This window comes from Vidua macroura, chromosome 2 (assembly GCF_024509145.1).
Source record: "Vidua macroura isolate BioBank_ID:100142 chromosome 2, ASM2450914v1, whole genome shotgun sequence".
In the NCBI taxonomy this organism is placed as follows: Eukaryota; Metazoa; Chordata; class Aves; order Passeriformes; family Viduidae; genus Vidua; species Vidua macroura.
Window position 1 is genome coordinate 39,738,985 of NC_071572.1, and position 112,898 is coordinate 39,851,882.

The 112,898-nt window shown below is 39.3% G+C and overlaps 2 protein-coding genes across 2 annotated transcripts; both read left to right on the forward strand.

Moving 5' to 3' along the window:
- Positions 1–21,671: 21,671 nt before the first annotated feature.
- Positions 21,672–45,616, forward strand: SLC15A1 (solute carrier family 15 member 1). The gene is made up of 23 exons (XM_053969773.1): positions 21,672–21,720; positions 22,167–22,189; positions 25,091–25,175; positions 25,259–25,400; positions 28,087–28,206; positions 28,364–28,463; positions 28,709–28,799; positions 30,686–30,769; positions 31,860–31,942; positions 34,414–34,500; positions 35,478–35,567; positions 36,809–36,853; positions 36,954–36,983; positions 37,106–37,194; positions 38,378–38,459; positions 39,218–39,343; positions 40,664–40,813; positions 41,224–41,273; positions 41,907–42,017; positions 42,162–42,255; positions 42,692–42,838; positions 43,692–43,799; positions 44,752–45,616. The coding sequence occupies exons 1-23, from the start codon at positions 21,672–21,674 to the stop codon at positions 44,935–44,937; spliced, it is 2,172 nt and encodes a 723-aa protein (XP_053825748.1). The 3' UTR covers positions 44,938–45,616.
- A 14,675-nt stretch (positions 45,617–60,291) lies between these two features.
- On the forward strand, positions 60,292–112,552 carry STK24 (serine/threonine kinase 24). The gene is made up of 11 exons (XM_053971434.1): positions 60,292–60,626; positions 73,391–73,621; positions 95,877–95,933; positions 98,818–98,926; positions 99,048–99,205; positions 103,584–103,769; positions 104,017–104,162; positions 105,063–105,186; positions 106,098–106,166; positions 107,064–107,200; positions 109,532–112,552. Exons 1-11 carry the CDS (start codon positions 60,585–60,587, stop codon positions 109,566–109,568), a joined length of 1,296 nt encoding a protein of 431 aa, XP_053827409.1. The 5' UTR covers positions 60,292–60,584; the 3' UTR covers positions 109,569–112,552.
- Positions 112,553–112,898: the final 346 nt, after the last annotated feature.

The window sequence follows — 112,898 nt, forward strand, 5'->3', positions numbered from 1 at the left end:
TGAAATGCTGGATATACTCTGCTTTTCCTAACTATGTTTCTGAAACAAAAATTCTCGTTTAAAATTCTTTTCCTTAAAGAGGGAAAAAAATCATACACTTCTAGACAGTGAACTCACAATGCTGTAAGAGGCATTATCTTCTCCTCTGCCCTAAAAGCTTCATACTTCTGTTTGTCTGTGGAAATGGGTGTAGGAACACCTACCTCAAAAGGTATTTCATTGTTGGGAGAATATAGAATATATCCTGTAAAGCTGTTTTGCCACTCGGGAAGACTTCTGTATCCATGTATTAAGAGCTATTATGCATATCACCATGGCTTCTTTTAATTGCCTCATTTTTTCTGACTTTTTCCACTTTGCCTTGGGAACAGAACTGACAGTTTCCCTTTTGTACTGAGACCTCTCTTGGGTGAAGATGCATCTGACAACTAATCTATAAATGTAGTTTGTATTCAGAAGTGAATATGTATATGTGCATGTGTGTGTGTGTGTATATATATACACACATACATCTAAATATATGTGTAACTCTTTTGCTGAACCTTGGCCTATGAAAAACAGCAAACTCTAGTTGACATTGCTGTAGATTTACACAGGCTTAAATCATTAATGATTAACACATAAATGATGTGTCTATAGACTTAATCTCTGTGATGCGTTTCTATGAGGGAACGCACCCTCTACCATTTAAGCTTAGTAATTTATAGTAATAAATGTGGGCATTTCCCTCCTGAATAATTCCTTCTGTACCAGCTTCCCTTCTCTGTTGTTACTTCTGTAGCATGTAAATTAATTTTCCAGTGTGTGTTAATTTATTTATAAAGACTTGGGCTCTCTGCACAGTGCCTGGTATGGGGCTGTGTTTTGGATTTGTGCTGCAGTGTTGATAATTCAAGGATGTTTCAGCTGTTGCTGAGCAGTGCTTGCAGAGTCAAGGCCTTTTCTACCTCTCACCCCACCAGGGAGCAGGCTGGGGCTGCACAAGGAACTGGGAGGGGATACAGCCAGGGCAGCTGACCCCAGCTGGGGGTCAGGGATGTCCTGTACTGTGTAGGTGTCATGTGCAGCAATAAAAACTGCAGAGAAAGTTTGCCAGAGCAGCACTTGCTCAGGGAGTGGCTGGGCGTTGGTCAGCTGCTGGCAAGCAGTTGAGGGATTTTTGCATAATTTCTTTTTCTTGGTTTTGTTTTGGTTTTTTTACGTATTAAACTGTCTTTATCTGGACCCACAAATATTATCACTTTTACCCTTCTGATTGTGTCCCCTATCCTGCTGCAGAGGATTGAGGGAGCAGCTGGGTGAGGTTGAATCACAACAGTCCTGTTTTGGCACCCAGTGTCAGGCTTGAAGGGTTTGAGATAACAGATTTGACCACAGCATGTTATGTTGGTTACAGTGTTGATTTACTTGTTCACAGTATTAGTTTATCTAATCACTGCCACGCTCTTTTTTTTTTTTTTTTTTTTTTTTTTGGCTGTACATCAAATTTGAGAGCTTGTTAAAGGCTGAACTTGCAGTGTATCATTTGGCTGTGTTTTGCTTGGGAGAACGATGATAAAAGAATTGGCCTTGAACCTAAACTGGTATTTGGGCCCTGCATTGTTGCCTTCCCTGCACTTTGGGAACCGTCTCATGAGGACAATGAACAATTAGACATTTGCCCTTTTCCAGGAACCACTTGGTAGATGAAACAAAGAATGGTACCTTCCCCTTTTCCTGTGGGGTAGATGTTTTCTGTCTTTCTACACTAACTCTTCAGTACCTTGGATACCTTTTGGTAACTAAGATATTCCTACTGGCATGTTTCAAGTATATTTTTTCAGCTTTTCCTAAGGTTAATTCAAGAATATCACATAGGGGTACGTCCTGAGGCAGTATGGTCAAGGCAAGGCATGTGGGAGAATATGGGCAAGTGACAAGGATTGTCACCTCTGGCAGAATGGGACCACACCACAGAACAAGTACAGGATCTTGAGGTGATAAAATATTTGATAAAAAAGGATGCCCTGGCTATGGCAGAAACACAGCTTAGCATTCTTGAGAACCTTGAGGGGAGGAGAGGGTCTGTGGATCTGGGGATATACAAACAGACCCTGGCCAAAGCGGAGACCCCTGCACTTGACTGCATCACTCTGTGCTGACCTGTCTGACGTGCTCTGCAGGGAACAGGGGGCCGAGCCACAGGAGTGGAGGGGCAGGTTCAGCTTAAGGACTGTAAAGATGAGGTGTAGGGACAAATGAAACTGGACCTTTCCAATTCATACTCTTCAAAAATATTTTTTCAAGTTGCTGAGTGGGCTCTGTTTTACTGTTGCCAGAGTTAGGGACAACAGCAACTTGTCATGGTCATGGGTCATGGTCATGGGGGTCTTTGCAGTTGGGTCTGAGGATGGACATGATAAGCAGTAAATTAAACTTAACAAAAATGTTATAAATACTGTTTTAAATAGTAAGTATTTAAATAGGAATAGAATAAATATTAAGAATAAGTATTTAAGTTGAAATATAATTATTTCAAATAAAACTGTGTCTTTAGAAGGACCTGACTCTTAATGAAAGCACCTAGTCTAGTAAGTCAGGCAAGGTTTTTTCTTATACTCAGTTTCTATTATCTTTGATTTCTTTATAAAAAGACTTCAGTACATAGGAGATGTCTGAGTTGCTGTCCGTCATGAAAGTTAGCTGTTAAAATTTGTGAAGACTGCTGTTCTGTGGTTTTTCATGAACGGAAAAATTCTGTATTTAATTGTGTTCAGACTGGAAGTCCTGGAACTTCCTGCAGGAAGAAAACAAATGAAAGCTTTGGCAGATAATGAAAAAATTCAATTGTTTTTATGATATTTTTGAAAGTGACTATTTTAATATCTTTTAAATATTTTGATTTTTTTCCTTTCTTAAGTATTATAGTGACTATACAATGAATTATTTAGAATTTTTTAGACTCTAAATATGTTTTGGTCTCCACACAAATAAACAATTTAAATTATATCTAGAGACTAGGCATATATCCCTTTCAAGTTAACTGTAGTAGATATTAGGGTTTTTTCCTGGTATTTTCTGGTAATTTCTTCTCTCAAAGCAGAACTTACAGCTTTTTTTTCTGCAAAAACAAGATGTGATTGATATTATTAAAATACCTTGGGAATGCTATACCTTGTTTAACTGCTACATGTTGTAAATGATGAAAAAAGCACTGAGAATTTTTCTAGCTGCATGGTTCTGTTTTGCTGTTTGGATTGTGCTATGAAGGATTAGCTGGAAAGACAAAAAGAGGAGGCTGAAGGGATTTAGGTAAATAACCTTTCATTGTGAATCCTTAGAACTTTTTTTTTTTTTTTTTAATGTTTGTCTCTGTCCTGTAAGATTCATTGACACCAGATACCTGAACAACAAGTGGAGCTTCTTGGGATAGTGAGTTTTGTAGCTAGTGCTGTATAATCTGTTCATCTTTATCACTGTGATATCTGATTCCCAAAAATGTGGAAGTTTGATGTGACAAATTAAGAAGAGAAACATGAAAATTCTGAACATAACTGGCAGAACTGCAGCTGAGGCCTTCAAAACTCACTCATCTCCCAGTATAAAAATCCTTTTACATCAGTTTTGTTTCAATTTATATTTTAAGAATTGGTATAAGGTTTAAGCAGCTTTATACAAATATAATTTTCAAATTATTTGAAGTAACACATCAGGAAAGAAAAAAAAAAAAAAAAAAAAAGGATTCTAAAGCCTGGAAGAAGTCTGAAAAGAAAGTGACTGCATAATTTTGCTCCAGTCAACATTATTAGTACCAAGATAGAAGTGAAATTTCTGATAGAGCTGGTAAGTACCCTGGGTTTTTTCAGTGGTGTGGACTGTAAAAAGAAGAGATAAGAAGTTCCCAAGGATGTACAGGTAACTGTAAGAAAAGGACCTTAGTTCAGCAAAACTGTTCAACTCATTGTTCATTCCATAACTCTCAGAACTCCATGAAGGTTGCCTGGGGAGGGACAAGCCCAGAGCTCTGTTTCATTTAGTGAAGCTTTAGTAGCCACATTGCCACAGTAATCAATCAGGTAAGGGGTATGATTACCCATAGTAAGCAAAGGCACTAAGGGGGCCAACACTTTTTATAATTGGTGTGATGAGATGGAAAAATTGTCAACATCACTACTTAGGCTTTTTAAAGGCCTGTGACAGAAAAGAAAAACTCTCTTCATCAACAACAACCTGTTAAAGGGTTGGTGGTTTTTTTTTGATAGCTTAAAGCTTTTTTCTTTCATTGTCAGCAGTGTCGGATCCTTATTCTGCATCCATAATTTGAAACAGTTGAATATTTTCCCCTCACAGTGTGCTAGAGACTATAAAAATACATACACAATACACAATAAAGCCTTGGAAAAAAAAAATCTTTGAATGTACCTAGACAAATTATGTGACTGTGATTTTTTTTTTCTTCTTTTTGTTTTTTTTTCATCTTTTTGACTTAGTTGAGAAAGATAAAGTAGGGGAGGTGGCACACTATGCTAAAATTGCTTGTTATCTGTTTTGGAGATACTGATAATTCCAAAAGGCAGGAACTGAAGCAGAAATGAAGGAATGCACCAGCTGGTGAAGCACGAGGCAGCAATGTGTTGGTGAAGAGCTGTGTTGTTAAAATGTGGGCTCAGAACTGAAGGATTAACTTGCCTTGCACATCTGCAGGGGAAAATGGCTCACAGCCAATAGTAAAATATGTTTAGAGAAAAAGATGCAGGATGAAATTAATGTGACAAAATTCATCTCAAGGCCAGAAAGAAAGGGAACTCGGTATTTATTTTAAATACAACCCATTTCAGTCCCTCGTGTTGAATCTGACAGATTTCACCCAGCTGTGTTTTCACACCCACATGCTCACAAGCACCAAGAAGCCCATGTCAAAGCAGCTACTCCAGGCAGGGAGAAAAGGATTGGTTACCCTTGAGTAAGTGCCATGTGTCTGGGGTTCTTCCTTGGCAGTGGAAAACTTGTTCATTGTGCTGGTTTGGGCTGGCATGGAGTTAATTTTCTTCACAGTACCTGGTATGGGGTGTTTTTGATTTGTGCCTGACGCAGTGTTGATAACTCAAGGATGTTTCAGCTGTTGCTGAGCAGCCCTTGCACAGAGCCAAGGTTTTTTCTGCTCTCAGCCCACCAGGGAGCAGGCTGGGGGTGCACAAGGAGTGGGGAGGAGGGGACACAGGCAGGACAGCTGATCCCAAATGACCATAGGGACATCCCACACCATATGACATTGAGCTCAGGAATTTATCTGGAGGGGAGGGAGGTCAGCCAGAGCAGCAGTTGCTTGGGGCCTGCCTGGGCATCTGTCACTGATGAGCAATTAGGCTTTTGGTAACACTTTGCTTGATTTAGGGCTTTTTTATCTTTGCTTGCCTTTTTTTAGCTTTTGAATTTTTTTTCTTGTCTGTTTGTTTGAAGGGGGGCATGCTGGTGATTTGGGGTTATTTTTGTTGTTGTTGTTTTATTTGCCAAATTATGTTTATCTCAACCCCACAAGTTACTGCATTTTTACCCTTCCAGTTCTCTCCCATATCCCATTGGGATGAACAGGTGCCTGTGTGGGGCTGAGCTGCCTGCCAGGGTTAAATACCAGATAAAAATACCAGAGCCACCCAGGTATTTGTATCCATCAGCTAGTACAAGGTGATGTTCCAACATAATCTTGCTTGCCTCATTCCCCATAAATGGTAGGGAGGGTTGTTACCTGTGTGTGTTTCCTCATTTCAGTAACTTTTTGGCCTTTTTCCATGCTGGGGTAAGAAGCAGTAGGCACACACTATGCTGGAACCCTGCTGCCATTCCTCCTGCTATCAGACCTCAGGTCCTCTGCTGACAAGTCATCTTCCCATGGCCTTATCAGAGCTCAGCCTCCTGGTCTTGATGTAAACAGCACATTCCTCAGCATTTACTAGTTTAATTGCTGTTAGTCATGTCCTCAATTATCAATTCATGTTGTTCCTTGAAACTGTGCTGCTGCTCGTGCTTTCACATAAATAATTCTCACTCATATTTCATTCAAACCATTCTTAATGTCTGTGTTTCAGCTCCCCGGAGCAGTGTAACATGGGCAGGCTTTTATAACAGAGCTGTGTCCAAATGTTGAAGTCAGCCTAGCAAATTTTTTTAGAGACCATTGACAGTGTCTTTCTACAAGATTTCCCACACATATTGGTGTCATAGTGGTACTATTCAACCATAAACAAATGTAACAAAACCCTGCCTATTTAAATTGCATGAAATCAAAGGTCGGTCTCTTCTGTTTTAATTGCACCATACCTCAAAACAGTATGCTAGTGTCTGTTGCTAGTGTAATCACCTACAAAGTCGTGCTTCTAGGAACAGGAAAAGAACTTAAATATACACATTATGTCTTGGTAAATAGCACCAGTGAAATGGATTTAAGGAGTCTTCTGAACATGGAGCTTCCCATAAACATACTCCTAATGTAATTCTGTGGCAAAGAGAACTACTGCAGTAAGTGGATGCAAACAGAACGTGCTGTGGTGGTTTTATCTCTTGTCCTACAGAACCTGCAAAACCATTGTTAAACCACTCTGTTACTGGGTCAACACTGGGGCTGAGGTTTTGAAATGTTGTACTGAAGAATTGATACAAGGGCCACAAAAATCCATACTCAAGGAATATGTGGTAGGAGATCTGGGGGACAGTGCTTCAACTTACCAAGTAAAAATCTGAGAAGTGTACAACCCAAAATCAGTTTTTTCTAGGTGAATAGAGACTTTTGCGAGGCTTTTATAGTTTGGTTAAGGAAGACATAATAGAGATTGGATACTGAATCAAGGCAAATTCAGATTAGAAATTCAAATCAGATTCTTACTCCCTGTCAACAACTACATTAAGCACTATCTATGGTGCTGAATTCCAAAGGTATTGATGCAGTGTTGTTTAATTACAATTTTATTTCAGGTATGGTTAACCTATGGTTCAGAGCTAGTGGTCTCTCTTAGGTCTAAGTGCAAAAACCAAAACTTGAAATCCTGAAATCATTAGCTGTCTTAAGCTAATGTTACTTACTGTTAACCTGTTCTGTTTCATGGCTATTTTATAACAATGTTCTGGAAAAACAGAGGAATGCAGTCTGTAACATGATAATTTTAGAAAGTGGTCTTGTTGACTGGGTTTTAGCTCAGGACAGCACATTGATACTTACCACAAGAGTTGTGTTCAACAGCCAGATTTCAGCCTGGCATTACTCACAGCAGAAACTTGTATCACAAGCACTGGTGAAACAGTTTCCAGGCAACTACATCCTAATACTTCTAGTGTTTGAAGAGGTTTGAAATTTATAAATTAGGAAATTCCTGGGATGCTTCTCTTAGAGAACAGTGTCTTGCATGAATGTTCTAGAACTTCAATTTTGTTCCTTTTCTCTGCCTCCACTTTTCAGGTAGCAATGAGAAACTTTATCTCTGTTTTGGGTGGTACTTATTAGCTTCTGCAACATCATTTGGTCCATGCAGCATGAAAGTTGTATTTTGTCTCATCCTGTCAAAAGCAACAAAGTCCTGGGCTGAAGTTCTTAGGAGCTGGAATTCCTTAACTGAATTTCACCCATGATATGTCTTGTGTCCTGATTTGTCATTTTTAAACTGTTCAAATTTCATATAGCCATTTAAGGATGTCCTAGGAATGGCTGCAAGTTCTTGTAGCTGTTCTTGTTCTGGCTCAAGCTCCAGATATGTGAGTGGAGCTGTATTGCAAACTGAGTTCATTTAAATTAATAAGCATGTGACAAAATTTGTAGTATACTTTGTTGTCTTCTTTAATTGTAAAAGCTGTTTATTAAGATGTGGTCCTCCTAGAGCTTGTAAGTCTTTCATTTTGGCTTTTTTTTTCCCTTCTGCTAAATTGCAAGTCAAGTACACATCAGAGTTATTTGTCAAAAAGTTACATATTTGATAGAAAGCATTTCAATTCAACCTATTTCAACACCATTTGCTGAATCCATTTATTTTGTATATTTTTATTATTTTTTATTCCTTTCAATTAAGATTAATATATATCAGCTTGACTCTATCCTAAACTAATTATATCACTATATGTAAATTAAGACATTAACAGATCTCCCTCCTTTCTTAGGATGTGTTATATTGCCATTGAAATTTATAAATTCCTGCCTCAAACTTGCACTAAATTGTTCTTTCTGTTTTTTATGTATTGCATGCAATTTATATATACAGTTATCATCAGAACCATTTTCAGGTCCTATATTTAAGAATAACTGATAATTTTAGAAAAAACTTATTTACTGGCAATATTAGCATCTTCTATCACAGAATATTCTGAGTTGGAAGAGACCCACAAGGATCATAAGAGGGATCATCCAGCTTCCTGACCCTGCCTCAGGCCTGGCTTCTCCCTTACTGAAACCTTAATTCTTTAAAACCTGTTTGGTAGGAGAACTGAACCACTGCATGAAAGATTGGCTGTGTTTCATTATCTCTGTTCCATCTGTCTGTTCTGGTTACCAGATATGTCAAACTACTGTTAAAAAAAAACCAAAATAGTGAGGCACCAAATGAAAGTTAAATGGCACCTCTGTATCCCAAATAACTTCAAACACAATTAATATGATTCTAGCTTCACCCTGATACAAAATGTGGCAGCACCTGTTAGGAGGATGTGGCAATGGTTTCATACTGTACAGCTGCATTGCATAACAGCAGGAGTGAAAAATACATATTTAATCATGAGAAGGGAAAAGATAAGACAGGTGCAGTGTGTCCCTTCTGCCTGGACTGACCTTTCCACCTGACTTTTGAGCCAGCTCACTTTCAGCAGCCTGGCTGCTGAAATAATTTTGGTTCTTTCTGTATCATTGCTTTCTTTATATAAAGTCCACTGGTCTTTCTCCTCACCAGTCCATCTGCAAGGCCCAGTCTCTGAACATTCTTTTTTGGCCATCTTCATTCTTTTCAGATCCGGTGGCATTCCAGGGGGAATAAAAAGGTAATTTTCTTCCCTGTGGATAAGCCATTTAGCCAAAGTCCCTCGCTGTGTTCAGCTGCTCTTTCAGAGCACGTGTCAGGAGCATTGATGTTCAAACAATAGCCATGGTCAGCACCAGACAGAACATCTTCTTGATATGGCATGGTTCAGCTCATCGTGTTTAAGGTGAGCTAGACACAAATATGTTGAACTGTGCACTTGTACTACAATGGTGTCCTAAATCTCACCTCAATCCATGCTGACCATGGGCATCTTGCACCAGATATGTGTCTTCCTGCTTATTAATAACTCCATACAGCAAATGGGGGGGTGTTAGTGAGGATCCTTGGTGGCACAAGATTTCTGAACATACTGGCGTTTTTATCGGTAGTAGGCAATATTTGCCCTATGAAAAACCTCTGGGGTCTCAGCTGAGTGCAACTGAACACTAACACCTTTTCTTTCTGGAAAGGTTTGTTTGCCTTCAGAGGAACTCCTCAAGGGTTATTGGATGGAGTGTTTCAAGCCCCAGGCAGATACTCAGCATCAGCTGTTACCAAGTGAACCGTAAAGGAAAAGGTCAGTGTGAATATTAACAAAACCAACTATGGCTGAGAGGCAGTGTTAGAAGTTCGAGTTATCTGATAAAAGAAAGAATAGGAAGTCATTTTAGTAGAATGCAGGAACTGCTCCTTGTCTCCAGGAACTGTGAGTGGATATGGGAGCAAGAGGATGATACTTTGTTCTTTAACCATATTTTCTTATCCCCTTTTAAGAATGTTCTCAAAACTCAAATAAAGTCTGTTTAGATAGATTATAAAATAGATTATAAAATAGATATAGATTATAAAATCTGTTTAGATAGAATATATATATATATATATATATATATATATAATATGAGGCTTAATGTATCTGGGGATACTTCTTTTTGAGGCACACCAGTAAGTAACAGAGAGGTGATAATAGACAAGCAATGTAATTTTATCAGAAAGGAAACTGCAAGGTACAAAACAATTCAGTATGTACACTGTAATGAAAAAGGCATTTCTATTTCTTAGGGAGAGAATGCAGATAAACCATTTCTGCTTGGACATACTTGATTTTTTACCATAAGCAAAAGAGAGGTTTTGCTGCAGCAGTAGCAGGACATGGTTAAGAAAGCACTTCTGACCAATACTATGTTAGTTAAAAAGAATTTTTATATGTCCTAGAGACTGCTATTAATAAAGAACTGGTTTCTTGTAACAATAGGAAGCTTCAACAGTTTTGGATGGATAAACCTGGATTACTTTCTGATACACAAAGTATCAGTTCTCAGACACTCCTGTTCAAGCAATTTCCGAAGCTGATGCTACATTTGCTCTCTGGAAGATGATTTTACAGCCTGTTACAAAAATGTTCAAGGGTCTTAAGGGCTTTCCATAACAACAAGCATTTATTATAATTTTCCATAATAACATCCATTTTAGGCTACTTTTTTTTTTCCTGAGCTTTTACCTATAGCTAATCAGGAGTGTTTTAAACAGCTTTGCTTTTGATGAAATGTAATTGCTTGTTTATGGAAGAAAGCACTACATTGCAGCCTAATCTGTTCTGCATCAGTTTCCAAACAAACAAAAAATGGAGCAATTAATTCTGCTTGCATGCCTTTTGCTCCTTTTTTTTTTTTTTTCTTTTGCTTTTCAGTATAGATTATAGGGGAAAATTGCTCTACTTTTGCATTGTGACTGCTTCTGTTATAGAAGATGTTTCCTGCATATGCAGTGTATCTGTTGGCTAGGTTGAGCAATTTGAAATCTTTCTTTTACAAGGTTTTCATGTAGCATGTCTGGGATCACTAGATTTACAATGTGCTAACTGATGATCTCCTTATAAGCAGACTTGATATTTTAGAATGATATTGTAAAGAATTTTAGAATTATATATGTATTGACTTGATATTTTATCATCATATTATATAGCTTTTTTTAGGATAAAGAAGTACAAATTATAAGTGTGAAAATCTGATTGATATCTGCAAAGACTCATAGCTGTTCTTTTTTTACAGATGGAAAAGTTTAGATGATTCACTGAAGTGTCGGTGTGTAAATAGCAAAGAAAGAAATAGAAAAGCTGTGAGTTTTGGACCCCTGTTTTCAATCCATTAGGACTATTACTGTCTGATTAATAACAGCTCTTTCTGTAAAACTTGTTCATTTATAAAACTGCACAGTCAAAAAATAACTACACACTTTGCCAGCTCAGAAAGCAGTAAAAATTAAGTCTTGTTCAATATATGGAACAAGATATAACCTTTGATTAGGCAGCATATTATCTTTAAACATTTAAACTACTATAAAAATAGTGGTAAGTTTTGTGATCATTACCACCTCCATACCTAGCAGTCATGCTTACCAGAAGAACCTTGAGCTCAATTTTGTGTCCTTTGCTACAGTAAAGATATTGAGGTGTTGGAGTGCCTCCAGAGAAGGGCAACAGAGCTAGTGAAAGGTCTGAAACCTACATCCCATGAGGAGTGGAGGAGGGTTGTGGGATTATTTATCCTGAAGAAAAGAAGGCTTAGGGGAAACCTTCTCACTTCCTACAACTGCCTGAGAAGAGGTTATAGCAAGGTGGGGGTGGTCTCTTCTCCCAGGTAAGAGGTGACAGGAAGAAATGGTCTCAAGTTACAACAGGGAAGGTTTAGACTGGATATGAGGAAAAATTTCTTCACTGAAAGGGCTGTAACACGTTGAAACAGGCTCCCCAGGGAAGTGGTTGAGCCACCATACATGGAGGTATTTAAAGGATGGGTAGATTCCATGATTCTAAGAAGTGGAAACTGCAAGAGCTCAATCATGTAATACCCTTTATTCTCCTTCCCATTGCAACCTTCCTTCAGCAAAAGGATTCTGGGCAGAAAGTGAGACATGGCAATTTGGTTTCCAATCTTATGAGAGGGGGAGGGAGAAACAAAGATAAAAAGACCCACTGCTGAAAAGAAACTCATCTGCCAGGATTAGGGTTCTTTAAAACATCTGAAAATAGATGTTCCCAGCCTCAGATGCCAAAAAGTGAGTCTCTGCTCACTCTTTCCAGGATAGCTTTCAGCACCAGAGCTGCAGTCATTTTCATTACAGAACTAAAATTTCTGTGTTGCTGATGCTACTTTTTTGATGAGGAATGTGCTACAAGGCCACAGACAATCATTTGTTTGTTGGTATCTCCAGGAGATGTTTCTGACAAAGGGAATATGTTTCAACACATATAAATAAGCATGTGCTTAAAAGAAAGAAATGTCTGGGTGTGTTCCAACAACGTGTAGCCTGAGCAGGAAGAAGCCCAACCATTTTGAGGTGCAGTCAATAAGCTCCCAGGCTTTTCTTTTTTTCCTGACATGAAAATATTCTTGCAGGATGTGTTCAAGAATCTGTGGGGTTTCCTGGTTTCCTCTGAAATTCACACTTCAAAGTTTTCAGCTCAAGAAGTGGATAAATCTGACTCTATTTATAAAGTCATTTGTAGGTAGAGGCTGAAAAACCTGTTGGTACTCTTTGCCCCTTAGAAGTGGGTTCCCAAAGGAAAAACGCAATTGCTGAAATACCTAAAATGAACACAATTCACTTCATCTTTAGAAAAAGTATTATCCTTTGTGGTAAAATTCTTATTGATTTCCTAAAAAGATATTTGCCTGTCATTAGGTATGTTCCCTGCAATTCTGCATAACAGCACTGCTCAGTGTGAATATGCTCCTTCTCTTCTTTCTCTGATTCCTCTTGGAAGACAATTTCCTGTTCCTTGGAAAAGTTTTTTATAGTGAGGGTAGAGCAAGTGACCCAGCAACTTGTTATGCTGACAAGTAGATTATTTATGTGCTGCAGTTTCAGTTTATGAAATATATTATGTAATTTCAGGTGATTTATATACTGCCACATTGTAACCTTTGTATTGAATGCATTTTACTCAGCTGCCTTTGCAAGAAAGAAGAAGCCATTGTTGGTTGGATTTCTGTGTTGTGGTTTGGGGTTCCTTTTTTATTTTCTTTCTTTTCAAAACCTACTGGGTTTGTTTACACTTCCTGCAAAGTAACAGCAGATCCTGGGCTTTTAAAGTGTGAGAAAGTAAGAGGACCTCCCTTTTCTAGAAGCTGTCAGAACAAAGTAGTTGGACTGTGTTGTGGTGCTTATTGGGAATCAGTTGGTCAGGAGTGTCAAGAACAAAGAAAGTAAGAATACAACTACATAGATCAATAACATCCTAACACATATTATTGCTGATATGGACAACTATCACAACAATAAGGAGACTACCTAGAGAAGGCTAGAGGTGCTACTGGAAAAGATCAAAGAGAAGTAGAGAGGCAGGGAAGCACTCAGGGGTACTGCAGTGCACAGGTGAATTAATGCAATCGAGCCCTGGATGCTCTGATCTTTCAATAGCAACAGAACTGACCAAGATTTCTAAGATGAAATACAAAAATTGGCTTTATAGAGATTTCATGAGAGAGCAGAGAGAGAAGTGAATCTGTTAAAATTCAATTGCACATTAAACTCCGTAAGATACTGCTGCTAAAATTTTCATTTAAATCTGAACAATACACAGGACAGCTCTGGGTAGTGAAAAAAGGGAGCTTTGTAACCTGGGGTGAAAATATGAATGTGTAAATAACATGAAAATCCATTTCAGGATGAATGAGTCCATCTGCAAACTTCTAACAGGGCTTTAACAGATAGGCAGTGTCAGCTCTTGGTCTCCAGCTGCAGAATTTCCACACTGGAAAATGCGTCTCTAGAAAATTATATGATCTTGTCCTGTTATCTGAACTCAAAATATGTTATTTCCACTGTGGACATTGATGTCATCTGAAGTCAGGTATGCTTTGTGTAACACTGCTGCCTCACCCACAACAAAAATTATGTATAAAGTCAAAGAATGTTAGGATGCCTTCCTTTGAAAATGTGAGCATCCAGTCTTGTAAGATGGTTTATTTGAGGGTGGTGTGTGTGTGTGTGTGTTGGGTGCATAACTTAAGGGAAAATAATCCCTTAAGTATCTTCACAAGTTAAATACAAATCTCACATCAGTTCCTAAATATTGTGTCAGTTTAACTCCAGTCTTTTACGTCTGCTTGAATCAAAACACAGATTGGTCAAGAGATGACACTTGTACTTGCATGGTCCAGTCAACAACATGATTCATGTTGTTGCATAAATTGACAAGATAATCCAGCCAGCTCTACCTAGCAGCTGCTGTGTTGCTGACACTCTCGTGTGCTCTCCTTATGAAAAAAAAGCTGAACACAACTTGGCTAAAAACATGCTAGAACTAAAACTTCAGCAGACACAATGCAATGAGAAGATAAAAAGTTCACTTGAAAATGGCAGGTCTCACAACACAGATCTGAAGTTTCAGAAGAATAGCAATGTGGCAGTACAAAGAAAAAAGACTCTTGAAGAGATGTTTGGATGGTTTCAAGGTGCTTTGAACAACATTCAGCATCCTTGCACTGCCTTAGGTGAGAGAGGGTGATGCTGTGTGTCAGGCAAATTCAAATTTAATATGAAGAAAAGCAGAGGTACATAATTCAAAATTTTTAAAAAAAAGCTTTCACAACACAGTGAAAGGCTTGAATCCTAGCTTGGGTGAAGGATACTCATAGATTTGGTTTTTTTTTTTTTTTAATACAGTCACATACTTCAAGGGTAGAAATAGGTGTTTATCTGCAGTAGAAAGGAGTATGTAAAGGCTTTGTGAATCAGGAGCTCTTTCATTCTGCCCTACTTCCCTTGCCAGCTGCCCTTAATACTTATGCTAACAATCCTATTTGTCTACCCCACATACCTGCTGGGAGTGCCCTCCCTTGGCAGGGAGAATCTCCCAGCCTCAGAGATGGGTTGCACAACATCTGACCATAAATCAGCATCAAATCTGGGATTACTGTGTGTGTTTCTGCTCTCCTTGTCTCATGCCTCATGCATTGTGAAGGCACAACACAAGGACTGCTCACATTTGGCTGTGGCTGTGGTACAGAGACTCAGGCTGAAGGCTGGATCCACAAAGGCCTTTCAGGGCTGGAAGGGATGGTCACATCTCTAAGTCCATTGTGAAGCTTTGGTATGCCTCCTTGCAACTGTCAGCTAAGGCTGGTTTCCATACAGACCTGCATTTTCAGAACCAAGGTTCCCTATTAAATCCAGGCTTTGCACAAAAGCTCCCCTTCAGATTCCCCAAGGGGAAAACCCATGGAAGGAAACAGCAGCAAAGGTGTTGTCAGGATGAAGACAGATATAAAGAGAACTGGACAAGGGGTAAATCTGGCTCTACCAAGGAAACAATGTTATCAGAGTAAATGAAGGGAAAACAAAAAGAGTTATCAACCTCAAGTTATGTTTTCGGCAAAACTAAAAGGAACAAACCCACATCTTGGCAGGAGTGACTTCACAATGTATTGTTTACCATTAACTCATTAGGTCTATAGCTGCCATATTAGTTAACTCTGCATGTTGTCACAAGCACTGGTAATGAGCCAAAGACTTTTGCCATTGCTTTTGCCTGGCAGCTCCAGGTAAATAGAGTTCACTCATTTACTTTATTTAGATACAAGTCTGTGCTCTAGTTCCCGCTCTCCTGCTTTACCCTACCCCCACATTCAGTGTGTGTACATAAAGACGTGCCAGAGAAGCCAAGTTCCTTGTGGGCCACAGCACATGAACTCTTTTCCTTTTTCTGGAGACGATTACTTTGAGTGCTGCTGAGTTGGGCTGGCAGGCTGGGCTGGTAGAAACCTCTTTCTCTGCATGTCCCTGGTCTGGTTTAGAAAATTCCCAAAGAAGCAAGTCCATATGTTTTAGGGCCAGAGTTGCTCCTTGCACAAAAGTTGAGTGAGCATCTCAAATACCAACTATGTCACTATGCATGCACAACACCCAGTAGCTGGACTGCTCCTGCTTGAAAGCACCTGAACTGCTGCAGACCCCCTCCCAGAGACCCCTGGCGCCCTCCTTCCTAGCAGTCCCATTCTCCTCCAGACCGTCCCACCTATTATTTGCTCTGCTAGCAAAACACAACATAGTGCATGAGAAAAGTCAGAGCAAACAAATCACTTTTCCCCCTGAGATTCCCTATCTGGAAAGCAGGAATAAACTTTTCTTGGAAGGATATATTATCTTGGGAGGAGTAGTTACTGGGAAGTGACAAGTATTGGTGTTTGGCTACTACCGTCATGAAAGCCCAATGGTTTGTGGTTGTAGAGCAAGATCCATTAGCCTTTGTTTAGAATGAACGAATGTACAATCTCACTCAGTTTGCAGCATCCCGTGCAATACTGGCTATCCCTGATGAGCCAGGGATACATGAAAATTCTTTATTGCAATTATTGAAAATTCTTTATTGCACCCCTGAAAATTCTTTATTGCAATTCTTCCAATCTAAAAAAATGAGTCAAAAACATCTATTAATATTTATAAATCACATGTAACCTGGACAGATAGTAATTTGCCCAAATTTTCTGTAAAATACTTCAATCTCAATTCAGGTTGTTTGTCCTTAAATAATAAATAGTTGTTATCAACTATTCCGTGTTATGGACTAACCTCACCAGCTCCTCTGAAATGATTTTATTCTTCCTTCCTAGGAGATGCAAGGAAACAATCTTACAGACTAAGCTACAACCTTTAACGGAGCAATTTGTGGAATGATCCCTCCTGTGGAAGGATCATTACAGTAGGAACACACAGCATGGGAGGCTCCTGCAGAGCAATGATGGCAACTTTCGGACATGGGTGGTGGAAGAGTCATTAAGGACCTGTGCTGCTGGACCTCGAACTAAGAAAGGAGGACTGGTTTGGGATATGAGAGCTGGGAGTAGTCTTGGTTGTGGTGACCATGAGATGGTGGAATACAGGATCCTGTGTGGAAGAAACAGGACAGTATTCTATTACATCTTGAAAATATGATTCTGTTACTTCAGAGTTTTGTAGAAAAAAACCAGAAATGCATTTCTGCATTTTTGTTTGCTGAGTATTTAACAGCCCTGCTGTGCTCTGAGTGCTCCTAGAAAGAGAGCCTCAGTGGGAAACTTTAATCCTCTGAGAACAAATTCTGTCCCTCCAAAAAATACAACCATAAAATAGCTCCACAGTGATCAACCCTGTGGCATCCGCTTACTAAAGGACAAAAGCCAATCCACCTCAGAAATAGCTGTGAAGCAATTGTGTGTCCTTTTATCTCTCTCTGTGGGACAAATTAGAATGGGTACTCATCAGGGTGAATACTTTAATAGACCTTAAACATTGAAAGATAACCTGAGTGAAAGTCGGGGTGATCAAACTAGCTCATTTATCCCAAATTTTTGAGAAAATGAGTGTTTTTGCTTAATATCTGAATCCCAGTTATATGTTGCTTTCTAGGAAGAAACATCAAAGGCCTACTCTTTCTTCTCACTAAATGCATAGGTCTATATAAGATATGCCTGGGAACTAACATTTTACCACCACTGGTCATGCAACAGGAAGTTTCCCATTGTTTGGGAAAGAAATGACATCTTTAAATTCTATACTTTAACAGAAAACGGTGGTAATATCTCAATTATTTCTGTAGATGAATGAGCCATTGGAGGCTTCAGCATTCTTTGCTGCATTACAGATTGCTTGTTTTGCTGGAGTAACCATAATAGAGAAATGCAACACTGCCTGTGCTGTGTGGCTATATATGTATATCCCACTGAGAAGTGATACATCAGCTGTGTCAGTGGAGCTTATACAGCAAGATTTATGTTTCTTACTGGAGAACTTGCTATAAATATAGCTATAACCACCTACTCATGTTTTATCTCAAGAATTTATTCACATATTTTTACAGTTAAGGGTACAAATAACTGCTAAGAGGCTAGAACTCCTTTGAGTAGATTACCCCCATATAGATGCAATTTAAGAAATCCAGGTTCAGCTGTAGCTCTGTATCACATATCAGAGCAGCCTTTAAAAGTTGAAGTGCTGACTGTAGATATTCCAAATTGCAACGCATTGCAATGCTTGTTTGATTTGTACCCAAGACAAAATGAACCTGTTCAGCAACCAGGTAATTATTAAGTGCATGCCATAGAAAATGCTATAGGATTGGTTGCATAAACTAGAGCATGCCACTGGATTTTCAAGCCTCAAAGGAGGAGCTCATTCTTCTTTCAGAAAATTCTTTTTTGCTAATGTCTGCTAATGTTTTACTGTTTCTGCATTCTGACTTCATTCAGATCTTAGTAACATGTAGCTTCCCCTAGCTATTCTTCTTGTCAGCCTCGCACCCTGGCTCTCCTGCTCATGCTAAACTTCTCATCCATTTATTTCACGTATATGGCTTAGTACAGTGCGTGCATGAAATGTACATCGTGTTGTACTGATGTGCATTCCCCCAGCTTTCCCTATGGCTTGTGGCACAAATGGCACACAGGACAGATGTCTGCTGTGGACAGACACCAAGAGATGAGCGAAGCAGGTCATAGAAACATAGACTCAGAGGATGGTTTGGGTTGGAAGAACTTAAGGTTCTTCTAGTTCCAATGCCCTGCTTTGGGCAGGAACACTTTCCCCTAGACCAGGTTGCTCAAAGCCCCATCCAGCCTGGCCTTGAACACTTCCAGGGATGCATCCACATCTCTGGACAACTTCTCAGAAGCATCAGTCCATGGGAGCCACAGGTCAGAGATCATTAGAAACTGGTGGTAGCAATAGTTTAGGACATCTGTTTCCTTGGCTCGAGAGAAGGGAACGAGGCAGAAAGCTGTTCTCCACACAGTGTGTATTTCACTTACTTGCTTATTAAGTTTTCCCTCACGCCGTTGACATCAGAGGGACAACGTGGAGCTGGCAGCACTGCACGGCGCTCGGTTCAGCTGGTGGCACTGTCTCGGCGCTTCCTGACGGCCGGAGAGCGAAGCAAGCCCCGAGCAGCTGGTGACAGCCCTCGTTTGGCAGCCGTAAGGGCAGCAGGCGGCAGGGAGGAGCGCTGGGGCTCCCCGGAGCGCTGCGCTCGGGCAGCCGGGGCCGATGGTGAGGCCAGGTGAGCCCCGGGATGGCTCCCCGGCCAGAGCGACCCGCTCCCCGCCCCGACACCTGCGCGGCGCCGCCCCGCAGCACCCGGGGCCAGGCGGGGCCCCGCCGCCGCCCTTAAAGCCCGGCCGCCCCCGGCACCTTCCTTCCCTCTTTTCCTGCCTTCCTCCCGACTTTCAGCCCCGAGCGCTCCGGACCGCGCCGGCGACATGGGTAGGTGTGGCGGTGCGGGATGGGGCAGCCCGGCGCGGGTGGCGGAGTGGCGGTGCCCGGCCCGTGGGAGGGATGCCGCCCGGGGATGAGCATCCCTCCAGCCGCTTCCCTCCGAGCCGGGTGATCGTGCCGGGCTGCGAGCTGACAGCGTGGCCAAGGGTCTCGCCTGCCCAGGGCTGGCTCTGCTGCTCGGTGTCGGTCTGAGGAACTCCCCGGCTACTCTTGGGTCTCTACTCTCCCTCCGGGGCAGCTCTCCCTCTGGCAACGCTGTATCCTGGTTTATACGACCTTGCCTTGAAACCCAAGTGAGAGCCGAGAGATGGTGCCTCGGTCTCTGTAAGCTCTGAGAGCTGAGCCCCTGGCCGGTAAGGTTTATCCTATGCTCCATTTCTAAGGCATGTGGAGCTTGAGATCTGAGCACAAGTTAAATGTGGTGTTCCTTGCAGATGTTAAATAATGCTTTTTCATTGAGAGTGTTTGCCTAGGGTTGTCCTAGTGTTTTTTAAATACACAGATATATAGCTGGAAGATTTAGATAAGGACAGAACCCATTTATCTAATTAATCCTGAAGCTTTTTTCCTGTCTAAATTGGAACACTGAGAGGTTGAGGTACAAAACCGACTGTTTTGTGATGTATCTCTCCATTGCCTTTCACTGGACTTCTGGTCCTGCATGGTCTGAGTACATATGTGTCTCTCATAGCAAGCAGTTCCTCGGCTGGAGAAACCTTGTCTCACTCAGGGAAGGAACCTGAAATGCCTACCCTCTATCTCCAAAAAAAAAAAAACAAAAACCCAAAAAAAAACCAAAAAACAAAAAAACAAAAAAAAAACCCAAGAAAGTACCATTGCAACTTCAGCAAGCAAATCTGTGTCCTGGGGACAAGCAACCGTAGTAATGAGCAGGCAGGACATGCCAGTGGTGCTGCCAGGGGTCTGCTGGCTTGGGCAGACAACCAGGAAAATGGAGATAGTTCTCTGAAGAGAAGGAAATGGGATGCATCTGGGTCTGCCCATTTACTACCAGGCTTGTTGCTTTATAGATTTGCTTGGATAGTTTCTGTGGGGGTGTTTTTCTGGAGTAGCAAGGTGTTTACAGCTTTATATTGAAAAATATGGAGCTCTTAGGTATTTTGGTATTGTGGAAATGAACAGTTCTGTGGGTCATTCTTTGTGGGGAAAAAATACAAGAGGCTTTTGGTCCCCCAAAGAGGGACTGCTCCAACGTGCCACTAGCAAACTTCAGATTTATCACTGAAAATGATGCAAGACGGTGGGTGCTCTGTGCTTTGTAGGCCTAAAGCTGCCTGACAGTGGAATCCTCAGTTTAGGTGCCTGTGTTGAAAGGTTGGTTTTAATGCTATCTGGAGTTTCCCCAACACTCTCTGCAAAACAAGAATAGAGGGGTAAAGTCAAAATGGTTATAAACAATTATGTCTCTTAAACATTGAAGCTAGATGATGTAGTCTGAAAAAAATTGCCTCTGTGATGTCCTCTGGGTAAGGTTTCTTGCAGAGGCAATACTTTTGCCATCAGGAAAGCAGAAAAAACCCCAAACCCAACAAAAAAACAGATCCTAAAAAATTTCTCCCAAGACAGCTAAGAGACGGAAGTGAGCTGCCCAAACTGTTTTTCTCTGTGCATGTTATAAAAAACTGGCAGTGTGAGGCACATGTGCTGGAAAGGCCAACAAGTGGAAATAACCAAGGAGCTGATATGAAGATGGACTATTGCTGACACCTTGGTATCCTTCAGTGTATCTTCTCTGGTGGCTTGTGGAAGGGACATTGCCAATAACTTTAACTCATGTAGCCACATGTGTCCTGAACTGGGTGTGTTAGCACTTCCAGAATGTTGCTTGCTCTCAAGGAAAATATATTCTTGAATCACCTGCACAGTACTACCGTCTCTGTTGTGAAGGTACTTGTCCACAGAAGTGAAGGAAAGAATTGGAATAATCTGCTTCAGTGATTTCTGAAGATTTACTTGATTTAATATTGTGTCAAACATTATAGTGTTGCTGTCAGCTGTTTTCATCTGTTGTGGACTATGGACTAAATAATGATTTTCACGAACATACTTTTCTTATGTATTATAAGATGTATTATGGCCTTATAGATGTATTATGGCCAGACTTGATTTACAAGCAGGGATTTCAAAGTTCACATCTTGTAATTGGTCTTATCTTACTGATAATGAGCTTGCTTATGTGGTTTTATGTAAAATGTTGGCATCCAGTATGTGGGCACGGGGCCTTTATCTGACACAGTGAAAGCTCAACCTTCAAGCCTGTCTCCTGAGCTGAGGAAGCCCTGCAGGAGTGCTTGCAGCCCTGAAGTCACTTCCAGCTGCTCTTGCCAGGTCCTCTACCCCTGGCAGTTACTTGGAGCAGCTATCTGCTCTTGCTGCCCTCAATGGGACCCCCCTGTTCTTTCAGGTTCTTTCAGGATTTAGGTTATGGGAATGCCTGCTAAAGTGGATCACTCAGCTGGGGCTTTATATTCAGTCCTCTGTAAGTCCCTTTTCAGGACTTAACCTCCATCCGTGGCAGGGCATCTTGAGTCTGTTCTTTAATCTTGACTTGCCTTTAAGGTAACATGCCCAAGAGTGAATTGTAACAGGACTCATCATCGGCGAGTGGGTGGCTGGTTTACCATCACCTTGAATGATGTGTGGTAAGCAGCCATGGGATGCTTTGACTCGTCAGTCCTTTTGAGCTTTTCCTGGGAATGTATGAGTTTATGCACACTCTGCAAAACCAAAGGCTATTGAGTGAAGTTTTGCCTAATAACTATGAAAAGTTTCCTTTTAATAAACTGAAAACTTACCCTGACCAGTACTGTGTTTATATTTCAATATGTATTTAGAGTTGAACCTTTTTTGAATCTTCCATTGGTTTTAAGGGAGTATTACTTATTAGTTGCCATTAACTTGTATTTTGGTTTTTTCCCTCCCCAGGTGGAAAAACTACCGGCAAGTCGGTAAGTATTGTTTTCCCTGATAAAGAGTTGCTCTGCTGATTCTCTTTGGTTTACATTGTTTTGGTAATGTTAGCAGACCCCAAAATAAAAATCACCCTATAAACATACATTAAACAGATAAAGATACAATAAAGGCTTACTGGCAAATGTGCAAAAGCAGCCTAGTAACTTATTAAATTCTAGCTAAGCGTTAATTTGCTCAACACCCTGATAAAATGTTTAAAGAGCCTTTGCTGACTGAGCACGTGTTGGTAGGGGGGAGATTGGTCCCTGGAGCCCATCCTTCTTGCAGCTGAGTTGTCATCATCCACTGCTCTTGAATCTTTGAACTGTTAATGACATGTGTCTCAGCAACCCTAACCCTGCCTTTGCATTTCCTTATCTTGCACAGACTTTTCCTCAGCAGACAAAGACAAAGCTGTGCAGCAGGATGATGGCATCCCCAGGGCAGAGCGAGGTTACATAGGGCATTATAAAACATAACCTTCAGGTTACCTTTTTGGTGGTGGATCTGGTGCTTCCTGACCAATGAGGGTAACAACAGAAAAGGTTTTGGTAGATGTGTGTATGGGCACATGAATACTGTAACAGAGGACAGTACAGTGCAAAACAAGGACAAGTACACATCATATATTAGCAAAGATTAATTGCATAGTCTCTTGCTTGTAGCATCTTGGAAAAACATAAGACCTGTCACCTAGGAAAGACCCAGTAGTTTTCTCTTGCATGCCCCTGTCCATGCTCATGTCCAGCTGTGACATGCAGACCCCCTCCAGTTCTGGAGGAAGCCGCTTAAAAACCCACCAGTGGCTGTTGTGCCAGCATGGGAATGCAGGGACAGCTCCACCAGGCACAGAAGCAGTGGTGGCTTGAAACAAAAATCTAGCCTTCCTGGACTATGATCTCCCCAGACCACCATGTAACACTCTCCTAAAGATTAAGGTCTTGTGTAGGGTGATGCAAAACATTGGAGAGGTTTGTGAGAACCCCAAGTGGTTAAAAGATTTTAGTGAGGTTTTGTGAAATTCAGGTGGATATGGGTCCCACCAGTTCTTGGGCCAGGACTGCGCTATTTTTCTTTTCCTCTGTAGGCAAGCAGAGACATGGGGAGGTCTTTGTTCTGCTTCAGGAACAGACATTCCCTCCTCTCCACCCCTGGGCTATTCCCAATTACAAGTCACACAGCCTGGGCTACTGTTTCAGTAACCAACTTAACATGTGCTGAACCAAAACTTCAGTGTGTGACTCTCCATCCTGTGACGATTTGCATGGCTTAGGGGAATGCTGTGTGGATGGGGCACAAAGCATTCTTCTGTGTGAACTCCAGCCCACCAACACCTGTGTCCCAGCTGGGAGTAGTTGTCTAAACCTCCTGCTGCCTTCAGCTGAAGGAAATGGGCAACCTCAAGTGAATTTTATCTAATTTTGGGATACATGTGAATAGCCTTCCTTTGGAGACCCCTCTTTCTGCCCACGGAGGATATGATAAATCAAGAGTGACAAGTATACATTTAGGGCTCAAAATCTGTGTGCTCTAAAGCTAGAGGAGTCCCACCTGGTACTTGCCTCAGCTGAGATTAAGTTCTTGCTGTGAAGCCTACTCATCAAACTATGGGTAGGATATGCAGTAGAACAAAGATCAGTGCTGCTCAGGCATCCTTATGACTGAGTCATATGAGTCAACAATGTTCCTGCCACTTTCTTATTTTCATTTCTTTTGCAGGAATCTTAAAAAAAGTCTGTTGTAGCACCCAAGTGTTGTGTTGTGCTGTTTGTTGAGACTTTGCTGAAGGCAATGGCTCTCCAATTTTCTGGTGTCAGGCATAATTTCCCTGTCTGATTTTTCCTTTTGATCTGCAAAGTTAACTTCTTCCTGTTTCGCACAAAATAAGGATTAGTTGAATTCCTAAACTTTTGCAATCCAAGCAATGCCATTTTTAAATTAAACTTGAGCATGGAGAAGGACTGTTTTGCATCTGGAATATTCTGGAACATCTTTAAAATCTGATTCTTTGCTACTTGCAGGATTAAACCCATAAAAAAAATTAAAAGGTAGGATTATATTTAATTTGCATCGCCACTAATTTTAATAGAAATTATATCTCAATTCATCCACTCCACAGAGACAAGCAGGTGATCAGAAATTAAAGCTGCAGTTCTAATGACCATATCAGATTTGTACCTGACGTATGCTTTTTAACCATTGTCTCAATGGCAAGAACTGCATGATGATGACCAGGAACATGCCTGTTGCAGCAGATGAAGGCTCAGTGCACCTGCCAGCCAAAGCCATGCCAATTTAGGTTAGGAATAAAGTCTGTTCTGTTATCAGGTCTGAAGAAATGAAGGATTCCTCGTCAAGCAGAGTATTTTTAAGGATGAGAAGTTTTCCTGAGGGATTTCCTTGAATTAAAAGTTTAAATATTTATTTATTTTAATTACAGGTGCTTAAAAATAGCCCTGGGCTTCCAGCTGGTGTACTGCAGGGGTTTAGTGTTGTGCATTTTTGGTTGGCCTTGGGTTTCGATTTTTTGTTTTTCCAAAAACATTGGCTTTTTGCATATTTTTAGATACAGTGAAGATTGCTGTAAGGGTTAGGTGCTGGAGAACTCAAATGTGCATAGTGCAATACTTGTAGGTAATTTCTAGTATTGCTAAAGGTCTCTTGCAAAGGGCAGATGAAAAATGTGCAGACCTCTGGGGAACAAGAGACAAAGGTGACAACTGACTCTTGGTTCAGGTAAACTAGCATCATCCCACAGAAGCCTGTGCAGCCTCCAGACCCCAGGTACCTACCCACTCACACTGAGTCCATGCTAAGCTTGCTTAAGCTGTGGGTTGCAGTGAAGAATGTTAGTCTGGGTTGCACAGCTCTGAGCTCACATTGTCTATTGCCTCCAGGTGCTCTGCTTTGGCTTCCCTTTGAGCATTTTCTTCATCGTCATCAATGAGTTCTGCGAGCGGTTCTCCTACTATGGCATGAAAGGTACGTCCCTTGTCTCCTTGTGCTGAGCGTTACCCAGGCCTGACTTGGGTTTGTAACCTGTTGTTTTGTTGTTCTTCCTACAGCTGTGCTCACTTTGTATTTCACACGTTTCCTACACTGGGAAGACAACTTTGCCACTGCCATCTACCACACATTTGTTGCTCTGTGTTACTTGACGCCGATCCTTGGAGCAATCATTGCGGACTCCTGGCTGGGAAAGTTTAAGTGAGTGCTTCCTCAGAAAACAGCCAAAGATCTTGAAAGCTCACCTGAAACCAGTGTTACTTAAATCATCACCTAAAACTGCAGCTGTGAACAACAGCTTCAGAGCTGGTGTTGACTACTCCAAGATAGTTTGAGGTTTTCATTGATTCAGCTCAGACTTGAAACTGCACTGTGAATTAACAAATGTTCCAGATCTGCTAGTTGTTTAAGGGTGGTAATATGGTTTCTGAGCATGCTGCTTTTCCTCTCACCTGGACAAAATGTAAGCTGTGGAGAGTATTCACCAAGCTGTGAAAATAGATACTGGGCATTATAATTACATAGGATTGTCTATCTACTTGTAGAAAGTGGCCAATGAAATAGTGAACTACTGTGCTGTCTGGTGTTAACTGGACCTTAGAATAAGTTTTAAAATACTATGTGATTTCAGAATTGACAGATTAGTGAGGGGTCTTACTGAGTAGCAATTTTTTTCTCTAAATGATGTCTTTTGTGTCTTTAGTTGCAGGCTACTTGGTCAGGATAGTACCACTGAAGTACTTTGAAATGTAACCAGGTTATTTTCAACAGCTTTATCTCCCTTTCCTTTCCTGATGTTTTGATTCTAAAAGTGTTTACTTTGCCTGAGAAAAAGCACAGTAAAGATTTTATGGAGGGTTATGAGCCATGAATGTAAGTGGACTTGCCAAAGGTCTCCCAGAGATTAGAGATGTGCTGTGCAGTCAGCTGCACTGTCTTCTTCCGCTGTAGGGACAGCCCCTGGGAGCCCAGGGCTGCAACCCTATATAACTTTGTGCATTTCCCTGTGTGCTCTGTGCAGCTGCTCTGAGCAGTCCAAACTCACTGCAACTAGCTGGATGTCTTACAGATTGCAGCCTAAATATATTGTGACCTTGTACGTCTAGATAATGTGGTTTGTTTTTTAAATTTATTTTGGCTTTTTCATGTTTTATCAAGATGAAACTTTGCAGACCTTGCATCTCTTCTGCTTTGATACTTGGATATGCTAGTGCCACAACTGAAAGGCCCAGAACTTTAACAGGAGCTCGTTAGGATGGCTTAAACAAGAGAAAACATGCTTTAGGATATTAGGCTTTAACACCCAAAAATACAGCAAGGCGTAATGAGGAAGGCTTAAACAAGAATTTTTAAAAATCTATGATGACAAGAGGAAGAGGAGGTTCCCTAAGCACTGTTAAGCACTCTTAAAGGAGAGACTCCAATCTTCCACAGTCCATGTACTTTGTGCAATGTACAAAGTCAAGAAATGTGATGGGACCTGCTCACATATTGTTGGATGTGAATTTCTTGGGGAAAATAATACAGAAATCAGTTATTTTGAAAATTGTGTGCTACCAATGCAGTGGCAATTATGTATGTCTTTGCAGTAGGTTTATAAGCCTCACAAATAAAACTCAGAAGTTTCACTCCTGATCAACTCAGGTTTAACTTTAATTGGAAACTTTTTCCCAGGTTGCCAGGTAAATAAAGTAACTCTATGGAAGTGCTATTAAAAAAACCCAACCCATTCAACTGTATCTATTAAATACCACTAAACAGCAGAGTCCTTGTTGCCCCGCTTTATAGATTTTTTTTTTTTTTTTTACTGCACTACAGGCAATATCAGTTTTAAATCGGAGAAACCTTGTTTTAAAGTGAGGGGAATTTGGTCAATGTCCCTCTTGTGTCAGGGTGCTGCTCCAAGCTTGCTGTGAGGATCTCTTGCCTATGTCAAATAGTTGGATTGTTCTTGGTCTTTGAGCATTGTCCTTCATTCTCCTGCCTTGCATTTGGCTTGGGACTACTCCTGAAAACAGGGTTTTAAAATATTTTCACATCATTGCATTGTTTTTCTCCTGCTTTTCCTCCAAACTTGAGACCTGTGTCTGTGCCTATTGAATGGAGGCCCACCCAAGGACACAAGTGAACATGGGTTAAACTACAGCCATGTGCATAAGGTCCAACAAAGTTAAAATGGAACATGCTAGGATGGGGGGGCTGGTGATTATGCAGTACTATCATCCTAGGCACCTCCTGGCCAAGGTGAAAGCCCACAGCCTGCACTCTTCAGTGCTGTTCTCACTCAGATCTGAGTGTAAAGATGTTGGTACACTTACAGTGAAGAGAGTGGGAGTATAGAGTTGTTGTTCACAACAATATTTCAGCGGAATTTCCATGTTTGAAGCAGATTTTTGATTTTTCTTTTTTCTTTACTCCTGCAACTAAAATATAAAATAACATAGTGAATGTTTAATTATACTTATATCAGTGTAAATTGCAGATTTTAGTTTTGCAGAGTAGTCCATTTGATCTTCAGCATATAAAAAATATGAAAATAGCATTCTTGAGCTGGTCATTAAAAAGGCAACCACTGAAGATATTGTGACCTAGTTATACCTAGAGAATCCATTTGTTGTCATGCCTTAATTAATTAAAGGCTACCTTAATTAATTAAAGGCTACCTAGAATAATAATAATAAAAAGAATAGAAATACTGTGGCAGTGGTATGTGGTCAGATTTTTATAGTAGCTTCTGATAAGTTCAGTCCATAACTTATTGTATCTGTTAGTTTTTTTCATTACTAGGAATCTTTAAAGTAAGGAGAAGTCTGCATTAGCTGTGGAATTATCTGTGTGTAAGTGTGTTAACAGATCTAAGAAAATGTATCTCCTCTCTTGATAACAGGACCATTCTCTACCTGTCCATTGTCTATGCGATTGGGCAGGCAGTGCTGTCTGTGGGCTCCATAAATGACCTGACGGATCACAACCAGGATGGCACTCCTGATGCTATAGCAGTGAACATGTGAGTTGCCTTGTACACATTTTTTGTCCCAGGCAGGTGAAAGATGGGACAACTTAAGTTTATATTACTTGAATTTCAACTGTCTTTGAACCACTCTATTATGTATGCTGTAAGAACTAACACAAAATTATTCTTTTTCTTTTCTCCTTTGTTCCAGTGCTCTGTCCATAGTTGGCTTGATCCTTATTGCCTTGGGTACTGGTGGGATCAAACCGTGTGTGTCAGCATTTGGTGGAGATCAGTTTGAAGATGATCAGGTAACAATGTCTTTCAGATTTTCAGTCATACAGATACTCTAACTAATGTTTGACTATTATAGTACTCTAATAATATACATCTTTAGGTAGGTGCATTACTGTAGGGTTTTCCTGAGGAGCTGAAGAAGGAGCTAGTTAAGTATTTGTCTTCAACTTTGAAAACAGAGGCGCTGATTTTTTTGATCTAGGCTCATCAATGTGGTTATGGCTAAGCCTTTCTAAACATCTTTCTCTTTTTGCTGTAGGAAAAGCAAAGAAGTACCTTCTTCTCTCTCTTTTATTTGTCCATTAATGCTGGAAGTCTCTTATCTACTTTAGTCACTCCAACTATCAGAGGTAAGGTCACATGTTTATTGACAATTGTTAAGCACCAGAAAAAGCGTGTTGGATTGCAGTCCAGTCTGGTTTAAATTGAAGTTCTGTTCTCTGACACACTGGAGTTATCTAGCAAATATTCTTCAGTTTGTCATCCAGCTTCTCAGAGATGAGGTACTCTCAAAAACAAGCCAGTTGAAAACCTTCATTGCCTTTCAGACAGAAGTACTAGATCTGAAAAGACATGCTGGAGCTAACAGCTTGTATGCCTAATGCATATTTTAATTCCACAAAGGTACAAATGTGTCACGTCATCCAATACCTTTAAAACTATCACACTAGAAAGAATTGTATTGCTTCCTGGGAAAGGAAGAGGAGAGAGAGACTTCTCCTCTGGAAACATGCCCATGCTAAGTACAGAAGCATCTATGCATGTAGGAATATATTAACCCATGTGACAAAGTAAATAATTTTTCATATTGTTAAATAAGAAAGTTCTGTTCTCTTTTGCTTGTGAAGAATAGCATGATCCTAAACAAAACCCAGCAATTTGCTAACCTATATACATATGAATTTCTGTGGCAAGCTGACACATACATGGTGCTGTATGGATGCACTTGCCAGCAGTTTCAGAAGGCTACTTTTCTCAAAAGCAAGGAAACAGCATGTGAATTCTGGAATAACCCAAAAGCACTGGGCTGAACTTCTGGCCTTTGGATTTCTTGACTGGAAAAGACTCTGTAGAAGAGTTTTAGATGTTTGCTCAATGCAAATTCTATCCTTTTCCAAGAAAGGAAGTAGAGATGCATAAGGCATTGCATGTAGTTTACTTCCTTGCTGATACAGGGTGAAAAATTCCTTGGAAAAAAATGACAAATTGAGCTGAGGGAAATGATAACCTGTTTCAACCTGGAAAGGTTAGACCAGAAGACTAATACAATTAAATCAAGATATTAATTATCTGCAAGCTAACATTTTTTTTCCAAATCATACTCTCTAATTCTCCTCTTAAAAGAAGTATGTTTCTTTTATTTTATATTGCTGAAGTCAGTAAGAGTCAAATCTGTGAGTAATGCCAAGGAGGGAAGGGGGCTGGTGATTGTGATTTTGTTTCAACAAGCTACACTTACATCACTAGAATCTTTGTTTATGAACTTAGCCCAAAACTTTTGTAATCTAGTTCCTTTCTCACTAAGGACATGTTTTTGACCCTTCTAGTGTAATTCTTCATATGTCTCAGTGTAAGACTAGATGTAAATTTCCTGTGAGGAGATCCTGAGAGGCATTAGACTTTGGTCTGGAGAACAGAAGGCAAAGGGGGCATTTGATTTGAGGAAATCCTGAGAAGCATTAGGCTGTTCAACCCAGAGAAGAGAAGGCAAAGGGAGCATTTTATCAAAGTATAAAAATACCCAATGGGAAATGAAGAGGACGGAGCCAGGCTTTCCTCAGTGGTACCCAGTGTCAGGTCAAGTGGCAATGGACACAAACTGAAATACAGGGTGTTCCCTCTGAACATCAGGAAATGCTTTTTCACACTGAGGGTGATCAAGAATTGGCACAAGCTGCCCAGAGAGGTTGTGGAGTCTCCATCTGTGGAAATACTCAAAAGCCATCTGGACACAGTCCTAGACAATTGCTTCCAGGTAGCCCTAGTTGAACAGGGCACTTGGCCTGGAAAATGACCAGAGGTCCCTTCCAATCACAACTGTTCTGTGGTACATAAATCCACTTTCCAGTAATGAAAGATAAGCTGGATATTGATCCTCCACTCTGAGGATGTTGGTAGATTGATTTGCTGTTCCCCTGTGAGTTTTCAGTGAATTCAAAGAACAGAAACCATATGGAAAACATCAGCAATGCTGATGTTTGTATTTGACTTTTATTTGATGTTATTTTTACTTCAGCTTCAGAGTGTGGCATTCATACCAAACAGGAATGTTACCCGCTCGCTTTTGGAGTTCCTGCTGTCCTCATGGCTATTGCCTTGGGTAGGTGAATCTCTTGCCATCCTGTTGCCTTGGCAGTTAGATGATAACAATCTCAGAATAATGAAAGTGTGATAGAAATCCCCCGGTATTGACCTCTACCATTACCTGATAATTTCTGTGGTTTTTGACTTAATTTTTTCCTGGGTGTGGAGGTGGGTGGGATTAATCTGAAGTACTCACTTTCATAGAAGAGTCTGATTTATCAGAAGAGTCAGATGGGATGGGGGTGAGGCCTGAATATATCTTTGAATTCTGTACATTATGCAAATTACTGCCTGTGTTTCTTGGATTACTGGTGTGTACAAATAGATCTTTTGAATGTAGGGTGAGAACTCTCAGAAAATGTGTAGTATGGACATTATCTCTAATCTAGGATTATAAATGGTGTGAGGTAATTGTCCCTGTGCTGGAGAAATCCCATATTTGATATGTCACTACTTCTCAAACACCTGCATTTTTACCAGCTGTGCTGCAGGTCATTCCCTGAGCCTTACTGCTGACCAAGAAACTGTGGCTGCCATTATGTACTACAGCATCCCCCGTGCTCCTTGTCCTTCATGGTCCTGACTGGGAGCCCACCTGGCTACCAGTGACCTTGCCTTGAGCCCAGCCCAGGCTGGATGGCAGCTGTGGGGGTTTGCCTGTGTCTTGCCCTGCATGTGCGATGATGAGGCTGAGCAATGTGCCTGGGAGCAGAGGACACTTTGGCCAGTCCTGCAGTTCAGGCAAAGCCTTGTGTGTCCCTCCATGATGTGAGCTGCAGCATCCTGAGCTCCTGAAAAGGAGCCCCTACAGCAAGGCCAGAGTCAAGGTCCTAAATGCCCTTGTTTTGACCTCAATTGAGCAAACCTCCCACTGAGCACTTTAAGAGTTTCCAGATTCAGGTTTTTGTCTTGAATAGAAGCAATCTGCTGGTATTAATTTGATTTGTCTTACTGTATGATAGCATGTGAATAGGCAATTGCATTGCTTCTTGGGAGGCTTATTCCCACCCTGATTAACTCCTTGACTTACAGTTTCCATACCAAATTATTTGCCGCTATTTTAATTTAATCCTGAGTTGCTTTTGGTTTCTGTTTGCATACTGTAGTTGTGTTCGTAGTTGGAAGCAAAATGTACAAGAAAGCTAAACCACAAGGAAATGTAATGCTTGAAGTTTCCAAATGTGTTGGAGTAAGTATTGCTTACATTCCTCAATCCCTGGCAGCAATTCCTAAAACTGTTCTGTGAATGTGCCTAAATCAGAAATCTGTCTTAATATGAGGAAAGTCTCTGAAGTTTGTTGCTTTATTACAGAAAGCTTCTTACTGACACCTCCACATTTCCGGTGTCTTTTTAGGCATATCTTGATTTATGTGTGGATTTATAGACATAGGAAACAAAATAAGGTTGTCAGTGTTATGTAAAAACTTATCCCAACTTTAGGGAACCATTCCTTCCACATTTGTGCACCTTTATGAAGAAAGAGAAAAACGTGTCTTGAGCTGAGTCAAGAGCAGTGCTACTAGTGCATCTTATCAGCAAAAACTTATTACTTATTAAAAAAATATTATTTACAATGCAGAGATTTATTGATCCCCACTGTGTTAAGGAAATTCAGGAGGCTGCAAATCAGTGTGATCCTGCAAGGAAAGGAGTGGAATCTACATGAATAGCACCACATGTCCCAGCTTTGCAGTGCCTGAACTTTGAGATCACATTTATTCATGTACAAGTTTCTTCATTTTCCATTGTTGTGGTTTGACATTGGCCAAATACCAGGCACCCATGAGAGTAGTTTGCTTAGCTTTTTTTACTACAGTTGGGTAAAGGAGAGGGAAAAAGATCAAAAAAGGGCTCATGAGTAGAGACAACAACTGGGAAAAAAAAAACACTTCAAGGGCAAAACAGGTTCAAATATAAAGGTATAAAATAAATTTACTATCAACAGAGTCAGAGAAGGACAATGAGAAGCAAAAATAAGCTTTTAAAACATGTTTTTCTCTCCCAGCTGCTCCCTCCTTCTCATCAACAGCGCAGGAAGACAGGGTGTGGGGGTCTTGGTCAGTTCATCATTTGAGATCTTTTTCTGTTTGCTCAGAGAGAGGAGTCTTTTTTCTGCTATGTCGTGGGGTCCCGCCACAGGCAAACAGTCGTCCCAAAATTGTTGTGGAATGGGTCACTTGTGCACGGGGTGCAGTCTTTTAAGGATAAGCTGTTGTAGTTTGGAAGCAAGGGCTGTTTCTATCTCTGGGAGCAGGGGCCCTCTCTTTTCAGATCTCCCACTGTACCACATTCACCTGCTAACATTCTTCTCTAACACTCACCTGCTCCCTTGTAAGCACTTTCCCCATGGGCTGCGAGTGGATCTCTGCACCTGCCGTGGACTTCATGCATGACAAGGGGACAGTTTGTTTTACTGTAGTCCTCGCCATGGCTTGCAGAGGAACCTCAGCTCCGATGCTTGAAGCACTTCCTCCCCCTCTTTCTTCTTGACCCCGGTGCTGCCATGTTGTTTTGCTTCATGTCCTCTCTTCCTTCTCTGACTAGAAGAAAAACTGTTGCTTGTAGGTACCATTGTCAACAAGTCGCAGTGATTCAAAGGATCCTGTAGCACAGAGAAGTTGATCTCTCTAGGTTCTGCGTTGGGGAATCGCTTGTCATGCTTCTGCCGTCGGCCAGGCGGTCCCGCCGCCATTGTGCACGTACTGGCAGCCGCAGCAGCGCTGGTCTATTTAATGTCTCTCTTCATGCGGGGTGCTGGGAAGGAGAAGCTGCTGCCACTGCCCCTGCCCTTTTCACTCGCAGTGCAGTTAGTTAGGGGGGGTTAGGCAGGGTCCACACTGAGCCAGTGTATTACTGTGGGCAGTGCCAACACAGTGCTTCCCCACTTCTGGGGAAAAAAACTGCACATGCCTTGTTTTTTCTTCTTAAATATGTCATCACAGAGGCATTACCAACCTCTCAAATTGGGCCAGCAATGTATCCATCTTCAGAGCCATCAGAGATTGGTTCTGTCAGACATGGTGGAAGCTGTAGCACTCCCCCACTACTAAAAGTCAAGCCGTGCCAAATCAACACACCCCTACAGATCTTCCCGCTTTACACAGCTCAGCCTATTGCCTATCTTGTAAGCACTGTCAAAACCAAATCTCTGTAGGTAACTTTGGCCATTTCTTAGAGCTCTGCTCCTAAGGCCCAGCTTGGCCATACATTATTCCATGCAGAAACTCTTAGGAGTTCTTTGGGACCATATTTGTGTATATTCAATGTCAAGGTGTGAGACATACCTATAAGATGGAGCTTGTCATAGGAGCTTCTCTCCTATAGCCATTCAGCTCTGAAAACCTGTGCACATGACACTATCCTATTTACTGTTGTACATAAGTCTGAAGAAGGCAGATCTTCCAGCTCCTCACAGCAACCTACGTTGAGAGGGACTGCTCTGAGCTGTTTGGTCCACCTGACCTCAAGTGCACGCTGGGCTGGTTATGCAGTGTGAGGCCTTAAAAACAACATTCCCCTAGATGATGGGGTTAACAGAAGTCAAGTCACCTTTAGCGCCCTCTTAATGCAAGAAGCCAGGAGCATCATCTCTAATGACAAAACAGTTTATAGTTTTAAATATTTGTAGTGCCATTAAACATAATTCTGTCTCTCCTCAGTTTGCCATCAAAAACAGGTTTCAGCATCGCAGCAAGGAGTTCCCCAAGAGAGAGCACTGGCTGGACTGGGCAAGTGAGAAGTATGATGTAAGTATTGGGGAAGCCTCCTGTGCTGTGACAACTGGTGACCCACAGCTTCTCTCTGTCTGCTCTGGTCCATTGCCTCATGCACTGGGCAAATAGTTTTGGGCCTCTCCATCATTCAGTAGCTCACCTGGCTAAACCTCAGTGCTCTCCTGGCATTGCAGGTTATCTCCTCAGCTCCTGTGGGAGAAGGTAGAGCTGTGTGACTCAATGCTCTGTGTAATCATAGGCTGTCCAGGGAAATTAAAGGGAGGTGAAAAAAAGACTTTCTCTTGCCAAACAAATACAAACATTTAAGTTTTTTGATTAGAAAAATAGCAAGCATTATCTTTCCTTCTCTATTTCCTGTAACTCATGGCTGCAGAGGGGAAAAGGGAAATGATGCTGCCTGTCATGGTTAATGCACAGGGCCATAATACTTGTCTTGGTATGAAACATCAGAATTATACTTTGGAATTTCAGTTTAAGTGGGTAAATACTGCATCCCCTCCAGCCTCGGTACAATTTCTTATCATGACTCTCAAAGCCTTGTATCCCATAGTTCCCAACTTGTCTCTTGCCTACTATCCTCTCTGCCCTGTTGCCAATGGCAGCACAAACCTTAGCCTGTCACCTTTATTTTCTTTTTTTATGCTTTGTTCTCAGGTGAAATTCCTCAGTTGCCTATTGTTTAAATGCCCACTTCACTAAATGCTGAATCTCATGCTGCCATCAGTGTACATGCAAAGAAGTCTAAGTCTCTCTGGTATCAGTCACCTTTAACCAGCAGCCCTTCCCACACACAAGCAGACTTTGTACTGTTTTAATAGAACTCATCAGATGTAGCCACAATATGCAAAGTTGAATGTGTGGGTAAACATTATATGATGGGTCTTTACCTGTTGCTGTGATATGAGTAGCAGTCTGAAATTGTCTCTTTTTTTTTTTTTTTCCTTTCTTTCTTAAACCAATTCCCCTTAAGTAATTTTTATTTTCTACAGAAACGACTGATTGCTCAGATAAAGATGGTGTTGAAAGTGCTTTTCCTTTACATCCCTCTTCCCATGTTCTGGGCAGTTTTTGACCAGCAGGTAAGTAGAAATGGTTTGGCTTGGTAATTAGAGCTGTACCATGTCAGTCTCCATGGGAGTGTGGAAAAACAAATTCTTTATCCTGGTTTTATTGCAAAAGGGTAGTTACTGAGTCATGTCAGTACAAGATGATCTGCAGCCAGAGGCAATCTCAGTTTATCTGAGTATACCCAGGGCAGATTCAATGTCTGAGGCCTCTCCAAATCTTGTATCAGCCTAGGACTCAGGGGATGAAACAGTAATTTAAAGCTTTCTTAGTGCTAAAGTTTCTTCAATTATCATTTGTCAGATGAAATTTAGGGTCCTTGTGTAAATGAGCTGGAGAACCAGGGTTTAAATGATCTGGATGCCAGTTTGCTTAATCACTCACACCCTGTTATAAATACCTTACATCTTCAAGCAGAAGTAGAAGCCTGCAATTCCCATTCATTTGGTGGACTGGGTGCTCAAGACTCACAAAAACATCATTCACAGTTAAGCACTGAAGTATGAATTTAGGAAGATGCTTGAGAGAACCAGGGGTTGAAAGCCTTATCCAAGTCAGATGGGAGGAAGTTTGGTCCAGACTCCTCATATCCTACTGCTTCAGTCCAGTGCCTGTGAGCTGTAGCTGTCAGTGTGACCTGTTACAATGAGGCAGCTCTGCTATGAAATTCAGAGCTCAAAACTCATTCCATTGGTAATATCTTGGGCAGTGCTGTGTTGTGGGTAGCTGAAGGATCTTGTCACAGATGCAGCAGTAGCGTTCTTGTCTCATCCTGGGCTCAGGCCTAAAGTCTGCCCTGCTTGTCCCAGCTACAGGCAGGTTTCTGGGACAGAAGGCTCCAGGCAGGTCAAGCCCTGGCTTGTCCTCCGGCTCTGGGCTGTGTGAAGGAAGGGTGATGAGTGGGACATGTGAGTTGCTTGGGCTCAGGCCAGTGGCACACGGTCCCCGGGTGGCTCCTGTGCCCAGCACACGGCAGTGCCCTGCACAGGATGGCTCTGCCCTCACTACAGCTGGTTTCTGCATCTAAGTTATTTTCTGCTGTATTTCACAAAACAAGTAAATGAAGTGGAATGGGCCATGAGACTCACATTGTTCAAAGGTTTACATTGCAGACTAAGAATACTCCCATAGCAAGCTAGCTTTATTTTTGGTTGTATTGCATGTTTTTTCAAGCACTTCACTTATGAAGACAATTCAAAAGGAACTTTAGAACATGGATTTACTGTGACATCTCATTTTTTCTTCTCTTATTAAGGGGTCAAGATGGACACTGCAAGCCACAGCAATGAATGGGGATTTTGTAGGTTACTTTTTATTCCTTTTTTCTTTAATTAACACTTTTCAGACCCATTTTATTTGTTGTCATAATATTAAAAACTATTTCTTTTTTTCTTCACCAGGGTTTTCAAATTCAACCAGACCAAATGCAGGTACGTTAATTTTCTGTCTGCCAATTTCGAGTGCTTGTGAAAGATTAGGTACATATTGCCCTTACTTATAAAAAGTGCTTTGAAAAATACTTAATTTTTTTTCTCATGTTCATCTTCTCCAGATTGTGAATCCAATCCTGATTGTCATAATGGTCCCAGTTGTAGATTCTTTGGTTTATCCTTTAATCAAGAAATGCAAGCTGAATTTTACGTAAGTTTATATAATTATCTGACTTCAACAGAGGCTCATTTTAGTGGTTTCTTTAACTGGCTCTTCCAGCCCTCATGTAACAAGAGCAAGCATTCATCTAAGGATGAAAGAGAAGTATATTTAAAAGGGTTTAATATTTTAAAGAAATTAAAATATAAAAAAACAGAATACTGCAAATGATATGTAGAGACGCCACTTATTAGAAGAGGAGAATCTAAGAGAAGAGTAACAATATTTTTCAGTTAAGGACAAAATCTTTTGATTGCAGGAGAGATGATCTTGATTGTTTTCCATATCCCCTATGTCTACCCCATCTCCCTCCTGAAGAACAGGGAGTAGAAATACAGCATACATCCTTGGCATTTGTCATGTTTTGGGCTAAAAAGCAACACAAGACATTTCCTCTTCAGTCTCAGCTGGGAGTCTGGCTTACTGAATCCTTCTAGGTGGAGCTTTGGGGGTATTACACATTATTTTTCCATGTTGGTAAGGAAGTGGCTAGCAGTTGCAAGAGTGCTTGCAGAGGCAGAAAAGAATACAGTTCTTCGAACAGCTTTCAGAGAGCTAAGGTGCAATGCTGTTTTTCCATATAGCTGTTAAAAATCTAGGGTGTCTGCTGTGCTGGGAACACTGTCATTCATTTGTAGATATTCTGCACTGGATAAATGATGCCACAAATGATATATTACTCTAAATCTATCCTTACAGCTTAACTGCATGCCAGTAGATGTCTCCTAATTCAACAAATTTCCCTGACCTTTTTTGTTCATCTTACTTAAACATAGCAATACGGAGACAAGTTGTTACTCCTTTTTTAAAGGCGTATCTTCTTGTCTCTTTCTTGTTTTACAGCTAACAACTGTATTGGATTGGGTTTTTCTTCCTACAAAACCAGATTTTTTCAAGAACCTAATAATCATGGTCAGTCAATGTTTGAGCCCAGCAGATGCAGAGTAACAGGTTATTAAGATGCTGCAGGAAAGATGTATTTTCTGATAGTGTAACTATGAATTGAGAGGAACCCAACTTAGCAGAACACTTTCTGCAATAACATCAGCCCTTCCAATGGTGATAATGTGCTAGTCGTGGCCATTTGAGTTTCCCAGAATGGAGAGAAAAAACAAACAGCTGAAGCTTTGAATTGGCACTTCTCTTAAATCTCACGTGTCTTTTGTTGTACCAGGCCCCTGAAGAAGATGACTGTGGGGATGTTCCTCGGCTCTATGGCTTTTGTTGCTGCTGCCCTTGTGCAAGTGCAAATAGATGTAAGTTCAGCCACATGCGAGTATTTATGATTAATATTTAGCTGTTAATTCAGGAAAAAAAAGGTGGGTTTAAGGGGAAAATGAACCAAGACTCCTAAATTTGGAGCCAATCATATAAGCATAGAACTAGAGGGAGGGGAGATATATTGCAATACTGTGGTTAGCACAGTAAAATTAACTAGCAACAAACACCATTCTGCAAAACATCACATTGCAGTTAATACAAATCATGCATTAAAGGCAACCTCAATCTTTAAACTGAGACTAAAAGCTGAAAACCAGACACTTGCTTGGCCTACCAGAGGGCTGCTTTGTATGTTTGACCTCTTCTGATATTTAGACTGGAGGTGAAGTGTGACAGTCTGGGAAGCAGCATCACAGCAGGAGCAAAGATGACACATATTGAAGGAAGGATTTGTCTCCCCTAACCTTCCTTGCCCCAAAGGGAGGTGCCATGCCTGAACCCAATGACTCTTTCCCCTGTAGCTGGGATGTTGGCAACACCTCTGGTTGGCGATCCATTGGATCCCAAGATCTGAACAGCTGTCTAGAGGTATCTGCTGTGGATGAGAGACTTCTTTCCTAAAGCAACTTGTGAGATTAGTAACAAAACCTGATTCAAGTCTCCTCTGTCAGACAATCACAGATCAGCAGACAAATGCTAATCTTCAACATGAAATAATAAAGATTACAGTAATTATAGTAATTTTTCCATGTGACTTAGGACACTGATTTTACTTTTTTTTTCTGTCTTAAAGCAAAGCTATCCAGTTTTCCCTGCAGCTGGGCAAGCTCAAATTAAATTAATAAATCTGGGTACTGTTCCTGCAACAGTTCAGTTCCAGCCTCAACTTCAGAGTGTGGATGTAGCACCTAATAAGGAGGTAAGTAAGGGCAGATGTGGAATATTAAAAAATAATTAAAATTAATTAAGCTAAAAAAAATAATGGAGTAAGCCAGAGTCATTCTTAACTAATGGTTCAAAATTGATTGTTTTCTAAGACTTTGTTACTCTAGTAATTTTTTGTATTGTGGAATGAATTGTTAGTGAAAACACAGTGATTGAAGAAATAGTAGCTATGTTAATATTTAAAGTATTACTACATTGTTCTGACTAGAGTAGTTTTTTTCCCAAGAAACTTTCATAAAATTAAGTGACTTGGAACTAGATTAAAATTTCACTCTTGTTAAAATGGTTCCAATTCCTAAAAGTAGCCCCTTCCTGCAGTAAATGTGCATTCAGCTCTAGTGAGTTGCTGCTATTACTGTGAGGAATGACTTACCTGAACAGGGAGCTTCTTCTGTGGCCACACCACACATTAAGCTTCATGTTTTGCTGCCAAATAACTTTTTCAGGTTCTAATACAGCACAGCATTGGTTGTTCTATTGACAGCAAGATGTGGTGGCTCTGATGGATTAGGGATTTTTGATTTTTGATTTTGATTTTTGATTAGGGATCTTACAAAGTGTGCTCTCTGATAGCCCGCAGTTCTGTTTCCCTTGAAGAGGAGAGATCTTACTCCAACCTCCTCCAAATTTGCCTCACAAGGAAACAGAGTTGTGAGGAGAAGATAAGAGCACCCAAAATGTATATTGACAGGGAATTGATGTAACCATGGTACATACCTGAAAATGAGAGATATAGAATGCTCAATTCCCTATTACAGACACTTTATCATCCAGATGTGGATTATAAAGTGCTTTTGATAATCCTATAAAACAAATGGCCTATTTTAGTGTAGCACTAACATGTTTAGTAAGGGTTTAAGTATTTTATGTTGATTAAATGTGTCTTGAATATTTAAAACATGTAATTTCTGCTTTTTGGAAAACACTGCATCACATCTTATGCTAGTGCTGCCTCTGTAGCTAAATAGAATTTTACTTAGTGGTTATGGTAAGCCTGATTTATCTGGAGCAAGAAATAGGGAAATATAACAGCTATTCCACAATGCTTGTGGGAAGCTCATGTAACTTTGAAGCTTGTGTAACAAATTAAACTAACAAAAAAGAATGATCAAATGGAATTAATGCTTGATGTAAAAAACAAATCAAAAATGCAAGTTAGGTTATGTTCATGATCTCTGGCACTTCAGAAGTAACATGTGTAAACTTCTGACCCTCCCCAGAGTCCATAACATTTCCTCAAAAGTGTAGACAAATATGCAGTTGCACAGAAATCTGTGGCAATTTGTCTTTGTAGACTGGCTACATGACATTTGAGACTTCTGAACTGCAATCATTACACATAATTTCTGCAACTCTAAATGAAACTAAGCCTTTGAAGCTGCTAGACAGACAACGCTACACTTTACCATTTAAATGGGGTCCAACAGGCATCAATTCTACGTTGGTAAGTCTGCTTATTTCTTAAGATATAAATAAATGTTTTGACAACTATCTGTGTGGAGTGTGTGAAGCTGAGAGGACAAGCTCTGGATAGCTTTTATCCTTTGACTTATTTTCTGTCTCTCCTTGCTCTGCTGTACCAGTAAGACTGGTAAGCTGCAGAGAGCACACCAGGATGTCCTTTAAAAAAATTTACCAATTTCTTATGTACCTTGACAACGACACTTTCACCAAAACTTAGGTGTGTGGTCATACAGTGTTTTCTAGTAGATGTGTGTGCTAGTAGGAACCTAAAAAGGAAAGTCTGGAGTCTTGCTCTGAAGCCTCTGTTAATTCCCACTGCTCTGTAATACTGCATGTTTAAGCTGTTCTCTGATGCCAACAACATATTTTGATAATGGTCTCTTCCACCAGATAGAGGACAATATCACATCAAAACCAGGAAATGGAAAAAGTCTCGTCAGGTAGAGGGTTTTTTTGTGTCTAAATTTTGACAGTAGTGTGACTCTCTCTTAAATCTTGGGTCTTTGTGTAGCCTCTTCTTGTTGAAGTAAAGTTTTCTGTACTGTAGGAACTCACCTTTTGCTGGACACGTCCCTTGATGTTTTAGGGGGTGGGATAATGTCCGAGTCATGATTCACTTAAGTTATCTTGCACATCTGCTTTGGGTGGAATTTAGCTAAAATTGGAAGTGTATGCTTCATTTCATTGCCTAGATTTTTTTATTGGACAAGTGGCATGGATTACAAATCTATACCTCATTTTTAATCTTGGATAAGAGGTATCTTTCTACCTCTCCCCTCTCTGCTTTTCTTCTACTTGCAGATGCATTACCTACTGGTTGTACTAGCGGCTCGCTTTTGATGTTCTCCTAAGGCAGTGGGTTGGTGGGGGTCTAACTGGGGTTTTTGTATTAGCTACATTTCTAGGAGATTTAGAGTTCTTTCCAAAATGTTAATGGATTAAAAAAAAAAAAAAGGCATTAAATGGGAAGACCCGATACTTGTTGTGCTGCCAATATATAATTAAAAGTAAAACCTGTATTCTTTGACTTCTGCATGTTTTGTGTAGTATTTAATCACTCTTCCATTTTATAGGTTCATAAACAATTCCAATTTTACTGTCAATGTTACTATGGGTGACATGGCTTTTGGAGAACTGCATCCTCTTTCTGTCAGTAATTACAGCGTCGTTCCAAATCCAGGCTGGTAAGCATTTTCCTTTATCCTAATTTAATCTCCTAGATATACTTGACCTTGGGAAACGGGCACAGAGCTTTTTTTAAATATGTGATGCATACAATTGACTACACTCATGGTCTGAACTGTGAGGTTTCGGTTTTTCTTTTTCAGGTCATATACCATTAATGCTTCAATGCCTAACACTTGTACAGTTGATTCAAAGGAATTTGGATATGGTGGTGCCTATACCATTTCACTTGATGATGTGAGTTGCCACTTGTTGGATGGACAATATAGAATTCCTTCCCATGTTGATACTTTAATTAAAAAACACTTGTAGAATTATTCCTCTTGTTTTAATCCTTTAATTTCCTTTTATCTTTAAGTATATATGGTAGAATTCCGGTATCCTAAACAGGACACAAAGCCACTACTAACTATAAAAATAATGATGGTTATGATAATAGCATAATGCAAGAATTCATGATCACCACTCCTGGCTTTAAACCTTTAGCCCTGTTAGACACTACAGATTTGCATGAAGTCTGCTGTAAAAAAGCTGTACTTTATAGGTATGCAGGGCTTCATGTGCAATATTTGTTATTTACTCTGAACTTTCTATATTATTATAGAACTGCTTAGAATGCCTTAACTGTGCACACTCATTATTACTGTTCCTAACATACTATTTTCATTTCCAGTGTGTTGGAAAAAAACTTATCATTACACACTTTGAAGATATTGCACCAAATACAGTCCATATGGCTTGGCAGATCCCTCAGTATTTTCTTCTTACATGTGCAGAAGTACTGTTCTCTGTCACTGGGCTGGAATTTTCATACTCACAGGTAGGTATTCTTCTTCCTGAGTTAAGAATCTTGGTGCAAGTTAAGATCTTCCGTGATGTATTGTTTTTAAGTGGTGGTTCTGTGCTGCTGCTTTGATCCCTATGTCACTCACAGCTCCTAGAAGGATTGTATAGGCTCATGCAAGTTGGCCCTGTTTAACCAAGCATTTGGTGTTTTCCATTAAGCTATGCTGAATTATATGATTTGAAGACTTGACTACCACTCCTCAAATTTCCTTCTCGCATGTGACTATCCATTGAAAATAAGTGCAACTGTACTGATGCAATAAAACCAAACTGGAGAGCTCTCAAATATAAAATGAGGAAGTAGTGGCACGTCATCTCCACACCAGCGTACTCCATACCACCATTTTCTTAGCCTTTTATTAGTGTTTAGTTATGCACTTTTAATTCCTTTGTCTTCTGACTCCAGTTATTAGCTGTGTGTATTTCTCTTAATTCTGAATCTAGAAACTGCAGTGATGGAAATATTGTAAGGTGTGATTTGCTAGGTGACCCACTCAACTTCTTCATGTCATGTGTGCCACGTGTTCCTGAGACATAAAATTACACCTGTGCACCTGTTAGTTACTCGGTGTGTATACGTAAAAGGTGTTATAGTTAGTGTGATAATGGTCTCTTGCTCCTCAAAGCCTTCTCCAGACCTGTTTAGCTCTCTAGCATTTTTAATGTCAAAAAATAAATTTAAAAAAAGCCCCAACGACCACCAAAACCTAGCAAACCATGAAATCCTCTTCCCCACAGAGAAACATTGTTTATTGTAAGGTAAAGAATGCAGTAAATGCATCAGAAAATAAGTGTTACCATCGAAACTTAAATGTCTGTCTCTACAGGCCCCATCTAACATGAAGTCAGTGCTGCAGGCAGGATGGCTGCTGACTGTGGCTGTTGGTAACATAATTGTCCTTATCGTGGCTGGGGCATCTGCAATCCAAAAGCAGGTAAGCATGCAAGCAGTTGGTGTGCTATTATATTACCCTGTGAGAAAGCAGTTCTAATCCAGTGGGAAATGATGGCAGATAAAACAAATAGCTTTTCTGCAAAGGTTTCTACTTACCTGTTATTTGCCTTGTTGCTAGGCTCCTTTTCTTGCAAGCAGCAGTTTCTAGCATCTCTGCAGTAAATGTCTTCTCATGGTATAGAAAGTCTGTGAACTTTTGAGCTGAAATTCTGCATGAATGGAATTAAAACCTACCAAAGTTCTGTTAATTGCTAATGAGCCTTTACCTGCATGCCACAGCCTTGCCACATCCCTGCTTCTGGCTTTGTTGGTTTCAAACCTCATTCTTTGGGGCATAAAAGCTGTGTCTGTCCTGGTGAAGAGCAGTTGTACAAGATTTTCTATTTATTAGTGGTGCTCTGTAATGAATTAAAATGGCTCTCGGAGAGAGGGAAGACCTTATCTCTGAAACAGCTCTGTCCCCAGTTTAATCTAAATTAAATCAGAAAGAGCATGAAACAGAGATGTTGAGGATTTTCAGGTAGAGTTTCTGATCTCTGCCCACATTTGTGGTCACTAGGTCAGCTAAGAAAATTTTTAGTGGAAGCAGAATCAGAGCCAGACTGGCTTTAGAGTGAGATTATCTGACCCAAAGGAAGGGGCTGAGTTTCCTTCTCAGTCTTTCATTCAATTCCCAGTTCCTCCAGGAAAAGGATGTTGCAGAAATTTTCAGCATTCACAGAATTTTTGGTTTCTTCAGTGAAGATAGAAATGCTGAAAGAGCCTAAATTCTGAGTTGCTTTAATATGTATTATATGCTTAATTAATAATTAGTCCTGTAAGCCATATGATACTTGTTATGTATACTGAGTTTACTTCCTGAAAATACTAAAATTGTGTAATACTCAAGTGAATATTGGTGGATAAATTCTGCTTTTTTTCTGTTTTTGCAGTGGGCTGAGTATGTGCTGTTTGCTGCCCTGCTGTTGGTAGTTTGCATCATTTTTGCTATCATGGGTTCTTTTTATACCTATATTGATCCAAATGAAATTGAAGCCCAGTTCAGCAAGGAAGAAAAGGAAGAAAAGAAGGATCAAGACGGCAATGAAAAGGAAGCTGAAACTGATACTCAACTGTAAAAGCTGTATTCAAGGAGTGTTTGTAAATAACGGAAATCCCATGCACTCTCCTCCAGTCAGAGGAATCAGGGTATCAGTAATAACACCTCTGGATTACATGTCTTGTGGGAGACATTAAGCAAGACTGTTTTAACTTATAATGCAGTCTCTCTAGGGAAGCAATAGGAAAATATTAGTCTCTCTCTTGTACTGAATGTGGTATCCTGAAGAAACTCCAGCAGAAGTTGCACTCTTAATGTACCTCAATCTTAAATATTATAGCATTATTATATTGAAATTAGACTTGGAACTATTGGACCCTTTGGAAAGATGTATTTTTATACTGTATTTCCATTTTATATCATGAAAGAAACAAGACTTGTGAAGAAACAGCAACTGAAGCCAAGCACTCTGCATGATCTCCCTAGCATCACTGTTACTTGAAAACAGCAGGTCACACGTGCCTTAAATTCTTTTGTACTTCCTTATAGAGAATGGGAGCAAAGCTCTGGCAGTGATCGGATTAAAATGTTGTGTGTGTTCCAAGTGGCAGTAACTTGGATGTGTGTTGTAATATAATGCTTTATCTGCCTGTTAACTACCCATTTAACTCCTGTTATGTCTTTAGTTAATATTAGAAGTGCCCACTCAGGTAAAATGATAACAGCAAATGACCTTTGGAACAAGCAAGAGCAATAAAACTTACATTATAACAAAATAAGAAAAGTGTTTTAAGAACATGGCTTACAGTTGCATGGTAACAAAACTCAATACCACCTCTGTGGTGCCTTTTTCTACACGCTCCATCACTTAAAGCTAATGGATCAGTGCTGGTCTTTTCTATCTTAATATACCATAACACTTATCAAATTTATGCTAGGAGAGACTAAATTTTGCTGCTTAACAGGACCTGCTCCTGTAGTCCTGAACTCCACGTTATGGAGTGCCAGTGGTCTGCATGTTGTTTTGGTAATTCTTGTTCTTTAGGGTCTACATCCTACACTTTTTCCAGCAGCTGGGACTCACTGGCCCCTCCAGTAGCCTGGCCAGACTTTCAGCTGCTTTCACACCTGTCTTCCAATAGTCTTATCCTATTTTACAGCAATTCCATTTTGGTATTTGCAAGTGATGACACAGACATCCATATTCAAGCCATGGGTGTTCTGCTAGCACTGCGGGTCCATGGGCCCCTGTGCTCCCTGTTCCCACTGGAGTTGCTGGCACCTAGGCCTCCATGTGCACTGACAACAATCGCTCACCCATGAAGACAGTTTCAAATGGAGTTTGAAAAGGCAAGTCCAAGGCACTCTTTGCTTATGTTAGAGATAGTCTGGTTACCCCAGAGGCAGTAATCCTCTCTTGGTCTCTCAGGTCATCTGGGGAGAGCCTTTCCTATGGATTTGTGATACTGCATGTCCCCCAGCCAATGGAACTGAGGGTCTACTGTAACAGCCACAGGAGCAACTGGCTCCCTGCCATCCTCTGAGGACTGAAGGGAATTTTATACCAGCTTTATTTATGGCAGACTAGCCAACTTTTCTTCTGCCATGCAAGTTAAGCAAAATAAATTATCTCCTAACTGTATCCAATAGAAAAGCATCTTCCGCCTACTACTCTATCCGTGCCAGGTGAAATGTTTATTTATAATTTTAATACTACCTTTTTTCCCCCTTGACATACAGGTCATGTGTCTAGTTTTTATATCATAAGCTGTTGTATTTTAGTGCTTTAGTAAACCCACTAACTTGTCTACAACATGATGGATGTGGTTTATGTTTAGAAAGCCAATAATACTGTAAAATTAGATAGGGAACCTTTCTGATGAGGTGAAAATTACCTGTAAGGTAGAATGGAGACAGTTATGTGTGACAAGGTTTTAATCTAATTTTCAACAGGGATTTAAGTAATTAAAGTTAAAATATCCATGTGCCTAGCCAAGTAGTTCCTATCAGCATTGCTGTGACTGTGTCCAGAAGTCGTGTCCAGGGAATTGGTCTTTAGGCTGAAATTGAGTGTTTTCAGTTCCTTAGTTTTAAGCATTTAAGAAGTACAGTTAACCTCTAAATGTATGACAGTGTTTAGTTTAGCATGCTAAACACAGCGTCTAGATTATCAGACTTAACTGCTTTTGCATATAATTTTCTGTTACAGAGAAGACAGCCTGAAATGAATAAAATTAACAATTGGTCATTCTAAACTAACAATATGCAAGAGTAGTGAATTATGACACCCTGCTCTAGCAATTCAATCTGCACTCATGCATGGCCAGGTAGATACAGGAATGTGTATGTCTGTCTGCTTAATAATATTACAAATATACTGTAAAGCTTCTATGTTTTTTCCAGATTCCCCCTTAGCTCAGCCTAATGACACTTGACTTAAAATAGTTCAATGTTATATTCTCTGAACTACATGAATCCATCCTCTGCCATTTGCTGTTCTTAAAACTTGGCTTATTAGCAGCATAATCTTTGGAAAAACTTATCCATAGTTACAGGCAAATGTCTATACAAGGTTGTTTGGTTTCTTAAAATTTCCTGGTAGCAATTGCAAGCCACCTATACATACTCTACAACTTGCTTTTGCCTCTTTCTTTCACAACTTGACGTAGTATTTTAGCAGAACATTCACTGACCATCGTGGTAATAAAACAATTGGGTCTTACCTTAAAATGTGAAAGGGAGACAACTTAGTAAAGGGGCTGTAACAAGTAAAATCATCCATCTCCACCAGGAGGAGGTTCAGAAAAATCAAAGATGTCCCATTTCCCTCCAATTCAATCAATGCTGTTCTTCCTACAGACACCACTGCAGGACAGGATTTTGTGTCATTTAGCACAGCACAAGAGTAACATGAGAGCTGTAATTCAGTGGGTTCTCTAATGTGGCTGTTAAATGTTATCCCTTTCCCATGCTCTTTCCTAATCCTGAGTCTAGGACTAGGCTCAGGATGGCATAAACCACCTTAACCCCAGAGGTGGGCTTTGCATAAACCCACCTTAAGCTCTGCATAAACCACCTTAACCCCAGAGGTGGGCTTTAGTCCACATCCCAGGGAGTTTAACAGCTGCTCTGACTGTATAGGGGGGAGAGAAAGTACAGGAAGATAAGCAAAACAGGACCTGTGCTTTTCAGAGAGTACCTGTGCATTTACATAAATGACAGAATCATCAAGGTTGGAAAGACCTGTAAGATCATCAAGTCCAACCTTAGATCTAACACCCTCCTGCCCACTGAACCATATTGTGAAGTGCCACATTCAACCATTTTTTGAATGCTTCCAGGGATGGTGACTCCACTACCTCCCTGGTGAGAGGGCACCCATTCTAATGCTTAACCACTCTTTCAGTGAGGAAATTTCTCCTCACATCCAGTCTCAACCTCCCCTGGCACAACTTGAGCCCTTTTCCTCTCATCCTTTGCCTGGGAGAACAGACTGATCCCCACCTGGCTACACTCTCCTTTCAGGCAGTTGTGGAGAGGGACCAGGTCTCCCTTGAGCCTCCTTTTCTCCAGGCTAAACACCCCCAGCCCCCTCAGCTGCTCCTCACACGATTTGTGCTCCAAATCCTTCCCCAGTTCCATTGCCTTTCTCCGGACTCGCTCCATCATCTCAATGTCCTTCCTGTAATGTGGGACCCAAAACTAAGCACAGGACTTGAGCTGTGGCCTTCCCAGTGCTGATACAGGAGGGCAATCACTGCTTTGATCCTGCTGGCCACACTATTGCTGATGCAATAAGCAACAAGCCAGGATGCCACTGGTCTTCTTGGCCACTCGGGCTCACTGCAGGCTCATGTTCAGCTGGCTGTTGACCAGCACCCTGAGGTACTTTTCTGCTAGGAATTTTTCCAGCTACTTGCCCCCAGCCTGTAGCACTACAGGTGGTTGTAACCCCAAGGCAGGACCTGGCATTTGGTCTTTTTGAACCTCATACCATTTGCCACTGCTCATGGATCTGTGCTATCCAGATGCCTCTGCAGAGCCTTCCTACTCTGCAGCAGATCAAGACTCCCATCCAGCTTGGTGTCCTCTGCAAACTGACTGAGGAAGGATTTGATCCCCTTGTCCAGGTCATCAATAAAGACATTAAACAGGACTGTTCCCTGTATGCTGGATGTAACTCCATCCACTACTACTCCTGACAGTTTTTTACCCTGCAAAGGGTGCACCTGTCCAAGCCGTGGGCTCCCAGCTTTTCCAGCAGAATTCTGCGGGAGAACAGGTACAGAGGCTTTACTGAATTCTAGGTAAACAACACCCTCTGCCTTTTCCTCATCCACTGGGTGGATCACCTTGTCATAGAAGGAAAGCAGGTTGGTCAAGCAGGACCTGCCTTTCCTAAACCTCTGCTGACTGAGCCTGATCTCCTGCACGTGCTGTGTGATCACACTCAAGATAATCTGTTCCATAACCTTCCTTAAGCACTGAGGTCAGGCTGACAGGCTGCTGGAATCCTTCTGACCTTTCTTGCAGATGCATGTCACATTGGCTAGCCAGCAACTGCTTCCTAATTATTGCAGATACTAATCAGGTTTGCCTTTGCTGGCAGATGTATTGGGACGAGCTGGTTTTTCCTTCAATGCCAAAATGGTCATAAAACCTTCTGAAACACTCATAAGAATATCTGCAGTGAAAGTGGTTCTGTCTCTGTAACACTATTGCTGTATTTTGGGGGTGAGGGGAGTTAAATTCGAAACTGTGGAAGATGCCTAACTAAATAAAATAATTAATAGAAATTATCAAAGGACTAAGCACAAAATATTGAGGCACTGTCACAGCACTGGTTCTGAAACTGCTGTTGCAATCCCTCATTTGACCTGTTGCTGCTGTAAGTCGCAAATAAAACTCTCATGAGATTAAGATGAAATTTCAACTGTCTGCTCATGTGAAATTGTGTTTATCCTCTGGATCCTGTGAGATTCAGAGGACTGCAATATATGTTCCTGTCTGAGCTTCTTTCCATCTTAGCCCATAAACGACTTTTAAAAAAATTCTAAATCCTTTCCCAGCTAGGAAAAAATATTTTATTTAAGCCTTGCAAACTTAAAATAAATAAATAAATAATCAATGCTCCCCGAGACATACCATCCTTCCTTGGTAGTGAAAATTGGAAATGTTTTCTACTTAGGTGGGAGTTCTATTTCCTAAAGGTCTTATTGTACAAAGAAATATTTCAAGTAAAGGTTAATTCAATTTTTTCTGCTCCTTCAGGCTGCGACTTTAGTTCAACAGAGTGCCTGAGGCCAGTTCTCTGACCACCTAAGTGAATGAATGATATTGAATGCATTTTTACTGAAATCTGATCCCAAACATGGGAGGCTAGGAGTAGAACACTGATATACAAGCATACTCAAGTTAGAGTTGTGGATGTCCCAGGGTGACAGGGCCTGGCTGAGTGCTGAAACTGGAAGGGGAGATTTTGTTTAAGAAACTGAGCATGGAAATTGGGAAAGGTGGGAAGAGAGAACCTCCAGATTCTCTACATCTGCCCCTTCTGTCTTTCAGGGAGCAGGAATATGAGACTAATGGTCATTATATTCTCTGTTGTAGCAGAGCAAGGTGTTACTGCCACAGACCATCTCTTCCCCCTGTTTTGGACCAGGCTGTAGTCACTCACAAACACATTCCTGACTGAGTTAGAGAAACCTGGGCTGGGGTTTGGCATCTTTTGGTTGGCTGGTTTTTGGGTTTAGGTGTTTATTTCATGCATTCATTGCAAGTGTGACTCATGATTTCTCCACTAGAGCCTCAGGGCAGATGGCTGCTCCAGCACCCACAGCACACAGGTGATGAACTCAGCTCCCTCCTTGACTTGCTGCCACCCCTGTTGTAGGGGGCAGACCCAAGATACTGTTCTGTGCCACCTATTTCCAGCTCAGGGAGCTTGGCAGGACCAGGAGGAATTAGAGAAGCCCAGAGCCATTTCCCATCTGCCATGAGACAGCTTGTTTAACAGGAAGGATTTATTTGCTTTTTCCGGATTGGGTTTCTTGCAGTGAAACGCCAGTCCGTGACTACAGACTCTAGGTAATATTGGTAAATATAAAATACACTACACTTTACTACCTTTATTTAACCTTTCTTTCTTTGCCAATTCTAGGCCCCTTGCTCAGGCAAAGCTTCCCTAAAGGTAGCCCGGTGTCCCTTCCCAGCACCTCATTTTCCACCACCAGGTGGCAGAAAAATACTCTACAGTGGCAGGGAAGGGACTGGCGAGGTACGCCCAGAAAACCCCCCTACATCATTAACTTAATAATGAATTCATTATTCATTAAAATAATGAATAAAAATTATCCAAGGACTAAGCACAAAATATTGAGGCACTGTCACAGCACTGGATCTCAAACTGTTACTCTTTGCTTGCAGGTATTACAAGCTTCAGATTACCCTATGAAAATACCTAGATCACTATTGTATCATATGAGACACATAGATCAGTATTGCTTTTGAAGACCATAAGGCTGCTGTATGTTTAGAAAAATAAAAATATTTGAGTGGATTTTAGCAAGAGTCTCTGGTAGCATTGGTAGAAATTACCTCTCTTATAAACTTTTAAAAACTTATGAAAATTGCCAAAATAGCACGTGGTATTATTAAAAAGAGACTTTGATATTGAAGAATAGTAAAGAACAAGAATAAAGCTGATTGTGCTGCAGCACCCAACACTCCTACCCTAAAAGATGATAAAATCACTGGCTACAGCTTCATTTCGTGCTTATTTCAATTTAACTGCAGGACTCAAACCCCAGGCATGAAACTCTGTCCTAAGAAACAAAAACATAAGCAAGTTTAGGTTTTTTTTGTCAGTCAGACAAAGCAAAATTGCCTTCTGTGGGCACAGCAGACTAATCCCCAGAAAAAACAGCACCATGTTAAACAAAAGGATGTGTGGATACTTCAGCATTAAGTGGATACAAATTTGGGCTGCATTTGGTTCTGACAGACTGAGTATGCATTGATTTCAGATTTCTGCCTCCTGGATGGCTTCCCAGACTATTAATCTGTTGTACAACTACTTAGCCCACCCTGTCTTTAACAAGAAAGCCATAATCACTGCATTTGATAGGCGCCCCAGCTCTCCAAGATGGCTCTTGGTGAGGCCATGCCAGCTAGACACTGACCATTAAGGGAGTTTGTTGGAAGAGCAGCTCATTCCTGAATAACATTCGGTTTTAGACATCTCCTAAGCACTGCACTTTTCATCCTGGCATCTTGTCAAGTGTGCATAGAGGTGCAGGTTTTAGAGCTATCCTGCAAACTTTAGAGTTAAACTTGGACACGCTAAGAAAAGAGCTTTGGGTATACTCCTTGAGAGGGCAACAAGGAGCATCCATAGCCTGTGGGGCTATGGCTGCTGCTGCTGTAAGGGTTGAGAGAATTGTGATCAGCCCCTGGATGGACCCTCAGGTCCTGGGGAGGTTGTTCAAAGCAGAAGGGATTTGCAATGAATTGTGACTTGGATGGGAAAGCTTTGGGAGGCAGGACTGCTCAGAGGAGATTTACATTACCCAAGCATCACATACTTGAAATAATTTGGGAAGGGCTGATGTGGGTGTTTGAGATCCACAGTCACAAAGGTTTGGGATGGGAGGAGTTAGGAAAGTCTGCTGTATGGCAGCTCCTCAGGCACTTCTAACCAGATCTTCAGACTGGGGCCAAGGACCTGTCTGCAAGGACTTTTGGGGCTGCTCCTTCCTGCTCTGTCCTTCACTGTGTCTGCCCCATGGAAAGCAGAGGAAACTTCAGCTTAGGATCTCTGTAGGGGAGAGGTGTGGTTTCCAGATCAGACTAAATCAACATGAAATTATGTCAGCGTTGAAGAAAGACGTGGTTGTTGGGAATGACAGTCTTCGAGCAGTTAAACACACTAATGATGCTGCACTCTCATCTTCACATGGACTTCTTGGGAAGCCTGGAATATAATCTTAAAGCTGAACTGAGATGCTTTAAAAATCTCTACAGAAGTTGGTTGAACACTCAAGTCATTAAATATAAATACTTCATGTGTATAAAAATCACAGGGACGCATCTTTTGAAAGTGATTCTTTGGTTAACAGTCAGAACATTAAAACTACGTGATCTTGTGTTTTTGCTGGAAGAATCATGTGAAGACACATGTTAAAACCTTGAGCTATAGTGAGGAACAGGTTAGAAATCTTTATTTTACTTTCATAAATACAAGTAACTGCAAGGATAGGGATGTATTACATTCTTTGAGAAAATTGCACATGGAAATAAGTCAGTGACAATAGTGTCAACCTATATGCAGGTAAAAAGAAAGACAAGCCATGGGCTGAAAAGCTTTTGTACTACCTACAAACATCAGAAATCAAGAGTCCAGTGAAGCTGATGAGAATCTTTGCGCTGATATCAGTATGATATTACTGCACAGAACCACATCACCTTACATATATATAGCTGATTCTATAGATATATATATATATCTATGCATATGTGTATATACATACATATATAATGATCTATAATACTGGATCCACAGTACCTGTGAGTTGGTACTGAAGAGTTTCTCAAGAGAATAATAGGGAAGGTTATGGAGAGGCAAGGCATCACGGAGAGTTTGGGAAAAAGGTGCACTTTGGGGCAGGATATATTCCAGGTCCAAGATGCAGAATAAGCGGAATAAGCGGAACTGAGAGTAAATATTTGATAAAATTGCAGTATTCAGATAAGAAACTAGAACCTCATCCAGGAAGAACAGACTGTCAAGGTGAGTTCTGCACAGAGTGTAGAAATTTGCCTTTAACCCAAGTTAAGTCTGTATACCATCTAGACAATGGTAATTCTTGGTAGTAGTTTCAAGGGCTTATATGTGTTTTTCCCACTTAAGCTTACACAGAAAAAATGTAGATTTGTGGCCTTCTGCAGCTGTGATGCTGAGGCAAATCCCTCTGCTGTCAGGAGACAGTGGGATGGGAAGACTGTGCAGCTCTGCTACTCCACTGAAATGTAAATAGAAGCCTACTATAGCTCACTCTGTAAATTTGCTTCTGTGCAGGAAGAACAGTAGTGCTGATGTAGAACAGCAAGATCTGCTCTTGTTTGCAATAAAAGCATCAGGTACCCACTGCCTCAGCTGGCAGAAGAGATATACACAGTCCAAAATCCCCAGGAAGCCTGCTCTCATGAAAAAGATAGGAGGAAAACTGATCTGGCAACTGAGAGGCCATGAGAGTGCAAGGCTCTGGGATCTTGCCAAAGCTCTGGGGCAAGTGGGAGGTTGCAGCTGATTTTTGTGAATGAAAAGAGGTCTGAAGGAGGAGGTGGAAGATAGCTGGATTGTGTCAGAGCATTGTGAGCACAACAGGAACTTACTGGGTAATTACTTTTAGAAAGCTAAATGGAAAGGCAATGATGGGCAGAGTAGGAAGGTACGCACACAGGAGCTGAATTTTTGTGGGCACAGTTACAAGCTGTAGCTGTCCTCCACACATACCTAGTGGGAATGATGGCAGGTTCAAGTGCTAGAAAATAGCTCATGGCCTAATAGAAACCTTCCCAAAATAACAAGCTCACTTTTTTTAGAGGGTATCTGATTTCTGGCTTTTCCTTTTTGGATGTTAAATTTTGGGCCACGAAGACTTCATGCTGAGGGTCTCTGCCTAGCAAAGAGGTTTATTGTCAGCAAAGTCATCCCTCTACTGTTTCTTTCTGTACATTCTCTGTGAAGACTGACTGCTATGAATACACAGCTCTGGGCTTAAACCACAGGCAGGAGCATTCATTCATGCAAGCTGAGAAGGTGGCTTTTGTGGTATGACAGAGCTGGAGCCACCATCCCACTCCATAGAGGACATTCTGGATGGAGTTTCACCTCCTAGCTCAACTGAGCTAACTGTGGGCTAGCAGAGAATGGGAGATGTTGACCTCCCTCTCTCTCTCCCTCCACATGGTGTCCCTACTGCGTGACACCCAGAGACTGCTGCCACAGGAGACTAATCCAGCAGGATGTGGATGCATTTCCCGTGGGATCAGTGAACTGATCCAGATCACCAAGCAGGCATGTGATTGCTAATGCAAGGACTGGAGCCAGGGCTGGGAGAAAGAAGAGTGGGATCAGCACTTTGGCAGCAGACTGCAGTTAAATTGGATTAAACACAGCACAAAGCTGTACACTGAAAAACTCATCACATCATGATGATTTTCATTTGGTAACTACACCCCAGAGTGACAATCGGTACTTGCAGGAATCCATGTTTATTCAACAGATGGATACAATACACTTCTGTCAACACAAGATTTTACAGGTAACGGCTGGTATATAATGAAATTAATGAAGAGTAAAAAATGAGATAATCCTTGAATTAAAATAGTGAAGCAGTGCCGTCAGTTTTAGCAGTTTTAAGACTGCTACTTATCAGTTATCAATGAGATACAGTGCGACTTTTTCTGCTGGGACAATTGTAGCCTGCAAGCAAACATTTCACATCTGTAATGACATGGACTGTCTAAGGTGCATATCTCAGCATGATTACAGGGTCACAGAATCACAGAATAGTTTGGGCTGGAAGGGACCTTTAAAAGTCATCTAGTCCAACCCCCCTGTTGGGGACAGGAACATCTAGTAGACCAGGGCGCTCAGAGCCCAGTTCAATCAGACCTTTAGTATTTACAGGGATGTGGCATCCACCACCTCTTTGGGCAACCTGTTCCAGTGTTTTATCACCCTCCTTGTAAAAAAATTCTTCCTTCTATCTAATCTAAATTGACTCTATTTTAGTTTAAAACCATTAAAGGTCACCCTTAATGGATCCATTTAGTCCAGAGAGTTTGCTAGTCTGCTGTCTACACAGACATTAACCTGAGATAAGAACTGATGTCTCCATTATAAAATGTGAAATGTGAGAAGAAGATAGAGAATGTATGTTTTCTTCCATTTGCATATGTTTGGTTTGTGTGACAAGGGGCTAAGAGAAAGGCTTATAAAAAGCAAGATAAAATGCAATGATGCTCTTCAGGGGCAGAGGCATAGGACAGTAATATCAATCTCATGTTTCTTAATGAGCTCTAGGTCTCCATCTAATTTTAATTGTCTGCCTGAAATAAGAAAATACTTTCAGGCACTTATATTCTGGTCATTGTTAATGAACAGCATATAACACTCAAGAAGTTTCTTCCATTTCCTGCCTCATTCTGGCTTATCCATTATGGTCCTCAGTACTACAAGAAAGTGAATTTTCTTCTATTATGAATCTCAAAAACTTGCCATTTTCTATGAATGATAAGAATAACATCACTGCAGGAAGGGAAATATATACAAAATGGCATGTTTTATACAAAGATAGGGAAAAAAAGGCTTTTTCTTTGGGGAACATAATTTAATAACCAAATTTTTCCCCTTCAGCATTCACAAGACTTAAAGTAGAATGCCATTGTTTGGATTTCCAGCTCTACTTCTGTAATTGACAAAACCTTTTTCTGACAAGTGGCTTGTTGAACCAAAACATAAATGCACAGCCAAATCTAGCTGTGGAAGGCAAGCTGTGTGCTTTTGAAACTACACAAGCTTCCTCTGCTGGAAGAAATCCACAGCTGCAGGGCTACCCATGGCATCTTGAGAGGAAGAAAGGCTCCATCACAAAATTTGTAGAAGGGACACCCTTTCCCACGGAAATTGAAAGCTGAAATTGTAAAATTTTGGTGGAAACTGAGAAAACCCCAATGATTTGTAGGTGTATAATTGCTGCATAGTTTGGAAGTACACTAGAAACTAACCTTGTGGAGCATATACTCCCAAAGGCAGGGAAAATATCAGTCCTGGACAACACAGATCCTTTATTATTTACAAGGAAATGTGCTTTTTATCACTAAACATATTTTTTTTTTAAATAAAATTGCATCCTACCCTTGTGTGGTTCCTTGGCTCATTCCTGGGAGAGTAAGTTGCTGTTTGAGCAGATGTCCCAGAAAGGAAAGCTGAAAGGACTGGACATTGATCTGAAAAGAGAAGCCATAGTCACGATGACTCAGTGTGCAGAAATGAACATAACTTATACCTTTGGAGTTTAATTCACTGATTTAGATATCTCATATTTATAAAGTTTTCCCAGAAAGATGCTTTTCTGTAGAGCCACATTGAGGATATTTACAGCACTCACATTCTGACATTCTTCTACTCTGCTGAAGGAGCACATTTTCAATGCTGAACCCCCATCTGCTGGCATGTCACTCAGCAGTCACTCACTCTGAGATTTTTCTTCAACTCCTTGGGCTTTGTTTTAGTTTCTCCCTCATGATGATTGACAATATGAGACTGTCAATTTTCATTAGTCTCTTTCCTAGCTCATTCATGGATATGCTGAGCAAGATGGGTCCCATATTGGTCCTGCGACAGCCAACTGGTAACACCCCCCACTGTGAAAGGTTTTTGTCTTTTTCTTTCCTCTCTATCCTCAGTTAGAGACACATGTGAGGACTTCCCCTCTTGCCCCAGGAACACTTAAATTCTTAAATGTCCATTTGTGAAGGGCCTTGTTAAAGTTGCTGTGCATTGTGTGATACAGGCAAGAGTCACACTTTTATTATTATAAATTTAAAAAGAGCTGGGTACCTGGTGCACCTTTCATCTTAGAAAACACCGATTACCTTACGTTGTTCATTGGAGAAGTTTTGGTGTTTGTCAGTAAGGAAAACATTTTTTCTTCACAGGTAGTTATAAGCAGAAGTTCACGGTCAGAGCCTTTACAATTATGTAATAATATTTTTCTTTTGTAACTCTTATCTTACTGTTAGAGACTGAAATGTTATAATTTATGGCTTAAACATAACCAGCAAGGCAGAAAATATGCATATGCAAAGTATCATGTTAAACTGAAAGCAAACCAGCTATTGAGAAATTGATATGTAAAATAAATTGAATTTTTGAATGCTTGGAACATCTGGCTTCAAAAAGATACACCAGAGAACTGTCTTAATGATAAGAAGTGTTTATTTCTGAAGTCTCAGTCATTGTATTGGGATGGTTGGCTAGCTTAACATGTAATGATTCTATTTAATAAAGATTTCTGCAAGACTAACCTTTCTTTGGACTATAATACACATTTTTTTTCTCAGAAAATATTAAAAAAACCCACAAAAGGTTGAGAAAAGGAGAGGCAAATTTGGAAGGCTTCTGTTATTTACTCTATGAGATGGAGTTGAAATTTAGACAGAAAGACTAGCATTTACAAAATGAACAGCAAACACACACATTCATTATTTTAAAATTACATTCAAAACTATTATTTTAAAATTTCTACAAGTCCTGGGAGAAATACAAAGTGTATCAGAACATGAGATACAGTATAAAATTTAGAAGCTGACAAGATATTAGACCTTCTCATGCATTGTTCTGACTTCATTAGAACTTAACTTAGACTAGTATCTGGGTTTGTGACTGAAGAGTTTTGAATCTGCTCCTTTGTTTTCCTGCATTTGACAAGTAAATCTGCCCACAGAGTTTATTCCACAGCCCAAACAATAATTTTTCAGGCACAGAATCTGGTTGAACATATAATGCAGAACTTCAAAACCTTGAGATTAAATAAATCCGATGGTACACAAACAACAGAAAGACCCCACAGTGGCCCCAGGCCAGGAGCTCACATGGTGGAAGTCACTTCAGAGCAGCATGAGAACTTTTTGGTCCTTATGTGCCTTGAGCTAGAGAATCCACCAATTGTGATTAATTAATTAATTGTGAAAATTAATTAAGTCTCAAAGAATATACTCATGGACAGAAAATAACAGTTGTTATAACCTTATATGACCTATAATAACCTTTCATAATACAAAAGAGAAAAGTTGTGTACCTTTTTTATTTTGACTCCACACTGAATGTGCAACTGCAGAAAAGGTAAAGCAGCAGATAAAATCTGTAATGAATATATAGAAAAAAAGCCCCAAAATAAAACAGCATAAACAATAGTAAAATTGACATTTTCTCAATGAGGATTTTTAATATTATGTGATGTAGCAGAATCTCAATGATATTCATGAGACAATGAAAAAGGTTCACTTGTAGCCCACTGACTTTCTCCCTAGCAAGTTAGAAAAACTTACTGCAAACAGTGGATCAACCATGGAGATATTGTACCTTTTTTTTTTCTTTTTTTAAAGAACATTGCAAAAATGCTTTAGAAAACAATCTAAATAGAGAGTTTTGATACTGATTCTTGTGACTGTTATTTGATTTTTGATTGAGGTAGAACACAAATGAAAAGACTTTACATTTCTCTGAAAATTACATGCCAATTACAAAACAATAGAAACTTATTCATATTTCCTGAAGCCAAACCCCGCAGAACCTCAACTCTATCCCAGCATTAAGGAAATTTTCAACTCCTTCATGAACAACTGGAAGAAGAATTTCAATATTTCAATTTTCCGTTTCTAGCCATCATCCTTTCTTGTTTCACTGTACTCAAGGGCTGGTATATTTAGTTTATTTTCTCAGGTAAAACACCAATGTTGTTGTGTGTGGGCACACTTATTTGCCTGCATAAGGCTGTTGGCTAAGTTTATTTGAATAATACTTTGACGTAGACATCTTAGCAACATTTATGTAACTCCAAGTTTCAGGAAAACCAGATTGAGCATTAACTCAGCCCACATAAGACAACAAAGAATATAATAACTATAGGAGAAACTTGAGTGGAAGTTCCAAGCACTTTTCAATAAGACCATTTTCTATTTTCAGATGTTTCCTGCAGTTAAGAGATTTGTACAAACTCTAGTGAATTATTAAATGAAAAGCAACTTATGCTGCAGTGGACGCTCACATCATTTAACAAAATCACTTGAAAAGACAGCGAGCCTCGCTGTCCTATGGATCCCAGCCCCAGCGGTTGACAGGTTTCAAAAACTTTAACACTCATCAAACTTCCTAGGTTTTTATGCCGGGGCGGAAAAAGGAGAGAATCTTAGGACATTCCACAGCACATGGGAAGCTGTGCGACTGAGCTGTTAAATTTCAGTTGTAATGAAGAATAGAGCATTGCCGAGCTCCCAAAGGATTTGCATGTACGCAGAACTCCCGTGCGGGAGAGACCTCAGTGCTGACCCACTCTGCTCCCGCTTAGGAACTACAGGAGAAGCACGACTGGCATTTTGGGTTGCGGCTTCTGACAGGAAGCCAAGCGCTTCCTGGCACCGCAGCCTTCGGCGGAGCACCGGCGTTGCGGTGCGCTCCCCAGCCGTGGCAGCGGCCCCGGCCCCGGCCCCGGCCCCGGCCCCGGCCCCGGCCCCGGCACCCGCCCGCGGGGCTCCTGCCGCGCCCATGGCGGCGGGCGGGCAGGTACCGCGCAGGGCAGGCGGGGCCGCCGCTGCCGCTCCGCCCCCTTCTCCTTCGCCTCCTCCTCCCGCCTCAGGTTTGTCATCGTGTCGCCGGCACGGCCCGGAGGAGGAGGAGGAAGAACAGGAGGAGGGATGAGGAAGCCACTGCCGCCTTTGCATCCGTGACGGGGGCCTGGAGAGCCCAGGCTTGGGACGGCCCCTTTCCCACCGCCGGCGCACAGGCGCTGCTCGCCCGGGGGAAGGGCCAGGAGGAAGAGGAGAAGGAGTAGGACGGCGGTGCTGTGTGTGAGAGAGCGTGGAGATGAGCTCAGCTCTGTGCCCTGGAGCCGCCTGAGGAGAGCCGGCTGCCTCTCAGCCTCCCTCGCCGCCGCCGCCATGGCTCACTCCCCCGTGCAGGCGGGGCTGCCGGGGATGCAGGTGAGCAGCTGCCCCAAGGGCAGGCACGGACACGCACCTCGGGCCGGGCTGGGTGTAAAGGGGAGGATTCCTGCGGCCGGGGGGACAGGGCGAGGGGAGAAAGCGCCTCTTGGCCCTGGCTCGGCCGCGGGGGCTGGGCTGGGGGCAGAGGAGCGGGATGGAGACGAAACGTGCTGTCAGCGCTTGGCGTGGTGCCCAGCGAGGTCCCTCCGCCTGGTGGATCCCTGCCTGCCTCTGCCTCCCTCCATCCGTCCTCGGCAGCCGCTCTGTCGCTGCAGGCGTGCGGAGCGGAGCGTGGCGTGTGGCCCCCTCCCCGGCCGGGAGTTCTCCTCGGTGTTTTAATTCCTGAAGCCAGCCGCGGCTCAGTGGGCGATTTTCGGCCCCGTTAGTTTGAGGTGCGTAGGGGAAGCATACGTAAAGCCAGTCCGTACAAGCAGGGCCTGGAAATGTTGACCTTCAGCGCATGCTGCAGTGCCCATGTCTGTGGTGCTGCTCTGAGGTGGGTACTCGGGGATCGTGTTTGGCTCCTGTGTTTCATTCCGAGAGTTGGTCAGCTGCTGGTTGTTATACGGTGGAATTTGCTCGTTCTGTGTCTTAACTATGTATTTGAAATAACTAGTGTGGTTTTTTGCTGGCTGAGCTGGCTTAGTCTGAGCTTCCCCCCACCTCGTTTTTCTTGGTTTAAATGGAGACTGCTGCCAGGAAAACATTAAGGTCAGTGGTAGCTGTGTGTTGTTATACTAATATTCCCCACATCTGATTAGAAACTTTCTTGCCCTTATCTCCAAAGGAGCAAATTATTAATGACATGTAAGAGTTTCTCTTAAATTTCTCTCCTGGATTAAAAGTATTTGTGCATCACTTGGTTAAATATGGATTTACCATGGTTTGTTTTATTGTGAGTCAGGATTCTAAGTCATGAATCTCTTTTCTTTCCAAAATCTGAGGATTTGAATTGAAAATGTTCCATGCTTAGGCATAGCATGAATTATGTGCTCATACACAGTACTGGATGCCCTGTAGCCTATGTAGGCCCACTCTCTGAGCTAATTAATCTATTACTGTGTAGGTCCTGCTGTTGAGAGTTCAAGTTCACCTTCCAAATATAAGCAGTTTGCTGGTTGCCAGAGACAGAGAAATGAAGGTTTCTTGATTGACTATGGATGTTGTTTGGGCTTTTTAAAAATTCCCTTGAGACATATTAGAACTACGACAGCTGCCTACTTTGAGACAGAACCTATAACACTTTAGCATTTAAAAATCAGATTTGTAGTTGCTTGGAAGTGAGAGAGCGAAGATTATTCCATCAGTGTGCACATACTGATGATGTATGTCACTGCATGATCCGAGGACCTGTGCTTTTTATTGACTTGATTTATTATTTGGTTCTTCAGGGTTCTTGTTAGTCCACATAATTGCTTCAAATAGTGCTTCAAATAATTTTATTCAAATGGTGTTATTTTTCTCATGATTTTTATTCTATTACTATTTGAATTGCTTACGTGTGAACTTTCACAGTCTAAAGAAAACCGCCAGAACACCAAATGAGAGATCTGCCGATAGGTAGAGGCATAAATTCTGTGAGCAATGTGAATGCTGCTCACTAATTTTCTCTGCCCAGTTCAAGATGTCTGTATCCATTTCCATTCTGTCAGAATATGTAGCAGTTTTATAGTGGTCTGTTTTCAGTACACAATTCTCTTTGATTTCACTTCCAAATAAATGTTCAAAGAGTAAAGTACATACCATGTGTGACATCTGCTTAGATAAGAAAAAGATTTGGGACTTTTTCATTGTGTAGAAGAGAGGAATATAGCTTAGTTCTCTGGGTTATAATTAAATTGCCTGAATCACGGGACTATCTCTTCTTTTTCTGTAGTGTGATCCCTCCTCCTCACCTACCAGCTTCTGCCACAAACGGTGGAAGCAGTGTCAGTGACAGTTATGCAGCTTTCTCCAACATTCTTTGCTGTACTCACACAAGAGAGCAGCCATTGTGCTTGTGTGTGAGCAGGGTAACTTCTTGACCCCAAAAAATCACTTGGAGGGACATCACTTTTATTAACGCTGTTTGGCCTGAGCATGGTAGTGTCAGTAGAGCAGGGGAATGAAGGATTAATATATTTCTCCCTAAGCAAGATGTCTGATTGATGTTTGAAGAGTGATGCATAAAAAATGAGTGGGTAGACAGTGAGGCAAGGGAATGAGAAACTGTGGAGGAAATGTAGGATGGTGCTGGAAGGTTGTCAAAAACCTGAGATTTGCTGTCTGCTGCACAATGGGCATGTTGTAACCTGAATAAAAACAGAGTGGGGTTTTGACCTAAATTTCTGTCTGTGCAGTTTAAGTTTGGACTCAAAAGTTTTTGCTGTCGTTGTTTTAACAACAACAGGAGGGAAACTGTCTGTGTAGATATGAGTTTGCGTGTGCAGGGTGAAGCTGCATCATGACTGAACTGAGGATGTGCTGTCTTCCTTCTTCATGCCTTATGGAAGTGGCCTGAGGAGAGTGTGTGTTTGCCTGTAAACGTGTGAGATTCCTGCAAGACTGGCTCGGAGTTAGTGTATATGACCTTGATTTTCAGACTGGCCTGCATTTCAAGGCTGTGGTAAGCTTCTGGAGCTTCTTTAAGGAAGCTGTATTTTAAATCAAGTACTGTGTTTATAAATTTATAGTAATAAATTCCTGTGGTGCTTTTAAAATTCCATCGTCTTTAAGACAAGCCTCTTCTGTGTGATAAACCCCTTTTTTATCTTCCTCCCTTTTCAGTTGTTTTTGTAGCAATAACAGTGTTTATGCAGTAAGTTATTTTTATTCATTCTTCATTGTATTTTCAGTACAAGAGCTACAGGTTCTTAATGCAAAATGTAAATAAGTGTTGACATTCATGCTGTGTTGAATACCAGAAGTTTAACTAAAGAAATGCCAGAAGTTTAACTAAATCTAAGTGGGAACTTGAGAAATGAACAGAAAAGATTTTTAAGTATAAAGGCACCATTTTGAACTCAGAAATCATCTGAAGTGTCAGTTTGCCAGACCTTGGAAGAGTGTTTTGGGAAATGCTGCTGTTTACTTGTCTATTTTTGCGCTGTTCCCAAGATGTTAACTTTTGACTGTTGTAGGAAAAGTGTCCTGGCCTAGAGGATCCTTGTTCTCATCCAGCATAGCTGTTCTTTTGTAGTTACACACTGTAGGTATTACTGTCTTCCTTATTGTAACTCATTCTCCTTTTACAATAAACTGTTTTAACTACTTCCTGTGTGAGCTCTGTATTTGGTAATTGCAAAACATTGTGTTGCTAAATCAAAGGCACTGTGGAAAGGCCACTTAGCTTCTCCTGCTTTCCTTTTGCAGCTTCTGTGGAGATTAGCTTTCCTCACTTTGATTTTTTTTTTATTTTTTTTTTTTTTTTTTTTGAGAGTTTGTGCTCACTGTTACTGTTCGTGTTACAGTTTGACAAATACTTTGCAGTAACTTACAGCACTTAAATAGTGGACAGATCCTTGGACCATTATGATCTTGGCTAAATAGTTTTAAAATATCCTAAATACAGATGTCATTGTTCTGTGACATATTACAAGATCAGCCCTTGGGTGCCAGGACACAACAGTTTTAATTGGTGAAAAAGAAGTGGGCATCTTCTCACTCTGTAGTCAAAGGCTATTTCAGTGCTATGTAATAGATATAATGGAGTTGTTTGAGAGTCAGGAAAACCTATTTCCATTGTGTGGAATTCCAGAATAGGTAAATAGATGCAGCTTATGGTGACTATGTCTTTCAGGTGTCCTCACAGACCAGTCAGACTGGCCCTGTGTTGTGGCAAGTTTCTTGTGTGTGTAAGGTACCCTCTTAGCCAGCTGGCATCTTTGTTCCCCAGAGAGACAAAAGGCTACTGATGTAGCAGACACATTTAAATACCGGGCCTTGTGTTATGAGTGGTTTACAAAGCTCTGATGTCAGCTTTACATAGTGGCATCTTTTGTGTTTCTGAAGTAGAAAATGTCTCTTGGCTGCATTTTCAAAATTTGCTTAAATTCTTCTCGTACTCCCTTTCTTGTGAGTGGAGTGGGAAGGGGAATAGAGGATGCACAAAATACCAATGGACAAAGTCAACAAGGCATATAATATAAATTAATAGTAATAAAAAATACTGCATCCATCCTATAATAATTTGGTCTCGTCTATACAAAAACCAATGTGAACAGCTGGAGGGGGTTGAGAGAAGGGCCACAAAGATAACTGGAGGACTGGGAAGTCTTTCACATGGGAGGGCTGAGTGAGCTGGATGTGTTTAGCCTTGAGAAAGGACAGCCCGGGATGGAGACCTTATCACCATGTTCCAGTATTTAAAAGGTGTCTGAAGAGAAGATGGAGACTCCCGTTTTACTAGGAATCACATGGAAAGATGAGGGATAAGAGCTACAAATTGCACCTGGGGAGGATTCTGATTGGACACAAAAGGAAAATTCTTCACGATGAGGACAGTCATCCGTTGGAATAATCTTCTTGAGGAAATGGTGGATTCCCCAACACTGGACTCAGAATTTTAAGTCTTGCATGGACAGGGTGTTGGGCTACCTTGCCTAGACTGTGCTTTTGATGGGAAAGGTTGGATCAGATTTTCCTTGAGATTCCTTCCAACCTGGTATCCTATGACTGTGATTGATTTTGATCTGGTTATTGCTTTTGCGATGATACACTTTTTGTGGAGTACTGTTTAATTTAGTGGTGTTCTGTGTGCCCAAAAGTAATAATTTGTGTGGATGCAGCTTTATAATCAAAATTGGTTTTACTTGTAAACTCTTTGTTGATCTGGATAATTTTCCATGTGCATGTATACACAAATGTCAGACTGTGCTGGTTGTATATTAGTATAGAACTAAGAGCCTTTCTGCAGTGTAACTTGATAAAAAGTAAGGCTTGAATCAGGAGAATTTATTGTATTCTTAGTTGCTCTGCTTGGCAGCTTCTTGAGACAGCCATCTGGGTTTTCTGTCAGATACAATAGGTGCAAAAAGAGCCTCCCCTCAAATTATGGGATTACTGTAGAACCTAAAATTCTCTCTTTTCCTTATTTTTCTCAAGCAGTATTAATGCAACATAACTTTCTAATTGCCTCTATTAGCATTCTTTATTCAGCCATTTATCATAAAGATGGGGTTTTCCCTAAAGAGCTACTATTTTATTTTTCTTTTTATCAGTAGCTTAGCTAATTAAGAGTGATTTTCATCAAGGAAGTTTTAACTTTTTAGCAAGTGTAAGCAAGTGAGAGACATTATTCTAAAGCTGGTTTTGGGACATTTTTCCTTACCTGTCTTTCTCTTGGTGTCTAAAATACATCTTGTGTTTCGCTGCCGTACTTTCCATACTGCTGATACTTGTGTGTTGTTTTCACTACGCACCCAAGGCATGGAGGGATTTTTAACTGCAGTAATTTACAGTTTAGAAGTGTAATCGATAGAAGGGAGGAAGTCAGGTATGGGTTATGAGAGTTTTTTGTGATGTTGCACTAAAACCTGAGAAACTTCAGAAACTCAGAAAAAAATTGCAATTAAATATTTTTTTCTGGAAGCAGGCTACAGTTAGGTAGCTATTAATTTTGGTATTAAACTCTTAGGGTTGTACACTAAGCAGTTTTCTGAGTGAAAAATATCAGAAAATTTCAGACTGATTTGTGTAGGGCACATTGCACCTAGAAAATGGTATTGGTTAATTAGAAATCTGGAAGCATGCTTTGCATATTTGTGTTACTGATAAAGAATCGAATATTTTGTATTCTGAATGTAAGATAAGTGCACCTTCATTGAAAATTAAGTGGAAAGAGAGTTATACAAGGGCTGAATGGCTTTTATGATAGGCTAACTTTAGGCAACTTTCTTATTCCTGCTGGAAATGTGCAGTTTCAATCTAGGTAGAAATCAGAACAAGAAAGTTAACTATGTAACAAATATGACCATAGGCCATATTTGACTTAGTAGGCCATAGTGATTCATGCTAAATATTTTTACCTTCAGTGTTTGAGATGCAAGGTTTACAGCTTTATTTTTTGCTTCCTCTCTCCCCTGTTTCAACCCATTGAAGTTTCACAGCAGAATTTATGGCAGTTGTTCCTTTTTCTCAATAGTTAAAAGTATTACTATTGCTAATTCTCCGTATTTTTGGCATATTGTATTTGTCCCAGGAAAAAGCAATTTCCTTATGGTAGCATGTGTCTGAATTGAATAATTATAGTATTGGAGATGGAAAGTGAGATATATGGAATATGTATGAAGAAAAAAAAGAAAACAATTACGTGTTACTTTTTATAATTGACAAATTCTCAGTGAAAGAGCTGGCTCTTAGTTCTACACCTAGTCATTACAGATAAATGCTTTCATTCTAGTCTTTGTACCTCTCATTCAATGTTTTGCACATTAGTCTTCTTAAAATAAAATAAAAATCAGTTGTTGCTGTTCATTATAAGATGGCTATGGTAGTTTGTCTCATTTTACTTTATTATTGATAAATAAGACTGAGAGATGGTTCAAATTTGGTTCTAGTTTTAAGGCTTCTAAAAATGTCTCTTTTTTTTTTAATTGTTTAGATAAAAGTCCCAGACTATAAATCCAAATACTTGATTATATTTTGTCTTTTTGTGTTAATTGGCTGCTCATTGAATGTACATTGAACCAAACAATTCATCATCTGTTTACTGCCTCTTTTATATTTCAATTTCACACCAACTGCAGGAAATAATTCTGTGTGTTGTTTCAGTTATTCATATATGGGATATATATATTGCTGAAAACAAGAACTTGTGAGCTTCTGAGAAAGCTGGAATGCTGGGTAGCAAACTTTGAGGCTTCTTGTTCCTGGAGGTAGTTTTTTCTCTGATGCAGAGACATCTTATATGGGTGTTCTGGGGTCTTGGTGGTTGCTTTTTTTTTGGTCATGGGTTTGTTTAATCCCTGTCCCCTGCTTTGGTAGCCCAAGTTTGTGGGAGGGCTGATTTGAATTTACCCAAATTTATGTATCTGCTGGCCCCTGTGCTGCTAGCTTTGTGGGGATCAAAGTAAAAAGGGGAGCTCCTTAATACTGGTCTGTGTTGAGGTGAAGAGACGTTACATGGTTTTTGAAAGATTGCAAGTAGTGATCTAGGGAAACCTCTGCAGTGCCTTCTTGAAATGGGGAGCTGTGTGAAGGAGAATGACAAATGCCTGATGGTCACTTTGATTTGCTTTAGGCTCAAACTTCTCAGGGTACATGGGAAAATTTCCTGTGTGAACTTCCCTGACAGATTTCTTTTTCTCTGGTCTGACCAAAGATAAAAAGTAAAGAAATTATGTGCAGCAATGGTATCTAAATTTTGAAGAAATTACATTTCTGTGTAGTAAATTTAGCAGCAAAACTAATTTTTCATGTGATAGGAAGTGTATCACAGAATAGTTGAGATTGTAAGGGACCTGTGGAGCACATCTAGTCCACATCCTGCTCAAAGTAGAGTCACCAGATTGCTCAGGACAATATCCAGCCTAGTTTTGAATACCTCAGAGGATCCACAGTCTGCCTGGGCAGCCCTAATCTAATGCAGGATTATCCTTATATTAAGAAAGGCTGGGTTTTTAGCTTTGTGGTTGTTCTCTTTTGGTGGTTTGTTGTTTTTGTTTTGTTTTGTTTTTTCTTTTTTTTTTTTTTTTTTTCTTTTTTTTTTCTTTTCCTCTTTTATTTTTGGAAGTTTAGATGAAGTTTCCTATAACTCAATTTCTGGCCATTGCATCTTCTCCTTCTGCTGGACACCACAGAGAAGAGTCTGGCCTTGTGTTCCTTACTCCTTTCCATCCTTACTCCTTGTGTTCCTTACTCCTTTCACACTCAGTAAGATTTGCAGCTCCCCAGGCTTCTCTTTTACAATCTAAAATATCCCCAGAAATTTTTGAACCTCTTCAGATTATCATATTTTGGGCTCAGTCTTGATAGGGAATGAGAATTGGACTGAAAAATTGGAAATTGATTTGGTGAAATGAAAAGTGTACAAAATGAAATGTTAAAAGATGATTGTCTATTTCAAACGAGCTGCATAGAGAAATAACAGATCTGCAAGTACAATCAGTTGCACAGTTAAGCTTAAGAATTTGAATTATGGAGATGCTTTAAATTCTTCTAAATTAAAGAGAAATATTTTTAATGCCTTCTACAATCACTAGAATGACTCTTCATAAAAAGAGGTTAGAAATAAGAACTGGAGTGAGATGTTGAAAAAGACTCAAAGCTGTATCTTCTCTCAGAATGGTTATGGATAAAATTGGATGTACCCAGTTTGAATTACAGTAACATTTTCTATTGATCTTTAAGGGACAGTTAGTGTGGATGAGAATTGGGGATTCATAAAAATAAATATAATACAAGATGTGTGTAATCCTAACTGTGAAGAGGGTATGCAGAGGTGGTGTCAGAGTGGGTGATACTGCTGGTTTCTCCAGGGCTGTTCTTGACAGTTGCTGACTGAAAAGTGACCTTTGCATAGAAAAAGGCAATGCCTGAAAAAGACAAAATTTAAAGGCACCTGTTATATGTTAGAGGCAGTGCTGAAGAACTGTGCAACCCTGGGGATTGGAATTACTGAACAAAACAGCATAAAGTGCAGCTTATTTTAAGTATGAGAATTACAAAGAGCCTTTGCAAAAATCTGGGAGCTCATTAGTTGGAAATGCAGAGCATTAGGAAGAGGTGGTTTGGTTTACTTGGCTGCAGCTGAGTTTGAGCCATGAGACCAAATAGAACAAATAGGATCTGAGAATGTATCGGACTATTTTTATTCTGTAGAAGTAGGCAACAGTGTTGTTAGGTACTAAGAAGAGTTAATTTGAAATGGAGTATGTTTTTCTGGCTGATTAAGGTCAAAAGTAATGAATCCAATGTGGAACAAGTACAGAGAGATTACTCAAATTATTGGATGAATGGTAGCTTTGCTTATGGTGAAAAGGACTTTGTTCTGCACGGCTGAACAAGCTGGATAGTGAGACAAGATGGTTGCAGTTTATGTTCAGAAGTGTGGAAAACTATTTGAAATAAAAAGCAAAGTAATTCACGTGTCTATGGAAATTGAAAGTTCTGGAATCATTCAATCTGAATGTTCCATAACTTGTTTTTGATTTGTCGCAGTATGTATTCTGTTACAAGCTTTGAAAAAAAATGTTATAGTGGTAGAGATCTAGTTCTTTATCAAGGTGATTAGCTTTACTCATTTGCAGCAGATACTGATGTTCTAATCTGTGGTTTCTACCAATATTTGATGTGCTCCATTACATGACGGTTCTTTTATCAGTTCCCATTATTTTACTATTAGTAGAAATAAACTCTATGCTTAGTAAAAGTTTGCAAAGAATAGAGTCAACAAAACCATAGTGGCAGTGTCTGTGGAAGTAATTTTCTTTACATAGCTGTGTAGAGAGAATATTTATAAAGCTATTTGTTTATTTTGTCTCTGTTGGAAGTATTTACAAAACCAAGCAAAAAACAAATTTGGCAAGAATCCTTTCCAGATGTGGTCTTGGAAAAATGGGTGGGAATTGGCCACTCATGTACTTTCAGATTCAAGCAGTTCATTATGTATCTGGAGGCCTAATCTCTATATTTTCAAAAGACAGCAGGTCATTAAAGAAACCAGCTCTTAGTTTTTGTAAAAACACAGGTTGCCAGTGGTTTAAGGCTCTCACTTCAAACAGCTGATGTTCTGAGAAGAAAATGGAGACCTTCTTACAGAGCAAGACTGTTGTTTGGGTTTTTTGAAACAACTGCTACCTCCTGTTGCTCAGAGGAAAATTCAGGAATGGCAACTTAACAGTTGCCATTTTAGAACAAAGGAATGAATTTACAAAAGTTGTGAACTGGGAAAGAAGGGTTTATTTGTTTTAATAATTAGTCATTTCACAGGAAGTTTCTGAAATAACATTATTATTGATAATGATTTTGATCCCATTAAGTCGTGTTATTATTGAACAATTAACATTTCAAAATGGCTGCAAAATTTTGATTACAATAATTCAAGTGAACAGTTGTTCCCTTCTTCTTGGGTCTTCCAGGAGCAGTTATCTTCCTTGCTTTTCTGTGATTGTTAATTCTGTTTCACAGTTGTCTTATAAAACTGCCAGCCTAACAACAGAATCCCATGAAGCTGTGAGGTTCCTGAAAGGCTCTGGAGACTGTGGTGCTGTGAAACAAGGGGCTCTAATATATGATAGTCATAGATTGGTAAGGGGAAAAGGGAAAATAGGGGGTGTATACATACAGCCAGCAGAACTTAAAAAAGCTGCTGGCAGGTAGCTCTTCCGTTTTCTCCATGTGAACAACTGCTGTGCACTGCAACTGAGCCGTGCTGGCTTTTTAGTCTCAGGAGGTGAAACATGGAATGTGTTAGGCAGCTGTAACTGGGATTGGTTTGTGGTTTACCCAGATGCCTTTGTAATGATGTAATGCTCAGATTCCTGTGGCTAGTCAATGGAACTAGAAGGCTTGTGTGGTTGGATTAGGCGTGCACAGCTCTCTACAGCACATCATCTCAACTTGTGACACAGGATGTATGAAAGCGTAGACAGATAATTGTTCTCCACAAGGGAAGATATCTGATGCTGGTGTTAAGGTTATTTTTATTCATGAAGAGTTCTCAGAGAAGACTGGTTTGAATATTGACAGCAGAGGATTCTGTGAGGCATGAGAAGAACCAGTAAGCACAATTTGGTTTGTAGTTTTGTGATCTCTTAGAAATTATGTCCCTGGAAGTGTTGGTAAGGGTTACTGTGCAACTAAGGGATGACTGTGGGAAAACATGAAGTGGCCATGTCTGGTTTCCAAGTGGGAGATACATATCTATATATATATATAGATATAGATATACACCTACATAGAGATATTATGTATGTAATGTTTAATGGTGTGTAATAGTATCTTGTTCTCATTACATTGAAACTAAGGAAGGAACGAGCTGCTTTTGGTGGAAGGGATGTGCATCTTTTGCTCCATTCCTTTAATGGCAAAAGGGTTATATAACTCCATGCCCTTCTGTTTGTTTCCCAAAACTGACTTTGGACAAAAGGTTGGATCAGTAAGATGTAAAGCAGGGGGAATTTCTTGGGGCTGGTGAAGTCTTGCAGCAGGTACACTTAGTGTTTTTGCTTCAGGCTGATCTCACCAGTGATGTGTCCCTGGAATGATTATTTGAAAGCTATGATGTCTTATAGCTGACGTTAAAGTACTAAAAGTTGTTGTGTACTCCCAGTTTGTGCCAGATGATGATAAAATGCTTTGAGAAGCAAGTGGGTTTATCTTTGGGTTCAGTCAGTCCCAGCTACCTGGTCCTCAAAACACCTCTTTCAGCTGTGAAATTCAGATAGCCTAGAACACACTTTCTCTGGAGGTATCTTCCTCTTGCAGCTGTATGGGTTAATTATGTAACTTTGAGATGTGAAAGGAGAAAAGTATAGGTAGGAGGTGCTTTATAAGCTAAATTTAATTGTTAGAGAAAATGTTGTTTCAGTGTTTGTCAGTGGTAACCTAGAAATTCTCATTCCCCTCTTCATGCTACTACACAGTTGGGCTAAGTATAAACTGTGGTTTTATGCTTATTTAGGCATTACTGAATTCTTCTTGTACGAGCCATTTTCTATATCAACGATGTATTTTCACTTAGCTAGCATGAGTGTCATCCTTTTAAAGTGTTAATTTTATTTCTTAAGGACAAGTTTCTAAGTAATCCTGTCTTTCTTCATTTTATGACTATTCCCCCTATTTCTGACTTTTCCAGTTCAATCATAGAACAGTTCAGCTTGAAAGAGACCTTTACAGATCATACAGTCCAACCCACCTGTAGTTGTAATGTATGTATATTTTGTTAGCTAGTGGGGCTCCATGCTCCATGTTCGATTAAGAAGGTATACTGTGGAACTTGCCATCTGTGCACTGAAAGTGAGAAGTCTGAGCAGCAGTAATGAGCTGAATGCTTAATAGTGGAGAAAACCCAAATGTGGCAGCATTAAGTCCTACATTTGCATGTTTAGGTGAGCACTTGTGACTTTTATGTGACTGCTCATATCAAGAAAGCTGGGAACAGGATGTTTTTTAGGAATGAATGACTTTACGCAACTGAGAGAAGAAGAAAAAGATAAAAAAATCCTGATTGAGAAAACCTTAGCTTCAGGGAGAAGGAGGAAGCATGGCTATTCATGAGGTTATCCTTAGTAGGAGAAAATTGAAGAGGATTGTTTGTCACACAAACAAAAGGAAATAGTGCTCTGTGCACTGAAGAAGGTGAATGAAATCCTTAGGAGGACGAGATGCAAGAAAAATATGAAAGAGGGATTCTGGGATCTAGGAGGGAACCAATTTAAAGAGAAAAGGTTAGACTAAAGGCTTACTTTTGTTGGTAGTGGTGTTTGATCTGTTTGCTTTTAATAAAAAGCAAATCTTTGTAATGATCTTTCATTCTGGATTCTCTTTATTGGCAAAAAAAAAAAAAAAAAAGAAATTGAGATGGCAACATTTTCTGTTGCCAAAGAGGATAAAACCCTCACACACAGACAGTGTTAAGTTTGTTCTTTATATGCAGCGAAACATAAATGTATCTATGTTTACATATAAGGGATTTAGAAAGAACATGACCATTATGGAGGTAGAAAAAGGTAGCTCGATAAATAGGAATATGCAGAATTTGAAGTGTTTGTTGCCTTTAAAAACACCACGTTTTGTTACAAATACTGAGCGACTTTTCTCTTTATATTTATTTTTAACAGACTCTGAAGGCAGATCCAGAAGAACTCTTTACGAAACTGGAGAGAATTGGTAAGGGGTCTTTTGGTGAAGTTTTTAAAGGAATTGACAATCGGACTCAGAAGGTTGTTGCTATAAAAATTATTGACCTAGAAGAAGCAGAAGATGAAATAGAAGACATCCAGCAAGAAATCACGGTGTTGAGTCAGTGTGACAGTCCATATGTAACTAAATATTATGGATCCTATTTAAAGGTAAGATGCTCATAGATGGTGGTGATTTGATTTTACAGGTAATTCTTTTCCAGGATCTCCAGTTGTGCCTGTTTTTGTTGGTGAGGTTTGTCAAACCTCGGTTGAAGAAAAATATATTCTTCTCCTTTCAACTCTAAAGAAAGAATGAGTTACTATATTTTGTGAAGTGTGTGACAGAATTTAATAGGAAAAAATGCACGTCTGTTGCTATTTCTGTACAAAAACCCCTTTAAGTAACATGAGTTTATTGAGCTCTAATATGTTTAGATTCTCTTAATATTAGGTGATTTAAATTCAGAAAATTCAACCTAAGTCTGCATTTGAATTATCAGAACATTAAAAGCAATTAGTCTCAGCTGTTTTGTGAACCTTGAAATTTGTTGTCAAGGTTTGATCCCTGATCATTTGAAGTTCTTAGGTTGTCCTTCTGAGGAGACTGAACCCAGCCTTGGTCTGAGTGATTTAAAAATTAAAATATGAAAGTATATAATTTTGCACATTAGACATAAGTGAAGCTAATAATGGAAGGGATTTCTGTTAACTGTCTTGTGAATCTGTTTCCCTTTCCTCCTACTGCCATATTATTATTGTCAGGATTCAGTTAGAAGTGTGCCAGATAGTTTGCTTTTTTGTTAAGGTTTTCTTTTTCTTTTGGATAGATGTAATGATTTATTATGTCTTGAAAGCAGTGGAAATAACTGGAAGCTTTTGGTATTACTTTATTCCTTGGGCAGACTTTGTTCCTGTCTCGATAGCTCTTTCTTTTATGACAGTGAGATGAGAATTTAGATAAGAGATTGTTGTCTTGGCAGGATTTGAAGTTGAAAGTAGGCAGAAGATGCTTTACTTCAGTCTGCTTTTGCTTTTGTTGAAGTATTCTATTTATCAGCAAATAATAGAATGAAGGTTCTGAAAGGGGAACCCTGCTTTGTCTCTGTATTTCTGAGATTGCCAGTTAATTTCCAAAGGAAAAAGGACATTTAAAGTAATTTGGGAGATGCATTACTCAAGTGAGAGACCGTTTTTCCTTTCTTCCTTGTGCTGTGAACCAGTTTGCTTGGGTATCTTATCAGTGAAGGGCTTTGGTAATGGTTTTTAGACCTGATAACTTGTTACCACTACTGGACTTCGGTGTTAGGTATAGGTTTGGTCTCAGAAGCATCAGAAGGCAGCTAATTGAGCACAATAAATTTGATAAATTTTTCCTCATGGCTTCTACCACTGCTTTTGAAATTACACTGTCATGGACTGATAGTTAGATGAAGTATGGCAGCTGCACCACTGTGGCTTCCTGGTCTATCTGCTTTAAACAGTTGTAGCCCTTCCCTGTGACATTCCAGTTGTATGAGTTTGCCTCATCATGTCTCGGTAATTGCAATGAGATCAAAGCCTTGTAACTGCACAGAGATCTCAAATTCCTGCTGCTTGTTCCCTATACTGCCTTCATTGGTGTGCCAGCACTTCACAGAGGTATTTGAGTGTGTCTGTGTCTCAGTAGGGGTGCAAGGGAATGTCACACAGTCCTTTTCTCTTCTCCCACTTCTCCTAGTTCAATGCTTACTTTACCCGCTTGGCCATTCTGTTGGCAAAGGCTTATGTGACCTGTTTCATGAGGTGGGTTCCATCTCTTCCAGTCAGCAGAGTTCTAAAACAAAACCTTGTTGCCAGCACCAGTGGTGCAGCCAGTTTACTTTGTAAATCTATCTACTTCTCCTCTCATCATTTACCCAAACTGGCATAATTAAGGAAAAGACTACCTGGGCCTCCAGACCCTCGTCTCCAGAGCCCTGATATTGAATGTGATGGTTCCTGTTACCCTTGGTGTCATTTGTGCCCACATGAGAAACCAGCAAGGGGTATTAGCTCTTACAGGATAAGAAATAGAATATAAGAAAATGTCTGATGGGAAAACCTCTTATTAGTTTTAAAAATGTGTATAATTACAATGAGGCTGAAAAGGAAGTCCAGTGTTCAAAGTTGATCCAAGTGAATGTTGATATTTTTGGAAGGTATTATGGCAGTGGCTGCTTTTCCTAATGGAAGGTGAGAGGAGATTGTAGGGCTCTGTACCCTGAATGAGTTTGGCTAGGATGAAGGGTCAGTAGGGATACTTGTGCTTACTGTTTTAAGGGGGACCCTCTGATACCTTCCATATCCCTTTTTCTGTTCAGTTCAGTAGCCTGTGAGTTTTTCATCTTGTGTCAGCTTTCTAAGATACAGCACCAGTAGTGGCTGTGCGTGACTCAGTTACTTTTGCAGTGAAGTACAGATCTTTCTACAGTTAGTAGAATGTGCAACTACTCATGTACTCATTGCTTCAGTTCTTTGTGAATGTGTGTTGTTTGTAAGTCACTTGATACTACAGCACTTTTGGTCTTCAAAACAAAAAGCTCAGTTCTTTATGCTGTTAAAAATTAATGTGTCATGGTTATTAGGTGATGCTGAAGTGGTAGAATCTTTGCAAAGGAAACATTTTGCAGTTCTCTTTGCTTTCTAAAATAAGAGTAAGGTCTTGTTATCAGATAGAGATACTGTGTCATCACATACATATACACACACATGCACAAAAGGGACTATATTAACATTTAAATGAATTGGTTTATATTCTTGGCTAGAAATCTAAGTTTATTTCCTGCAGGTCTCTGTTGTATTTGGAAGCCAGGACTGCCATATGTAGTTCTCAGGGTCTGACCATCTTTTAGCTCTGTTTCTGACAATGCAGATAATCTGTCACTGAGAATGTTCAACACATTAATTTTCCATGTGTTGAGTGATTAGGAGACTTTATTTCTTCTGTGATTGGACAGTTTAGCACTAATTACAAGAAAGATAATAATGTCTTCTCACAGAACAAACTTCTTTGAAGTAAGCAAGTAGGAAAACAATAGGATCTCAGTTTATATTGCCAGCCACTTCATCAGTTATCATCCTCTAGTCTGTGCAGCCTCATGCGTGTTAACCATTTGTCTGGTGGAGGTTGGATAGAAAGAGTTACTGTTTGTAGGGAACTCTTAATTTGATTTTCTGTTAATTATTCTGGTAGAGAGATTGAAATTGTTTTTGGAATTGCTATTCTTTCTCTAAGTAGGCAGAATGTTTTGGGCTTGAGTTTTTAAATATTTGTTTATTTTTTAGTAAACCAAATAATCTGTCTTTGAGAAATATTTATATTGTTCTTCATTCTATGTTATTCTACACCTTCTTACATTAAGCTAGGTGATTTTAGATGCCAGTGTGTTCAAGAACCTGTTGCTTGAAATTTTAGAAGGCTTGTATAATACGACTGTGCTTACCTGAGGCCTCTTGCTGTCTTGAGATGATGTGAGAAGAGCTTGTCAAGCTCTTGGTGCCTTCTGATTATATGCATGGTAGGACAGCTTGAAATAACTATGACAATTTAATGAGTTAATGAAAGTTTCTTTGTTCTAGTAACTTTTTAAAAACAGCGATTAATTTTTAGGTTCTACCTAGAATAGTGTGATATACCCAAAAGCCTTTTTAAATTTTCTTACTCTGCAATTCTCTGTATATCCTAATTGAATATTTTGGAAGTGTGTTTACTTTATAGCAAATTCTTCTTTCATATCCAAAACCTAAGCCATATCTGTTCATATTAAATATTACTGCTTTAGCACAACGAGTCTTAAATAAGAAGCAACTTATTGCTCCCATAAAGCAAGTCTTGCATTCCTTCTAGACTTTGTTCTGTGCATCTGTTGTTGGAGGTTTGTGTGCAGTTGCTGTGATCAGAGTTCATGCAAATAGAGCAAAAGCAATAGTGAAGTGGTACCAGTTTAGGTTGTCATTCTGAATATAAATTTATTTGTGGTACACCTTTAGGTTGTAGTTCTATAAAACAGAAATGGAAATACCCTTTTCTAAAAGCATTGTATTTTTAAATACAATGTCTTAATGTTCCCACTCTTGGGAAAAAAAAGGTCTTTTGTCTACTGCAGGATAAATAAGTAACTGCAGTGTTGATCTTAAAGTAAATTGCAGTTTCATGGTTTACGTGGGTGCAGATTTCTACAGGGATTGCCATTCCTGGGATCTGCCATGGTGTGTTAAAAACCTGTATTAATGGTCCTTGCTGTCTTCCAAATGAAAGGTTCATCTGTTCCTCTATGATCTGATTAAATGCTCCAAGGATAGAAGAATAGTAGTTCTTTTTAGATCCTTATAGAATTAATTCATTAAATTCTCTGGATCTGTTTACTTCAAATTTTAGGTTAACAGCATCCACATTCTTCCTTGTAATGGATTAGGGATTCTTTTTGTTTTGCTAATTTTTAAAAAATTTCTTATAAATTTGGCTGAAATTTGCTGTCTCTTCTTAATTTTGCTGTGCTGGAACTCTTAGGAAGTATTGCTATGCTACTTATTCTAAAACCTTTTCAGTCTAGAAGCTTGTTGGCTCTGCTTTTTGCATCTTATTCCGCTTTACCAATTTTTCAAGAGCTTAGTTAGATTTGGTTCTATGGTTGTTTCTCCTGTCCTTGTTGTTTGAAATTGGTTTTATTTTCAAGATTCAGATGTTTCTCTGGTAATGTTTCTTCAGTTTTGTTAATAACTTTAAGTATGGCTTTATTATAACTTAATAATGTTTTTATACTTCTTGATCTTGTTTTATTATTTAGAAATATATGAGCAAATTAATTTGTGTTTCTATTTAAAACATTGAAGGTTAAAGACCCTCGACTTTTTTGCATGTATGTATATGTGCATTACACTCTAAGCTTAGGTTAATAAGTGTATATGGTCAAAAGCTGAGATTGATGTGTTTATATGTATGTATATGTTAAAAATTCATTTATTTATCTAAGACAAAAATTCATTGTCTTAGACTTCTGTACATATATACATAATGGCAGAGCAGATAATTTATAAGTAGTTTCGTCATGCATTGTAACTAGGTGCAAATGATATCAAACTGGTAGTGAACTAGTTTTGTAGTATGTATGTTAAAAAATATTACTGTCTCTAAGCTTGTGTTTCTTCACCCTCCAAATATATTTTTCTAGCACACTTTGGAGCTTCAGAGAATACCCTCTTTTGAACTGTTAAATTTATTGACCCAAGAAGAAGACGATTTATAGTATATTCCCCCCTTTATTTCACACAGACAGCTTCCCATTTTATGAATGTATTTTAAGAATTCTTTTAAAAAAGTTTATAGGCAGCAGTGATAGAAGGTTCATAAAGGATAGCTGCCAATAATTTTCACTTTAGGCTTTTTGTTGCATAAAACCTGTATGGCTTTTTATTTCATGTCTAGGATGTAATATACCTACTGCTGAAAGTCAAGCTAGTGTTTCTATAAACAGCAAGAACACAGAAAATAACTTCTGGTTAACTTTTATGAGTGACACAGTCTACCCTAATTAAAAAAAGAAAATGCTTTTATGAAGTTTAATTAACTGAATTCTGTAGTATAATGAGTTCTGGCAAATGAACTCCAGCCAGAACAAAAAATTATTTATGAAAAATGGTGATTCTGAAATTAATCTGTGGTTTTATTTTTTGTAATCAGATGAATGTGAGGTTGGTAAACTATGCTATGTCTGAGCCTTAGCAAGTTTTGTGCTGGTTAGGGCTTTGGTATACACAGGATCAGTGATACTCTTCTCAGAATTAACGTGGCCAGTTCACAGCGGGCTGGAAAACTGCAATGCAGTCAGTAAAGAGCTTCTCATGAACAGTTTAAGGTTTGGGAAGCCTGTATTCTGGAGGATGACTGATGTTCAGGCTAGGTTTTGTTTTTTTAAGAGAAGGTTGGAAGTGACTCAGTGTGTATGTAGGAAAGCCCTTTCTGATAGTTTAGTGCTTTCTAATCAGTTATGCCAAAATATGACAAGATGTACTCGTTGAGTGGTAAAGATAAGCAAATCTCATCAGATAATCTCGTGTACTCTTTCAAAGGGTAGACAGCTTAAATATTGGAACAGCTTATATGAGGTGGGTTTTATGCCACTAGCAGGTGTTTGGGTTTTTTGTGTCAGTATTTGCTGAATTTAAAGAAGCCTGAGCTCAAATGCTTTAGGAGACTCATGAACTTTAATGTGGATGTGTTGAATATTGTAGGTAATGTAACTTGGAATGTGGGTGTTTATGTGGGACTTCAATAAGTTTAAAGTTGGTGTTCTTTTGGTTTACAGGTTTAACTGGTTTGCTTTAACATTTACAAGCACCACTGAACTGAGGTGACCTTAAATGTATGCTGTGGGTCAGCCAGAAGTTAATGGACTTGGTGCATTCTGTTGTCATTTGATATAGCAGGCAGCCTTCATCATGCTTATAGGGGTGGGAGACAGAACAGAGATTTTTCCTGCTTAACTTTTAAGACTATAGAATCCCCTGCAACAGGGGATTCTACCTCAGCATAGGGAGCAGTGAAATGTGTGAGTAATTTCTTGATGATCCATTGTTGTGCTTTGTGCCCAGCCCCACAGCAGCAGCTTGTGCCCTTGCAGAGCTGACTTTTGCAGCTACAGACCCTGAACTTTGGATGGGTGTTAGAACCATAGAGTTGTAACATGTTAAAGTTGGAGGGGACCTTTCAAGGTGAGGCCCAGCCATCAGCTTAGCACCATGACCACTTTGTTCACCATTAAACCATGTGTTCACATTTTCTGAATGCTTCCAGGGGTGGTAGCTACTGCGTCCCTGGGTACTCTGTTCCAGTGCTTTACAATCCTTTCTACAAAGTGAAAAAACTTTTTCTATGAAGAAATTTCTCCACCTGGTACAACTTAGGGCTGTTTCCTCCCATCCTGTCACTTGTTACCTAGGAAAAGAGACCGACCCCCAGCTCACTGCAGCTTCCCTTCAGGTGGTTGTAGAGAGCAATATGGTCTCCCTTTAGCCTCCTTTTCTCCCCTACCTCCCCCAGGCGATCCTCATGAGACTTGTGCTCCACACCCTTCCCTAGCCCCATTGTCCTTCTCTGGACTCATTTAGGTAGGATTAAATGAAAAAAGCTGTAACCTTCTTTCATTTTTTCTGCTACAATTGCAGCCTTGTTGTCATCATTGCATTTAGTGAGGGGTTGAGGTGCTGAAATACCTTCTTTGTTCTCTTGACCAAAGCTAGAAGAAATTGTCTTCACCTTTAGGAATTCCTGCAGCTGGAATGAGAGGAAGGCTGGGGTTGCAAATTCTGTTTTTGTGGCAATGTTAAGAACAAAATGAGGCCCACTTTTCCTGTGAGCCAGCCTGTGTTCTGGTATGCTTACTCTTCTTCTGAAGCATCGGTAACCCTCTGTTCTCATTAGGCAGCCCTGTCCTGCAGAGACGTTGAATGAGCGTTGCCTTCATTTATCTGTAGTAAATGTGGAGATGCTCAGAGGGAGGCGGCAAGAAGGTTCGATAGGCTCTCAGGTCTTGTCAGTCTACTGACTGAGCGAATGAGTAGGAAGCTTCCACTGATAGAGCCCCTAGTAGCCATAAATAAGACAAAGGCAAAAGGATGCCAAAGAACCTGTATCTCTGTTTCTAGAGTCATGTTGTTTTGCTATGAAGTCCTGTTTTCATATTTATTTGGTCTCTTCTTATTTCAGAGATGTTACCTTGAACTCTGAACCTTTGTTGTCCATAGTCTTTACTACTGTCTTTCCCTGTAGTCATTTGCTGTGCTCTTAGTGATAAAAAAGTGCCGAGTTTGCATTGTCATGTTCAAAGGTACTGTTTCAAATTGTAGTTTTAGAAACTTGTTATTCCAGTATTTTCCTTTATCAGTTGGAGGGATTATTAGCACTTTCTTGAATCTGCATCATATTGCCCTATTTTTTCACATCTGTTGAAAAATCTGCCTAGTAAACAATGGTGACTTCAAAAATTTTGCTGCTCATCAGTGTAATCAGTTCTGCACTTTTAGCCTTTTATGGCTAAGTAATTCTTACTGTACAAGTATATCAAGGTTGGGAAGCATCACCTAGTATATCTCAAAGAAAACAGAGTCTGTAGTAACCATATTTTGTACTTTGTGTAAGTACTTAACTGTATCGTGTTATTCTGATCTTGTCTTAAATAAAAATTTAGAAAGCTTAATGTAAAATATCATTTATTGGAAGTAATATGTTTGTGTTGTCCTTGTGATGGCTTTGGCTTTAAAAGCTGCCTCTGTACTGCTGTGATTGCTGACCTCTGTATGGTATGTGTGTAATTTCACATCTCAGTACCTGCCTTTAGGCAGATCTAACAGGTATGAAAAATAGGCAGCAGCAGTATCTTGTTCCCCATCCTGCATACCTGTTCCTGCCATGTAACTCATGTTGGATCTGTTGGCTGCATCATGACTTGTTTCATCTGGGAGACAAGTTTCCTCAATGTCTTCTCCCGTCCCTACCAAAAACAACCTTGAAAAGAGCAAACCCCGAACACTTAACAGATCAGCCAGTTCTGACTTGTGTCTGCGGAACTGCTGGGTCAGTTGCAAAAAAAATATAAATAAAAAAAGGTAGACTTGGGTGGCCTAAAAACTGGGAGATGGGGGGAGAGAAAAGTACCACAGGTTTTGGTAATGGTTTACTTCTAGATTAGCTGTAACATGAAGCCTCATCTAGTTAGACCATACAGATGAGGATCGCACAGCATTGCTTTCTAACCATATGTAATCTTGTGTCAAATGTTCTTCTGTAACTTGTGCATTAACTGCTACACTTCTTGCTGAAATAATTGAAATTATTTCAATTATTAATTGAAATAATTAAAAATAGAGTATTAATGTGGCATTGAAGTGCAAACTTTTTGCTGCTGTTGCTGCAAAGGGGAGGGCCAGCTGTGCCTTGCAAGTGGCCACAGAGGCTGTTGGAACTTTCAGTGAAGTGGTTCAGCTCACTGAGTGGATAGGGGACTAATCACCTCTTTTTGATTTATATTTTTAAATCTGTTGTCTTAAGGATTAGAGCATTGCACACTGCTGGTTTGGATTAGTCTAAAGTTTTATGCAAGCCCACTGCCAATACATTGTTGATGAAGCTTCTTCTATCAGCCAGCAGTCGAGCTGAAAAAAAGAGTGTGTGTATGTATTTATGCCCAGGCTTAGGTGCATTAGTTCTGTGGGCTGGTTCCCCATTTTTTTTGCTCAGATAGACTTCCTGGCATAAAGCATTTCATCTAGAATGTGATTAGTCCTGCCATCAGGTGGCTGCCAACCTATTGGTCTGATGTTCTCATGAACCTCTAAAACATTTTGGTTGAAAACTTCTTTACCTATGTCCATCATAGTCTGGTGCTCTTACATAGTTACTGTGTTTTTGTTGCATCTTGAATATGAGTTTTAGGTAGTCTGTATTGCTTAGTTAACTTTCTTTTACTTAACTATACGTTGGCATTTATACAGCTTTTTGGGTCAAATTCTAAGTGTCTGTGTGCTCTGTATGCATATACTGGTATAAAAGCAGAGGAATTACATTCTTTACACTTAAGAGACATTATGGCATGGTTCAAAATGTGTCAGTAAGCATTTTTAAATGGTCGAATGTTGAACTTTCAGAAATCGTTATTTGGAAAAAGTTCGTTAGACTCAGAAGTACTGCACTTCAAAAGGGAATTTTCCTAATTAATAGGTATAAGGACTGTAGTAGTTCTAAAACATTGCAGTTCTTGTATTCAGTAGCCAGTGTTTTCAAACAAATTCTTAAGGTTCTTTCTTTATACTATTAAATTCTAAGCTGTTGCATAATAGTTGGGATAAAAGTGATCATTTGGAGGTACTGAGCTTTCTCTCTTTCTGCTTCCTTCAACAGTTTCTTGAAACAGCAACTTGTAAGAGCAAAACAAAAACATAAAAGAGGAAGAGAGAATGGAAATTATTTATGTGAATATAAGGTGTTTTTAAGAGTCATGGTAAAATTTGTCAGTAATTAAGAGTCAGGGTAAAATTTGTAAAGACAAAAAGTGGAAAATAAAAGGGAGTTTCCAGAAGAATTATGTCTTGTTGGGACTGGAATGATGAGCTTGACAGAAATCTGATTTGAACATCCTGAGCTATTGTAGGGTTGATAAATGTGTACAATGCCATTAGTAGTAAGAGTTCTGAAGGATTGGCCTATGTGTGTTCTGTAAAGGGAGTAGTGCAATTTAATAGCATGTGAATGCAAAAGGGGGAGGAAAAGAGGATAGCTTGATGGGGTGCAGAAGATGTTGGAAGTTGTGGTAAAAAGGGATTAAACCAATAAATTGATTGATATCTGAGGTAAGAAGTAAATCTGATTTGTAACTTTCATTTTGAATTTAATTTTATGTAATGGGTAAATAGGAACAGATGTAAACATTAGAGGAATTGTATATTTGGGTGATGGAGAAGAAGGGGTTATTGTGCCTCATATTTCTGTTGCAATTTTGTTTCTGGTATAGAGAAGGGAATAATTTTAAACCCCATGAGTCCTATTGATGTGAACTACTTCAATGAAAAAGGTTTAAGATACACAGGTGTAGGGTGACATTATTGTGGGGGGGAAATTGCCAATCTCAGTATTCGTTGGCTGCAAGGGTCTTTTGTTAATTCTGCTTTAGATGTAATGTAATTTATTTGAGATAAAGAATTCTGTGAACTAATGCTAATTTACTTTTGGTTCCAAACTCTTGATTTGCTTTTGCTTCCAATTTTCTAGTTTGGGACCTTGTACAGTTCATCAATAACCAGTATCAGTATTCAGCTCCATTTGGAGCTTTGATTATGGGTTACATTTTTGTATTACTTGCCTTCTTGGTGACTATTTATAACAGGTGAGTAAATGATCTATTGGGATTATCATAGGACCACATAAGTCATTATTTGCCACTTACAGAGACACACACATTAATCTTTGTGTGTCTCTGTAAATGGACTTCTTGGGAAAATATTTACCCCAGTTAGCAGTTAGGTTTTCCCCCCATAAGGCAATGGCTTGGTACATATGGTTATGAAGTACTTATTTACCTGGTAGACAGGGAAGGGAAGGATGATTCTTGTCAGTCTTACTAAGAATGAAAAACATAGCAGTTAAAAGGATAATGGCCACAAGGGGCAGGATTTTTCATTCTTCCACCACTGTGTTATGAAGCAAGGAAAGGGAAAGTGGCTGTAGGCAGGTTGGAGGAGGAAGAGTATGAATTTGTGTACACTTAGTGTTCCAAAGCAGTGGTTACCCATTCCTTTATGAAGAGAAATGTGTGCTGTTCTTCTGTTGTTGTGCAAATTTCTTGAATTTACTAGCTAGGAGCTGGTTTTGCAGCCAATTCAAGAAATATGTGTCTGTGTGCTTCTACTGTAATGTACTTTGGTAGAAAGTTACAGATCCAGATTGCCCACTAGTTTGCAGCTCTGGGAAATCATGTGCTTAATATGACACGCCTTGGCTTGTGACAGCTGGTCTATAAAGAATCATTTCTATGGTGGAAGGGCATGTGCCCAGGAAATGTGCCAAGGAGGTTGTGAATATGGACACTGTTAGAGATGACTCACATTAGGAAAAACATGTAGCTCGTGGCTTTAGCATGTTGGCATGCAAACACAAAAGTCTGCTAAATGCTCTGCAGAAGGAATCTTTTTTCAGCACTGTGACAGAACATTCATTGTTGTGGGTTTTCTTGCAAGCAAGTGGCTCTGCAAGCTCTCCTACTACTAGCTTATGGCAAAAAGGATGCATTTGAAGATTAATTGTATACTGCTGTAGTGATCGCAAGAGGTAATTGTTGAAGAGTGCCTGTCTGCTGCTTTAGATAGTAGAATTGACTAGTATATGTGTCTAGGAGTTGAAATTTTTCCTTGAGACCTGAAGAAGGCAGGAGTTTCAGAGGATTGGAGAATGATTCCAAAGGCAAACAGCTTTTTTTATACATGTATACATGCATAAAATACTGCATACTGAGGTGGTTCTGCTTAGTCTGAAGTGTCATGTTACTTGTGTTTTTCATGGACTTCACAGAGTCCAAACTGGAATGAGCAGTTCTTCTCTTTACTTAGTTTCTGTTGTGCATTGGCTACCCAGCAGATGCCTTTATTTTTTCCTTTGTGGTTGAACATGTTAGATGGCTGACAAACCTTGATGAAAGGACATAAATGCGCCACATGCAAAACCACAATGATTTCTTTGATTGCAGGGACCTTTTGGCCAGCTTGCAGTAAGGACTTGTGTTTAGAAGAGAACCTTTGGGCTCATCCGTATCTCCCTCCCCTCAAAGGGATGGCAGCCCCAGGACAGCTAGCATTCATCCTGACGCCAAGAGACTTCAAAGGAGGTAAGCGCCTCAGAAACGCTCCCCAGACAAAACACTTGTCAGTCCTGCACCCCAGCCTGGTAATATTCTTTACTACAGCTTTACCATCATTCATGGCTCCTTTGTGACAATTTTTTGAGAACTCTACGGGGCCTCATTAGCTGGTTGCAGCCCCCTTAAGATTCACAGAGTTGTCCATTGCTGTTGATTTGCTTAAGAATATGCCCCCAGTGGAAGGGAAAAAGACATGTTACACTTCTGGAGTATAACTCAGACATATGCTCCCCTCATTCCCTTAGTTTTTTATTTTCATATTTTGGAAGAGGTCCAAACTTGCGCTTTTCTCAGTTCTTCCTCCTTAAGGTTAAAGTTGGAGGAAGAAAAAAAGAAACCAAAACCAAATGCTGCTTACTTCACACAGTTTTAAACCCATTTTTAAAATAGGTTTCTGAATTGGCTCTTCCACCTAATTCTTTCTGTGCTTTAAATTTCTAGTGACCATTATTCCAGAAAAGTTCTGTGGAAGTAAATTACTGCATTTTGTTCTCCTTGAGGGAAATATGTCCTTAGGAATTACTTTTCCATGTTAGAGATGCTACCTACATGAAGCACAGGCTTCCAAATGTCTGTGTAGAAGTAATTTAGTAAAGAAAGCAATTTAAAATAAACAGAACTTTACTTTGATATCATAAATTTAAACACAAAATGCCTGTTGTAGCTTTTTAAAATCTATTGTTTTGTAAAAGCAGACTTTTCAGGGGTGACATCAACCCCTTCTCCACCTAATTCAGGTTTATTGTATGAATACTCAGCTCTAGATCTTTCTTTTCACAGTCTTATTCCAGTATGTAATATATATTACGTGTATTTTGTATATGTATATAGACATACACATATATTCCAGTATATTCTTATATGAAAACTAAGAACATTACTGGAATTATAAGGAAGAACCTTCTAGGGGTTTTAGCTGTGTTGGGGTTTTTTTCTATTTTTTTTTTCCTTTAGTAGGAATATTTGGGCATGTAATAGACCTTAAGTGAAGATGATCATATGTTTGCTAAACAGCTACTATTTTTTTTCTAAGGATGTGGATTTGGAGAATATAGTTGTCACTCAGACCATTTAAACGTTAGTATATTTAAATATATTGAGGTAGTGAAGTGGATTGTCCTGGAAAAGAATTATTTTGCCTCATTCTACGTTTACATATGTGGAAACGAAGGCAACTTTTCTTTTCCTCATTTGATCTGCCTTTTACTGTCAGTGGAAGTGGAGGTGGTTGTGGTTTTTTTGGGTTTAGGTTTTTTTTTTTTTTTTTTTGGGTGTGTGGATGTGTTTTGGTTTCTTTTTGGGTGGGGGATGTAATTTTAAATAAATTTGGTCTTATGCCTGCTTCCCTAGAAATTCAGCAAGGAAGAGTAGAAACAGGACTGAGAATTGCTAGACTGCTTTCTAGTCTAAAAGTGTCTGTTGATGGACATCTCCTCTGGTAAAATGAAAGACCTAGCTATAGACGGGAAGTGTTATATTATTTGGAGGCTCTGGAATTAATGAAATACTTTAAAAATTCCCTTTAAAGGTAAATCTAGTTACTCCTATTGTCAGTTTTTCCTGGAAGAAGCTGATATTCAAAGCAACATTCTTTCTCTTTCAATTTGAGAGTAGAACTCATTCATTTAGGAAGCAAAATCGATTTTAACTGTTTTCTTTAATAACAGTTTTAACTGCTAAGAGTTGTTAGCTGTTTCTTTCATCGTGTACCAGATGATATGCTTCAGAATGGCAAGATTTTTAGTCATACTTTTGTGATTAATAGTTTATCTTAATCTGTATTTCATACCATCTGCTTTTGCTCCTCTTACACCTCAAAATCCCAAGGTAGTATATTAATTTGCAAAGTTAAAGATAACTAATTCATAGCATCTGTTGGTGTTTCAGTACTTTTTCACCTTTCTATGAAAACGAGACAGTACTTGAAGACTGCTCTAAAGCATGGATTGTTAGTTCTGTCAGGATGGGGAGGGAGAGGACACTTTATCCAGAGGATGTCTTTGGTGGCATACCTGTGTTGTGCTGTTATCTCATAAAATAGTTTCTCTTGTTCTTTGAAACCAACGGTTGTCTTTCCATGCCATCTGACTTTCAAGTGCTTTGAAACAAGTGTCTTTATACTAGAGTTTGGTTTTACTTAATGAAATCTCTAATAACATAAGCAAATAGCTTTCAAGTAATATACCAATCTGTACAATTTCATGTTGTAGTAGCAGGAGGAATTAGATGGAAAAACGTTAGCAGATGATTAGGTTGTCAAAGAAAAGCTCAAGTGAGGGATTAGGTACACTGTGGAACTCTGTGTTTCACAGGAAGTGTTGCAGTAATGATGGTACTCTTATTCCTTAATGAGGCAAAAAATGCTGTTCTTTCAGATAAGGAGAAAATATACTTACTGTGCTTACTGAGATTGCCTTCAAGAACAAACTATACTGTCTTAGAAAGATGATGTGAATTAACATAGAAAGATTTTCTTTTCTGACTTTGTTTTCTGCAAAGACAATTCCAAAAAGTTTTGAAAACATTGTAGCCTTTCCTGAAACTGTTTAACAGCTGTAGGCCTGGAGCTTTGGAGTAATAGGATTGATTTATCCATTTGCAGTGGAAAGGACTTTATTTACTACTTACACTAACAGAATTGGGTACATATAATGTTGAAATTTTGGAGAAACTTAATGTGAATATCTGACTTTCGGTATCAGTGATTCTATCATTTGTCAAATCCTTGCTGTCTGTTGAAAGAGTTATTCTATGGCATTGAGCTATCAGACTGGCATCTGGATAGGCTGCTTGAAGTTCAGGGGTTCATTGCTTACCTTCTGTCCCTCTCCAAGGATTGTGTACTGAAGAGAATGGGATGAAAGAGCAGATAGTGATATGCTACTCATTCTGGGTTGTTAACATATGGCAGCACTGGGTATAGTTCTGATCTGATTTAAATTGAGCCAAAAATATATCATATATGTGTATGTGTATCATATATATCATATGTGTATATGTATGTGTAACATTTGTAACTAGTTAAAAAATGACAAGAATTGAGGCCATGAGGTAGATCTGAATTGTATTCCTTAGCAAAATAGTTCATTTGCTGAATAATAGTAATAGCCACCTTGTACTTACTCCTGAAGAACTCAATTTTGGCAGTTGGTATCTGTTCTAATAATAATCTGTGGGTCTACAAATTGAACAGTCAGCTATTGGAAAGTTTGCAAATCCTGATGAATTTCAAGGATGTAATGGCAATACATCAACTCATAGGTGTCCTCTCTCTAAAGCCCTAAATAACTGTTTTCTTGTGTGTGTATTATTTGTTAAGATAGGATGAGCTCCAGGGCAAGGACATTTACAGTGTTTTGGAGGTCTTGATGCTTCTTGATACATGTTTTCAGATTTTTGACAGTTGGTGACCTTTATTGTTGATGAAAGTTTTGGAAGCGGGAACCAGAAATACATAAATGCCATTTCCTGTTGTTGCCCGAATGCATCATTTATGGCATCATACAAAACGTAATTTCTTTGTGCCTGATCTCTATCTTTGTGTGTTCACATGTGTTAATAAACAATGAGAGCTCAAATACCAGGATTCTTCATAATGTATAATGAGCTAGTGGCTACAGCTGTGGCTTGGTATTGAAAGGAGAAGGTGAATGAATAAGATGGTGCCTGAAGCTTGTCTTGATGACTCCGAGGAAAGGAAGGCACTTTGAAGAATTCAGATATATGAACTATCATATCCCTTAAGGTATAGTTCTCTGGTTAATCGTTCTTCCTCTTGTTATGAAGGGTGTCAGGGCAATAAATGTTTTCAGATTCATTTTAGACAGGTAGTTGGTGCTTCTGTCTTTGGTAGGTTACATGGTTTGTTTTGGGGCAGGCCCTTCTTTTATTGTGCTTGTGGGGTGGGTGAAAGCATCTTTGGCATTACATGATTCTGCCACCTGGTGGATTTGACGAGCAGCAGGGGCTTCAGATGCACTTAAAAGCACAAGGGTGAATAGATCATGAAAAAAATCCTTTTTTCTTTCAAAAATGGAGGGAATCGGGTGGAAAGGTGGCTTAACGTAGATATGGAAGACGAGATACATGATGTCTGCATCTCATTTTTCAAGTTGAGAATTTAAGAATCAGTATGCAAGTATTTAAAAAACTTTTGATTACTACACCTGTCAGGCTTCTCTGGGTTTTTAAATATGAGATTAACAGAAGACAAATCTCCATGTAACAGTAACTACTTGTAGCAGGAGTGCAATTTAGAGAAGTTACCGTGTTGCGTGCATTGTGTTTTTCAAGGTTCTTTTATTCTGGTTTCTTATGCTTGGAGAATTCCGAATATCAATACTAAATTTATATCAGTACTTAAATAGTCTTTTCCTGGCCCTTATTACTTTGACATAACTGAAAAATTTATTTAACAAGTTACCACATCTCAAGTTGTGCAGTGAATATCAGTTTTAGTACTAGTTTGTTCTTTTCAGTTGAAGTTGTGTCTTTTTGTTTTTCTGTATTCAAGGTTTTTCTTCTAATGCAGTGATGGTAAAATTTCTGTATATAGGTCAATTTAGCAAATCTGTTATGTTATTTCAAACAAATATAGTATGTGTAGCTTCTGATTGTTCATAGGTGTTTTAGTGCTTGCAAATAGAGATTCTAAGTGGTGTTTGGATTTGACTTGTGTCCATAACTAAACAAGCTTTTTACACATCTTTATAAATACACATTGTTCTGCTGCTAATGGTGTACCATAAATTTAAGGTGGGAAATGCCTTTTCTCACAATGAATTCAAATTGGGAAAATTTCTTTCTTACAATAGGTGTGGGGAGATTTTATTTCACTTAAAAGCAAACATAATGCTTACTGTTGTTACTACAGTTTTCAAATTGCACAGGTCATTCAATACACTTAATTCAGGGTCCTTCCAGTCCTTCTTTTTTGTGACTGTGTTAGGTTTTCCTCTGCAGTCTCTCCTTCCCGCAAGAAAGGAGATTTAGAAACAGTTTCATCAGTACATACTTGGTTTGATTGCTTTAGCTTGGTCTCTCCTGTATAATATCATTGTGTAAAAAATGTGTATGTTCTTCACATAAAAGAAATAGGAAGCATCTCTGAAGGTAGGCCTCTCCCATGTTTATTTAGATTTTTTTTTAACTTTGTACGGACTTACAAACAAACATGTTACTCTTGCTTACTTGTTTCTGTAAGTCTTCTGTCCTCTTCAGGTTTCAGTTAAAATGTACCTTTGAGATTCTATATGAGATTTTTGGTGGATGGCCTTTTTTCTCCGGCGTACAGTCTTCAATTTTTATGTACTAGAAATTCTTTACCTACTGTATCTGCACTTGTCTTGCAAGTACTTTCATGATATAGAAGTAACTTGATGAAGGAAACTTCATCAGAGGTAAAGTTGCTATTGTAAGTTTTTTTGGTGGTTCTGGAGTTAAAATCAGAGGTCAGACCTCAAGAAGAGCAACCATAGTTTGGAAAGGATCTACAGAAACTCTTAACAGAATTTCTTCAAGATTCCAAAGCTGTTCCTTTCTTCAGTTTCATAGTATCAGAGGGAAAACCTCTTGTTCTTGCTGCGAAAAAGGAAATATTCCATGTGCCCTCATTAATCTGCACATCTTAGTTTATAAAGAAATAATAATCCTAAATTTGGATGGATGACTCATCATGGCTTCACTGTATTTTGAAGAAAATTCAATGCTGTGTTGTAGCTGATGCTTAGAAGAAGAAAACTGTTCTTGTTTCAGATCTTAAAGTGGACCACTGAATGTTGCTAGTGTCAGTATATAAATGTAGTATCTTCTTGAAAGTATAAGTGATTATGCATAATATATAATTATAATCTAGGCTGTGGAAGAAAAGGTAGTGCTTTTGGAGTTCTGTTTGAGAGCAAAAGGGGACTATACACTGAAAAGGGTGAGAAGTTCAAGCAAAAAAAGTATTTGGGCAGATTTAAAAAGGAAAGTGACAGTAGGTGTTAGGGAATGTGAGGCATGCCAGAGACACTCAGAAAAGAAGGAAAGAAGGAGGCCTGTTGCTATGGTGATGCCAAAGTCAATTGATAGTAGCTCTGTGCTGGCCTTGTGATGTTGTTACAAGGCATTATCTCCGGTTTGCATGGCCAGGTTTTGGTAGTGGGGGGCCACAAGGGCAGCTTCTGTGAGAAGCTGCTGGAAGCTTTCCCTGGGTCCTGTAGAGCCAGTGCCAGCTGGCTCCAGGGTGGATGTGCTGCTGGCCCAGGCTGAGCCCATAAGTGACTGTGGCAGTGCCCTTGGGATAACAGATTTAAGAAGGGAGGAAAAAACCTGCACAGCTGCAGCTGGGGAGAGGAGTGTGAGTAAGTGAGAGGAACAGCAAACACATAAACTCAGTGGGGGAGGAGGTGCTCCAAATGCTGGAGCTGAGATTCCCCTGCAGCCCCTGGTGTAGACCATGGTGGGGCAGCTGTGCCCCGGCAGCCCATGGAGGTTCAGTGGGACCACAGAGATCCACCTGCAGCCCGTGGGGGAGACCCACACCACCCACACGGGTGGGTGTGCCTGAATGAGACTGTGGGAGGCTCACACTGGAGCAGGCTCCTGGCAGGACCTCTGGCCTTATGGAGAGATGAACCCACTCTGGAGCAGGTTTGACAGGACTTATCACACTGTGGGAGACCCACAGGCTGTTCCCTAAGGGCTGCACCCCATGGAAGGGACCCGCACTGGAGCAATTAATTTAAAATTACAGCCTGTGGGAAGGACTCAGGTTAGAGAAGTCCATGGAGGTCAGTCTCCTGTGGAAACAGGGCAGGAGTGTGAGGAGCCCTCCCTCTGAGGAGGAAGTAGTGGCAGAAATGTGATGAACTGTCCACAATTCCCATTTTCCATTCCCCGGTTCCACTGCGGGGAGGAGATGGAGAAATTTGGAAGTGAAATTCCAAAGCCCATGGAGAAGGGGCTAGGGGGAATGGGTTTTAATATTTGGTTTTATTTTTCATTATACTATTATGATTTGACTAGTAATAAATTAAACTGATGTCCCCAGTTTTAGTCTGCTTTGCCCTTGAGGGCATCTGGAGATTGTTCTCTCCCTGTCCTTACCTCACCCCATGAGCCTTTTGCTATATTCTCTCTCCCATATCCAGGTGAGAAAGGGAGTGACAGAGTGCTTTGGGGGATACCTAGTATCCAAGCCCCCACAGATGTAAAGTCACTATATATAAGTTGTTGGTTCTAAGATGAAATACATACTGAGAAATTCATTATAGCTGTCTCACCAGAAGCATTTATTTGCATCTTCTTGTTAAGCAATATATGCAGATTTTATATAAGAAAGCTTAAAAAAACCCCCAAAAATAATTAGGGAAAGGTGGTAATAAGATTTGTTACCATAGTAATTAAATTTATTTGAGTGCAACGTATGAATCTGTTCAGGTACTTCATATGAATGATGGAAACTTTAAAAACCCAAAACCATTGATGAAGTTGAGTAATATTTCTGAGGCAAGGGGGAACCATTGAGAATTAAAAATAACTTTGAATATAGGGATCCAGATAAAAAGATGCCATAATTGTAATAGATTTCTTTTACTTAGCTTTACACTGGGCTACAGATACAGTTGTGTGTGTGTGTGTGTTTCTCAACTGTATTTCCATACTTCATTTGTTTTAAAATGTAGAATTACTGGGTTTGCTGCATCAATGGCTTTTGTATTGTAAACTCAGACATGTGGCCTCAGGCAGCTGTTGATGAAAGTTTTAGGAGCAAAGACTAATTGAACTAGAAAAATAATTAAAATGATAAATGATGGTTTAAAAAGAAAACTATGTAATTAAAATTATATTCTTAAATATTTTTGTTAGTTATTTTCTACCTCTAATTTCTAGTTTTCACCTGGAGAATTTGGTACCTGGTGTTCTAGAAAGTTTCTCTTTTGGGAAATGAGATCTTATTTTGAGTTGTTAACTCTTTAAATCCTTGAGATAATAGAAAAGGGAAGACACATCACTTGTTGACTTCTGTGTTGAGGTGTTGTGGATGTCTGGGGGTTTTCCCTTTTTTTTTTTTTTTTCTTTTCCCTTCTTTTCTTCACTGTTCTGCAAAGGGTCAAGGAGTTTGCTTCCTTTACCTTCTTTCCCGACCAGGCGTTTCCATGGAACTAGGAAGTAGTGATGCAGTTGACATATTTGTGTTTAAGTTACTATTAAAATGAAGTGTGAGTTTTGAATATTCAGGAAATTTCATGTAGCTTTAAAACACATTTTATCAGCAAAATATAAATACAAAATTTTGATCAAGTTAGGATGACTCACTATAAGACACATCTCAGTAACGTTCTTGTTCTGGAACGACTAGGATCTGGAGCCTTGAAGGGACAGGAAAAACATGAAAAAGTTGTAGCAGACAGACAGGTATTTCAGTACTGTGAGAGACTCTATCAAGATGAGTTACAGTTCTTGGAATATTTGTGGTGTCTGCAAGAAAGTAAGCACTATCAGGATATTGTGTGTCAGTACTGAGATAGATTATATTTTTTAAATAATCTTTCTTCTTAAAATCTGTGTTCTGGCTCTCTTAAAATATTTTTAACAAGACTGTGTTTGTCAAATAGCATGAGTTGATTCCTGAAGAAAGGTATCTAAATTTAGCTGAATCTCTGTGTTAAAAATAGTGGATGATGAAGGAACCTTAATCCAGGGTCTTATTTAAAAATAGTATGGTATGTGTAACTGGAGGTAGGAAAAATGCACATTTACCTACATCAGGAGTCCTACAGAAGGGGTGGATGCACTGAACTATAGATATAATAATGACTAAAATAGTTAAGTTAGTCTTAAGGGCTAAAATTTTAATCTCTCTGAGGATTTAGATGAAGCTATGTCCTGCAATACATTTACCACTTCTCTAAAAACTTGAATCCATCCTTATAGATGAGAATTCAGAGTCAGATGCCCTGGCTGTGAGCCATTATTTTTACATGAAGTTTTATTCTGTCAGATAAAGTAAATGAATATTGTTTGCTACTTATGTGCTCCTTGCTCTGAGAGATACCTATATTATCTAGATAATATACCTGTATTATGCTAGAGGTCTTGTGAAAGTTTAGTACATACCATAGAGGTGAAGCTAACAAAGCATAAAATAATGTGATTATCATAAAAAACTAAACCACCAGCGTGTTTTGTGCAGCAATTTCATTTGAGTACCTACAGAGTAGATTTGTGGCTTTGCTTTGTTATGTGTATTAAGGCTGGTACTGCAAGGAAAAGCTGAACTAACTGCTTCTCTTAGTGTATTTGGGAAAAAGATGCTGCAAACAGTGGAAAGAAATGATTGGGTCCAGTCTCTTTCTTAGCACAGTGCATTGTATATCTTGTGTTAAACAGTCCTGTAATATGTACCAAGGTTTTCTTTAGGAATATAGTAGCTTGTTGTTGTTGTTAGCTTTTCTTTTACTAGCTGAAGCTAGTAAGTTGTTATAGTCATCTTAAACAATCTTCATTACTACTTTGCTGCTTCTTTCTTGAACACAACTGTGCAAAATTCTATACCATATATCAGATGCGTAAACATTAATGGAGAAAACCTACTTGACTGTTCAAGAAAATGAAACAATGAAGAAAAATTAAGAATAAACTCTATTTCAATTTAAACTGCACAGGAGTCAAGCTTACTAAAGAACATATTTTAAGGTATCTGTAAAAATAAAGATGATCAACAAAATAGAGATAATATATTCTAAGGAAAGGAAATATGTTATATATAACACTATTTGATATTTGGAATGTCCTTAATTGGAATTTTAAAATTAAAATGCATTTTCCTCCATGCACACACCCTTGAGTAAATAATCCAGAGATACTTTTGAGGAACAACTAAATGTTAGTGGTGTTTCAAAACTACAGATAATTTCTTCAGCAAAAAGAATGGAACAAGTCCCATTAAGTGACTATTTCTTTCTTATTTTTTTTTTTTTAACCTTAATACATTTTTTGTTTTTTTTGTTTTGCAGGATACAAAATTATGGATAATAATGGAATATCTGGGTGGGGGCTCTGCCCTTGATCTAGTAAGTAAATTATGCATGTTTTGTTACTTTATTTCACATAATTATGTTCCTATCTTATAATTCTGGAAACTATAATAGATCACTTGGCTGTGGCAATGTTCACTTTCAGGAAAGGATAAACGTATTTGTCAATGCCAGAAAAATGTTATTTTCCAAGAGGCATGACTGATTATTTGTGTAAATAGAAGGGAACTAAGCAACGTAATATTGGAAGCAGGATATAAACATCTTAGAATGCTAATCTTCAGTCAGCCAGAGAGCACTAGTGTCTGAAAATAGTTTTTTGTATCTCTTAATTCTGCCACCACAACTCTTATACAAGTTTATACATTTTAATGTGTCTTCTTCACTGCCCCCTCCCCCAAACAAATAAGCAAAAGGTTCCCTGTTGGAAGTCTTTCTGAAGCCTAAACAGACAGAAATACAGTTTAGGCTGGTATTAAAAAAATAGTATTTCAAAGAAATAGAAGAAGCTCTGGACTCCATGGAGGGTAGAGAGGCCTTGCAGGAAGCCCTGGATAGACCCAAGGGCTCTGAAATCACCAAGGGTATGAAATTTAACAGGAGCAAGTGCCTTGTTCTGCACCTAGGATGGAATTTGAAATGGAGTTTGAAAACCCAGGTTTGAATGGGAATTCAAAGAGGTCAGTGTGAATCATGTTTTCTGTAACTGGATTCTGACATTCACTTCAGCTATTAAAAAGCACCCAGGCCCCCCCTCAAATGACACACCTTCTTATTTTAAAAACACTGTTATAGGAATAATAATGCATTTTTAAGTATGTGAAAATTGTTATCCAAATTGAGGCAGAACGTCTTTGTAGCAGAGTTTGCAGTTGTCAAATGGGATAACCGATAAATGCTTGAGGAAAGAGGAAAAGGAGCAAGGTCACTGTAAAGGGATTCTGATGGTGACATCCAGAAGACAGGAGTGGGTGTTAAATGTGGGTTTCTGCAGTTGTGTATTTTTGAACCCCTTTATACTTTTAGCTTCTGCATATGTTAGGAGTTCTGTGGTTGTGTAAAAATTCATGATGTTCCTTGTAAAGATATGATAAAAAATGTTTATTTATTTTTGTGAATCACTTTTTTTCTTCCTGACAGAAGAGCAATTAGAAATTGGGTTTGCTTTTATAAAGCAGCTATTACTTTCTTTGTATAGGTATAAAAGAGCAGAATGAAAACACATGTTACCATATTTTCTTGGGTTTTTTTCATCACACAAATTTCACTTGTGTGATGACTATGTGTTTATTTTCTAAGTTTGTTGCCTAGAAATAGTAGAAAGTACTTGTTCACATCTTAAAATGTTATTGAAGAAATTTCACCCCAGAACTGAAATCATTCTGTAAGTGTCTATTGAGCACCTTTTGTGTGCTTCATTAATTTTCAATTTATGTTCTGGTGCATGTTCTCCTAGTTCTAACACGTACATTATTGTTCTCAACTAGAACCTGGCGTGCTCTGCCACGTTTTCATACTCAAGGCAAGGATTACCAGAATCCTTGAATTCCATGTTCAGAGTGCAGACATGTCATTCTAGCTTGGTGTTTTCTGTACTTGAATATGCACTGGATGATTTCAAAATCCTGCCTCACAAGAAAAAGTACATATAATGCAACTGCATGTACATTTTTGGTCAAACTCTGAGTGTAGTCCAAATTTGTGACTGAGGTCCAAGTGCCAGTCTTCTCAGATTTACTCTGTTTTCAGTAATTCCTCCTCACTAAGGTGAACTGAATCTGACATAAGCGGTTTTCCCCCATTAGATGTGCTGTGTCATGTTACCAAGTCTCAAACTGGTGTTTGCAGCCTGGCTGGAGTGAAACTTTGAGAATGTCTTAGTGGGTTTCAGGTAGTGGTAATATTTTGTGTATTATCAGACCTAAGGAAAAGCAAATAAGATTACAACTAAAGCTGCAAAGATAAAGCAAATGCATTGTTACATGAAATATTACCTCTGTTGCTATGCATGAGGATTTCTGAGTGATTTACTATTTTTAATTTTTATGTGAAAATCATTATCTGAAATGCTTTCCTTCTCACAGAATGAAACTTTAGAGGTACAACTTTTTGACTGTGCTTTTGATTGAGTGCTGTTGTGGAGTAAACTAAATAGTGGAATATTTCCAGTATTAACTGTTGGGCACAAAGTTTCAGTGTCTCTCTGGAGATGCCCTTATTGTTTAAGGAGTCTCTCTGGGTAGTGACCTTTCCTCTGTTACTCTCACTTTTAGAATTCATATCACATGTAAAGATCTTTGGGATCATATAATGCTACTGATTCTTCTTGTGAGAAGAATTACTTGGAATCTTTTAACAATTAGCAGATTTATATTTCTAGTATTACTTGAAAAAAAATAATGTTTTAAAATATGTAATGTTCTCTCAGCCTGTTAGTTTGAGTTGAGTTTTAGAGAGTTTCTCAAAGTTCAGTGCAGTATGTTGTCATAGACTGATGGATGTAATACCTTGAATGTCTTAGCTTCTTGCTCAGGCTTTGAGATTTTGGTCCACATAGGGTCTGTGGAGTTGCACATCTAAGTTCAGTGTAATGTTAACAATCAGATGCTTTTCAAAGGCATAGTATATCTATTACCTGACCACAAAGCAATAACTCGAGGCTCTGTCTTTATGGCACCTTTAACAAATTTTACATAATATTTTAGATAAATTATTTCTTTGCCTGTTGTTCATTAATCCACTTAGTTGAGAACTATGTGTTTTTAAAAAAGAATATAATCTGTTTTGTCTCACGTTATGAAGTTAGAAAATTGGAAGTTTTGAGGGCTGACAGAAGGAGTAATTTCTTTTTATAGTCACAAAGTTATTTCTGTTTTCTGTCCATTTTTATACATATTTAAACATTTCTTGCATCTCCTAGTTAGAACCTGGCTCACTTGATGAAACTCAAATTGCTACAATATTGAGGGAGATACTCAAAGGACTCGATTACTTGCATTCGGAAAAGAAAATCCACAGAGATATTAAAGGTAAATTGTTCTATTATTTGTGATGAAAGAATATCAGAACTCATGCAAAGCTGGATGAACACCCTTACATTGTCAAATGGTGTCAAATATTTTAATTTCTGGTATTTCTTCTTTATTCCAGCTGCTAATGTATTGCTGTCTGAACAAGGGGAAGTAAAACTGGCAGATTTTGGAGTAGCTGGACAGCTAACAGATACACAGATAAAGAGGAATACCTTTGTGGGAACACCATTTTGGATGGCACCTGAAGTAATAAAACAGTCAGCATATGATTCAAAGGTAAGGTACTTCAAGGCATTACTGAAGTCCCTTCCTTTTCCTAAATTGAATTACATAGGTTGGTCTTCAGAATGCAGCTAATAACTTTGGCAGTGTCTACATGAGGGTGTGTTCAGCTGACACCTCGCACCTAAAGGCTGTTGGTGAGGAAAGATATCCTAATTTTTATCCAAAGTTTAAGTTTCCTAGTTTATTAAGACAATCCAGATGACAAGAAATGATACAGTATTCACGAGTGCATCCCATCACCTTTTATCCCACTCTATTGATGAGTATTTTGGCTGTTTAAAAGTAGAAAGGTGCAGATATTTAGAAAAAGTAGAAGACTGCAAATATATACAAAATGTTAATATTCTTCCACTTACTTTTGGAAAAAATTAGCCAGCAACACAGTTGAAGAATATGGATTTGGTGGATGTGAAAGTGGTGATTGAAAGGGCTGTTACTCGTCTCTGGCAGAATGTGCAGCTCTAACCGTGTTCTTTCAGATTTGCCATTCAGGACGTGTTAATATTAAATACCAAATTTATCTATATACAGGATTTTGATCTAGCAGAGTGGCACACCAGCATACTGAAATCTCAAGACAAGCACAATATATCAATTATAATACATACTTAGGTCACAATAGGAATGTCATTCCATTACTGTTCTCTGTATTCTCACCAGTATGGCACTGCATGTTCCTACTTGCCAGGAAGGAATATGCCAATTAAAGCCAGCTCAAGCCTATTGCTTTTTTCAAAGTTCTTTGTGTTGGTTACTTTTTCTTTATGCTTCTGTTTGTTTGAGGTACATATACAGCTCTTTGCTGCCCCTGCCTTCTCCCTGCCCCACGTGGCCTGGCTAGCTCAGCAGGACACCCGTGTTACCAGGAAAGGCTCTTTGCCCAACCCACTGCTGCAGCTGTAGGTCTGAAACAAAGGTCACCCTCAAGCCCAATTTGTGTTAAAATCATCTTTCTTTATTATAATTAGCAGTATTTCCTTATGCTCTTCCCTGAGCTCATCTTCCTTGCCCACTTCCTCTGATTTCCCTGTAGGGACTTGATGATTGGCAGTATCTCCATGCAATGGGACAGGTTGGGATGTTTCTTTCCACTTGCCAAGGCTGACTCTGGTCTAGGCTGTACAATTGCTTAATTCCCTATTTGGTATCTTTCTGTAAAGAGGCTGTAAGAAGCAAAACACTGTAGAGCCTGTAAAAGCTTTAATGACCCCAAAATCCCAATTTAAAGTTGAGTAAACTTTTTTGAAATTGTGGTTGTTGTTTTCTTCCTTTATGTGTTTTTGTGGGGGATTTTTAGTTAGTTTATTTATTTTGGTTTTGGTTGGTTAAGGTTGAGCTTCTTTGGTTTTTTGAGGTTTGGCTCCTGGGAATGACCATCACTTGGACAAAGTGTGATTTCAGCCTTTGCATTTTGCATTCTGGCTGTTTCAGTCTGCAGTGTCACATGGACATAAAAATCTTGGATACTTGATGAGGGATTCCCAATAAAAGCTTGAAAGGGCTCTAGTTTTTGGCAGTATTTCTGCTTCCTGTTTTGATTCCTGTCTTACCTGAAAACATGTTTTCTTAACATGCTTCATTTTTCATATATGTTCTGCTCTTTCTACTATAAAACTTGTACTGCAAAAAATAGGTATTTAATTTGAAAGTGTATTTCTTGTGCACATAGCCTGTTTTCTTTGACTTACAAGAACATTAAAGCTGGACTGAATTTTACACATTAGATTAGAACAGGAAAGGCTTATGGGAGTATTGCAGTAAATAGTAGTTATCAGTGACTTGCTGTCTGTCATCTGAACTTGGAAGAAGAATTTTTGTTCAAGAGTTGAAACTCTGTAAAAATCACAACATGTGATAATGATAATGGGAGTGTCACCACATCCTGAGGTCATGCTTATCCCTCTCCATTTTGAGAACTATTTGTGCTTGTTCTGGGGTTTCATTGTCACAGTCAAGTCCATCCTAGAAATGCCTAATTGGATACATGTGCAATTGATACTTCCTTTCTTATCTGTGAAAGGGGAGGATATGGTTCCAGAGGAATATGGGGTGAGTTATTTTTGATGTTTTCAACAGGCATGGGCTTCCAAAACCCATCTTGGATTTCAAGGAGTCTAGTGTGCAGCCATGGTTTGTTGCACTTTTTTGTTCATTTTTGTAGAGGAAGGTCACTAGCAGTAGAGTTATAAATACATGAGGAAGAAGAGAAGTATTTATATACATATGTGTGTGCAGGTGGATATCTGTGCACTCATACACATGTAAATTTGATGTTTATATTTATATATACACATTCTCCACCTGTGACTGAAATTCTGGCAGAGGAAAACTATCCATTTATATATGGCTTTAACACTTCACTCTTGAGAAACTGAAATTCTGAATAAATTGGAAATAATAACACTCAGTTGTTAGCACGAAGATTCATCTTCACAGGTGACATTTTTCTTTTGTAACCAAGAAAAGCTTTCCTGCTAGAGGGAAGTTACTTATAATTAGGCTTGAGGAGAGCTTAGCTGATAATGCTCTTATTAAGATAAATGAAACTCGGGGCTCATGTGCTTATGTAATTCTTTGTGCTCAGGAACTGTTCTGCAACATGGCCTAACAAAATGGAATTTCATAAATTCAATGGTACGCTAATTGACTCTGTTTTTTTTTTTTTTTTTTCAATCTTACTTGCAAAATTAAGTAACTAAGCTCTTAACAGTAGCATATTGTCTGCACAAGGAAGGAGGAGCTTGGTTTGGGCCAGGCACTGTGGCTGTCATAGTGGAATGGATGTGTGCAAGTCAGTCAAAGGTAACCATGAGAATCCACGGGGCTGACACAGGTGGGGTTGAGGGGTACTTAGTAAAGACAGTAGTGATAAATGAAATCTCTCCTCTCTCCAGTACCTGGAAATAGATCTGTTTACAGCATAGCAAAATTCCAACTGCTCTGTTTGGGAGTAAAACCAGACAGCTCATGTCAGATCTTTCCTGTTTTCCTGAGAATAAGTCTTTGTTTTGCTTTCACTTAAAACAAAACAGGAAAAAAACCAAACATAAATATTTTTAATTGGTATCTTGTCATTGGAACAGACATTTCTATGGTATTTTTTATTTTCACCTTTCTGACAGGTTTATTATACACTCTCTTGGCTTTTGGGTCTGTGAATTCAGCAAAACATAAGAGAATTATAATGCATTGCTTCACATTACTTCAGGCAGATTTGCAATAGGATTTGTATCAATGGAGTCAGCATTCCCTAGAAAGAGTAGTACCTTTCGATGGTGAAAACTTTTAAAGGCTACTTGGACCAAAAAGCTGAATATTACTGTTCAAGACTGCATTTCTCTAGTCTGTGAATAAGAATGCTATATAAAGCCAGTGTTAAACTTCAGGGAAGTTATATTCTAATGTACTAAATTTCTGATGGTTGTACTAGCTAATTTATCTTGAGGAGAAATCTTGTGCAAGTTAAAACATTTTACTTTATGTAAATATTTTAGACTTATCCCATATTTACATAGTGTTCTTGAATATGGTAGATAAAATGCTAGTTTATAACGACTTTGACATTGTTTTTTGGTGTAGTAGTATTTATTTCAAAAAACTCTAACGTCTACTTAGTATAACTGTTTTATACTGAAGAGTGGAGACAACCAAGAAACTCTGTTTACTTGGGCTATGGGGCTAATCACATAAAACAATGATAACAAAACCGATTTACACATAAAGTTATTTACAGTAAACCTTAAAAGTCTACCTTTACAAGTGTGATGGTTGTGACTGGGGTAAAATTAATTTTCTTCACAGTACCTGGTATGTGGCTGTGTTTTGGGTTTGTGCTGCAAGTGTTGATAACTCAGGGATGTTTTCCTGATTGCTGAGCAGTGCTTGTACAGAGTCAAGGCCTCTCCTGCTTTTCACCCACCATCAAGCAGGCTGGGGGTGCACAAGGAGCTGTGAGGGGACTCAGCCAGGACAGCTTATCCCAGCTGACCAGAGGGATATTCCACACCATATGGCTTGATGCTCAGCAATAAAATCAGGGGAAATCCCTGCTGCTCAGGGACTGGATGAGCATCTTTCTGTTGGTGATGAGCAGCTGTTTCCACTTACATCACTTGCCTTTTTTGCGTTTTACTTCTCTCTCTTTATTTTCTTTTCCATTGTAATTTATTATTATTGTTATTTTATTTCAATTATTAAACTGTTCATAACCCACAAGTTTTCTCCCATCACCCTTCAAATTCTCTTCCTCCCCCATTCCACCAGGGGACGGTGTGAGCAAGCAGATGTGTTTTGCTGGTTAAACTAGAACAGCAAGCCAACACTTTCTTTTCTTTCTTCAACCTAATCTTAAAAGCATTCTTTCTTACAGGCAGATATCTGGTCATTAGGCATAACAGCCATAGAACTTGCAAAAGGAGAGCCACCTCATTCAGAATTACATCCAATGAAAGTTTTGTTCCTCATTCCTAAGAACAATCCACCAACGCTGGAAGGAAACTTCAGTAAATCCCTCAAAGAATTTGTCGAAGCCTGCTTAAACAAGGACCCAAGCTTTGTGAGTTTCATGTTTGTCAGTGTGTAGTAGAGAACTTGACTGCTTTACATGAATTGCATGAGTAAGTGTCATTCATGTTCTCTAATCTGGTGTGACGTAAGTGACAGGTATATTTTTAGATACTGTATGTATTTAAAATCTCACTTGTATCAAGACTAAACTCTGTATTTCTTTGTTTTTATAGTGAGTCACTCAACACTTAAACATGGAAAAAAAAAACCCCAACTCTCTCTTTTTTTCTTTTAAGAGACCTACTGCAAAAGAGCTTTTAAAACACAAATTCATTTTACGAAACTCCAAGAAAACATCTTACTTGGCTGACCTCATTGACAGGCATAAGAGATGGAAGTCTGAGCAAAGTCACGACGACTCCAGTTCTGATGACTCAGATACGTAAGTTTGAGGAGTCTATAAAATATCCTTTGTGATGAGCCAAGGAGTTATTTTTAGCATGTGTATTCCTGTATTCAGTTATTTGCAGCTTTTCAGCTTAGTGGCCTTGGTAAATAAACACAGTCTCAATTTTAGTATTGCCAGGGATTAACAGTCACTGAGAAAAACTCTTCTGGCCCATATTCTGTGCTACCTTCTCTTTTATGTAGGGTCCAGGGTTCTTCCTAGCTATGAGGCTAGCTGTTCTGCAGACAGAAGGTCTCAAGCTGCACAGCCAAGTAACACTGTGCAAATGAGATTCAAGTGAAGAGATTGACACAACTTGCTCACAAATTGATTAAATACCTCATAGTAAAAAACCACAACTACTCTCTGCAATTCCAGGCTGTGTACTAATGGCAAGCATCAGGTTATTTCTTGGGTGACATTACAGCTGTATATTTCTTTACAGTATTAATGACTTCATGCCTTCCAGTGACCACAGTTCCAGTGTCTTAGCTATTTTTCTTGGCAAGAAAACTGAATTTACTTTTTTAATTTCATTCCCTTTCCCTGATGAGTTGAGGTACTCTGCTAAAGCCAGTTTTCAGATAGCAATAAAACACTTCATGAGACTTGGGAAAATGTTTTCAATCTGTAATGCCTCACTTCCTTACATTTGGAAGTGTAAGTATCTTGGTGAAGTATCAATGTGAAGCATCTTGGTTTAAATTTTTTAATTTAACCAAAAGATAAGTTACCTTAATTTGCATACTTGTCTTTTTATGTAGTGGCCTGCACAGTAGAATCCTGATCTTGGTCTTCACTGAGTTTTTATATTTAGTGTGTGTATTGAATGAACATCAACAATAAGGTGTAGGTGATAAAAATTGATGTATTTTTTTTTTCTTTCCCTTGAAGTGAAGCAGATGGTCAGGCTTCAGGTGGGAGTGACTCAGAAGAGTGGATCTTTACAATAAGAGAAAAAGACCCCAAGAATCTAGAGAATGGAGCAGCCCAGCCTTTGGAGTTGCAAAGAAATAAGGTGCTCAAAATATTGACTGTATAATACAAGGAAATAATTCTGCTTTAATAATTTAGTAATAATTTATGTCTTTAAAAGCATTTATATTGTGAAATTTCCAGAACTTTTGCTGAAAATGTGTTTTCTACAGTTGCCTTTCACGAAACTTTCTGAGTAAGTCTTGAAGTTTGGGCATTCTGTTAATGTGTCCTTTTTTGTAGTTGACAAAATATGTACCAAAATATTTCTATAGTTTGAAATACAACCACTGGAGGAAGACAAGAAGACAAGGCAATATTGTATTTTTAAAATTTCATTCTGTAAACTAAAACCAGTACATTGCAAATCTAGGCTGGAGTTTTGGAGAAGGCATTTTGATCTTTTAAGGAAAAAGACCTCAATGTAACAAAGAACAGAATGTGCCTGGGTCCAAGAAAAAAAAAAAAAAATCCAAACCCAAACAACCCAGAATAAGGGATGTTTAGGAACTGCTCCATTGTATTTTCTGCAAGCTGTGTGGCCAGAACAGGTTGTTGCTGTGCCTGTGCTGACTCTGAAAATTCTGAAGAAATATAAGAAAAATATTGTATCATATGGGATGAACCTAGTAAATATCAGCATGTCTATGATTTGGTTAATGCTCAGTAGAATTGTAGGAGTTTGGTAGTTTTGGTTTGTGGTTTGTTTTTTTTTTTTTTTCCCTTCCAAATTTGGGCTAGCATGTATTTGAGGTGCTGCAATCTCAAATTTTAATTCAGCCTCTATTTTCCACAGTGCTTTGGAATAGTATATTGTAGAATGTTTTCCATATATGGAAACAGAGCTTTCATAAAGTGTAGGATGTTGGAACTACATTTTGTCCTTAATTAGCATACAATGAGGATCCTTTTTTTCAGAAATAAAATTGGTCAGATTTTTTTTTTTCTTTAAAGGAAAAGGATATTCCAAAGAGGCCTCTATCCCAATGCCTGTCTACAATTATATCCCCTTTATTTGCAGAGGTAAGTTATTGCTTTAAAACATAACAATTCCAAGGTTTATCTGAAAAAAATTGAAAAGTATAATGAATGGCACCTAAGGTTGCTACTACCCATTTGGAACTTGCTGTGTTAAGTTGTAGCTGTGCTTTTGGTATGTCTGCTTCTGAGATCTGTATTTTGCTCCTAACATTGCTTGTTATGCGTGATAGTAACATCAGCCGTGCTGGCCTAAAGCAATGAACGTGACAAGAAAAAGGTGTGTAAATGTTTGGGTTGCAGCATTCTATTTTTGACACTACTTTATGTATTTATCTTACTACAAATTTCAAGCTCTTCATTGTTCCAAGATACAGTTGTGGACCAGATCATCAAGAATTTTACTTTTGAATTTCAGTGATGAAAAATGTATTTTGTTCCCATTCTGTGTTTTATATTTTTTATACTCTCTCCCCAAATACTTAAAAACAACTTTGAAAAAGAATATATGAAGAATAAGAGAAAAATTTATAAAGATATAATTATTTTAAAAAGTTGATAAAATTACTGCAATGTATATGTATAAACTATAGGTGTGCAAGTATGGATACTAAAGTGTAAGAACCACATCTTGAGACCAAACGGCTACAGTTAAATACTACTTTTGTCCTTGGGATGCTTTGTTGTCAATTTTTACTGTGAGCATGCTGAAAAGGATGTGTGAAGATTGAAGATGTGTGAAGATGAATGACATCCTGATAAGTACTGTAAAGACAAACTTCTGCTTGAAAAAAGTCTTCAGTATGTGAGGGTGTATGATGAAAGTCAAATGTTGACATTGTGAACACTGATAGTCACTTTCTAACAAGCTTCTGCATTATATTGTGTATAGAAATATTTATTAATATCTTATTAATATATTTCTTCCTGGTTTTCTTTCAGTTGAAAGAGAAGAGTGAGGTGTGTGGTGGTAACACAGATTCCATAGAAGAACTGAGGAAGGCAGTTTATTTAGCTGAAGAGGCTTGTCCAGGAATTGCAGATACCATGGTGTCAAATCTTGTGCAGAGGCTTCAGAGGTAATGAAACTATTTCAGTATGGCTTACAGAAAGCTGCAGATCTGATTCTATAAATATTTGGCTTATGTTGAATTGAAAGAATTAATTTTTGTTTCTAATGGAGAAGAAAACCACCTGTGCCTGCAGTTTGTGCAGTTGTTTGCTTACTGGAAAAACACTTAATTGTATCAGCAGTTCTAATTTCTAGCTTCAGGTGATAGCACATATGTATGTTCATCCTATTGGTGTGCATATTGTGTGTCAAATGAGACTGGACAGGCTTTTCCCTTTGCAGCTCCTGTAAGGGACACATGCTTCCTTGGTGTCTGGGTGTGTGTTGCAGAGAACACTCAGTGTCACTCTTAGTTTCTTTTACCCACATGGATAAATTGACTGTTCAGTTGGTCTGTGTTTCCCTCGCTCACATAGTCAGTGGTTCCTTATTCATTCATTAAAGACAGTCTGTATGGCCTTTGAATGACACTTCCAAAACCGATATTTGGTCTTACTTCAAAAGGCCAAATTTCCTGAGATTTTCTAACGGCCTTCCTTAGGAATATATTAGGAACAAATAATCAATTTTCTGTTCCTTTAAATGCTGCACAAGAAAAGATACGAGGTATAAATTTCAGAATTGCTGCTGGGGGAGGCTATAAATGCAACATTGAATCTAGGAGCCCACAGCTGTTGTGAAACTCACAGCAGCCGGATTGGATTGCTTGGTACTAGAAAAAACTCATGTCAATGATTAATCATGGACCACCACATGGAAGATCATCACCCTGAGCAGGTGTCTTCCTTATACTATATGTAACCACAGCTTGATAAAGTTTAGGAATTCACAGCTTTGAGGTTGAAGCACAGATTTTCCAGGCTGGCACTTTCTCCTACAGTAAAAACCAATGCCAAGAAATTTACAAGCAATCATGCTTGTTGCTTTATGGGCTGTTAAGAATGAAGCCCAGTCAGCATCTCTAGTGCTGAAAGGTTACTTCTAATGCCAAATGTCCTGTCCTGTCTCATTTGGTCCTGGCAGACTTGAAAGAGTTGCTGGAGCTTCCATCTCAGTTTTTTCCATTAGGGGTTCCAAAATTGAATCCAGTCTTTCATCAGCTAATATCTCAGTGTCGTATTTTTATCAGTCTGGTACAGGATCTTCCTGGAACTGGAAACCTCAAAGACTTGATGCTGCAATTGAGGCTGAAAATGGCCATGTGGAGACAGTGCCGAGACATGGGCATTTTTGGAGATTCTGGAAGTGATATACTTGTTCTGTCATGACAGCAACATTCATAATTTTTGTCTTGCGAGAAAGATTTCAGAACCCTTTATCTACCTATTTAGCATTGCTTTCCTTCTGTTCTGCTTCCTTGGACTGTTACCTGTTTTGCTTCCTCATAATGCCTTAGAGCAGTGAAGGCAAACACTCCATTCTCTTTCCAGGAGAGAAAGAATTATTCATGGAGAATGCTTGTCTCTGAATCACATCTGGGTGAACTTTTCTTTTTTTTTCAGGGATGATATTCCAGCTAGTATGGGATAATGACTTTGGAAAGGGAGTGAAAGAATGAATAGCAAGAACTCCCACTAAAAATTAGCTTGAATCATTCCATAGATGAGTAGGTTTCGGGATAAAGCTATTTTTTGGAGCTAGTCAAATCCTGAAAAAGTAATTCTTTCTTGTTCGGGTGCTACAAGAAGTATACTCTATTACCTCATTAGGTCATTCAGTATAATACCCTCTCAATTTGGTAGCTAATTACTGAAGATAGGTTTTCAACAACAAGTTTCTGGTTATGTTTTCACTCCCCTTTATAATTGGTTAGAACTGGATTTTGTAAGCTTGTCTGAATGAATTAACTGGGACCCTCAGAATAGGTGCCCAGTAACATGCTTGAATCTAGTTACCTTCCCTCTCCATTTTTGATTTTGGATGTTTGGTGAAGTTTACCAGAAACTTGATACGATTAAAAGGTGTGGTTATTTCTGTGGGTGTTTTAAGAATCTGCTTAAACAAAGAGATAGAATTGTCCTGGCCCAGTAATATTTTGAAAAAATGTAAGCTTGCAGAGTAGGAAAGTTGAAGTCACTAAATGTTCTTCCATCGTTAAGTGCTGCTCAGTAACACATTTGAGCACAGGTTTTTGCTGTTTGTTAGGAAAGCAGTTATACTTTAACAGGGTTGTTCAGTTCCATGGCTCTTCCTTCAAGATGGGGTGGCAGTGGCGAGTGCCACTGTGCAAGGAAAAAGGCCAGAACTTCAACAGCGTAAAATGGAATCATTTCATTGCTGCTGCTTGTAGAATGCCTTTCTAAAAGTTGCAACAGTAATTATTTCTTTTCCTCTTCAGATATTCCCTAGCTGGAGGAAGTTCTTCATCCTATTGACATACTCTTCCTTCCTGGCTTTCCCAAGACAGCAGAGATCCCATGGTGTCTGCATGGAAGGCGTGCACCATAATGCTGTTCTGCCTCTCAGTCTCTGAAAAGTCCTTGGGAGGAAGGACATTCCTAAGAGTGAAAATGAAGTCTCTTGGATGGAGGCAATCTTTTTCAGCTCCTTAAAGCTATAATTTTTTAAAATGATAATGCACATATTCCAGGGAGGTGTCCTTTTGTAAAATCTGAAATGTATATTTAGGTTTGTGCTAGAGAAATTAAAGATATTGAGAAACCTCAGGTATCTTGCTTTAAGAATTCCACTGGGAGATGGAGCATGGTTGTTGGAATTGTGTACAGATATGTATATAATGTCTTTTTTAACAGAAAGCCTTTCAATGTGCATAAGGAATCACTGTGTACAAAATGGTAAAGTGCTTTTGTAGATAATGTTAGTGGGGTAAACATTTGACAGGCCATAACTGAGTATTGCCTTGCCTTTATTACATGTAAAGTTTGGATTCTGTGATAAGTGAATCTCGGTTAGATTTTTGTATGTGAAGTATTTGCCATTGAAAGAGTTAATCCTGTATTATAGAACCTTCTATTTGTACCTCAGCACAGACACAATTTTATTCTGTTTCTCTAGCATTTCTTTCTTTTTACTTATATTTTTAGCATCATTTTCTATTTATGGTACTACTTCTAGTTGTTTTAAGTTTCATACACCTGGTCTCTCAAAGCTTTAAATTTAAATTATTGTTTTTCCTAGAGAATGAGTTCTTTCATATCTTCAGTTTCAAACTGTGCCAATGCAAATTCTGAAATAGTTCAGTTTTAGTAACAGATATTTGTGAAGCTTGTGAAATTTTGACACAGTCTTTTTTCACCTGAACATGTTTAAATGCTCACAGAAATCTTTATTCCCTTCATTTATTCTAAATTATCTCCTTAAGGTGTAGATTCTGAGACAGTGGCAAGTATTTCTTTATCATGCCCATTTTTTTCATTAAAACAAATGTCTTTCAGCATAAAAGAAAAATTATCCATAGATTCAATATTTGGTCTTGCTGCCTCGATCTGTGCATCTCTTTGCCAAAACTGCTAGATGTTGGACAGAGAGACTGCAAAACAGCCCGAGTGCTGTGTGCTGGGTCCTGCTGCTTGCCTCTCCAGGGAAGTGTTACTTCTTGAAATCCTGAACTTTAAAATTTCCACTATTCCTGTGAGGGCTTCTAGATAGCTGACTTCAGGTGTTATAGATCTTGGAAACAGTAATACTAGTTCATTAGTTATATGCACAGTTGATTATGTAACTGCTATCCCCCCCCCCCCCCCCCCACCCCAGTATTACTCTGAGGTTTACCTTGGTTGGTTTCACCAAGACTATATTCAGGTTCTTCTTATTCCAGTAGCTAAGAGAGCATTTTTGCCTTCTTTTAATGAAGAAATTGATGACTTTATGCTTTGCATGACCGTGAGGTAACTTATATATTTACTTTAAAAAAAAAAAATATAGATGGGAGCTTTGGAACGGAAAGGATTAACATTTAAAATACAGGCATATCTGCCTGGCTTGGTACAAGAAACCCAGGTACTCTAACCATTGTGGAAGCTGGTGAGGTCTCCTTCCAGGACTTCTATCACCATGGTAGCCCTTAGTCTATGCATATTAATAGCCTTAATTTATTAATTTAAGAATTGAACAGTAAGAGGACACTGTCTTGCTAACAGAGCTAATAAACTTCTGCCCAGGTTGAAACAACAGTTGGAAGAAATGTGGGTGTGTGTTCATCTTGTGGCCGTGCTTTCAGGCACTACTCATTTGCCAGCCTACCTAATGAGGTAATGGGTTTCCTTTATGGCTAAGGGAATTTAAAATAAATTGAACAGTGCTAAAGTTTGAGCAATGTTTTACAACTTCACTTTGATTAATATTTTAAATAATGTTTAGTGTGCTCTTAAGTGTTATGGATAGGCTCACTTCTGAGGAAACAAATTTAGCACTGCTTTTGTGAAATGGGCATCAGAATGCAGTGCAATGGGAAATTTACCTGTTGATGTCTCAATATGAGAACATTCAGCCTTCAATAGATCCCTGTGCTGTGACTGCACAAGGAAATCAACAGGTGTGTTTGCACTGGAAATAGAAATTGATCAGTGTAAGCTCTACCCTAGTCATCTGTTAATGTATGGACTGGAAATTAAAGTGAGCTTACTTGGAGATGCACAGAACTCTGAGACTTAGTGGAGAAGTTAAACGTATGCTGCTGGCTTGAATGTCAAGAATTTATCAATCAGCAAGTTGAATTAAATTCTAAAGTACACTCTTTGAACACTCATTTGAAAAGTTATATATATGTTTTGAGTTGCATTTTAGTTGTGTTCCAGGACTGTATGTTGAGGAACTCCTTCTCCGAGTAGATAGTGGCAGAATTTGCTTGATGAATGTGTCAGAGCTTAAGATGAGTAAGACTTGTGGTGAGGGCAGGTGGCCAAATGGCTTGGGCATTTAGAAGAAGACAAGACCTCATTTATGGTAGAGATGTGTATTTTTATATGTAATATACAGATTATTTAAATATAGACTATCTTAAACTGAGACTCACTGGAAAAAAAGTGTGCTGTATCTTGAATGTAGAAGTACAATCATTTGCTATTGAAAAGTATTGATGCTTTAAAAATCAGGTCTATATTGGTAACAGAAGAGGAGCTTCACTTGAAAGAAGCACCGCCTCAGTTTCTCAGAGGAAAAGAAGTGTATTGATATTTTTGAGAGGTTTTTTCATGCTTAAAACATGTCTGTGTTATGATGTTGCACTGATGATTTTTCTGTGCAGGTAGTACTTCACTCAGTCTTGACTATACTAAATGACAAGCTATCCCTATTTATGCAAACCTTTAAATTAGTAGAACTGCTTATTTGTCAGGGATTTCATGATTAGGCAGTAAATAAACTCACTGTTTAAAACCAATAAAATCAGTTATTTGAACTGAAGGCTTGCTTTTTTGTAACTCTCAGATCTATTTTTTTACCTTAATTTTCCCTGCAGTTGCACTTTGTAGTTGCTGACCAGTTTACTGAAGGATGATGTGCTAGGGCACAGAACACAGAACAAAGCAGTATCTTCACTCTGCAGTGCCACGGTTCCTTTGCAGATCCATCATTGTTGTGTGAGCTTGTGGGAACAGAAGATAAACTGATTTTTGTGGAATGCCCTAACTGGGGTGTTCTGTCTCCGCTGTGCAAGAGGGGTGGGTGCGGGGGGGAAGGTGAGGCTGGGTGTGTTGGCACCTCACTGCAAAGCAGCTGGCTTAGTGTGAGTTCCATCCTCCTGT

What these genes read in the sequence shown, in the direction of transcription:
- SLC15A1 (XM_053969773.1), top strand. Translation starts at nt 21,672, where the DNA reads ATGCCTGCTAAAGTGGATCACTCAGCTGGGGCTTTATATTCAGTCCTC. An exon ending in AAGTTTCCAAATGTGTTGGA is followed by an intron (nt 31,943 to 34,413) that starts GTAAGTATTGCT and finishes GTCTCTCCTCAG; the next exon opens with TTTGCCATCAAAAACAGGTT. An exon ending in TGGAATTTTCATACTCACAG is followed by an intron (nt 42,839 to 43,691) that starts GTAGGTATTCTT and finishes CTGTCTCTACAG; the next exon opens with GCCCCATCTAACATGAAGTC.
- STK24 (XM_053971434.1), top strand. Translation starts at nt 60,585, where the DNA reads ATGGCTCACTCCCCCGTGCAGGCGGGGCTGCCGGGGATGCAG. An exon ending in ATTATGGATCCTATTTAAAG is followed by an intron (nt 73,622 to 95,876) that starts GTAAGATGCTCA and finishes TTTGTTTTGCAG; the next exon opens with GATACAAAATTATGGATAAT. An exon ending in GGGGCTCTGCCCTTGATCTA is followed by an intron (nt 95,934 to 98,817) that starts GTAAGTAAATTA and finishes TGCATCTCCTAG; the next exon opens with TTAGAACCTGGCTCACTTGA.